General features: G+C 38.5%; 1 protein-coding gene, 1 long non-coding RNA gene and 1 other non-coding gene across 3 annotated transcripts; 1 reads left to right on the plus strand and 2 right to left on the minus strand.

Annotated features, from left to right (window-relative positions):
* The first annotated feature begins 35,720 nt into the window (after positions 1-35,720).
* Positions 35,721-70,978, plus strand: LOC143682838 (uncharacterized). The gene is made up of 3 exons (XR_013175314.1): positions 35,721-35,804; positions 44,599-44,641; positions 70,896-70,978. It is a non-coding gene; the product is annotated as an uncharacterized LOC143682838 (long non-coding RNA).
* Positions 70,979-73,086: 2,108 nt separating this feature from the next.
* On the minus strand, positions 73,087-90,339 carry MCHR2 (melanin concentrating hormone receptor 2). Its single transcript, XM_077159288.1, has 5 exons — positions 90,158-90,339; positions 81,749-81,958; positions 77,514-77,708; positions 75,585-75,704; positions 73,087-73,402 (listed from the first exon to the last, which is right to left on the minus strand). Exons 1-5 carry the CDS (start codon positions 90,337-90,339, stop codon positions 73,087-73,089), a joined length of 1,023 nt encoding a protein of 340 aa, XP_077015403.1.
* Positions 90,340-98,693: 8,354 nt separating this feature from the next.
* LOC143685393 (U6 spliceosomal RNA) lies at positions 98,694-98,800 on the minus strand. The gene has a single exon (XR_013176630.1). It is a non-coding gene; the product is annotated as a U6 spliceosomal RNA (small nuclear RNA).
* Between the last annotated feature and the right edge of the window lie 45,379 nt (positions 98,801-144,179).

Consider the following 144,179-nt stretch of genomic DNA (forward strand, 5'->3'; position numbering starts at 1 on the left):
CCAGTCAGACCTGTAACTGCCATTGGACAGGCTCCTGCGCGTCCAGGCTTGGGTGACTGGAGCTGCAGGCTGAGTAGACCTTAGTTGGGGAAGAGTAAGAAAGTTTAGTTTGTGATGCAATGAATTTGGGTTTGGGCAGAATGAAAAAGTTTGTTTGTGTTCTTTCTCTGTGTAAAGTCTTTTTAATGTTTTTATTATCTTTTATTAGTAGGTTTACAGAAAAAAAAGATGTGGAAAGTATAGAGTTCCCCTATACTTCCCCCTCACACACACACAATTTTCCCTATTATTAATATTTTGCATTAGTGTGCTATCTTTGTTACAATTAATGAACAATGCTATTATAATTATACTATTACTGCACGTAGTTTATATTAGGGCTTATTGTGTTGTATAGTCCTATGTTTTTTTTTTTTTTGGGCAGGGGGCAGTGCATGGTCCAGGAATCGAACCCACATCTCCCGCATGGAAGGCGAGCGTTCCACCACTGAACCAGTCCTGTTTTTCACAGTAATTTATTATAGTAATATATACAACCTAGAATTTTCCCTTTAGATCACATTCAAAGACATCATTCAATGATATTAATTACATTCTCATGGTTGTGTTACCATCAATCCCATCCATTACAGAAACATTTCCCTCACCCCAGACAGAGGTTATATACCAATTAAGCATTAAGTCCCTATCACCTACTCCCATCCCAACTCCTGGTAACCTGTAATATAGTTTCTGACTATGAATTTACTTATTCTACTGATTTCCTTTTAGTGAGAACATACAATATTTGTCCTTTTGTGTCTGGCTGTCTGGCTTATTTCACTCAATGTGATATCTTCAAGTGTCATCCTTGTTGGAGCATGTATCTGAACTATATTCTTTTTTACAGCTGAATGATATTCCATTTTAGGCACATACTGCATTTTGTTTATCCTTGCATCTGTTGATGGACATTTGAGATGTTTCCATCTTTTTGCAGTTGTGAATAATGTTGCAGAGAAATCAGTGTGCAAATATTCGAGTCTCTGCTTTTGGTTCTTTTGGGTATATTTCTAGAAGTGGGATTGCCAAGTCATTTAGTAATTCTATACTTAACTTTCTAATGAATGACTAAACAGTTTTCTACATTAGCAGCACCATTTTATATTCCAACCAACAAGGAATGAATATTCTTATTCTTCCATATCTTCTCTAATACTTATTTTCCTTTTTATTATGTAGTAGCCATTCTAGAGGATGTGAATTGCTATCTCATTGTGGTCTTGATTTCCCTGATGGCTAATGATATTGAGCATATTTTCCTGTATTTACTGACATTTGCATATCTTCTTTAGAAAAATGTCTATTCAAGTCTTTTCACCATTTTTAAATTGGGTTGTTTGTCCTTTTGTTGTTGAGCTGTCGGATTTCTTTATATACTCTGAAAATTAAACCCTTATCAGTGATATAGTTTCCAAATATTTTCTCCAATTCTGTAAGGTGTCTTTTTACTTTCCTGATGAAATCCTTTGATGCAACAAAAGTTTATAATTTTATCAAGTCCCTATTTTATCTATTTTTTATACTGTTGCTCATGCTTTATGTGTAAAGTCTAAGAACTATTGCCTAACACCTGGTACTGAAGATGCTTCCACATGTTCTCTTCTAGGAGTTTTATAGCTTTAAATTTTATATTCAGGTCTTTTATCCATGTTGAGTTCACTTTTGTATATGGTGTGAAGTAGGGGTCCACCTTCAATCTTTTGCGTATGGAGATGCAGATTTCCCAGCACCATTTGTTGAAGAGACTATTCTTTCATCAATGAGTGGATTTGGCACTGTTGTCAAAAAACAATTGACCATAGAAGTGAGGGTTTATTTATGAACACTCAGTTCATTTCCATTGATCTTTATGTCTCCCCTTGTGCCAGTACCATGATATTTTGTATACTGTAGTTTTGTAATAAGTTTTGAAATTGGGAAGTGTACATCCTCCAACCTCATTCTTCCTTTTCAAAATGTTTTTGGCCAGTCAGGGTCTACATAAATTTGATTATTAGCTTTTCCATTTCTGGAAGGAAGGCTGTAGGAATTTTGACTGGGATTGTGAGGAATTTGTAAATTGATTTGGGTAGAATTGACACCTTGTCAATATCTAGTCTTCCAGTCTGTGAGCATGGAATGTCCTTCCTTTTATTTAGGTCCTCAATTTTTTAAAACAGTGCTTTGTAGTTTTCCATAATAAATCACTTATATGCTTGGTTAATTTTATTCCTAGATGTTTGATTCTTTTAACTGCTATTGTAAATGAATTTTTCCTATAGATTGTTCATTTTTAGTGTATAGAAACACTACAGATTTTTGTGTGTTGATCGTGTGCCCACCACTTTTGTTAATTGGTTTAGTAGATGTAGTGGCTTTGTTGTGGATTTCTCAGGATTTTTTCTTCGTATATAGGATCACGTCATCTGCAAATAGGGGAAGTTTTACTTCTTCTTTTCCAATTTGGATGTCTTTTATTTCTTTTTCTTGCCTAATTGCTCTGGGAAGAACTTCTTGTATAATGTTGAAGAATAGTGGACATTTTGTTTTATTGCTAATCTTATAGGGAGAACTTTTAGTCTTTCGCCATTTTGTAGGATGTTAGCAGTAAGTTTATCATACATGCTATTTATGTTGAGGGCATTTCCTTTTATTCCTAGTTTCCTAAGTGTTTTTATCAAGAAGGTGTGCTGGATTTTGTCAAATATGTTCTCTGCATCAATTCAGATGATTATATGGTGTTTTTCCTCCATTCTATTAATATGATATATTGCGTTAATTGGTTTTCTTTATGTTGATCCATCCTTGCATACTAGGGATAAATTCCACTTGACCATGATGCATAATTCATTTACTTTGCTGTTAGATTTGATTTGTTTATATTTTGTTGAAGATTTTTACATCTATAGTCATAGGGATATTGGTCTGTGATTTTGTTTTCTTGTGGTACCTTTATCTGGCTTTAGTATGAGGGTGATGTTGGGCTCATAGACTAAGGAAGTGATCATTCCCCTTCAAAATTTTGGAGGAGTTTAAGCAGGATTAATGTTAAGTCTTCTTGAAATGTTTAGTAAAATTTGTTAGTGAAGCCACTTGGTCTTGAGCTTTTCCTTTTGGGAGGTTTTTGATTATTGATCCAAACTCTTTCCTTGTTATTGGTTTGTTGAGATCTTCTATTTCTTCTTGAATCAGTGTAGATAGTTTGTGTGTTTCTAAGAATTTGTCTATTTCATCTAAGTTATCTAATTTATTGTCGTACAGTTGTTCACAGTATTCTCTTATAATCCTTTTTATTTTTGTGGGGTCAATAGTAATGCCCCCCTTTCATTTCTAATTTTGTTTATTTTCAGCCTCTCTCTTTTTTATTTGTCAGTCTAGCTAAAGGTTTGTTGATTTCATTCATCTTTTAGAAGAACCAACTCTTGATTTTGCCCATTCCCTATTTCATTTATTTCTACTCTAATCTTTGTTACTTCCTCCTTTTTGCTCACTTTGGGTTTAGTTTGCGCTTCTTTTTCTAGATCTTCCAGCTATGAAGTTTTGATCTCTGCCTTGAAATCCCTTTTTAATATAAATATTTAGAGCTATAGGATTTTCTCTCAGCACTGCCTTTGCTGCATCCCATGTTTTGGTATGTTATGCTTTCACTTTATTTGCCTCAATATATTTCCTAATTTCCCTTGTCGATTTCTTCTTTGACCTATCGGTTGTTTAAGAGTACATTACTAAATGTTCACATATTTGTGAATTTTCCAGTTCTCCCACTGTTACTGATTTCTGGGTTTATTCCATTGTGGTAGAAGAATATATATTTGATGATTTCAAGTTTTTAAATTTGTTGAAACTTGTTTTGTGACCTATTATATGATATTCGTGGACTTGTGTGTACTAGAGAAGAATTGTGCATTCTGCTGCTTTTGGGTGAAGTATATATCTGATAGGTCTAATTGTTGTATAGTATTGTTCAAATCTTCTATTTCCTTACTGATCTTCTGTCTACATATTTTATCCATTATTGAGAGTGGTGTATTGAAGTCTACTACTTAATGTAGAGCCACTATTTCCTTTCAAATCTGACAACATTTGCTTCATATGTTTTGAGGCTATACCATTAGGTGTATATATATTTATAATTTTTATGCCTTGTTGAATTGACCCCTTTATCAGTATATTTTTACTTTCTTTGTCCTTCATAAAAGTTTTTGATTTAGTCTATTTTATCTGTTATTAGTGTACTTACCTCAGCTCTTTTTTCATTATTATTTGCATGATATATTTTTACTTTTGTTCGCTTTCAATCTTCTTACGTCTTTCAATTATGGTGCATCTTTTTTTTTAAGCAACGTATAGACATACCATGCTTGAAGCTGAAATGAATCCGGAAGAGAAAGAAGAGACCAGGAGATGCTGCCAAGTGCCTTACCAAGTGACAGAAGAACCAAGGATAGCTGGCAGCCAGCCCCAGAATGCCAGTCTTTGGGGAGAAAGCATTGCCTGGATGATACCTTGATTTGGACCTTTTTATAGCTTCAAAATTGTAATCTAATAAATTCCCATTGTATAAACCAGCCCATTTCATGGTATTTGCTTGGGCAGCCTGTGGAACTTAAACTTAAAATGGAATTTATCATTTATTTTCACTTTCTTTTTTCTCATATAAAGAGCTATAAATCTTGATAAGGAATAAACCCAGAGGTGGACAAACATTGCATTGTTATTTAACAGATTTTACCTAAATGTTGGAATGTATATTCTCATTTCTTTCTGTTCGTACATTTGTGCTAGTGCTCAGTGAACTCTAAAGTGTAAAACAAATATGATCTACAATTACTTTAAATGTTATTCAGATTTAACAATTAGCAGCCAATCAGGCAATAATAAGCACTTACTGAATTCTCTCAAAGTGCAGAACATTCTGTTGGGTACTTGGGATTACATACAGAAGAACAGACATAGTCCCAGGCCTCAAATAGCCTTTAGAATTGAGAAGCAGGACAACAAACTCTTAATTAGCACAAATTATTCCACATCTAGTGAGACCTGAGACAATTTAAGCCCTGAGTTATGGTCTCCAGGTATGTCATTCACCCAGAATCAGTGCAGTTCTGGGAGTACTCCATCTCCTTTTAACAGTCAGAGAAATATTCAGCTCCAAAACAACAGCTGGATGCAGACTGGACCTGATGCCTGTGGGATGGCACGGCTGGACAGGAATGAAAATTTCTGTGAGATCGCAAGAATGACAATAATAAGTCCACCTTAGGCATCTGACTGAAGCTGCAATACAGACACCGACCTTTAAATCCCATTTGCAAGAAAAGTTTTACTCAGCTCCCTCGGATATTTGTATTAGAATGATTCAACATCTGCTGGTAAAAATAGATGAAGAACACAAAGTTTCCAAAGGTCATGCTAAATTTGGTATCTATCAAGTTGATGAACGCAAAACCTCTGTAATCAGGTGACAACATGGCACAACAGCCAATCCTGTCTTTATGGAAAGACTCACACTCTCTAGGGCCCCCTCTGGAGGATCTCCAGGGGACCTCCGGCCATATGTTTTCCAGTAAAAGTTGCATTACTTCTTGAGATGAGCAGTTACTAGGTTCCTGGCACGGTGCTGGTCAGTGGGCCCTGAAGTTCTGCTCTGGGGAGGTCATGTTCTCATGGGGATGACCACTCATAAAACCTAGTGCGATGCAGGCGACACCAGTGCTGGGCAGGGACGTGCATGGAAGCTGTGGAACCATCAGGACTGGGAAGATTGCCAGGGACACTTGGGAAGTCTTCTGTGAGGAAATGATATTAAAAAAATAAAGTTATAACAATTCACTTAACTATTTCCTTCTGGTGGCACATTAGTTTGTTTTCATATAAGAAATAATACTTCAGTGGGCATATTTACATGAAAACTTTTTATGTGCTCTAGATTATTTTCTTAGAAAAATGTCCCTGTAAGTAAAACTATCAGATTATAGAATAAAGAATAAAAACAAGTCTCTTGGTATCTATTTTAAAATTGCTCTTCAAAAGAGTTGTGTCAAACACCACTCCCACCCAGCCATGTAGAATAAGTATTTCAAGGAGCTCTTATCAACATTTGGTAGTATAAATTTTAAAGCTTTGCCAATTTAATAGGTAAAGTATTGATTTAATATTGTTTCTAAAAATGTTATTTTAAATTTGGGGATGAGGATTCACTATGGTGAAAACCATATTATACAAACACAAGCCTCATATAAAGCTGGACATATCCAGGGAACGGTGAGAAGTTCAATGCCCAAGAATTTAGTGTGTCCTTGTTGGAAGACAAGGCTACACTGGCTAGGAAGAGATTGTGATGGGCCTTAAGTTATCCAAATGCTACTTTGTTCCAGGTAATTACGTATTTGTTGTGTCTACACAAATCGACGCCATAATGAAGAATGCTCAGAACATATGTAAACATCTTTCAAGTAAAATAATATTGTGATTCATTAGGGACAGGAATAAATCAAGGCATGTTATTCAGCATCTTTGATTCTCTAAAATTACACGTAAGAGGTTATTTTACAATGATATTTTTACTTTCAACTGATGACACTATCTACATGTATGGAAATAATTGAAATTTGTAATAGAAGTTATTTCTGTGGATGCATTTGCATTATTAAGGAAAAGGAATGAGATAATTCACTGTTGCAACACTATGATTTTGTATTTTGTTCCTCTGTCAAGGTACTTCCAACAGTGGGGTAGCAGTGGTACCGCTGAGTGAGTTCAAAGTTCCACCCTCTAAGCTTCAGTCCCGTTATGGAGAATCAGAATTGCTTGATGTAGAGGATTCTAGAGTGCATACTCAGGGACTTCCGGAAGAACATTCCTAGATGACCTGAAACAAAGAATGGGATGCAGGGACGATGGCTGTACCAGCAGCAACTGTGACCCAATATTAAGTTCCTAAAACAATTCCTGTACATTTTTGTTGGACGGGCTAAAGGAGATTCATTTGCTAATCCTATAAATATGGGTGCAGCAAAGACTGAGCTTTCTTCAGCAAGCACAAAGATTTCTGCAGGTATGAGCATCTTTCAATTGCATAGATGTATTCTTTTGCATAGATTCAATTGCACCTATGCCAATGTAATTTTTACTAGAAATGTTCCTACTTCACAAAAATCCAGTCAGAGAAATATTAGGACACCAATGCGGCGCCCCACTCCAGATGGTTGATAAAGTCTGAATGTAGTCCTTTTCACCCTGTAGTGCCATTTTCTGAAACTAGCCCTCACTTAACAGCTGTACATGATCAAAGCAACAGAAGGGAATGCTTGACATATTTATAAACGGAAAGAAAATATTTCTGAATGCCCAGAGGCACAAATGAGCATCTGAATATTAGTGTAATATCAGATACCAGGATCAGAGCTAATGCAGGACATTATGTTTGCTGTTCCTACTCTTACATGCACAGTATGCTTTATAACTGTATGGTAATGTTTAATCACTGATACACACTATAGGTAGTAAACTACTTAGATTATCAGCAGAGGTGTATGCTAGTTTTTTTTTCTTTAATGCAATTTTATTGAGATATAATCACACACCCTACAATCCATCCAAAGTATACAATCAATGGCTCATAGTATCATCACACAGTGGTGCATTTATCACCACAATAGATTCTAATACATTTTCATTACTCCAGGAAGCAAACAATTGCCAGTATTTGATATATCTACTCTCTGGACTGATTTGACAGGTCATGGTATAATCATTCAGTGGTTACCATGTCAGCTTTTCTCTCATCTCCCTCTGCATTATTCAGCTCATTCATTTTTCAAATAAGGGGTTTAATCCTTCTTACAAATGAGTTTGCTTAGACTTCTGTGCAGGAGTCTAGTCAGAGGAAATCTGCCCAAATTGAAAAAATAATTTCAAAGTGTTACAAATGGTAAAGGTTATCATCCCAGACTTGAGTTAATTTGGGGGCCAACTGGAAGAAATACTCCTAGGAGGAAACTGGGATGTAAAAGATTTAGAGTAGGCGAAGAGGAGCAAACCAAATCTAAGAGAAGCGTGACAGTGAGGGTGGGGTCGGGAGGGCATGCGAGGAGGAGGAATCTGGACCAGTTGCCAAAATCTCAGCAGCAGCAGCCCACTCCCTGACTACCTCCTCCTATCTTTCCAACTCACTCCGTTTAAAACTCTTGACTCCAGCATTCTTTTTTTTTTTAAAAATGTAACAGCTCCTCTGGCACACTGATTTTGTAATATACTGGTAAAGGTTTAAGAATTGGTTCTCTGATTAAAACAAACAAATAAAACAGAACCTTGATTTGTAGCATCTGTGGATTTCTGTAAATACTCTTGCTGGGTGATTTCAACTACCAACCTGATTCACTGATGTCAGAGTTGGGAAGAGATGTGGCTCTCCCAAGTTGGGGTGAGTTGGCTCCAGCGCATTACTGCAAATGACCCTATTACCTCTTCAGTGTCTGTCACCTCCTGCCTTTCCTTGGGTCTTTACTGCCATCTTCACCTTGCTTAAAATTTGGGGGGGGCATCACTATAATTGTTCCCTCGCACATCTTTACTTCCTCAGTACTTTGCATCTTCCTTGACTATGGCACACTGCTCAGTGTGCTTTAGCTGTTTATGTGTTTATTTTCCCAGGAGACAGAAAACTTTTAAAGAATGGATACTTCAAACTTTGAGATCTCACTGCATACTACATTGCCTGGCAGCTGGTAGTTGCTCAGTATGTTTTTACTGAATGGATAAATTAGGAAGATAGCCTGGGGGAAAATGAAGGGCTGAAGAAAATGAAAACCAGGCAGTAAAATACAGAATTTTAATTAGGAGAAAAAGAGATTACATTTCTGGGTTGGAGATGGGTGGGTAGAGAGAGCAAGACAATACAGAAGATAGAAGGACGCTGACGTCATTGCAAATATGTGGGTGTGGACTCATAGGAACAATAAGAAACTGAAAATAGGGAATGGATATTCCCATTGTTTCAAGCAGCAAATATAAGGTTAAGGAATGATAAAAATGAGAGTGGAACTTCCCATTTCTAATGTGTCCCCATATTACCTCTTGGAGGAGCACGAGCTTCAGGTTGGAAAGAGTATGATTAGCATTGGAAGGAGGAAATGTGATCCCATGCTCCATTGTAGATTGAAAGAACACAACTAGCTGCTCTAAATGAGTTAGCTTGCTGCCCCAGATCAAAACTTGCCAGGTTAAAGAAATTCTTGAACTGTTGTTGGGTGTTCTTTGAGAAAACTTGGAGAAACTCTAAGGAAACTTAGGGAAAGATTTAATATAGGCAAATACTACTATGACTATTTGAGGGATGATTTTTGAGAACTATAGCTTTATTTTATTATTATTATCATTGGCATGGGCAGTGTATTAGTTAGGGTTCTCTAGAGAAACAGAATCAATAGGGAACACTTGCAAATATAAAATTTATAAAAGTGTCTCACGTGACCGTGGGAACACAGAGTCCAAAATCCGCAGGGCAGGCTGTGAAGCCGATGACTCCGATGGAGGGTCTGGATGAACTCCACAGGGGAGACTCGCTGGCCAAAACAGGAAGAGAGCTGTCTCTTCTGAACCCTCCTTAAAAGGCTTCCAGTGATTAGATTGAACATCACTCATTGCAGAAGACACGCCCCTTGGCTGATTACAAATGTAATCAGTTGTGGATGCAGCTGACGTGATCATGATCTAATTCTATAATATGTCCTCATTGCAACAGACAGGACAGCACCTGCCCAACTAGACAAACAGGTACCACCACTTGGCACAATTGACACGTGAAGCTGACCATGACAGGCAGGCTCCAGGGATCATACTCCTGTCTCCAGCACGGCAGGTGAGAATTCTGCCACTGAGCCACCATTGCCCACCTAGTTTTATATTTTTAAATGCAATTTTATTGTGCTATAGTCACATGCCATACAATCCATCTAAAGTATACAATCAATGACTTGCAGTATCATCAGATGATTGTACATTCATTGCTACAATCAGTTTTAGAGCATTTTCATTACTCCAAAAAAAGAAAAAAGAAAAAACATCTCATAGCCCATACTCCCCACCCATTATTTTTGACTCTAAACAAATTTTGAGAATGGATGTTTAAAAATAAGGTGGTTTTGAATCTTTAGAACAAGAAATGTGCCTTAGAGCGAAAAAAAAAAAAATCCAAGAAAAAGCAAAGTCTAGCCTCAATTTATTCAAATAGTAAACATAAAATTTGGTAATGGTAAACATAGCATTTACTATTCTAACTATTTTTAAATGTTCAATTCAGTGGCATTTAGTACATATACAATGTTGTACAACCATCACCCAGCTCATTTTCATCACCCCAAAAAGGTACCCCATACTCATTAGCAGTCACTCCCTATTCTCTCCTCCTCCCAGCATCTAATAACCACTAATCTTTCTCTGTATAGATTTATCTACTCTGGATGTTTCATAAAAACAGGATGATACATTATTTGTCCTTTTGTGCCTAAGTATATAGCATAATGTTTTCAAGGTTCTTTCATGTTGTAGTATGTATCAAAACTTCATTTCTTTTTATGACTGAATGATATTTCCTTGTATGGATAGTATACATTATGTTTACCCATTCCTCTGTTTTGGCTATTGTGAATAAAGCTGCTCAACCAGGTTTTAGACCAGTATTTCTGTCCCATAGGTTGTAGATAAATGGGTACATGTCTTCTACAAGCTATTTCCAGTGTGTCTGTCTCAGGGGAAGAACAGTTCCAGAGAGTCAACCTTTTCATATTTGTTTAACTTTGTGAAAAAAAATATAGCAGATATTCTTTACCTTCTGAAAATGTGAACGAGTCTTATCAGGTCCCTTCACCTCCCACCCCTAAAGATTTCTTTATTCTTAAGGTGCAGGCCATGGTACCTGGCACGCAGGAAGGGACAAGGCCCTGCCATTTCGAACCCAGCCAGGCTGGACATTGGCTTCCATCAGCCAGTTCTCTGTCCAACAGCCAGAGATGCCTCCCCCTCCCTCCAATCTTCCTGTGAACCACCTGTCTCCTTGATCACCCTGGCTCAACCACGCTGATCTCATTTGTGTTTCTAGAACACCCAGTACTTGCTCACCTCAGGACTTTTACTTAAGCTGTGCTATCTGCCTGGATGTCTTCTCCCCCGGGTTCTTCATATGGCTGGTTCCTTCTCATGCTTAGGTCTCAGGTTTGGTCTATGTCATCAGACAGGCTGTCTCTGGCCACCATCTGAGGAGGCTGTGCATGCCCCTTTTATTCTTTATCCTATTCTTTTATTGGATTCCTTCTCAGGGTCATCAAGGCTTGCATTTTTAAAAACGTGTATCTGCTTGTTTACTTGTTTTTTGCATGCCTTGTCTATTATGAGGTAAGCTCCTTGAGGCCAGGATCACGTGGCTTCTCTAGACCCCAGCACAAGTTTGTTACATAGAAGACACAACATAAATACGGTGACAGAGAGATTTCCTGAGATTGAATTAATGGGATAAAATTGTTGGAAAATGCTGTGGCTTATGAAGACGCCTCTGTGAACATTAGAACCTACACATCCTCCTCGAACAGTGTCACTGTCAGGCGGAGACGATCGGCGTGTGACAGCAACAGGTGGGAACTGTTAGCAGCTGGCGGTCTGTAGCAAAGGGGCCAGGCTGTATACAGGTGTTGGCGTTGTTTTACTTTTGGTTCTAGAGTGATGATTTTCGAACTCTGAGATGTATGGAACCACCTGGGGTACGTGTTAAAACCAAGACTCTTGACTCGGTAGGTCCGGGGTGCGGCCCGAGATCTGGCCTCTCCCTCCAGCTCCCATGTGATGTCAGTGCTGCTGGTTCAGGGACCCTTGAAATAGGAGGGATTAGACACCAGCTCACAGACTTGGCTGCCCACGGAAATCAAGCAGGAGCTTTAAAAATACTCTGGGGTGGAATTGGCCCAGGGTGTGGTCTAGGCTTTGGGAAGATTTCAAAACTCCCCAAGTGATGCCAAGGTGCAGCAAAGTTGGAGAACCACTGCTCTGGACAGTGTTTTACTTTATAAATAATTGTGACAAAAATGAAGAAATTTGTCACAATTCAGGAGGAGCACTGTATTTTTATGGAAAAGAATAGCTTCCTTGACCAGCCTGCCTGTGAAAGACCCTGAGTCAGGTATGGCCTGGAAAGGGGAGGAACTCTCCTCGGAGGTACTGCTGTGGCTGGTTTGGGGAAAATCGTGTCAGACTTTTCTGCCGCTATTGTAAGTAGGATTTTCTAATTGGTTATTGTCGTTACCTGGGAAAGCTATTGTTTTGCGAGTCTGTCTTAAATCCAGTCACTTTATTGAACTCTTATTTTTTCTAATAGTTGATTGCGTTGGATTTGCTAAGTATAGAATCATATCTTTGCAAATAATGACTGTTTTGCTCCACCTATTCAATGTCTATAGATGGTATTTACATTTTAATCTTCTTATGTTGGTTAGAATCTCTAGAAAAACATTGAGTGGTGATAGCAGGTATCTTCTACTTTTCCTGACTTTAAGAGAATACTTACAATGATTCATCATTAAATATAAATTGTGCAGTATTTATACGTATAATTTGCTTGCTAGTTATTTGTTACCATTTTTTATAGCAAATAAAAATTATTTATAGAATAAACATTTGTGCTCATATCTTTATACACGTGTGGAAGCATTTTTATAAAATGTATTCCAAATTTCTGAGTCTAATGGTAGGCATATTTCAAAATTGGATAGCCAAGACCAATTGTCTGCTATCACCATTCAAATTGCCTCTTGAGATTCTAACCAATGTAATAAGATTAGAAAAATAAATGATATTTGTATCATCAATTTGCTGCATAATTAACCACCCCAAAACATAGTGGCCAAAAACAACAATTTTTCAATTCTCCAAATTCTGACAGTTGGTTGGGCAGTTTTCGCATTGGTTTGGGAGAGAGAATGTGATTGCACACAGTTGGCTGTATGTCAAAAGACAGGGGAAGGACAGGGCAGGACAGAGTGTCTAGGATGTGCCTTAAAGAGAGAGACCATTTACTTTTCTACATTTGGGAGGAGAGATGGGCTGCCTGAAGGATGAGATGCTTTGTGTAATTTTTTTTTGAGCCTGTAGTAACATAATTTCTTTTCCCATAAACTACTGTTTGAGGATGCACCACACAAATTCATCACTGATACAGACTGTGAACCAAATTATGATCCCAGAGAGACCGGAGATAAAAATCCTCAGAAGCAGCTTATAATGTTTCACTTTACAAAATGCACACTGAGCACGATCAGAACACTTTGACATGTTTTGACTTGCTACTAGCACAAGGGGGAAATGCTTCAACCATAAGCGGGTCACCTTCCCTCCTCCCCAAGTGTTGCAGCTGTTGGTCATCATGCCTCAGTCGGTTCTTATGACAGTAGAAAAAAAAAATCAACATTTTTCTCCAGATGGCTTCAATAAGTTTGGGTTGAAGGAAAATGCCTCTTTAAACTTTGCCCAGTTAAAGTGAGAAAAATCAGTGAGGAAAGAGAAGTCACTGCAACAGGTGAAGGAATGCCCATTTCCTCTTGTTCCTATGCTAAATCCTATTGTCCTTATGTTCAACCTGGATATCAGCTATCTTCCATTAATTCATTTAATTAGTTATGAAACAGATAATTATCAACTGTCTACTATCTGCCAGGCAACTGTGTTAAGTACAGGGGATGCGATGTCAGCAAAAACAAATTTAATCCTTGTCCACATGGAGCTTACAGTTTGGTACAGGAGACAAACACTTAAGTGTAGAATTATGAAGAGCAAGTCTTCTTTAAGAAAACAACCTTCCTTTCTTCAGTTGGCCTCTGAAGGAAGTATAAGAGTTAGTCAGGTAGAGCAAAGAGTGAGAGAATTTTGGGCTAGGTGCAAAGTTCTTAGGGTTGAGGGGTGGTGACACCAGTGCTAGAACCCAGAGATTGTTACTGTGGCCAAAATGGAGAAATTAAGTGTGGAGTGAAGCTGGAGACATATTTGGGCCTGACTGTGTGGGGCCTTATAGGATAGGTTAAGCAGTACTGCCTTCATTCTAAAAGTTATAGAGAGCTAGTCATTGGCAAAATCAGGTGGTTCTGACCTTGTATTATAATTGCCTTTTTAATGAATTTTCTGCTCTCTCTAGACTCTGTATGCTCCATCAAGTTCTATGCCTTGTTTCTTGTGTTGTAACTCGAGTTCCTTGTACAGTGACAAGCACAAGGTAATTATTCAGTAATTTTGCTGAGTGAATAAATGATTAGCAAGACCTCCTCAGTGGATGAACTGTACAGGGAAGATGAGCAAGACTGATGAATGTGTAGCTTTCAGAGTAGCTCTGGGATTGGCCTCCTATGATAAATCAAGGGGCATGGTAGAAAGACAGAAGGTGAGCTGATGAATTGGGCTGTACAGGGAGACCCAACTTAAGGCATTGGGCAGCTCTGACCCTTGGATGAATGAGAAGGTTATCTTGGAAAATTCTTCAGGACTGTATAAGGGTTCTACCCTCTTTTCAACAAGAAAGCACTCTGCCAGGGTGTCTATGTGTGTAGGATATGAAATCTAAGGCACTGCAAGTCAGGTGGACTATTATATGATCCCTCTAGGGAAGGTCAGATAATATTCCCCATGTTTTTCATTAGCTATGGAGCTATTTACTTTTCTCTCAGACGTGACTGAGGAATACCCTCTCAAAACCACTTTCATGACTCAGCATCATCCAGCTCTTATTTGTCATCTGCCTACGTAATCCTGAGCTATGGGTATTACAGAGATTATTGTTATTATTATTAGTATCAGTAATAGCAGTAGTAGGAGCAGCATGTAGTATAGCTGCAAAAACTTAAACTTATATAAATAGAGGCTACCTTTTGTAATAAACAGGGACATACTAGCTTTGAGTCCCCCTTAAGCAGTTGGAATATATATATATATATATATATAAATAATGGATAGAACATCTAGATGGAAGGTCAATAAATGAATAGATGACCTGAACAACACTATAAACCAACTAGATCTAACTGACTTATATAGAACACTTAACCCAACAACAGCAGAATAGACATTCTTTTCAAGTGTACATGGGTTATTCTTTAGGAGAGACCCTATGTTAGGGCAGAAGTGAAGTCTCAATAAATTTTAAAATATTGAACTCATAAAAAGTAACCTCTCTGAACACAATGGGATGAAGAGAGATATTGATAACAAAAATAAAACTGGAAAAATTGCAAATATATGAAAATTAAATAGCATACTCTTAAAAAAATCAGTTAAAGAAATTACAAGGGAAATTAGAAAATACTTAGAGACAAATGAAAGCAAAGACACAATATAAAAAACTTATGGGATACAATGAAAGCAGTACTCAGAGGGAAATTTATAGATATGAATGCTGATAATAAATAAAAGAAAGATATTAAATAACAACCTAACTTTACATCCTGAAAAACTAGAAAAAGAGGAGCAAAGTAAACCCAAACTTAAAAGAAGAGAGAAAATAACTAAGATTAAAGTGAATATAATAGAAAAACAATTAAGAGAATAAACAAAACAAAAATTGGGTTCATAGAAAACAAATCAATGAAATAGACCAACTTTTAGCTAGACTGACAAAAAGAGAAAAGATGCAAGTAATTAAAGTCAGAAAGAAAAATGGTGATATCACTACAAATCATACATAAATTAAAAGGATAATAAGATAATATTATCAACAATTATATGCCAACAAACTAGATAATATAGAAGAAATAGAAAAAATCTGGAAATACATCAATTACCCAAATTGACTCAAGAATAAATAGAAAACTTCAACAAACTTGTAACAAGTACAGAGATTGAATCAATAATCAAAAACCTTCCACCACCAGAAAGAAAGGAAGGAAGGAAGGAAGAGAGAAAGAAAAATGATGGTAGGGAAGGTAAGAAGGAAGGAAGGAAAAAAGGGAAAGAAGCATTAACTGAACCTCACATACATTCAATGAAATCCTTCATGAATAAAGCACAGTTTTACAAAATAGGCTTGATCTAGGAGCACAATAGAAGATGGTAGGTGTTCCTGGCAATGGGTTGATAGCAATGGTGACCGAGGAGGAAGTAGGACTGCCTACTGGAGATGAGGCAGGGTTAAGGCCTAGTTAGAAGGAAAATCATAGGACTAGAGTTTTCACAGACCAGTCAGTCATTTGGCTATAGCCAGGACAATGCAGTTGGAGCGGTACCACTCAGGCCACTCTTAACAGGTCAGGAAAACCATATGTGTCCCTTACTCCACAAAGTTCAAAGGCAGCACACACACACAAAAAAATTGCCAATGCTAGAACTAGTGCTGTCAAGGGACTCCCTGGTCACATTAGTAACATTGTACCTAGGCATAAGGATTTTTTCATATATTCTGGAAGGTTTTCTCTTGAGGCCTGAAGTTCCTCCCTACATTCTCCTTAATGTAAGCAAATAAGAAAGATTTATTTGGTTCACAATAAAGGAAATGTAACTTACTAGGTATCATGGAAATGTAAATTAAAATAGTAAATGAAAGATACTTTCCCCATCAATTCAGCAAACACTGAAGATTAATAATATCCAACTTTGCCAGAGACATGAGGAAGAAGACATGTTCTATACTTTTGGCAGAAGCATAACTTGGTTTATCATTTTTGTAGAGCAATTTGACAGTATCTATTGAAATTAGACATGGTAATTTGACATTTCTATAAAGGCAGATGCTTCAAGAACAATCACAGATGTGCATAAAGCTCTATGCACATATGCACCATGACCAAGTGGGATTTATCTCAGGAAGGCAAGATTGATTTAGCATATGAAAACCAACCAATACAATAATAGACAAAAAAAACCACATGGTCATCTCAATGGACACAGAAAAAGCATTTAACAAAATCTAACACCCTTTCATGACAAAAATGCTCAACAAACTAGAATAGAAAGAAACTTCCTCAACCTAATAAAGGACATCTATAAAACTCCACAGCTAACTTCCTACTTAATGGTGAAAGACTGATTGTTCTCCCTCCATGATCAGAAACAAGACTAGGATATCTGCTTTCACTGCTTCTATTCAATGTTGTACTGAAGTTTCTAGCCAGGGCAATTAGGCAAGAAAATGAAATAAAACGCATCCAGATTGGAAAGTAGGAAGTAAAATTTTATCTATTCACAGATCACATGATCTTATATAGAGAAAATCATAAGAAATTCACTAAAAATCTATTAGAACTAATGAACAAGTTTGGCAAGGTTAGGGGATACAAGATCAATTTACAAAAATCAACTGTATTTCTATGCACTTGCAATGAACAATCTGAAAATAGAATTAAAAAAAAATTCCATTTCCAAAAGCAACCAAACCATAAAATATTTAAAAATAAATTGAACCAAAGAGATACAAAACCTCTACACAGAAAACTACCAAACTTTGGTGAAAGAAATTAAAGAAGACATAAATGAGTGGAAAAGCATTCTGTATTCATGGACCAGAAGACTTAATATTGTTAAGATGGCAACACTCCCTGCTTTGGCTTGAATTGTGCTCTCCAAAAAGATATGTTGAAGTCCTAATCCTCAGTACCTCATAATGTGCCCTTATTCAGAAATAGGGTTATTACATGCAAGTTAAAATGAGGACCAGTCTGGCACTTCATGCAGTATGACTGGTACTGGGGAAAGGAGACACTGACAGACACACAGAGAGAAGACAGCTATGTAACAACAGTGGCAGAGATTGAGTGATTCTACATCCCAAGGAATGCCAAATACTACCTGTCTCTGCCTGAAGCCAGGAGAGAGACATGGAGCATATCCTTCCCTGCCAATTTCAGAAGGAGCATGGCCCTTCCAAGACCTTGATTTTGGAATTCTAGGCTCCAGAACTGTGAGATAATACATTTTTGTTGTCTTAAGACACTCAGTTTGTGGTACCTTGTTACATCAGTCCTAGAAAATTAAGGCACTCCTCAAATTGATCTACAGATTTGAGGTAATCCCTATTGAAATCCCAGCTCACTTATTTGCAGAAATGGACAAACTGACCTTAAAATTCATAAGGGCATGCAAGTGATCCAGAACAGACAAAATGATTTTGCAACTGAAGAACAAAATTGGAAGACTCACATTTTCTGATTTTAAAACTTACTATGAAGCTATAGTAGTCAAATTAATGAGGGAGATAATCTTTTCAACAATTGGTGCTTGGGCAATTGGATATCCACATGCAAATGAATGGATTTGAACCCCTACCTCACACCACATACAGGAAATTAACTCAAAACCGATCTAAGACTTAAATGTAAGAGCTACAATTGTAAAACTTTTAAAAGAAAACATAGGAGTAAATCTTCATGACCTATGATTAGGCAATGGTTTCTTAGATATGACACCAAAAGCAAAACAATAAAGAAAAAATAGATGGATTGGACTTAAAAAAAAAAAAAAACCTTCCACCAAAGAAAAGTCCAGGACCAGATGGTGTCACTGATGAATTCTACCAAACATTTAAAGAAGAATTAATAACAATCCTTCTCAAACTATTCCAAAGAATTCAAGATGAGGGAACACTTTCTAATTTGCTCTATGAGGCCAGCATTACTCTGATACCAAAGCTTGGTAAAGACATGATAAGAAAATAAAATTACAGACCAATTTATCTTATGAATATAGATGAAAAATTCCTTAACAAAATAATAGCAAACTGAATCCAGCAGGATATTAAAAGGATTATGCACCATGGCCAAGTGGGATTCATACCAGGAATGCAAGGATAGTTCAATACACAAAAATTAATATATGTAACATACTACCTAAACAGAATGAAGAAGACAAAATTATTATGTCAAGAGATCTTTAAAAGGTATTTGACAATATTTAGTGGTCTTGCTTGATAAAATTACTCAGATAAACAAGAATAGAAGGAAATTTCCTCAAAAGGAAAAAGGGCACATATGAAAATCCAAGCTTGCATCATATTCAACAGTATAAGATTTACAACTTTTCCTCTAAGATCAGGCCTGGGACAAGGATGATCACTTTTGATACTGCTATTCAGTACTATTCTAGGAGTTCTTGCCAGAGCATTTAGACAAGAACAAGAAATAAAAGATATCCAAATTGGAAAGGAAGAAGAGAAACTATTTCCATTTGCAGACAACATGATCTTTATATAGGAAGCCCAAGGGAATCCACAAGAAAACTATTACATTAATAAATGAATTCAGCAAACTGGTAGAGTTTAAGACCAACATACAAAACCCAATTGTGTTCTTATACACTAGCAATGAACAGTTCAAGGAGGAAATTAAGAAAACATTCCATTTACAATAGCCTCTAAAAGAATAAACTATCTAGGAACAAATTAAACGAAGATAAAAAAGACTTGTATACTAAAACCTACAAGACACTGCTGAAAGAAATGAAAGAGAACCTAAATACATGGCAAGACATCCCATTTCCATGTATTGGAAAAGTTGACATTGTTAATATATCCAAAGCAATATACAAATTCAATGCAGTCCCTATTAAAATTTTAGCAGCCTTTTTGCAGAAATGGAAAAATTGATCCTCAAATTTATATGGAAAAATAAATAATAGGGGAGCAAATGTTAAAATAAATTCAGTTTGAAATAGTGGTAAATGAAAGCGAGGGGTAAGGGGTATGGTACGTATAGTTTTTTTTTCTCTATTATCATTTTATTTCTTTTTCCATTGTCTTTTTATTTCTTTTTCTAAATCGATGCAAATGTACTAAGAAATGATGAATATGCAACTATGTGATGATATTAAGGATTACTGATTATATATGTAGAATGGAATGATTTCCAAATGTTTTGTTTGTTATTTTTTTTAATTAATAATAAAAAAACCCCAAAACAAAAATAAACAAACAAAATAAAAAACAAAAAAAAATTTATATGGAATTGCAAAGGGCCCAAAATAACCAAAACAATCTTGAAAAAGAACAGGTTGGAACACTCAGATTTCCTGATTTCAAATTTTATTATGAAGTAACAGTAATCAAAACGGTGTGGCACTGACACAAAGGTAGACAAAGAGACATGTGGAACAGAATCAAAAGTCAGGAAGTAGTTCCACATATCTATGGCCAAAAGATTTTTAACAAGGGCACATGCAGTGGGGAAAGAATGGTCCCTAAAACAAGTGGTATTGGGAAAATTGGATATCCATATGCAAAATAATGAAGTTAGACCCCCTACCTCAGAACACACACAAAATCAATTCAAAATAGATCAAAGACCTAAATATCAAAACCAAAACAATAAAATTCCTAGAAAAAAATATATGTAAACACCTTCAATATCTTTTTATAGAGAATGGTTTCTTAAACTTTACATCAAGAGCATGAGCAACCAAAGGAAAAATAGGTACATGGGACTTCATAGAAATTTAAAACTTTCATGCATCAAAGGAATTCATCATGAAAGTAAAAAGATTGAAGTTTCAAACCATATATTGGATAAGTATTTAATGTACAGAATACATAAAGAACTTTTACAGTGCAGTAACAAAAAGGCAATCCAATTACAAAGTGGGTAAGGAAGGTGAATAGACATTTCTCCAAAGAAGATATGTGAATGGCCAATAAATAAATGAAAAGATGCTCAATATCGTTAACCATTAGGAAAATGGAAATTAAAATCACAATAAGATACCACATCACACCTGCAGGATGGCTATTATTTTAAAAATGAAAAATAACAAATGTTGGAGAGGATGTGGGGAAAGTAGAATTTTAGTGCATTGTTAATCGGAATGTAAAAAGGTGCAGCCACTGTGGAAAACAATATGGTGAATTCTCAAAAAGTTAAATATAGACTTAGTATTTGATCTAGCAATCCCACTTCTAGGTATATACCCAAAAAGATTGAAGACAGGGTTGCAAACATGCTTGAATTCCAATGTTTATAGCATTTACAAGAGCCCAAAGCTGGAAACAACCCAAGTAACAATCAACAAATGAATGGATAAACAAAATGTAGGACATATACACAAAGGAATATTATTCCACCATGAGAAAAATGAAGTTATGAGACATGCTGCAGCATGGAAGTTCCTTGAAAACATTATTCTCGTGAATAAGCAAGACACATACGGACAAAAAAAAGTATGATATCATTTATAAGCGATGATTAGAAATAGCAATTTAGTGGGGATAGAAAGCAGATTAGGGATTATGGGGGAGGGGGAATGTTGTAAAAAAATCACATTATTAAAAAAATATATAAAACAATTGACAAAGTCCCTGGTTCCTAGACTCCTGTGCTGGGGTGGGAGATGGTGAGGGGAAAGATATTAAGAAAAGGAGACAGATATAATGTTAGGAGGTGGTAAAGGCTACAGAGAAAAATAAGTCAGGGTAAGGAGATGAGGAAATTCTTCAAAATTCTTCCTTTGTGGCTGCCCCAAACTTTTGACTCTCCTCCCTCTACTTTGCCCCATATGTGTCCTTTCCTACCCCCTCCATAAAAAAGAAAGAATTATCCAGGCATTCAGGACAGATAAAGCAAGTAATTTATGGAGGTGAAAATCAGATGATCTGAGTTGTCCATGGTGATGGTCTGAAGCTGTTACATAACCCAGGAAAAAATCATGTTCTTAAAGCTAATCCAGTTCAGTGGGTATAAACCAATTGTGGGTGTGGACCCATTTTATGCGAGATCTTTCAGTGAATAGGATTTTAACAAGCTGAGATGTGACCCACCTCGTTGAAGGTGGGTCTTAATCCTCTAACTGGAGTCTTTATCAGAGAGAAAAGCCAGAACCTGAAACCAATGAAACCCAGGAGAGAAGGACCAGCAGACGGCATGTGGCAGAATTGCTGAGTATCGCTGGTAGCCTGTTTTCACAGAGAAAGCATCGCCTATTGATACTTTAATCTGGACATTTTCATGGCCTCAGGACCATAAATTTGTAAGCTAATAGATCCTCATTGCAAAAACCAACCCATTTCTGGTATATTGTATATTGTCGCCTTCAGCACACTAAAACACCCACTTGGGCATTAAATGTCAATCAAGGAAGAAGCCAGGTCTACAAAATTTTTAGGGAAAGAAGAAGTTATTACCTTTTGTCTCTTTTTTTCAGATGAATTCAGTAGATATTGCCTACAAAAACATATTTAGCATTTTACTTGAAGTTATCAAGGTGTTTAACAGAAGAAAGAAAATGACAATTAACCATATCAGAAAATAGAAGAAGGGAAGGAAGAAAGAAAGAGGAATAATTTATAGCGGGGAGGTGGTAGATACTGTATAATATTTTAAAGTCAGAAATAGAAGTCTAAATATAAAAATTAAAAATTAACCCATAAAAGAACTGAAGGCGGGCCACAGTGGTGCAGCAGTGTTCTCGTCTGCCATGCCGGAGACCCGGGTTCGATTCCCAGTGCTGCCCATGCAAAAAATAAAAAAATAAAAAGGAGCTGAAAAGGGACTGTAAATAGACTGTATAAACTTCAGAAGGAAATCACACAATGTGTGTTAGTTAGATTCAGTTGTCAACTTGGCCAGGTGAGCATACCTAGTCTCGTTGCTGCGGACATAAGCCAATGGTGCGTGAACCTCATCTGTTGCTAATTACATCTGCAGTTAGCTAGGAGGTGTGTCTGCTGCAATGAGTGACGTTTGACTTAATCGGCTGGTGCTTAAATGAGAGAACGCAATGTAGCACAGCCTAAGCAGCTCCGCATTCCTCATCTCAGCACTTGCAGCTAAGCCCAGGCCCTTGGAGATGCAGAAAGAAGTCACCCCAGGGAAAGTTGTTGGAACCCAGGGGCCTAGAGAGAAGACCAGCAGAGACCATCCCGTGCCTTCCATGTAAGAAAGAACCTCAGTGGAAAGTTAGCTGCCTTTCCTCTGAAGAACGAACAAAATAAATCCCCTTTTATTAAAAGCCAATCCGTCTCTGGTGTGTTGCATTCCGGCAGCTAGCAGACTAGAACACAATGCTTTAGTGATGTTATTTTTTTCTAAGTGGGATCAGGTTCCCCTGTTGGGTTCCCAACTTTCAATTAATATTTCCATCTGATGACATTTCCTGTGTCAGTTGCATAATGAGGTTTTTCTAGCTCTGTCATTCCTTCTACTTTTATTAGATGGATTCTTCTATGAAGAAGAACGTCTCCCATGAAATAGGGTTATTTTTATCCCGAATTACAGTGCATTCATGAAGACATTATATACTTAATTCTTTCCTTATAATTGCCAATTTTCAGAGTAAAGAGTTTGTGATCTATTTACTTTCAATGCTGACTATGAGAAATTATTTTCTCCTTCTTTCTTTTTTGATGACAGGCTTTCCTTTTTTTCCTTAAACCATATGAACTCACTGGTTTTCACATTGCTAATTGAACCGAGTCCTTGTTTTAATTCTGGTTTGAACAAATCAATGGTAATTTTTTTTCTTTCAGATAATCAGAGAAATCTGATTACTGATGGGTATTAGATAATACCAAAGAATTATTACTAATTTTGTTAGCTATGATAATGACATTGTATTTATGAAAGGACATATCTCATTTTTAAAAGATAGTCATACTGAAAATTTAAGACATGTGACACTCAGGATTTGCCTTAATTACTGCAAGAAAAAAAAGGGTGACTAGAGGAAGCAAATGTGGCAAAATTTTGACAATTTTAAAATTTGAGGGGTGGTTATTTGGGGTTTATTTTACCATTCTCTCTTCTTTTGTGTATATGTGGAATTCTCATAATACAATTTTTTAGAAGCCCTGGTTAAAAAAGAGGAATGAGCTCAATCCATATTGTTAATAAGAAAAGATCACCATGATTTATTAAGTGATAAAGATATGCAGATGTGTAATTTTTAAAAAGATAAATATGAGACTAGTTACTTTGTGTGTGTCTGGGGGACGGTCAATAAGAAACAAGCTATTTAAAGTATACCCCTTATTCTGTGGTGGCCTTAGGTCCAGCTATCCAGCAGATGGCGCTCTGTGCTCGTTTTATGCAGGAATTGCGACAGGCATTCTGCTCCCCATATGTCCATGCAAATCCTGAAAATAGCAAAGTGTCAGAATCGGCACTGCATGATTTAATAATGATCATTCTGTCTGTAGAAATGACCTGGCCATCCGCTTGGATTTGGACTTTTTGTCTTCCTCAATTCCAGCTCATATTGGGGTCTAATTTAATAACATGGTTCACATGAAATTGGGGGTGAATGTGATGCAGTGGAGAGAACACTATGTGGGGAGACAAGTTCTGTACCTGTGTGACTTTCAGCAAATTATTTCACCTCTTAGAACCTCAGGGTCCTTGTTTGTAGACCAGGTTACTGGACCAGTTGACAGCTAAGATCCATTCCATTGCTCACAAACTGTGATTGTATGAGTCTGTTTCCAATTTCAGCCTGCAGTCCCTGGGGAAGAGGACATAAAGGCACCACAGAAGATGGGTCCCTAATAAAGCCAAGTTATAAAGAAGAGCGAACAAGATAATGTGCTGATAGAGGAAGGGCCAATTAGAGGAGAGAAAGGAAGAAACTACCAAAGGCGTAGAACAGTGGAAGCCACAGAAATCAGTGTTAGTTGCTGAACTTGAAGCAAATACGTAGCTAGCTATGACTATTTAATAAGTGGCAGAGCAAGGATTCAAGCCCATTTCTGTCTCTTAGGTCTCCGCCTTCCCCTACAGCACATAGCTCCCCAATTCCAGGGAATGCAGGCTTTGTTAAGCAGACTAACCCAGTGCAGACAGCAGGGTGACCAAGCTATTGTTCTAGCTGCCAGCAGCTCTGCTCCCATCTGTAGCCTGAGCAATCCAGCTCCAACTCTCCCCTCTCATTCTGCTTTCTATGATCAACCCCTCACCTGACAGCTATGCCATCTCACTCACAGAATAGCTCAGGGATACTTCTCAACTCCTCCCCCACTGAATTTTGTTCCCTACTTTGATTTTCTCTTATTTGTACCATGTTAATATGAAATGGCATAAGAGATCAGAGAAAATGGTGGGCTCCAGGCAGGGATGGGGGGTTTATAACAAAGTGATGGGTGTCCTGATGGGACATCATTAGAGTAAATCATGACTGCACTCATAGGTGGGAACAGGTGTACAGGAGTGAGCTAGGTGACATCAGAAGCGATTAGATCCCACTTTCCTGTGAAGCTGTCTAACTCTGCTGGACTTCTGAGTTGTTTATTGTCTGAAAAACATCCTTGGTAATTATTTAGTTTTAATATGATTTATTGCTTTTCATGTTCATATCTCATGACATCAGCTACTCAGTGTGCCCCCTATGCTGGCAGCTCTGTCTTCACAGCTACCCCATCACCACGCAGTCTTTGTACTGAGCAGAGTCTCCCTTTCAGCCATGAAAACCAGCGTACTTGTATTAATTTGCTTCTAAATTTACGTCAGCATGCTTTCCCACTTCTGTGAGTCATTCAAATTCCTGATTACTTTAGGATATATATCATGGTTTGGCTATTGAAGTTCTTAGCTCCTTTTCTAACTTTCACTGCTTGCCTTTTAGTCATTTTGTAGCTTGTCCCCATTTTCTTCCCAAGTTGGAATTGGAAATGAAAGGAGATTAAACCAATTCATGTGTATTTTACTGCTCGTAACATGTGAGGTTGCAGGGCTGAAGTAGAGGGGGTGATTAACGATTGGAGGAGGAGGTAGTAGCAGATGAAAATGAAGATTCTGAATAATCGGGGGCTTGTTCTTTTGCTGGCTGGAGGAATAGGATTTAAAAATGGATTTATCATTTATGATTCTGTTATTTTTCATTATGTCACTGAATGTCTACATGCTAATATGTTCATTGTTATTTTTCATTGAACAGTAAAGCCATAAGGGCTGCTTAGCAATAAGGTTAAAATTCTTTTCATAGACAAAGAGGCTGACCCTGAGCCATATTCCAGAATGCGAATTTGCCTTGTGGAGCACCCACCATCTTACTGGGTGGGCAGGATGACCTGCTGAGCTCAGGAGGCTGGACAGAAGAGGAGGCACTTTGCTAGAAGCATCTGGGTAGTAACAGGTTATAGTTTCTGTGATTTGAATCTGCAACAAGTTATCCTGAGAGCATCCCCTCTAAGTAGCGGAGGCCAGGAAAACTGGCCACTCGGGGTGAGGGGGTGGGGGTAGGTGGGGCGCAGAAAAGCAATGCTGGGCACTTGCTCTCCATCCTGGCTTCTCTTCCACTCAACAAATATTAGCACAATTATGATACTTAAAAATCAGCCTCGTCTAGCACATTGGGGAAGAGGATGTCTCAGGTCCATTTGTGCATCAGTTCTTTAAAATAGCTCCCATTTGAGGCTGTGTCTGGAGCTGACTTTACTGGTGGTTTTGGGGCCACTGAAGGCTGTTTCATCACAGAACAACACATCAGAGCACATATCCAGAAAGGTTTAATTTTAAAACTGAGCCCTGAACTCACCTCTGTTCACTCATGCTCGCTGGGAAAGGGTGGTGCCTTTCTCCCCAGACACCTATGCCACCAGTCTGTCCTTTCCATCTCTTCCCCCTTTGCTTTAGATCACCCGCCTTCCACTTCTGAGCTGAGACCTGGGGACCCCACAGGCTTCCTTTATTAAGTACAGCACTTTCATTCTCTTTGTCTCCACTTTCCCAGAAGCATTGTTCTGTAAGCAAATAACCTAATTTGCTTTGTTAAGTAAAACGGCATGTTCTCCAGGGGAAAATGTAAGGAGAGAGAAGAAGTTGCACTTCTGTGTGTGTGTATCTCCACTTCACTCTCCTTCCTATGGATAAAGCCCCATGATAGATGTTTTAGGATAACATTTTCCAAACATTTTGAAAGATAAATGGAAATATATATTGGAACTGTAGTGAGGGATTCGTTTTACTTCATAATCCATGATATAGGGCGACAACAGTAAGGAATTAATTTTACTTTGGAACCCGTAAGAATATTTGTCTGTGTGCATATTTATGTATTACACCAAAAAATAAATTGATTAAAAGGGCTATATTTTGACATTTCATATTCTGTTTCATTTATTCAAAAATGCTAGTCTTAAATCTAACTTGATTTCATCATCTGTGTTTGAAACACACTGCTTTAAGGTAGCCTGTTTCCTGTAAAATGGGAATTTCTGCTCTCAAGAAGCTTCACAACATGCGCTACACATTTCCTGTTATGATTTGGGATGAATAAAATTCTATAACCTGCCTTTAGGAAGTAATACTAGAAAGCTGGTGTCTCACAGAAGGCTGTCCTAACCCCAGCCACCCTACCTGTGCTGTCCTCCTGAATAACTTCAGTGAGAATTTGAAAGCTTCAGTGGGAGCTTTTGTTTTAGAATTTCTCAAAGCATTTTCCTTTTAAAATTGCATGTTTTAGTATAACATGGCAGGAAATTAGAAAACAGACACAATAGGAACACAATCTGCACCTAACTCCTACAATTTTGTGGTATTTCCTTTCAGCATTTCTTACTATGCATGTTCATACTTACTTTTATTCTGGATTTTAAACAAATTAGAAAACCAGTTATTTTTCCTCACATCTCAAGCAAGAATCTGAACCCTCACACAGGGACTTCCACTTATGCAGGGTGGCACACTCACACGTACACACACACACAGACAAACTTACAGAAGGGGGGGACGTTACTGCTTGACTTTAATATTAAATCTCAGTTTTCTCACGTTTCCTATATTTTCACACCTACACCCTGGCTTATCTATTTTCTAGGCAATTCTCAGCAGAAAAAAAATTGAAAGTGATAGTTGGATGGCAATGTGTGAAAACATTCTCAGAACAGATTTGAATATATTTGGGAGGGGCGAGAGTATCTTAGACTGTCAGAAAATTAAGAGATGTCTCAATGTTCATAGACCAACCTTGGAGAATATCTTCCATAACGTGCAGTGGTTCAAGTGTTAAGTGAAGGAAGGTATTCATGTCATTCTGAAGATGGCATAAGTCAGAATTAGGTGGGATTTCTAGGCTCTGTCTAAAAATTGGGACCTGGGTTATAGCTGTTCTAGGATTATGTAATATTACAGTCAGGTGTTTAACATTCCCTTATGTAATGGACAGAACCACTCACTGAAACCTATGGTCCTTTTTATATGACAATTTTAACCTTAATTAGATGATAGATAAATTCTTTGTAATTGGAGGCATCTGTCTCATTGACCTTTTATACTAGACATGAGAAAGGGATTCTCTTTCTGTGGCATGGTGCTTACTTCTTGGAGTTCTTGAGGAAGAATATTAGAGGGGACGCTGACTTCAAGACATACCTCTGAGTTAAGATCTGAGATTGTAACCACAGGCTGATATAAAAGGGATCATATTTTTGCCAATATTAAAGTGATTCATTCAAATTTCCTACTTCTATTTTCTTCTTCTTTATCTCCTTCTTGTTTTAGTATAGGCCATCAAGCTTACCCTTCTCTGACAGGACAGGATGGTATGGTACACAAAAGATGTTGAGGGAGGGAATGTGGGGTGGGACAGAGGAAGGGAGCATGAGAGAGAAGAAAGGGAAAGAAGATATTTTTAAGCATCTGAATTTTGATTACCCTCTTTGACATGCCAATAACCAGGCTTGGTGAATTTGAACATCGAATTTTAGGACATGGTATAAGCATACACAGGAAGAGGAAATGGGAAAGGCTGCCCCTTCTGACCCAAAGGGTGGTGTTTTAGCTTCCTAGGCTGCTCAAAGCAAATACCATGAAATGAGTTGAGCTGAACAATGTGAGTTTATCTGTGCATGGTTTTGAGGTTGGGAAAATGTTCAGATGAAGCCATCATCAAGGCAATGCTTTCTTTCCAAAGATTGGGTGGTAGTGATCTTTGGCTCTTCTGTCACGTCAAGGCACATGGCAGCATCTGCTGGTCTCTTCCTTCTCTTCTGGGTTTTGTTGATTTCAGCTTCTGGCTTCTGTGGCTTTCTTTTTTTTTTTTTTCCTCTGAATTTCATTCTCTTGTAAAGGACTCCAGTACAAGGATTAAGACACTTCCTGATTGAGGTGGGACACACCTTAACTGAAGTAATCTCATCAAGGAGTCCTACTTATGAGTTTATACACACAGGAATGGATTAGATTTAAGAACATGCTTTTTTTCTGAGGGTGCATACAGCTTCAAACCTCCATAGGTGGTGAAAAAGAGATAAATGGAAGACAAGAGAAGGAGTACAGCTCCTGATTCTGGCTTTTGAAAATTTTGGAGACACCAAAGTTAAAAGTGATGTACTTTCCTTTTTGCTTGGGGCCCTGGGAGAAGGTACCATGGAGGGAGCCCAGTACTGACTTGTGGGAGTCCAACAGAACGGTGCGGTCAGCCAGACGGTCTCGCTTGACTCATGAGCTTCCCTCAATTCCTGTGTGCCTTAGGCTTTGAGTTGAGAGTCAGAATGCCTGTCTAGGGTAATCCTGCACCTTTGCAGAGTCAGGGTGACCCCAGAGTAGAAGCTGAGGGTAGGACACTGTAGGATCACATGGGCTCAGTATGGGCTATAATCTTTGAAAGCCAAGGGGAAGGAAGCTGAATCAGCAGCAATATTCCAACCAAGGAAGAAAAACCTGCGAATTTATCACTTCAAATGCCAGCCTGGATACCAATAGAATGCCCATGGATAGACAAGCCATTCCACAGGATGTCACCATGATGATGAGAGGACTCATTCATGCTGCCCATATGAGGCAATTAATTTATGTATTCATTCAACAACTTTTGTGTGCCCAGATGTCAACTTGGAACAGAACGGTATGTGAAAATAAGGGAAAGGGCAGGATTAAGATAGACTGAACATTTTTACCCAAAAGATAAATGAGATCTAATAAATGATTGCTTTATTTATGAGATTGGATAACATATTAAATAGGATTGGACTTATTATCAATACATGGGGGCTTTTGAAGAAGACTAGATCAATTGGAAGCACTAATTGCTATGTTTTTCCTAAACAGTGGAGGTTTTTGTGAAAAATTTGCAACTTCATTACACTGACTTAATCGTATCTCTTTCTCAACTCTTCATCTTATGAGTGTAGTTTGAGTAGTACCAGGAAGGAGAACTAGAGAAAGCTGCAATATGAATCTAGAAAAAGAGGTCTTTCCTGTTTTCTTAGTTAAAAATGACCATTTTAGGATTAGACAGACTAAATTCATACCTAGCTCCCATGGTACTATGGGGCTCATGGTTTGAACCTAGGGTTTCTGGAGCTTGACTAAACTTGTCTTTTTTTAAATAATTACAGGATCCCCACAGGCCCTTTATATTGAAAAGGGACTTGGGACACTCATTACATTAATAACTTAATAGCATCCTCCATTTCTGTCTTCAGATATCATTAGCTATTTTATTATTTATGTTGATGAAGTGGATTCAATTATCTAAGTCAGATATTGGGATTAAAACAATGTTTTATCTAATGCTTTAGTAGCCTTCAACAAATATTGAGTGTCTTCAGTGGGACAGGCACAAAGCTAGGCATTGAAGACAAAACAGTGAACAAGACACAGATTGTCCCTCAAGGAGTTTACAGTTTGGTGGAGAAAAGACAAAGGGCAATTGTCAAAATGGTGACAGAGATAATGGCTGCGTTCTACAGGGGCAGATTCTTAGAAGCTTGGGAATGACTTTCTGGAGGAAAAGTCATTTAAACTGAGTCACAAAGGGCCAGTAGTAATAGCCAGGTGAGGAGTGAAGAGAAAGGAGAAAGCATTTGAGAGGAAAAAGAGTACTACTAAAACTTGTAGTACTACAAGTACTTGTGAAAGCCGACTCCCATGTGCTATTATTGTAAAATGTATTCCCCTAGTTTTCCATGTAACCAACACACAATCATCTGCTCTTTGGGGACAGAACTGAGCTCTTATTTTAGTTTTGAGACCATAAAGAATTTATTCAACATCTCTGAGCCTCTTTTTTTTTTTTTTCCAACAGCAAATGGAAGCTAATACCAGGTGGGCCATGGTGGCTCTACAGGCAGAGTTATTGCCTGCCATGCTGGAGACCTGGGTTTGATTCCCAGTGCCTGCCCATGCCAAAAAAAAAAAAAAAAAGGAAGCTAATACCTTCTTTGAAGAATTATTATGAGGATTAATTGAGATAGGTATGTGGATCTCATGCATATTTCCCCTCTTTCTTTTCTTCAAACAGTTGATGGAATTCTTTGACTTTTCTGACATTTTTCCTACTTTAGAGACCCTATTAAGTCTTATTTATCCCATTTTTAAATTTTAAATTCCCTGGAATTAATGGGAAGTTTTTGTTTTTTTCTCTTCAAGAGTAAGGACCAGGGAGCAGAAGACTTGTTTCAGAAATGGTTCTTAGCAGCTAAGATAAACATGAGTAACCACCACTGGTTAAGTTGTCAAAGGAGAGAGAACTACTCTGAGAAAAGATCAGAAATGACACATAATGGGTAGAATTCATAGTTTTACATATTTTATTGGCATTTCATGCCTAAGGAAGACAGCAATGTTAATTACAGCACTCTTCTTCCCAGTAGATTACCACTCCTAATAGGTGGCTCTAGGAAGGAATGGCTTTCTTGAGCAAAGAAAAGGGTTTCCTTTTATGCTCAGAGGTGTCCACTTTAGAGGTCCTATAACTCTCATGGAGTTGAGGTCAGCCTCCACTGAGCACCAGCTTCTGGTTGGATTACACTATTCCAAGCTTGACCCATTTCAATAGTTAGTTGTGGCAGTTTAAGAAGAACTTGTTGTAGTTATAGCACTTTTTGGTTGTTGTGTTTTGGTTTCCTAAAGCTGCTGGAATGCAATATATTATAAATGGATTGACTTTTATAAAGGGGATTTATTAGGTTACAAGTTATAATTCTAAGGCCGGGAAAATATCCAAATTAAGGCGCTAACAGGGGAATACCTTCTAGGAGGAAAGGCAGCATCTGGGTTCCTCTCTCTGTCACTTGGGAAGGCACATGGCTACCTCTGTTGGCCCTCCTGGGTTGGTTTCAAAATGACTCTTTCAGCTCCTGTGGGTCCTTATGGCTTCTGCTGGGGAGCTTTCCTTCTGCATCTCTGATGTCTGTGTCTGCTCTGAGCTCTCTTTCTCTCCGTGAGTTCTTTTAAGGACTCCAGTAAACTAATTAAGACCCACCTTGAAAGGGCAGGGTCACATCTCCATGGAAATAAACTCATCAAAATGTCTGACCCACAATTGGCTGGGTCACATCTCTATGGAAACAACTTAATCAGAAGATCCCACCCACAATAAGTCTGTGCTCACAAGATTGGATTAAAAGAGCATGGCTTACGGGTACAAGGATAGTGGTAGAATTCTCACCTGCCACGTGGGAGACCAGGGTTCGATTCCCGGTTTATGCACTTCCCAAGAAACAAGCAAACAAGCAAAACAAACAAACAAAATTCAGCAAATGGTGCTGCAATAATGGGATACTCACATGAAAAATAATGAAATGTGACCCTGCCATATAGCATACACAAATTAATTGTATTAATTAATTAATTAAAATGAATCAAATCATTAAAAATTGTCTTTTCTGGGGTACATAACAGTTTCAAACCAGCACACAGTGATTGCTGTTTGTTTTCTTTCTGTATAGTCTGAGATCTAATTTTTCTGCTGCCTACTAAATCAAAACTTGCTTCACAAAGGCCCAAACAAATGTAAAGAGATTATAAAGGTTACAAGGTTGATATCATATTTCAAATTATATTTTGTTAGAAGAACATTTCATAACACAAGATTCCCTTTTTCTTTCCTATTGAACTATTCATTAAGGAAACAATCTTATAATTACATTTTTTACTCCTTCACGAGTGATTAGAACAGATGGCAAAGTTTTCACAGTCTGACACAAATTTATAACCCATAATTTCAAATGGATGTTGGTCAAATTAATTCAATGATTATTACTCTATTATTCCTCACAAGGGAACTAACCAAGAAATTCTAAAAAAAACAGAAATGGACGGAAACTCTTCCTGATTTTTCAACATCTTCATCTTTAAGTATTTAAGGCCATCTTAAGGAGGCTTGTAGTTACTATTTCCAAGTTTGTACATAAGGCAATGTTCATGTCAACACTTCAGAAATGTGAGCAACTCAGAGGAAATGATGATAATTCATCATAATTTAATGTTTTCACGTATCAGGAATAACACTCTCGATATTATAATATTCTAATGAGATGCCCTGTACATTATCAAGCTAGGGGATGCCCCATTCCTGGTTTTCTAGGTCTAGGACATGATAGTGAAGTTCGTAGCCAGGTGCCTTGTGGGACACTCTCGGTTCATGTGTTTGGTGTCATGATCAGACCAGGCAACGTGCCAAAGAGCAGATCACTTCTAGCCTAAACATTCTTAGGAAATGAGATCTGTAACTCATTGATTAAATCTGAGCTGGCAAAGTCGAAAATGGGTAAATTTTGTTTTTGAGAAATGATGGAACATTTATAAAATCAACCTGATTATTACATTTTTTACAAAGATGTTGATTACAATGGAGGGATATATCTGTGCATATATAGTTGACACTCATACCACCTATTGTTCATTAGTTACACTTTAGGTTTATAACTTTGTTTCAGAATATATATATTGATATTATTTGATTTTTTGCTGATTTTTTCCTGAAAAATTATCTTCCCTGTTGCTATCTACACTTTTCTTTTATGATAATTGTGGGAATATGGTCATAGCTGGCATTTTTCTTCCCTCCCTCATTCCCTTTCTTCCTTCCCTCTCTCGCCTTTTTTTTTGTCAACAAACATTTATTTAGATAAGGTGTAGTGACAAAGATAAATAAGTTGACATGGACACAGACTATCATAATGGAAGCTGTGCTGGTTTGAAAGGATGTATGTCCCCTAGAAAAGCCATGTTTTAATCAAAATCCCATTTCATAAAGGTAGAATGATCCCTATTCAATACTATATGTTTGAAACTGTAATCAGATCATCTCCCTGGAGATGTGATTTAATCAAGAGTGGTTGTTAAACTGGATTAGGTGACGACATGTCTCCACCCATTTGGGTGGGTCTCGATAAGTTTCTGGAGTCCTATAAAAGAGGAAACATTTTGGAGAATGAAAGCAATTCGGAGAGAGCAGAGAATGCTGCAGCATCACGAAGCAGAGAGTACATCAGCCAGCAACTTTTAGAGATGAAGAAGGAAAATGCCTCCCGGGAGCTTCATGAAACTGGAAGCCTGAAGAGAAAGCTAGCAGATGACACCGTGTTAGCCATGTGCTCTTCCAGCCAAGGGAGAAACCCTGACTGTGTTCACCATGTGCCTTCTCACTTGAGAGAGAAACCCTGAACTTCATTGGCCTTCCTGAGCCAAGGTATCTTTCCCTGGATACCTTTGATTGGATATTTCTATAGACCTGTTTTAATTGGGACATTTTCTCAGCCTTAGAACTGTAAACTAGCAACTCATTAAATTCCTCTTTTTAAAAGCCATTCCGTTTCTGGCATATTGCATTCCCACAGCTAGCAAACTAGAACAGAAGCCCTGGTGTGATGACTGACTTGAGAGTCAATATAAAGTACTTCTGGGATTCTCAATGTGGAAAGATTGCTGTAAAATCAGTTCCCAGCCAATCTGATTTGGATTATTGTCCTGGTGCCAGATTTCTTGTTCTGTGAGCTAGCCAGCAGCCTCTCCAACGTCATCATGCTTCAGCAGTAAGGCTGAACGACGCGTGTGCAGAGCAGGTCTGGGTGGCCGCCCTCCCACGTGGGACCGCAGGCTGCTGCTGGAGGGCGCGGGGCAGTCCAGGGAAACCCAGCCACCACTAAAACGTTCTGAACCAGATCATTCGCTCAAGGAAGCGAACATTGTCCAATCTCTCAACACTTACTTTCTTCAACTCTCAGCAAGATATACTTATCCTTCTTCATATTACTCATCACAGCTATACATTTATTTGTGTGATATTTAAAACAGCTGGTTGCCTTCACCAGGCCTTGTGTCTGTGTTTTGTCACCTTGCGTATCCCCAGCCCCTACCCCAGAGCCCACAGGGCAGGTGTCCAATGCTTATGTACTGAGGGGACAAGTAAATGAACAATGCAAATTTATTCATCTCAAGGTGCTTTTATGAGGATTAAGAAGTAACAAATATTTCTGAATGCATGCGTGCATGAATATAAAATTATTAGCATGATGCCTGCCTCAGAGTGAGTACTTAAAAAGTGGTTATGAGATTCAGGTTAACTCATACATAGATTATTTAAGGATAAATATATACATTAAGGTCTCTAAAAATTTGGAATCCTTTTTGATTGATATCATTCAGTGACATATCAAGGTGATGGAAGTCAAAATTTTAAAATGTGCTGCCATTCAACAGTGTTTATCTTGAAAATCTAGGGAAAATGTTCAATCTGGCAAGTGCAGAAGTTATCTAGATTAGAAATAGAAATGTTTATTTTATGAAGACATGGGTTGATGTCAAATATTCCATAAATGAATCTTTTAACATTTCTAGTTAATGGAAGCTGTTGTAAAGATTAACAATCGACAAATGAGTGTTTTAACATAACTTTGAGGCATCAGCTGCTATTTGCTAAATCCCATGCGTTTAGATTGACAAATCAATTAGTAGACAGAATCATTCCATAGAACATCGAAGTATTCTCTAAACTAGTCTAGCAGTCTAGATAATGGTGATTGTCTAGAAAATTCCAAAGTGGGCTGCCAGATGAAAGCTGTCAGATGGTAGCACTCACAGCAGCTTGGGGAATAAGACTTTCAAACCAAATGAAGAGTCCTGGTAACTATAGGAGGGTAGGATGGCGAGATGCGAGGATGTTTGGTGCCTGGTGTGTAGGTGGTGACTGGCTTTGGCTGATGGCTGATGGGAGGGTCACACTCAGCTACTAAGTCTGCTCAGCACTCACGTAGAAGAAGGTAGAGGAGGTATGATTGGGAAAGATGCAGACCCACATATTCAGCCTCAAAATAGACACCCTCACCTTTGCTTGCCTTCTTATGACTCTTATCATCACATATTTTTTCATGTCTGGGCCAGGATGAGGACTGGCCTTTTAACTTTCCATCCAGTTTCCTTTTCTCTCTCACAGTTAGTTACCTTTATTTTGGTTTCTTTTTCCTTATAAGTACAAAGGGTTTCTGAATGGTCTTTTCTTTGATGATTTCTCTGAGTACTCCTGTTTTCAGGTGACAGGTATTATTTATTTAGAGAGTCTTCATTCTGTCAGAGTCTCAACAGGAAACTGAAGACTTAAGTAAGTATAATTCTAGGAAAGTTTATTTGCAGAAGGATTTATTACATAAGGGTGGGTGGGAGGTAGTGGAACCTCAAGGGATGGTGCAGGAATATGAGGCCAGTACGAGTAGAGCTATAACCCCTATTTTAGTTTTCTAGGCTGCTGAAAGCAGATACCATGAAATGGGTTGGCTTAACAATGGGATGTATTAGCTTATAGTTTTGAGGCTGAGACGAACGTCCAAATCAAGGCACTATGAATGCAATGCTTTCCTCCCAGAGACTGGCTGCTAGCAAGGCCCATGGTGAAATCTGCTGGTCTTTCCCTCTTTTTCTGGCTTTCGTTGCTTCCAGCTTCTTGCTTCCATAGTTTTTTCTCCTTTGTCTGAATTTCATTCTCTTTTTAAAGGACTTGAATAAGATGACTAAGAGCTACCTTGGGCCATGCCTTAACTGAATTCAGCTCACCAAAAGGTCCTATTTAAAATAGGTTTACACCCACAGGAATGGATTAGCTTGAAGAACATGAGTTTCTGTGGTTCATACAAGTCCAAACCACCACAGCTCCCAAACCCAAAGGGACAGGAGACAGAGAGATGGTACTAGAACCTAGAAAGAAAGGGAGATGTAGAGTGAGGGGCAGTGACCTTCTGTGAGGGATGTGGCCAGACAAGGGGTATAAATTCCTTGACTTCACTCTCCTACATGCCTCCAGTATTCTGCTGGTAGTATCTGAAAGGAAGACAGAAAATAGTGTGGCCAATGTTTATGGTCTCATAGTCTGTATAAGTCAGCCTTCTGAAGCAAATAGCAGGATGGGGAGTGGATCTGGAGGGGCAGACAATGTATCCAACATAACTCCCATGTCTATAGTTCTATCCCTAACCCCTTTCTTAGGCTCAAAATCCAGGACATCAATATCTTCCTTCTCAAACTAATCCTACTGTTCTAGTTTGCTAGCTGCTGGAATACAACACACCAGAGATGGATTGGCTTTAATAAAAGGGGTTTATGTAGTTAAAAGTGTATAGTTCTTCAGAGGAAAGGTAGCTGACTTTCAACTGAGGTTCTTTCTTACACAGGAAGGCACAGGGAAATCTCTGCTGACCTTCTTTCCAGACCTTTGGGTTCCAACAACTTTACCTGGGGTGATTTCTTTCTGCATCTCCAAAGGCCTGGGCTGAGCTGCGAGTGCTGAGATGAGGTATACTGAGCCTCTTGGGCTGTGCTACGTTGAACTCTCTCATTTAAGCTTCCAGCCAGTTAAATCAAACATCATTCATTGCAGCAGGCATGCCTCCTAGCCAACTGCAGATGTAATCAACAACAGATGAGGTTTATGAATCATTGGCTCATGTCCACAGCAACAGAACTAGGCACCTTCACCTGGCCAAGTTGACATCCAAACTTCCCTACTTATAGTCTTCTTGTTTCTTTTAATCCCCATAGTTGCTTAGGTTCGTAACACCAAAGTCTTTTTTGAGTCTGATTCATCTTTTCCACTAAGCGGTGAAATCCTTGAAGGCAGAAGCTGTGCTCTACATGTCTTTGTATCTTCTCTAGCACTGAACAATGTCTGCAAATAGTGGGTGTCTAAGAAGTATATGTGGAGTTTTCCTACTTAACTGATTCTGGGAAGAATTAATTTATCTTTGGGAGCTTTAATTTTTTTACTTGATTATGGAAAGTTTGCAAAACTTAACAGGTACAACAAAAAGTGGTGGCCTCCCAAATAAATATCAAGGATAGCACTGACAGCTCTGGCTCCGTGGGGAAAGAATGGGGAGATGAGAGGGAGCAGGCTTGAGGCATTTGGTGACTGGTGCACAATCGCTTCTTCTGGCCAGTCACACAGAAGGGAGACTATTTGCCCTTTAAAAATGTTTATTCCTATATATTCCTTAATTATGTTAAGTACCCCTAAAATGAGACAAATCTCGTTTTAGTTGTTTTCAGGAAAGTTTTGAGATGTCTGGCTCCCTACACTTCATGTATCTCCTCTTCTTCCCTCTTAGTCACAGTTCCCTCAAAACTTTCCCATTGTCAAACTCCCAGCCAACTCCCATTTGAGTCAATATCCTGTGCCATAAATTGCTTTCCCCACTCATGTATAGGTATTATCCAGTGACCCATTCCAATGGCAGCTAATCCTTAGCTGGGAGACAGGTGGGAAAGTCATCTCACATTGAGAGATAACTGCCAAAAAAGACTGAAATAAGAACTGCACCTCTTTTAAGGTGCTTTTATTAACTTTAGTGGGCTCGAAAGCCTAATTACCAAACTTATTAGATTTGTGTGTAAAATTAATCCTGCAAGCTAAGGCAGCAAAATGCCAGAAATTTTAGTGTGGGGGCTTTGAGATAACAGTTTTTGCTATTGAAGAACAGGATAATCACTTCATCTCCTGCCTCTGCTTTGTTCTGAATGGCTAAGAATGTTGAATAGAGGTGTGTAAGCTCTTCCTTTCTGTTGAAGAATTTCATCCCAACTGATAATTTTGGGCTTTGAGATCTGAGGACCAGATTCATTATGTGAACATCAATGCTAAAAATGTTTGATTTATCTTTCTGATTCGAGTTAATACTTCTAAAGCATTTATCAGTCAGAATCATTCTAAACTTATAAAAAAGTCAGAAGCATCTAGTCGCTCGAGTTCTTCAGGTTGGAGTTGTGAGCTTCTGGAAACCAGACAACAGGCCCTAAGCACCAGTGTGTGCCGTCATTTTATGAGGTTCTGAACCTCAAATTGTTTCTTTTTCTCATTGGGAAATACAGTTTTCTCTATGCCTTTTCCATCAACTGATTTTAGAGTTACAGGTTTGACTATAGAGCAAGACTTCAACAACCAAAGGAATCATTTAATAAGTCACTTATTAATCCTCATTCCCTATCTAGTCCTATGGTATCCTATGTACCCAAATGAAATTTTTGATGTGTGTCTTTATGATGAAAGAGGTAGTCAGATGATAATCCTGATTGCAACCAACAAACATCTTTCAAAAGCTGACTCGATGATGAAACTATACCAGCTCTATGTTCTTATTCACTCTAGGTTTAAGAAACCAAACAGGAATAGTGCACACTAAATCGTGCCAAAGTAAGTGTAAATAGGCTTGTCTTGGATGTAGAGGAATCACACAGATTAACATTTGCCTACTTTCCAAGTTTATGGGGACTAGGTTGGCAACCTAAAATAGTGGACAGCACAGAAGAATTCCACATAAAGATGGCACAAGGAAAGACAGCTGGGTTTTATTTTGTGTTTAAGAGACCACATGAAGAGTGGGTCATGGTGGCTCAGCAGGCAGAGTTCTTGCCTGCCATGCTGGAGACTCGAGTTCATTTCCCAGTGCCTGCCCATGCTAAAAAAAAAAAAAAAAAAAAAAAAAAAGAGAGAGGAGTTCTACTCCATTATATTTCAGGGATGCAGCAATATCCCCATAAGTTGAGAAATGTGCCTGTAAAATAGTTGTCGTTTCTCTCCTTTATGCTTTACTATCTTATGGACTCTAGTTTTTGTACCACTCCTTACTTATTAAATCTTTTGGAATCTGACTCTGCCCCCTGACTGTAATTACATTTTCAGAGGGTATCTGTGTTGGTTTGAAATTGTTATATAACCCAGAAAAGCCATGGATTTTTTTCCTAATCCAATCTTGTGGGGGAAGCCCTATTGTTTAGGGTGGAAACTTTGATTGAATTGTTTCTATGGAGATGTGACACACACAACTGTGGATGAGACCTTTTGATTAGGTAGAGGTGTGGCTCTGCCCATTCAAGGTGGGTCTTAATTAGTTTACAGGAGTCCTCTAAAAGGGGAAACATTTTGTAGAAGGCTCAGACACTTGAAGAACAGTTGCCTCAGAGCCAACAGAGACACAGACATTTGGAGATGCTTAGAGTGCCTACAGAGAGAGCAGATACCTAGACACAGATGTTTGGAGATGCTGAGCCCAGCACATGTTGCCATGTGTCTTCCCATGAGGTACCAAGAAGCAAACCAGAACCCAGAATTGTGTTCTAGAGTTGCTAAGTGAAGGCCCAAAGATGCTTAAAGAGGCCACCACTGACATCAGAAGCTGAACACAACAGAACCAGGAAAAAGGACCAGCAGATGCCAGCTGCATGCCTTCCCATGTGACAGACATCAGCCTTTCTTGAGTCAAGGCATCTTTCTCTGGATGCTGTAGTTTAGACATTTTTATGGCCTTAGAATTGTAACTTATACCTTAATAAATTCCATTTTTAAAAGCCTCCTATGGATTTTGTGAATCCTACACTGTCTCAGCTTCCATTTCCTCTATATCCCATCCAGGCATAACCAGTAGGATCAGAAAAGAGATTGTTGCCATTGTCCAGACTGGAGATGACAAGGCATAATCTGAGGCAAGGACAGTGGACAGAGGGGTGTGGGTCTGGGCAGTAGGCTCAGGAAACTCAGCCATGAGTGATGTGAAGGGCAAAGAAGAATTAGAGGCCAGGAGACTTCTGGTTTCTAGACTCTGTGATAATAGAACTGTGTCTCTCTTGTTTACTGATGTTTCTTTGTGCCTGGCATATGTCTAGATAAAGGACTTCTCAGATCTATCCATGATTAGCTTAGTTTGAAAGGCATGGGAAGGAGAGAAGGTGTCAAATTGTTTTGGGTTACAATAATGAACAAAAAATTATCCCCAAAACATGGCAGTAAGAATGCCTTAATTTCTAATATTACTCAGTGTTATCTGCCTAAACAATATAAAGCAGCTGAGATAATAAACTGCTTTTAACAAGCAGATGTCAGGAATAATTTTTTTTAGTTTCTCAGCTGCTAAAGCAGATAACACACAGTGGATTCACTTAACAGGAATTTATTGGCTCGTGGTTTTGAGGCTTTCTTCCTTGGCTTGTGGCATTTTGTGGCTGGCTGCTGGCAATCCTTAAGTTTCCCTGGCTTTTCTGTCATATGGCAATGCAAATGGAGATGTCTTCTTCTTTCTCCTCCAGGTTCTGTTGCCTTCCAGCTTCTGGCTGCTCTCTGGGACTTCTCTCTTACTCTCAGTCTGAATTTCATTCTGCCTATAAAAGACTCCAGTTATCCAGATTAAAGCCAAACCCAATTCAGTTAGGCCACACCTTAACTGAAGTAACATCTTGAGGAGATCTTCTTTACAGTGGATCCACATCCACCAGAATGTGGGCCAAGACCAATGTGCCTGCTTGAATCTCGTGTACCCCAGAAAAGCCAAGTTCTTTAATCCTCATTCAGTATCACTGGGTGGAAGCTTTTGATTGTTTCCATGGAGATGTGACACACCCAGTTGTGAGTGGTAACTTTTGATTAGATGGTTTCCATGGAACTGTCTCCATCCATTCAAGGTGGGGTTGCTTACTGGAACCCTTTAAGAGGGAACCGTTTTGGAAAAAGCTGAAGAGCCCATACAGCCAGAGACCTTTGGAGGTGAAGAAGGAAAACGCTCCTGTGGGAGCTTCATGAAACAAGAAGCCTGGAGAGAAGGCTAGCAGATGCCACTATGTTCTTCATGTGCCTTTCCAGTTGAGAGAGAAACTCTAAATGTCATCGGCCTTCCTGAAACAAGATATCTTTCCTGGGATGCCTTAGATTGAACAATCCTATAGACTTGCTTTAATTTGGACATTATCACAGCCTTAGAACTATAAGTTGCAACTTAATAAATTCCTCTTATTAAAAGCTGTTCTGTTTCTGGTATTTCATATTCTGGCAGTTTGCAAACTAGAACAACCAAGAATCTGTCCAAACTGGGTACATAATTCAGCCCACCACAGATAAGCAATGAAAAATAAGCACTTCACTTTCGATGTAACAATCTGGAGCTTGTAGACTAGTGGAGTCTTGCTTCTGACAAACAGCAGGGAGAAGAAGCCCTATAAAAATAGAGCCCCAGGTCAAGAAGCAGCACTAATCAGTGCATCCTTCTTGTTTGAGCAATGCTGGGAGACCCAACTGGCCTTTTTGACATTCCTTGGGTTGCAGCCTGGGTGGGGTGGAGGGAAGGGAGTAAGATTCTAGAGAAGCCACTAACATCACATTCTCCATCATCTAGGTGTTTCCTAAAAAGGGTGCTTGAACCTGGAGCAAAGATGGGGGATATAGAGGAGTGTGTGTATTAGTGTCACTTCTTTCTTTGCCCACTACATGCAGTATGAAGGTCTCCCTACTTCTTTGACTTTTAAAAAAAATCAATGCTGAGTGCTAAATTTAATTGGCCTGCAGGGATGAGACAGGGAGTTCTGAGACAAGCTGTTTCCCCGTCTTACTTCTCCATTTCTTTAGCTAGCTCAGTCATCCAAAATGTTGGCACACTGCTGGATACTCTTTGCTTCTGAAGTGAGCAAATGAATAAAGAAAACATAGTTTCAGATAAGGGAAGAAAAGACTAGTTGAGGCACTTATGGGACAACCAGAGAGACACACAGGGAACAAGAAGTTATACCTTAATTGGAGAAAACGATTGAAAAATACCAGCAGCCCAATAAGAACTTATCAGTTGGCCAGTTGAGTATTTAGCTATGCACAGTGCTAGGAGAGAGGGGACAAAACAAAAGTGGTACAGAGGTTAGTTGAGATTTTATTACAGGAAAGAACTTCTTTGAGTGAAAAGATCTACTGAGACAATTTGCAGTGCGTGTGAATGTCATGCAAAAAGTTTAGTAACTTTCCCACTAGTATTTTCCCAGGAATGTTGGATTCAATGTAAATACGTTACATATTTAATAAAGCAAAAAAATAATTTGTGTGATCACCCTTAATCTTAACAGTCAACTTGACAGGAAGTGTGGGTGGAATAGAGGAACCGCCAGTAACACTGATTCACAACCTTGACTGGGAGGTTTAACGAATTGTGATGCCTGGACCTACTGCTAGAGATTTTTGCCTAGCTGGTTCAGGGATGAGAACAGACATCAGTATCTATGTATACTCCATCCATTCTACATCCACACCCAGAAGTCTCTATCATTCTGGTGCTGGTTTGCCACAATACTTGGTTCTTTGGCTTACCTCCCATCACATGGCCATCTTTCTGTCCTTGTGTCTGCTCTTTGGGTTTCCACTGACTTCTGGCTCTTCCCTTTGGCTTTTCTCTGACTTCTCGCTTTCAGTTTCTTCTCCTTATAAGACCTCTAGTAATACGAAATAAGTCTCACCCTGACTCAGTTGGCTTCACCATAATGAAAAAAGTAACATCTTTAAAGGGTTCTATTTACAATGAATGTGGATTTGTGTCCTTGGGTATAAAATTCTACCTACTACAATGTTCCTTTCCCTTATGATGATGAACACAGGAATCACATATAATATGCCAAAGTTGAAGCCAAAGTGGCCGTTTGACCTATCACTGGGTTGATTGTGAATATGATGGTTCATAACTAAATGTGTTATGAAAGTGGGTAACATCAAAGGGAAAAGGAGACAAGAAACACTAACATCACACAACTGGCCTGTACAAGATACAGTCATGACCTTCCATTGTTTAGCATCAAATTGGAGAGTTAGAAATCCAAGACCCACAAATGTTATAGATAATATGTGGTTGTTTAGAAATCAGTGTAGAGATGAAGGATGAAGACAGCAGCCAACTATGAAGTTAATGATTCACAATCATGATAGATACATAGCCAACTCTTATGCTAGATAAATTTTCATTAAAGCAAAGATTTAATTCTTCAACATGCTGCAAGATCTCAGAAGGAAAAACCACAATTGCCCACGTACATATAGACTCCCTAAACTCTCCCATGGTGCTCCTCATGACCGATTCTGAAATAAAATCATATTTTTTCACCATAATGCAACATTTATTTACATGCTAAAATTAAAATAACATTTTGTAGATTTTATGAAAATAGAACTCTAGACAAACTTTCTCAAAGTCGAACTTTTAAAATTCCATTTTATTGGTGGCCCTGCTTTGTTGATGTCTTGAATATATGCCTGTCTACCTATGGGATTGCCTAGTACTGGGTCTACTTAAAACCCACGAAGGAGCACTGAAAGTTGTTTCTAACTAGAGTTACTTGAGGTCTGGGAGTGTGTCTTGTTTATTTTTGAATGCCCCAAATGCTTGTTAACAATATTTATTGGTTGAGCATATATACATAGGACCATTGATTCTGAATATGTGTTTGTAAATTTAAAATAAAACTCTATCTTACAAAATGTGTCTTTTAGTGTTTTTGTTTTTTCTTTTTGGGTGGGGGGGTCCATGGTCCAAGAATCAAACCTGGGTCTCTCACATGAAAGGCAGGCATTCTAACCACTTAACTACCTGTGCACCCTGCTGTTTAGTTTTGACAGGATTGTGTGTTTTTTTTTCAGGTGCATGGTCCTGGGAATCGAACCCAGGTCTCCTGCATGGAAGGTGAGCATTCTACCACTGAACCACCTGTGCATACTGCCCTTTAGTTTTGGGCCATTCCACTAAGTTGTTTTGGAGCAGTCACTATGTCCTGTTGTTTTACAGTGCTGATATTCTGGAGAGGAGTCCATAGTCTTAATGATAAAACTACAATTGACTGTTCTCCACACATTCATTTATTTTAGGACATGATGGGTGGGTGTTGTTGTTGGGAAGACTGGAAGAGATGGGGTATGTCAGAGGAGAATATATTCAAGATAAACACCAAATTGTATAGGCTCTCAAATAAGCTTTCTGAGAAGGACCTTGCTTGCCCTGTTTCTCTTTTTATTTTCAGCGTCTGTACTTTATTGAAAATCTGCTAGTCAAAACTTGCATCCACCAACTGGAAAAACATTGTCTTTATAATGGAGACAATTTATGGCCAACCATGCCCTTTGAATTTCATACATGTTGTTCATTTTGATGCCCAGGATTAAAATTGGCTTTTAGTTTTTATTTGAATTTGTACTGTGGCAAATATACAGGTTTCTTTTCTGTCCGGCGCCGTCTCGCTCAGCTTCTGATCCCCGGCCGGCGGAGGGAACAGGAGGGAGAGAGAGACAGACGCAGACAAACCGACTCAAGTGACAGACACGGGTTCGAGACACGCTGCAGTTGTGAGCACAGACCTTTACTGGAGCTAAGCTTGCAAGCTCTGTTACAAATTCCGCGCGGGACAGAATACCCCGCGGGGGAACAACCTCTATGCGGCCGTCAGGTACGGCTCCCTATGGGTCGTCTCCACCCACCCTGTCCGGGTAACCTCTTATATACTGTGCCCAAACCCAATAGGTTAGTGCCACGTATACAGAGGTGATTGGAAGATAGGGTTGGTGGGCGCGTACGTCATACGCGGAAACAGGATGTGGGTGCCATCTTGACTCACTCGATGGGCGGGGGGAACTCTAGAGCAGGCCGCAGCGTGTCCACTAGGCCAGACCCGGGAGGCGGCTCTCCACACTTTTCTTTTCTTTTTTTAAAGAAGTAACAATTTTGTTTTCTGAGAAAGCCACTGATGGAAGAGAAGATGCTTTGCACATCTTTGGTATGAATCTAGGTTTTGTAAATAACTTTGAGTAACAGTGTAATTATAAGCCCTGCTTCCTCATATATTTAAACAATTATTTGTATCCTGTACTTATCTGTGTACCTGTGACCTTATATTGAGAGTAGCAGATTACAAAAGCCAGACTACAACAAAGATTTCATTGGATCTCAGTATAATTTGGCAAATAAGGGTAGTGAACTTTTTCATAAAGCTAAATTTGTTCAGTTTAAAAGAGTGTAGCAGTTTTCGAGGGCTGCTCTAGTAAAATAACACAAACCAGGTGACTTAAAACAAAAGAAATTTTATTCTCTCAGTTTGGAGGTTAGAAATCCAAAATCAAGGTGTTGGCAGGGGCATGCTCCTTCTGAAGCCCCTAGACAAGGACCCTTCCTTGTCTCTTCTGCTCTGAGGGCCCCAGGTCCTCCTTGGCTTGTCACAGCATAACTCCAGTCTCTGCCCTTGTCTTCACATGGCTGTGCTCCCTCATCTTAACCTCAGTTCATTACATCTGCAGAGGCCCTAGTTCCAAATCAGTTCCCATCATGAGGTTCTGGGCAGATGTGAATTTGGGTGGGTGGGTGGGGGCACTATTCAACCCAGTTCAAGGAATATCCTTTATTCTGTGATTTTGGTTAAGTGTCATTTTCTTCACCAAATGATGGTGATAGGAGAATGGTAGCTATTCTAACATGTTCTTATTTGACAGAATAAAACTTTATGGGAGAAAAAGCAAGCTACTATTGGTCAAGTGATATCTGAAAATATAAACCACAACTTTTGTGAGGTGGGTCTAATTTCACTTTAGTCCAGGACCTGGGCTGGGTGAATTCCTTCTGTGTGATCACTTTTTTAGATGGTTCACCAGCCTTAACAGGGGAGTGATTGGCCTGACCTCCCCTTCTTTTGCCTTAGGAGCTTCCACTAAAGTGACACTCCTGGCATCTCTCCTGTCCCCTCACCTGTTGCTTCCTAAGGGAGGGCAAATGACATGAAAATTGCTCCATTCAGACCATCTGAGTTCTCTCTTGAATCTGCTGGCCTGCACCAGAACTGCATTTGCACCTGCCCTGGGCATTTGAAAAGTTTACTGGGAAGGCTTTTCCCTGAAAGGGGTGGCCTGTGGTTTCCAGCTCAACCTGTCATGGAGTGAGTAAGAATATTTGCTGAGTTGATGTTAAGACGCCCATGGAGGCCAGTGATTTAAAGTCATGTTTTCCAATCCGCTTTACCAGAAATAAAGCACCCTTTTATCTTAGTTTCCTGGCAATAAAGACAAATATCACATAATGGATTGGCTTAAACAACAGGAATTTATTGGCTCATTACTTTGGAGGCTAGAAGGATTGCTTCCTCCTGGGACCAGCAGTGTTCTGGCTGGTCAGCAATCCTTGGGTTCCTTGGCTTTCCCTTCATGTGGAAATGTCCTCTTCATTCTCTCCTGGGTTGAATTGACTTCTAGCTTCTGGCTCTTCTCTATGGTTTTCTCCCTCTATGTCTGAATTTCTTCTGCTTATAAAAGAATCCAGTATTCCAGATTAAGGCCCATCCTGATTCACTTGGCCACACCTTATCTAAAAATAACATCTTCAAAAGGTCCTATTTACATTGTGTTCATAAATACAGGAATGTGATTAAGATTAGGGACATGTGTTTTGGGGGGTACATAAATCAACCTACCACCATTGCTATTGCCTTCTCTACTGCTCTCTTGGCCTTTGCAGACTTATACTCTTTTTAAAAATCCTTTTACAGAGATATTTTAGTGGGAATTCTGAAGAGAGAGGCTATAAAAACACATGATCAATTTGCCATATTTACCTGAAAGCCTTGCTTTTGTTTTCAATGCATAAGTTATGTATTTATTTTTGGTTTTAGGAGGGGCATCTTGCTCCAGAGATCACATTTCTGGTGCTCCCCTAGTGGCTTCTTAAGGACACACCTATGACTGATTCTTCAGGATGACTCCTAGATCTTGGACAAAGCCTAATGCCTAGGTTTGTATCCCTTTTACCAATCATATATATGCCTATATGGAAGGCTGTCCTGATGAAGGTAATGGCTTAGTTTATGAGCCCTTCTTCATACAATGTCTGCCCACTGGTCCAGCTACTTATCTGAATTCCCTTCACCCATTTCACCACTCCTGACCCAAGTCCTAGCTAAACCCGACCACACCATACTTTCCCAAACCTCCGTGCACATGCTATTAGCCCTACCTAGCATGTCCTGCCCCAGCTCATTTACCCTATGAGCTTTTAATCAGTGATCAAGATTTAACCCAAGTGGTACCTGTTTTCAGTTCTTGCTGAAGACTTTCCTGCTCTTACTGTCAGGCAAAAGCTAAAAGTTATTTCCTGTGCCCCAAATCACCTTACATTTATCTATGATATATAACATTTATTATGTTGCCTTATTGGTTTTTTTTAAATTAATTTTTTTACCAGTGTATTTCAGCTTTGAGGACAATGACTTATTTATCTTTGGATCCCAGTGCTTAGAACTGCCTTGGCCCAAAGTAAACTCTCAAGTCATGTTTGTTGAAATAACTCAAGGGTAAATTTTCTCAATTGTTTTGCTACTTCTTGGTAGATTAATGTCTGAGACATACAGAGCCCAGGGTTCTTTGCACTTCCCTTAGAGAGTTGTGGGAAGGGAGAAATATGAACCTCATCAGAAGCCACTTACTCTCAGCTGACAACTTTTCTCTAATCATCTAAAACTCTCATGCTTCAGTTCAAACTTTCTTCTGAATTAACAATCTCTCATATACATATGTAAATAGACCAGTTGCAACATGTTCCTACTCAAGTGAGCACACTTTCCTTCTTTTTTGCCATGCTTTTCTGGATACTATAAAATAGCATTGTTACAGTGAGAAAAAAAAGAGAGCTTGATTATGCTAGTTTGAAGCTATTATGTACCCCAGAAAAGCCATGTCCTTTAGTCCTCATTCAGTATTGCTGGTTGAGATCTTTTTATTGTTTCCATGGAGATGTGACCCACTCAATTGTAGGTGGCTACTTTTTTCTTTTTTTCATTTTAGCATGGGCAGGCTGCGGGAATCGGACTTGGGTCTCCGCATGGCAGGCGAGATTCTGTCACTGTGCCACTGTTGCATGACCCTGTGGATGGTAACTTTTGATTAGGTGGTTTCCATGGAGATATGTCTCCAACTGTTCAAGGTGGAGTTGCTTACTGGAGCCCTTCAAGAAGTAACCATTTTGGAAAAAGCCATAAAACCATCAGAACTGACAGAGCTCATACAGCCAGAGACCTTTGGAGATGAAGAAGGAAAATGCCCCCAGGGGAGATCCATGAAACAAGTAGTCAGAAGAGAAAGCTAGCAGACATAGCCATGTGCCCTTCCAGCTGAGAGAGAAAAACCCAGAACTTCATGGCCTTTCTTGAGTGAAGGTAACCTCTTGCTGGTGCCTTAATTTAGACATTTTCATGGCCTTAGAACTGTATATTTACAACTTAATAAATCCCCCCCTTTTTTGGGGGTGCATGGTCTGGGAATTGAAAATTCCAGAAGCTGTTCTGCTTCTGGTGTAATGTGTTCCACAAGTTTACTAACTAGAACATTGATCTTCCAACTCTTGTAGAAAAGATGGTCGGTAAAACCAAAGTCAATCCTCTGAGCTTTTTGTGGGATGAGGAGATTATCTAGTCTCTGCACTAGAGTTGAGAAGTAGTGCAAGAACCTTTTTTCTGAGCATAAGTACTCCAAATGAATGCATCGGAGCACATTGTCTCTTTAGGATGCTAATGGCTTCAGCATACCTGCTCTGTAGTCTTAGCCTTCAGAGAACAGTGCCTGATGATTCAAGACAGAGGGGCTTAAAGTCACAGATCTAAAACTCAGCTTGCTCTAGCCCTGAATCACCGTGCATTAGAATCCTGTGCCTGTCTACCTGTCGTCCCTGTACCCCAAAGACTCACTTGGTTTGCCAGAGAATGCTCTATAAGGGCCATACTCTAAGATACCCACCCCCCCAAAAAAAAACTCCACAAAACCCTTCCTAAATGCAGGGTGAATTAAAATAGAGCACTAAATACAATTTTCATTGTATTTATTCTCAGCAATTAAATATTTATGCAGGAGGAGAGACACAGATATATAGATAGCAGCTAAAGCAGAGTTCACAAACTCAGATGCCTTCATATATGAGATAGGTGTCTTAAAGGGGTGAGACCCAGAGTAATAATCCTAGCAAGGGGCAGGACTCTGATACTGAGTATGTATCATCAGTTTTTCAATTCAAATTTTTGAAAAACATGTTGTGAGCTCACAGTCTATGAGATTTTGGGATTTCTGAACTAAAATGATGTTTATCAGGCATATGATCATAAGCATTTCCTGGGTACTGGTTAAAAGCAAGAATCCTAAGGCTTTCACCAGAACTTCTAAGCACGAATCTTCAGGAGAAGGTCTGGGGAATCTCTCTCTCTCTCTCTTTCCCTCTCTCATCATTATCTACCTACATACCTATGAGTCTATTATTTACTAATCTACTATCCAGGTGACATTGATGTCTGGAAAATTTTGAGATACTCTGAAAAACAATGTTAACATAGTGTTAATCCAAGTATAGAGATTTTAGACCAGGCAAGGGTAAAAGAACACTGGGTTCACTTGGGATGAATGTTAAGAGATGGCAACAAGGTCAAGGAGGACATCTTGGGTGGAGAGATGTGAATAGAGTGTGTGGCTTGGAGGCAGTAGAGGAGAGGGATTAGGGCTATGTGAGATCCTGTGTGTGAGCCAGTGGACTTCTAAGATTTCCACAGGCACAGGGACTTCTTTGAGGTTTTGGAAACTGATGAATGGAACTGTCTTTTTAAAATGCATTTTGTCCCTGCAGAAAGCATATTCTTAGAACTGGAAAATGGAAGCTTCTGTAATAGACTTTTCAATGCTTCAGCTGTCAGAAGGTCTCTTTGTAATTTTTTTGGATAAAAAATTCTGGGGGTCATCTATTTTTTGAAAATTTTTCATTTATAAAGGTTATTGGCAATAGATCACTTCACTCATCTGCCAATTTTTGAAGGCAAACTAAATTTTCATCATGAAAATCATGGTTTTTCTCTGTGCCTTCTTGAAATGCCATGTAGGTATTAAGACCAAGATTTAGAATGTCGCTATTGGGCATATCAAAGCCAGAACAATTGTCAAGCTGTAGTCACATGTCACTTTGCTGCAGCAAAATTAAAAGTTCCATGAAAAATGGAAGAAAGAATTAAATAAATGTAGTATGGTAAGTAAAAATATATGAATCCTACCTTTATAGATTTCATAGATACTGTAGATAATATGGATATTGCTTAACCAAGCCTGAAAAGTTCAATATTTTGTTTTGAAATTCACACAGATAATTATGAGATACTGGAAATAGAAGTAGAGAGATCTGAGCTGTGGCTTATTATCATTAGTGACAAATCAATGATGCTGTTAGTAACAATACCTTTGGTTATTATATATATGATATAATAATGTGACTATTATATAACGAAGTATGTTTTTTTAATGATAAGAGCTACTGCTACTGAGCACTAAGTATATGCCAGCTATTGTACCATTCACTTAGGTATTTCTGTTTTTCACAGCAACCTTCAGGGCAGGTATTGATGCCTCCATTTTACAGAGGAGACCTGCGGCTCAAAGAGTTGAGTGTGGGTTCATAACAAAGCCTGCCTGGCTCAAAGCTGATATTTTCCACAACTGGCTGCCAAGATCAACAATACTGAATGATTACTATAAGCAAGTGCCTACTATTAGGGCAGGTGCTAAGGTATAATATAAGATGCCTGGGGATATGGCTATGAATGATAACAAATAACAACCCAAAGTTGCATGTAAAAGCCACACAAACCTTATAGACAATAAATAACAAAAAAAGCCAGTGGAGGGAGTTATTGCTGAGGAGAAACAACAGACTTCATTTGCCTGAGATTGGAGAAAAGGCAGGATTTGGACATGAAAAGACACTAGAGTTCAATGGGGTTGTGAAGTGGTTTTTGAGAATTAACCTGACTTCAGTGATGACAATAAATTCTTCCTTTTGGAGATGGGAAGAAGGCTGGAGGAGGTTATTCCTATAGCTTCCTTATCATGTTCAGGTCATGGGATGATGAAGACCTGCAATAATCAGAAGGGAGAAGAGAGGCTGTGGAGACATAAGACTGTAAGCTTCATACACTTTACCCAGCTTTGTCTAGAAAATGTTTTTAGAACAGAAACTGCCAGCCTCAGTCAGCAGCTGTAGACAAGGAACCTTGGAAAAATGGGGTCTGTTGACATAGGCGCTTTGGAAGGGAAGCACATCTCCAGCCATTACCCATTGTTAGATATGAACAAGATTGGCATGTTTTTGCATACATGTCACTCTGACGCTGAAGTTCAATGAATGTTTTTTATAGCTCATCATTATTAAAGTTATATTTCCCTCTAAGCATCATTGCTAATCAAGGCAAAGAGCTCGCCTATAAGTTTTTGGTCCAACTGTTGACACATTAACTTCAGCACTAGAGTATTTGTTATAAGAAATTACATTTACTAGAGTGCTGTTATATAAAATTTGTTCACTTAACGTTTTAAATTAACTTACTGTGGCATTTCTAGCTTTGATAAACTCAATCTGCATCAAAGGTCTGTGAAAATTTTCTTAAAACTAGATATCTGAAGGTGTATCTCCTCCTTGAAAGTTAACCTATAAGTAAAATATGGTCTCTTATAGACTAACTTTAAACCACAATGCGTAATTTGTTGTCAGGACTACAGAGACCTAGGAAGAAGATTCAGTGGACAGGGTGTGGGATGAGTTGACTGTAAGCAAGACAGGCCCTGAGCATTAGTTTCCTGCATGTGTTGATGTTATTGCCAAGATCTTTATCCGCATGTCTCAGGCAGGATGAGCTGAGTCAGGACACTCGGATTCTTGCCCTGACTGCTCTGTTTGACAATATTGGAATTTGGATAAGTCTTTTAATATCTTGAAAAGATGTCTAAAGTCTTATCATGTTCTAAAATGATAATGCCATTATTCTTTCCTTCTATTTTCTCGAGTCCGGAGAGTGTGTTTGCATTTTGGTTGCCTCGGGGGTGGGGGGGAGCCTCCTGCCATGAAACTGCGGGGAACTGGCTAGTCCTTTCAGAGCACGAGACCAGGATTCTGCCACCATGTCTGACTGGTCGCTTTCAAATACATCTGACAATTCAAAGGAAAGCAGTAATTGGTTCTCAAGATTCTGAGCATAATCTCTGACTCTTCAGGCAGCAATTGTTACTTGCTAGTTATTTTCAACTTGGGAGGATGAAAGGATAACTTTGGAAAATGTACTATTGCCATTTTAGCAAACCTAAAATTTTTTTCTGGTATTGTATTTACCAAAGCGAATGGTTCATACTCAAGTCAAGACACATTTAGCCTTGGCTTCAATAGCTTCAGAGTCCACATATGTCTCAAAGATAATTTAATACTTGAACTATTTCATTTTTTGTTCACTTACACATTCTGCTTCTGCTGCACTTCCTGGTTTGTCTTCTAAATTGATTCAGAAGGATTAAACTCCGAACGCTCTTGCCTCTCCTGCCAGCTGGTCCCTTTGTAGATTCTTTGGAAGACATTGGATTGGTAACAATAACAGTGTGACTTTGTTAAGTGGTTATCCTGTCATCAGAAGATCAAAGCATAACTTTAGTCGATTTTTCAGACCAATCAATTGAATCCCTTTGGGTAGAAATGGACAATGTTAGCTATCTGATAGCTATTTGAAAGTTAGGAGACATAGGAAAGAATTTATTTAGATTAAGTTTCTTTACTTGAAAAGAATTGTTTATCTTTATGTTATATAAATGTAATGATCATAGATGTGTTCGTAAAGCTGAAATTTTGCTCTTCTAGGGAAAGAATACTTCCAAATCACCATGAATACAAGACCAAGATGGTTAATATTAAGCATTCAGCATGGGCATTCTTCTCTTTTCTCTTTCTTTAGTCAGAACTACCATATTGTGTTCTGTGAAACAGATGTTCAGGATGTAATTGTGTTCTGAGTGGCCCTTTTGCAAGTGACTCAGGTCATTTCTATTTTCAAGGAAGAAAGTCAACACCAAGAATAATTTATTAACTTGCCCCCAATAAATTCCTCTAATCATAATATTGCTTCTATAATGGAAAATATGAACAGTTTTGTCATTAGATGACAAATGTTCCTGGGAGAAAGGTTCGTGAAATGATATAATTAGAACAGGGAAAAGGAAATGGTCTTATCCCTTGTTTCCATTTGTTAATGCTGCCAAAAATGCAAATACCAGAAATGGGTTGGCTTTTATAAAGGAAATTTATTAAATTGCATATTTACAGTTCTAAGGCCATAAAAATGTCCACACTAAGGCATCCAGGTAAAGATACCTTGACTCAAGAAAGGGTTGGTGACGTTTGGGGTTTCTCTGTCAACTGGGAAAATACATGGTGACATCTGCTAGCTTTCTCTCCTGGCTTCTCTTTTCAAAAAGCTTGCCCAGGGGGCGTTTTCTTTCTACACCTCTAAGCATCTCTTGTCTGTGTCAGCTTTTAAGCTTTTTCCAAAATGTTTCCCCCTTAAAGGACTCCAGTAAGCAACCTCACCTTGAATGGGTGGAGACACATCTCCATGGAAATCATCTAATCAAGGGACCCACTGACAATTGGGTAGGTCACAGCTCCATGGAAACAACTTAATCAAAATGATCCCATCCAATAATATTGAATCAGGATTAAAGAACATGGCTTTTCTGGAGTACACGACAGTTTGAAACTGGCGCAGCCCTGATACCATAAGTCTCATAGGAATTCTATGAACTTAAACTACATATTTAAGTTCTACATTACTAAATTATGAGGAATAAATGGGGGAAGCTGAACAATAAGAATAGAGATGAGTGTGTTTAGTTCCTTTTCCTAAGCACATCACCATACAGCCAAATGCTCACAGGATTTATCAATAAGTGACAGTGTGATAAAGGCAAACAAGATAGTCAGGAAGTGGGCACAGGGTTTGGCAGAAAGCTATTTCCTAGGGATGGACAGGGTCAGGTCAGAAGTGAGCTTGGCTGATTATCATTGGAAATCAGGTTCATTGGAAAGCAAAGCATGGCAGTCAAAGAGCTTGGATCCTGTACTGCGGTTTAAGCAAGGTATTGACACCTTATGTGTAAAGCAAAAGAGGTGAGAGGAGCATGGTGGTGGAGAGTACATGCACATGCCCTGGTTTTGTTTAAGTTTTAGAAATTTACATTTATAATTTACAGTACAGAAAGCTCATTTCTAGATTATTGAGACTTGTAGATGGTATTTTATGCTTTCTAACTCTCTGCTTTGATCTGTCTAAATTGTTATCAGAAATAAATCTTCACTGACATTTCATTCTTAGTTACAAGCCTGAAATCTTATTCTGCCTAAAAAATCTTTGGTTTGGCAAATGAAAATTGGCAGCTTCTACCTGTAGAAATCTATACCCTTGAGATAAAGTTGACAGCACCATTTATATAAGTCCAATTCTCCCCCACAGGAAAGTTGTGATGATTAATGAAGTTAATTTTTTCTAATTCTTTGATGGCATATGGTAAAATGCATTTCATCACATACCAGTGCATGCTTCTGCACACACCATATATATGCATACCCATGTATGCATATGCAGATTCTGCTTTATGCTATTAACTGAGAAGAGAAGAGAGAGAACTGATTGAGAGGCACTAAATGGTTTTCGTAGCACTCTGGTTGTGTTGTATTGCCTGAGAAACACTTAGTACCTACATAAAGAGACATGCATTTTTTAAAGTCCATATGATAAAATCCTCTACAAAAATAACTTACAATTAGAAACCAGAACCCAAAACTTAGAAAAGTGTTTAACTAGAACAGAAATCTTCTCTTTAGGGAACTAGCAGCAGAAGTAAGTCTATAACAAGTTGCCTCTGAGTTCATCCTAATTTAGCACATGTGTTTAAAGAGCTTGAAGTTATCTCACATGCATTTTTGCATCCACATGCACATTTATAATAAATGATAACTGGCACACTCAGTCTTGGTCCTTCTGTCTATTGTTCTACAGTAATCTGGATAAAATACGGTTTTCTCAGTCACCAACCAGAGTTCGACAATCTAGGAAAGCATTTAGACGTTTGCCCAAGTTGGGTTGGGACAATACCTCAAGTCAAAAGAGAGACTATCTCTGCCCAGTTGCTTAGCTTTGCCAACATGCCTGGTGTGTTTTGTATAAATAGCCCAGCCTTATCCATTAATGATAACTTATACACAAATGAACTACTATCCTTGTTTCCCCAAGTTAGGAGGTCTAAAAACAAGTATAGCTTATATTTCACTACATTCTCTTGATAACTTGCATTCTACTTTCATTTTTAAAGAGTACTCTATATTTAAAATCTCATGCTGTTTCATAAAGCTTTCAGCAAGAATCTGTACAGAGGAGTGACATGCTGTTTTTATTATGTCTCTGCTCATCCATCTAAGGAGGCAAAATAGTTGTTTCAGCAGATTTCCTGCAGGTGTGTCTGATTATCTGGGCTCCATAGGTTGAGTAAGATAAATGGAAAATTTAGATCTTCAAGAAATGGGGGCTAGAAGGAGAAATTCTGTGATGCATTGCCTTAAGAAGCAAAGTCCTCCTCGTCTTTGGAAATGTTTAATCGTAGACTTGGCAATTGCTTATTCGAGACACTGTGGTGAGGATGGCAATATAGGATTAGGTGGTTTGATTTCATCCAATCAAGAGATTGGGTCTAGATTATAAATCTAGATTACGTGAAATGGTTGACATATTTGACCTTAGGCTACATTGATTTTTCAGTGACTTGCAAGTAGGTTGACACCTGTGCAAAGCTGGCACCTAAAGTTCTACGTTATCATTACTCAAGTTTGCATTCAGCATGATAGCAACATCGGAAAAACTTATGTTGAATTTTTTCTTCAATGTTAAAACTTCAGCCACTATTCTTCAGTTTCATTCTTTTTCCTTTTTGTGGGGTGTCAGATTCCAAGTGTGCAGATAAGTTGTTAAAATTTAAATGTTGGGGAATCCAGAGGTGTCAGACATGAAAATTCTTCAAAGAACTTCTAATAAAGTTCTTAAACATTTTAGTGTCACACAGATCCTTTAAGATGCTACCCAGAAACATACACATCAAATTTTATAGGCTCTGAGGATTCAACCCAGATTAAGAATCTTTGTAAGGAAAAATGTATCCTCTCTAGAGTCTTACATTCTTACTTCTTAGGGATTGCTAGTACATGGCACTAAAATCCTCAAATTATTCTCATGAGATGAGGCACTAATCTCTGTGCAAATAAAATGCATTAACAGAAGCTGTACTCTCCCCCATGCAACAATAACTGAGTTATGTGAAGAACATTGAAAATATTTTCAGAATGGAAAAGGAGCTCATATGCATAAGGGGAATAGAAAAAATTATAAAAAAGTTAATGGATCTGATTACATAAAAATGAAAGACCATTCATCAAAAAAACCACAACATAAACAAGATTAAAAAGAAAATGAGAACGCGAGGGAAAATAATTATAACAAAAATTTAATATATAAATGACTTTTCAAATCAATGAGAAAAACATTAAAAAACAATATAAAAATGATTAAAGTATATGAAAATATCATTGGTTCCTACAGTTGTTATTGTGTTATTGAGTGATTACCAAGTGGCAGACACAGGGGGTCTTGGGACAAACGCCCTTGTCCTCAAGGAGATTAACATAGTAAATGAAGCATAATCAGCAAATTAACATCTGAAAAATGCCCAACTTCACTTAGTAATCAAAGAAAATCTTTGAGAAACAATTTGGCGTGTCACATTAGTAGAAATAAAACCAATAAGACAATATTATTGAGGGGATTAGTAAAAAATCTGGATAAATATTTACACACAAAAATGCCCATTGTAGTATTAGTCATAACCTCAAAAAACTGGGAATAACCTAAATTCAATGTAAGAACATATCATGGTCCATGATATGTGTTAAAATATCATATATATGCTTAAAAAAACTAAAATAGAAATCATTGTGATTCCTATTTTATTTTTTGTCCTTGTATTTCTAAATTTTCTTCATAATTTGTATTACTTTTGTAATGAAATATTATTGATATAAAATATCTAGCAATGATTTGCTCTGGCTGCTGAATTAGGGATGATTTTTACTTTCTTCTAAGGAAAATTTCTTATGTGTTTTCCAAATTTCCTACTGCGAACATTTTTATACCTTTTACAAATTCAGAGGAAAAAATTATTTCAAAAACACAACTTAACTGCAGGAATATATATTTGAAAATGTTCAAATGCTCATGAAGTTACAATAATTCAATGGAAGCAAAGCAAAACTTAGTCAGGTAGGGAAGACACCTAGTAGAACCACTGTCTTTAGAATTTGTTAGTTGCTTTGCTTAGGTTGTGAACATTTATGGGATTTTGACTCATTGAAAAAGAACAGAGATTTGAGTATTTTCTACTTCATACCTAACCTAATTATATAATTTCCAAGAGGTTGTTCTTCAAACTTTCAAATGTCCTTAAAATGTATGAGGCATCTTTGAAGTTTTAAAATTGATTTTCAGAGGTGCAGGTTTTAGGTTAAGCACTTGCATTGTTTATTAAATATTTTCTCATAGATTCAGAGTAATGCATTTAAAATCACATTGTCTTCCTATCTCATTTAATTATTTTTTCATTTTTAAAACATTTTTAATTGTGAAATATAACATATATACAAACAAAAGAAAGAAAAAACAATAATTTTCAAAGTATATTTCAATAAGGGCTACCAAAAGATTTCAGAGTTTGTTGTGGGTTACCATTCCAATACTTCAGATTTTTCCTTCTAGTTGCTCCAAAACATTTGAGGCTGGAAGAAATATCAATATAGTGATTCAGCAGTCATACTCATTTGTTAAATCCTATTTTCTTTGTTATAACTACTCCTACTCCTTTGATCCTTCTCCCAATCTGTAGGGAACTTTAGGTATGCCTGTTCTGACTTTTGTGCTGACAAGGTGTCGATACCAATGGATAAGGGGATGTAATTAGTTAATAATCTTGGAAAGGCTGGTTCCTCCATGTTTTAGGATTTATCTGGTCTGGGAACCTTCTGGAAATTATAGGTTCCAGGAAAGAAATCTTAGTGCATGAGTCTCAGTATGAATCCTACGTGTTCTTAAGAGTTAACAGGAGTGATGCTAGTTGGGGTTTAGCAAACCATGGCAATTAGCACTAACTGAAGCTTTCGTAAGAGCAGCCTCCAGAATAGCCTCTTGACTCTATTTGATCTCTCTTGGCCACAGATGCCTTATTTTATTACACTTCTTTTCCCCCTTTTGGTCTGGAAGGCATTATCAATCCCACAGTGCCAGGGCCAGTCTCATCCCCAGGAGTCATGCCCCACATTGTCAGGAAGACTTTCACCCATGAATAGCTTGTACCACATAGCGGGGAGGGTAATGATTTTCCTTGCAGAGTTGGGCTTAGAGAGAGAGAGGCCATGTCTGAGCAACAAAAGAGGTTTCTTGGAAGCTACTCTTAGGCCTTGTAATAGGTAGTCTTAGCTTCTACCCTACAGAAATAAGTTTCATAAGGGCAAGCCTCAAAATGCCGGGCTCAGCCTATTTTCTTAGATGCCCCCAATGGTTGAGTGGGTTCTGGGGCTTCCCAAATGGGAAGTTTAATAGCGCCAAAAATATATTTTTTTTCTTTGGATCCACAAGGAACTCTGCCAATACTTTTTAATTATCAGCACATTATAGTCTGAGATATAGAATACAAGGCCTCATTCCTGTTCTGATTTCCTGGTGTTTGGATTGTTTAAATGAGCTGTCTAGACAGGTTGATTTAGATTGTGTGTTACAGAAAATTTAGATTCAAAACATAATAAACCTCTCTGCCTTTTGTCTCATACAGTAGGTGAAGTTCTGGAGTACATACTTTATCACCCTTAACCCTGTATTCTGATTTGCCTTGGTTCCAACCAGATCAGCTTCATTTTAAAACTCTAATTGAGACATGATCTCTTTTTTGGTTACTTTAGCTGTTATTGCATATAATTATGCTAACTTTCATGGCTGCGATACTCCATTTCTGGGTTTTAGGTGTCACAGAGTTACTCAAAGTTCCGGGGAAATACCAGCTGGTACACATAAAGCTCAGGGTCTCGGAATCTAGAAATACACATACAACTTCAGACTTAGTGTGGCTGCTATAAGAGCTTACAATATAGGCTCCAATTTCCTGAAAGAGACCTGAGCATATTTAGTTTTTGTTTCTGGCTTATTTTGCACAACACATTGTCCCTAAGGTTCATTTAGTTCATTGCTTGCCTCTCGATGTCCTTCCTTTTTGTAGCTGCAACCTATTCCATCATACATATGTATTGCAGTTTGCCATTTGGCTTCTCAGTCATTGTACCCTTTGGCTCCTTCCATGTATTGGGTATCATGGATAATATCCAAAATAAACGAACCATGTTTTATAATATGCACAATTGGTTGTACAATTAACAGCACCCTCAATTTTAGACAATTTTCAGTTGTCCGTAGAGATAATCAACTGGCAAAAACACCCTCACCAAATATCAGTGAATAAAAAAGTATTTGCAAAGTCCCCTTGGGGAATGGTGAGAAAGGGGGAAAATTCAACTTCCCCAAGTGGAGAATTCTTGATATTCTCACAAGCAGTGGGGACAATCAAAGCTATAGGCTGAGCCCCAATCTTGGGGTTTGTTCATAAGAAACTTAACTCTGCAAAGGATAGGCTAAGCCTACTTAAAATTAGGCCTAAGAATCACCCCCAAGAGAACCTCTTTTGTTGCTCAGATGTGGCCTCTCTCTCTCAGCCAACATGACAAGCAAACTCACTGCCCTCCCCCTCTCTATGTGGGACATGACTCCCAGGGGTGTGGACCTTCCTGGCAAAGTGGGACAGAAATCCTAGAATGAGCTGGACTCAGCACCAAAGGATTGAGAAAACCTTCTCGACCGAAAGGGGGAAAAGAGAAATGAGAAAAAATAAAGTGTCAATGGCTAAGAGATTCCAAACAGAGTCGAGAGGTTATTCTGGAGGTTATTCTCATGCATTAAATAGATATCACCTTTTTAATTAAGGCATAACAGAGGCTGGAGGGAACTGCCTGAAAATGTGGAGCTGTGCTTCAGTAGCCATGTTGCTTGAAGATGATTATATAATGATATAGCTTTCACAAGGTGACTGTGTGATTGTGAAAACCTTATATCTGATGCTCCTTTTATCTCCCTTATGGACAGATGAGTAAAACATATGTATTAAAAATAAATAAATAGTAGGGGAAACAATGTTAAAATAAATTTAGTAGATTGAAATACTTGTGATCAATGAAAGGGAGGGGTAAGGGGTATGGTATGTATGAATTTTTTTTCTGTTTTCTTTTTATTTCTTTTTATGGATTGATGCAAATGTTCTAAGAAATGATCATGATGATGAATATACAACTATGTGATGAAAAAAGGATTTTTCATATTGTATGTTGATTGGTTTTATTAATAAAAATTTTAAAAAAGGCCGGGCCATGGTGGCTCAGCAGGCAAGAATACTTGCCTGCCATGCCAGAGGACCCGAGTTCAATTCCCAGTGGAGATATATCATCACTGGGATTTTAAAATACCAAAAAAACTACCTTTTATCATTTGTCCTTCCCCCCCAGTTAGTTTCCCCTGGTAGTGCTGTGGTACTGTTGATATCTTCCTGTTAACTATTGGCCATAGCATGGAACTTTAGTTTTCCCCCTATACCCCTCTACTATTGTTGACTCTTTGTCTAATATTAAAGCTTTGAAATAGTTTGCATGAGAATTTATTTGTAATTGTAGATTTAATCAGCGGGCTACATAGCACTATACATCCCCTTTCAATCATATTCATCTTCAATGTCAATGTTACTTATAAACCTAGTAATTATTTATTGTGTTGGTTTGAAACTGTTGTGTACCCCAGAAAAACCATGTTATTTAACCCTGATTCAGTATTGTTAGGTGGTATCTTTTGATTACATTGTTTCCATGGAGATGTGACTCACCCAATTGTGGGTGGGATCTTTTGATTAGGTGGTTTCCATGGAGCTGTGTCTTTACCCATTCAAGTTGGGGTTGCTTACAGGAGTCCTTTAAGAGGGAACCATTTTGGAAAGAACATCAGAGCCCACACAGCCAGAGACTTTTGGAGATGCAGGAGGAAAACACTTCTGGGGAATCCATTTGAAATGAGAAGCCATGACAGAAAGCTAGCAGATGTTGTCATGTACCTTCCCAGCTGACAGAGGTGTCCAGAAGCCAAAGACCCCAGCAGATGCCAGCCATGTGCCTCCCCAGCTGACAGAGTTGTCCCAGAAGGACAGTCTTTCTTGACTGAAGGTAAACTCTTGTTGGTGCATTAGTTTGAACATGTTTACAGCCTTAGAACTGTAAACTTGCAACTCAGTAAGTTCCCTTTTTAAAAGCCATTCCATTTCTGGTATGTTGCATTCTGGCATCCTTAACAAACTAAAACAGTTACCGTCACTTGTATCTGCTCCCTTGAATTTAAGTTCAACCTCATTGGGTAGTCTTTCTAGCTTCTGTGTACCTCTAGGTCTGCTTATTTATAGTGTAAGCTCTGAGATTACCTTTAGCAGAGTCATAATAGCAAAATCATACAGTATCTGTCCTTTTCTGTCTGACTTATTTCACTCAGCATTATGCCCTCAAGGTTCATTCATGGCAAATGCTTTGGGACCTCATTTAGTTATACTGCTGCATAATATTCCATTGTATGTATATACCACATTTTGTTTATTCATGCCTCTTGAGATGGGCATGAATATCTACAACCTGCGGATTGTTTCCATCTTCTAGCAATTGTGAATAGTGCCATTATGAACATCAGTGTGTAAATGTTTGTTTGTATCACTGCTTTCAGCTATTCTGGGTATATATTGAGTATTGGTATTGTTGGGTCATAGGGCAACTCAATATTTAGTTTACTGAGGAATTGCCGAACTGTTTTCCACAGTGGCTGCACCATTATACTTTCCCACTAACAGTGAATAAGTGTCCCAATTCCTCCACATTCTCCCAACACTTGTGGTTTTCTGTTTGTTTAGTAGTATAGGTGTGAGGTGATCTCTCATTCTTATCTTGATTTGCATTTCCCTTGTAGCTAATAAAATGTGCATCTTTTCATGTGCTTTTTAGCCATTTGCAATTGTTTTTCAGAAAAGTGTCTATTCATATTCTCTGACCATTTTATAATTTTCTTTCTTTATACAGGATTTCTAGTCTTTATCTGATATGTGGTTTCCAAATATTTTCTCCCATGAATTGGTTGCCTCTTCACCTTTTTGACAAAGCTCTTTGAGGCACAGAAGCTCTTGATATTAAGGAGTTCCCAATGATCTACTTTTTCTTTCACAACTTGCACTTTAGCTGTAAAGTTTAAGAAGCTATCTCCTATTACCAGATCTTGAAGGAGTTTTCCTACATTTTCTTCTACAGGTTTTATGGTACTGGCTCTTACATTTAGGTATTTAATCCATTTTGAATTAATTTTTGTCTATCTCATTTATTTTTATTTTTTCACATTAAATTTTAAGAAGTACAAATCAGTTGCTTTTTAGGAAATCCTAGCTAAAATCTAAATAAAGGCAAAATGTCTTCTAGGATATTAATACAGAAGTTTATGTCAGTGCTTTATTATTACATTCATAACAAAGAAGTGAAAAAATGTGGTTTAAATAGATTTGCAAAGCTTCCCAATTTCAAAAGTCTTCTTGTAGTACTTAATGTGAGAAATCTTGTTTGTTAACATCTGGATATATATCCTTCTACACCCATAGGTAGCTATAAATATGGATGTAAATATGAATATAAATATATACACTACATATGCATGTACATGCACACACACACACACACACACATACACAGCAATGACATTCCTTGGAATATGCTTTGTCTCCCTTCTTTCCACATCCATCCATCCATTCATTAATTTATTTCATCAATTAGATGTTTCCTGCACACCTGTTATGTAATAGATATGTAGGCATTGCAGATACTAAGATGAGTCAGATATATTATGGGTTTGAGGTACTTACAATGTAATGAGTAAGAGAAGTATGCAATTGATCTTACTGGTTGTACTGGTTTGAAAGGATGTATGGACCCAAGAAAAGGCACGTTTTAATCTAAATCCCATTATACAAAAGCAGAATAATCCCTATTCAATGCTGTATGTTTGAAACTGTAATCAGATCATCTCCCTGGAGATATGATTTAATCAAGAGTGGTTGTTAAATTGGATTAGGTGATGATATATCTCCACCCATTTGGGTGGGTCTTGATAAGTTTCTGAAGTCCTATAAAAGAAGCAACATTTTGGAAAATGAGAGATTCAGAGAGAGCAGAGCAGAACGATATAGCCCCACGAAACAGAGTCCACCAGCCAGTGACCTTTGGAGATGAAGAAGGAAACTGTCTCTTGGGGAGCGTCATGAAACAGGAAACCAGGAGAAGAAGCTAGCAGATGATTCTGTGTTTGCCATGTGCCTCCTCACTTGAGAGAGAAACCCTGAACTTCATCGACCTTCTTGAACCAAGGTATCTTTCCCTGGATGCCTTAGATTGGAAATTTCTATAGACTTGTTTTAATTGGGACATTTTCTCAGCCTTGGAACCGTAAACTAGCATCTGATTAAATTCCCCTTTTTAAAAGTCATTCCGTTTCTGATATATTGCATTCCAGCATCAAGCAAACTAGAACACTGGTTATGCCATAAGAGAGGGATAAAGTACAACATAAGTACTAATAAGGGAACGACAAACTGAACTTACTTGCAGCACCTGAGTGGAAGAAAATGGGGTCTAATGAGTTGGAGTTCACTAGGTGGAGGGGAAAAATGAATTCACAGGTAATAGGAATAGCACATAAAACTCCACACATTTGTAAATGTAAACCCCATGTTTAGTACTGACCTAATTGTTGGATGAAACTATTATTAAGGGAATAGGTGCTTGAATGAAGGTGTTCAATTATGAGGGACTCTTTACACCAGACTATATTAAATGTCAATCCTAATGACCTCGGACATGACCATCACTAAAACCCACTTATTCCAAGGCAAGAGCCATCTTATTATCTCTGGTTCAGTTACCCCAGTGGCTGCAAATTAGGCCCCCTCTGTGTAGAAGGCAAGTCTCCATTCCTGCTAAAGAAGTGCTTGGCAGAAACGCATTTGTCTCTTCAGGTGCACCTCTTTCAGAATCGAATAGTAGACAACACCCAGATTCTGCTTTCACAAGACTTTCTCATCTGCAGTGACCCTGGAAATCCAGATTCTGTTAATAAGCAGTCAACACCTATGCAGATTGGCAACTGGGTCACAGTGTTAATTACTCTCCAATGGCCACATTTTTTTTTTTTTCCCTCTCTTCATTTGTTCTTTCACCTTCTCCGAGACTCCAATAGGGTTTGAATTTTCCTTGCTGCTGAGACTACTGTGGTGTTAAAAATAAGTTAGCCCTTTGCCTGTCTTCCTGACACCTATGATTTCAGGCGTCATTGGCTTCTCTCCCTTTCTAAGATAATTACATTCAGTGTGAGCTGAATTTTCAAATCCATCTGTTTTCTCCATCTCGGTAGGCAATTTATTTATATCTACTCTTTTAAATAGATAAAGACAGAACAACAGCTTCTTCATACTCTAAACATTTTGAAATCTATGCAATAGCCACTTCTTTTAGAATAAAATCATAGGGAGAGAACTTCATTTCACAGTTGTTCTCTGCTTTGGCACTGACAACAAACTGCCCAGTACAGCCTAGGTATATGTCCTCTGTTTTGTGTTCTATAGGGCCTGTCACAATTTACAAGTATATGCTTATTTATGTGATGACATGCTTAATGATAATTGGGCTTTTAAACTCTGTAAGGGCAGAAAAATGTTTTATTCATCAATCTATATCTGAAACAGTAGTTTACCTGGAATACGTTAGGTACTCAATAAATATTTATAGAACAAAGGAAGAAATGAATGAATCAAGATTCATAATAGCAGCAATGATTTATACCTGAAGGACTCAAAATTTTGCTTTTAGGGCAGGCCACAGTGGCTCAGCAGGTAAGAGTGCTTGCCTGCCATGCCCGAGGACCCGGGTTCGATTCCTGGTGCCTGCCCATGTTAAAAAAAAAAAAAATTTGCTTTTACCATCTAAGACTATGTTGTTAATTTTTACTTCCATGGATGCTATTCCAGTTACCTATTGCTGCATAGCAAATCATCCCAAAACTTTTGGTTTAAAATAAGAACAGTTTATTATTTCTCATGATTCTGTGGATTGGCTGGGTGTACTCTTCCGCCGATTATCATGTGAGCCACCCAAATGTCTACATTCAGCTGGATGGTCAACTAGGTCAAAAGGTCCAAGATGGCCTCATCTCTCTCTCACATGTCTAGGAATTGGACCATCTGGGGTCCCTCAGTTCTCATCTATGTGGCTTCTCATCTTCCGGTAGGTCAGACAGCTTTGTTATGTGGTGTCTCAGGGCAGAGTTTCAAGAGGACAAAAGTGGAAGCTGCAAGACCTCTTCACATCTAGGCTCTGGAATTCACACAGTATGACTTCAGCCAAAGTCTGTTGGTCAAAGCAAGTCACAAGGCCAGCCTAGATTCAAAGAAGGAGAAATACTCTCCACTTCTAAACAGGAGGATTTGCAGGATATTATGGCCATCTTTTTCAATCTGTCAAGTATTTTAAAGAAATGATGATGATGCTGGTAATGAGGATGCTGATGATACTAAAGGTTTGGAGTATTTCATTATCTGTTGGGGACTGAATCATGTCCCCCCCAAAAGGCATTTTCAGGTCCCAACCCCTAATCCTATGGGTATGGACTCATTGCAAATAAGATCTCTTCCAGATGTTACTTAAGTTAGGGTATGGCTGGCCCAACTGAATCAGGATGGGTTTTAATGTAGATTACTGGTGTCCTTTTAAGCAGAGTGAGAGAGAGAAGCCAGGGGAGTAGCCAGCTGGAAAGGAATGAAACCCAGAAGCAGAAGACCATGTGTATTGCCATGTGATAGAAAAGCCAAGGAACCCCAAAGATTGCGGGCCAGCTAGGAGATACCAACCCTGGAGGAAGTAAGTCTTCAAGCCCCTGAAACTGTGAGCCAATAAATTCCTGATCAACCAACTCATTGTATGGTATTTGTTTTTGCCTAGGAAACGAAAACATAATCGAAGCAGTTCTAAGTGATTTAAGTGTTCAAATCTCAAAACAGTAGGAAATGGGTGATATCACCCTCAACTTATAGATAGGAAACTGAGGGTTAGAGCAGTTAGAGAACTGTCCAGAGTAAGCCAGTAAGTGGCAATTTAGGGATGAGGATACAGTTAACTGATTTTAGAGCCAGTGGTTTTCTCTTCACCTACCCCCAATTTCTCTGGGCCCTTAATGCAATTATTAATCCCTGCCATCTGTATTATTTTTTTCCATCTCAACATCAATCCTAATTTTAAGTAATGATACAAAAGTATAAAGGGTTTATAATACTTTTATGAAACCCAAGAAATGCTTTTTGTGGCGAAGTTGATAATAAACAAGAAAAAGTGCATAGATATGTAAGTACCATTTACTGCCACTGGTAGCCTGATTTTAATAATTGCCGGAAAAAGAAGTTCAGCTCTTTTTTTAAAAATTGATTCAGGAACAGATAGAAACGCCATTTAATGTTCTCCTCCTGGGTTTCCATGTCAAATAGCAGCTTTTCCATCTTCAGTTCTTTGGGCTAAAATCTCACAATAATTCCCTCTCTTTCCCACGTCCTCCATAACCACATAGCCACTTTCATTTTTGCAGAGTTTCTCCTGTCTTTCTCCAACTTTGTGTTTCCATCGTAAAAAATTCTTTGCAACTCAATGTGTGGTCTGTGCATCAGCAGCTTCAGCCTCACCTGGGAGCTATTTAGAATTGCAGACTCTGGGACTTTACCCCAGCATATGCATTTTAGCAAGATCCACAAGTGATTTGCAGGCACTGCAAAGGTTGAGAAGCTTCGGCATAGTGGGTAAGACAATCAGACTGGGGTTTGAATCGTGACTTTGTCACTCACTAGTCTTGTAACCCAGGCAGGTTGATTAAGCTCTCCAAATCTCATCTTTAGAATGGGGACAGTAATGTTATTCAGCTCTGAGGGATGACATGAGGATTATATGGAATTATGCATAATATCTGGCATATTATAGGTATTCAACAAATGGTAGGTAAAAACGAGTGCAACTTTATTGTAATTGTCCTGGTTGAAGGCCTTATTTCCTCCTTGGACCATTCTGATAACCTCCTACTGGCTTTTCCATCGTTAGCCTCATCCCATTAATTCCATTGTATATTCTAAAGACTGCCAGTTATTTCCAACAGCACAGATCTGATTGTGACATTGCCCTCCATGAAAAACTTCAGGACATCTCATTGTATTTATAAGCCAAACTTTTTGTTGTGACATCCATGGCCTCAAACTCTCTCAGGGCAGCCTATCCAAAGGGAAGGACATGGGCATGGTGGAAATGGGGAGGGACTAAGAGTCAAGAGCATCAAAGTCTTGCTTTTGTTTTGACAATGAAAAGCTGTTTGACTTTGGGTTATCACTTTACCCTCTTTGGGCCCCAGTTTCCTCATCTATAAAATTAAGTAATTTGGTTAATGGTTTTCTCAAGGCTTTTCACCTAGTACTTGATCAACCTGGAATTTAAACCAGGTCTACTGATGCCATGGGAATTCCAAAGCTCTTTAAACAAAATTGTAAACTAAGGTGAGAAACAGTCTCCTTATTCTTGGAAATAATTTTTTAATTGTTTTGGAACAAATCTACATACGACACTTTAAAAAGCTGTTTTTAAAAATACCTACTATTACTTAACCTATTCAGCAAAAGTGAATGTTTGGCTTGAATGTTTTTCAGAGAAATAGCAAATGTATTCATCTCAGTAAATTAAGAACAAGACATTTTATTTAGTATGTTATAGAAAGCAACTGTATTTTAAGTAAACTTCATGCAGAGTTTTAGAAATGCTCCTTTTCATTTTTGATTAGGGGCCTACTTTAGACTTTCAAAATGGTCTCTGTTAGAAAAGAATAGTTTTGAAGCAGGATTCCAGAATTATTTCCTCACTAATTGTGTAGTGAAGCCCAAGATAACTTTTCAGCTACAATGAGCTAAAAACTTTACTTTTAGGATGCAATGCTAAGTTTTCCCATTGTTAAGGTAACAAGTTCTTGTGGCTTTGCTGCTATAGAAAAACAATTTATTTAAAAACCTATTCACATTTCTTCTCAAAGCTGTGCCTGAGAAAAACTTAAACATTGGGAGATATTTAATTAATTTTGATCCTTTTCAGTGATTCATTTATGTATTTGGATTTAGACATTTATTAGGGGTGATGCAACCAGTTGAAGGAGAATCCTTTCAGAGAGTTATAGAGATGAGTACATTTCTCTTATAAGGGAATGCACTACTGAGTTGTAGATGTTTTCTCAATTCTCTGTTTTGCATTTTCCCACATGTCAGTGCTTCTGCAGTTAGGGTACATTTACTATTCCTGTGCATATTTAATGTAATATTTTTGCTTCCCAAAAAAGCAGTTATTAACTTACTGGTGCATCTTACAATTAATTGTAGCTTTAGAACTGAGAAAACACCGTAGATTATTCTGTTGTATGCCCATGTAGGCAGAATGACCTTCAGGAAACACAGGAGATACTGGGTTTTCAGTTCTTGAGCAGGGGTACTGCCCTGGGCTTTATTTTTTTCTGATTCACAGTGGAGCCCCCCAAGTGCCTTTAAAGGTGGAGTGTCCATAAATAGGCATTTAATGATGAAATTACAAACACCAGAAATAAAGATTCCAATTTATGGTCTGTTGAATGTCTATAGTTTAGCTGATAAAAAAAGTACCAACAAAATAATTTGATGCTCTATTAGTTTCCTTTGGCTGCTGAAACAAACTACTGCAAATTTGGTGGCTGAAAACAACACAAATTTATTCTCTTACAGATCTGGAGACTCTAGAGGGGAATGTGTTTCCTTGCCCTTTCTAGTTTCTGGAGGCTGCCTGCCTTCTTTGGTTCCTGATCCCTTACTTGCCTGAGTCCAACGTCTTGCTTCTGTCATCACATCTTGTATTTTCATCAAATTTCCCTCTGACTCCTTCATATATAGACCCTGTGATTTCATTGGGTCTGCCTGTGTAATTCATGACAATCTCTCCATCTCACGATCTTTAACTTAATTACATCTGTAAAGTGTCTTTCACCATATAAGGGCACATTCACAGGTTCTGTGGATTCGGACCAGGATATCTGTGAGGGGCCATTGTTTAGTCTATTACAGACACTGTCCGTGCTGGAGGAAGTCACAAAGGAGTCATGGCTGCAGCCCTCTTCCTAACAGGTGAGGGAGGAAGGTTCCCTAAAAAAGAACTAAATTTTTGGTGTAGAGAGGTGTCAACAAAAAATTGGGGGCAGTGAAGGTAAATGTTGTTGAGTGATCTGTTTTGATTTGGGCTGTTTTCATAGAACTCTGTGAAGTGAATGGAAAATTAATCTCTGCCCTCCTAACTAGGAGTTCTGGAATTTAACTAGACTTAAATCATGAAGAGCCAGATTTTTTTGTTCATTTAACTCCACAACTTGTATAACATATTCGTACTATTTTGCTTTCTCACTAAAGTTTCATTTGATCAAATATCAAATTGTAATTTTCCTAGCAATTGTTTTCCACTCTCTTAGAAAGAGAAATTATGGTTCAGCAGAAATAACTCAGAACTGGATTCTAGCTCGTTAGGTGTGGGCTTCTGGACACACCTGGACTGTGTGAAAGATAATTGAATCTACTTGGGGTTCCTTGTCTTCGTCTGCAACACTTACTTATCTCTAAATTATCTTTCAGATCCAAAGTTCCATGACACTGTAAATAATGAAAGGCAGAAATTTCTGGGACTTCAAGAGAACACAGCTGCCTAGATTTCTGAGTGCCTTCATACCACTGGCTACATTTAGGACATATCTCATGAATTCTGAAATCTTTTATTCTTTGTGCAGGAGAAACTATTGCTGAGAAGAAGCTCTGAAGACCATAAGAAGGTACAAGCAGTAAATTAATGTGCAAGCAATTTTCACTCATTGATTTATATTAATTGATGATTGAAGTTTAAATGAGGCTTCTAAAACTGAGTAAACATAGAGGAGAGATACAATGATGATATCATATAATAGCAAATACTCAAGTATAAATCAGATATGTGAAACAACGATATTAATCTCAGTTAAAAGTAAATGTATACAAACATGGACAAACATACAAAACACATAGAGAAGCTCTGCCAAACCACCTCTGCGTATCTAGATATAAATGTACTTACATATATAAAAGTTATATGAAGGCACAAAAATGAACTCAATAATCCCACTTTTTATTTTGTACTTTGATTAAATGCTAAAACCCTTTACAACTTATAATAAATATTCATGCAAGTAATTCACTGACCAATTTATACATTGGGATTATTTGAAGCCTATTGGGAACACTATTAGAAAAATGTCTGTTGGTTTAAAACCACTTTAATATTTAAAATAATATTTTCTGTATTTAAAAAGACAATGGAAGTAAACAATTGCTCTTCAATTACCAAATTTTAACATCTGTTTATGACCCTTTGTGTTGGGTCTTCCGATGTCAGGGTTATCCACTGACCCCTGACTGTGGCACCTTAGAGAATGAAGGCCCCTGGAACTGTTGTCATGGCACAACTTTTGATGGAAACTATCAAGGACCATCTAGCCTGTGTGTGACTCTCCAGACCTGAACTACAGAACCAAACGATCTCAGATGTAACCTGTCACAGAGTGTAGTTCTTATATGTTTGTGTAACCATTCGTATGCACTTAGATACTACCTTGTACCAAAACAGCATCTAAAAGATCTAGAACCAAATACAAATATACTGGGTTAAAAGTTACCCATTTTGGTTTTCAAATTTGATTCAAATGCAATCAAGGTATTTGAGGGAGGATCAAGTTATTTAAAAAGCTAGTCTCTGGGACTCTTCTAAAAAGAGCTGATGAAATATCAGGTTCAGATATCTATGGAGCTAGGTATTTCATGTATTTAGATGAAGGAGGTGGGTTTTCAGATGTCATCCACAAACAAATTAACATTTGCCTTTGTTGGAATTAGACTTTTAAGAGCATTTTTTCTTTCCTAACTATGTCAAACGGCATGTTTCATACAAGTCAAAAGAGGACAAGATGGATATAATGAATACCTATGAATTTGAGGGTTATTTTCTTTTTACAACCTTTCACAAACACATTCCGTAACTTAAAGAGAAGGTGTCTAAATGTATGCTTAACATCCTGAAGTGAAGAATATTATTGTTAAAATGCCAACACTGGTTTCTCCAGTCAACAGGTATGAGAAAAAAGGTAAGTCTAAAAGAACATGCTTAAACCATCAACTCATTTCTTTTAGAGTTTAGTTCTTTTTCTGTGGGGCTGCAGAAGAAAGCAAAAGAAACCCCAAATTACTGGCTCTCTTCAGGATGCTTGGGTGGTACAGTGGAAAAAGAATCAGACAGTCCAAGATTTCATCCCAGCTCTTATGTAGTTGTGCAGCATTAGGCCTGTCACTTACCCTTTCTGAGTCTGGTAAACCGATGTAATAGTATCTACATCACAGGTTTGTTACAGGTAAAGTTATACATTGCTTGTGTGCAATAAATGGTGACTGTTATGCTAAAAAGTGGGGCTTGGCTATTGAAGTTATTGAATTGGACCATATAAAATTACTGCTTTTGTAGGTCAGAACGGCCGAATATCAGACCTCATTGGAAGGTGGTCCTTTCCCTGGGCTCTTCAGGGCACTATTGCAATGAGGTCACAGTGCAGACGCAAAGGTCGGCAGCTGCAGGTTCCTTGGTGAGATTTTAGCAGCTGGTCATGGCCAGACATTTTTATCAGTGACTAGTCTATAACATGCCGTCATAACCTACACAGCCAGTTGTATTTTAGACTATCCCACTTCCCACTGCGCAAACAGATCAACATTTTACTTCTTACTAAAATTAGCACATTAAACTCATTGAATTGGAATGGTTATAAGTCTGTTCCATGCTACTCAGTGTCACAGGTACACACAAATACTGGGCATACACATACCGTTACACGTGCCCTTTTTAATAATGCTAATAATGTAAGCATTCTATCTAGACTCTTCAGTGATACACATCCTCTCCTAAAAGCTCGATTTCAGGGTGTTTTCCAAATTGTTGATTTCCCTCTCGGTCCCCTTCCTTTGGATTTGGGGCAGGCGTTTCCGGAAGTTTCCACTCAGCAGGATGTAGAGAAAAGGGTTGACGCTGCTGCTGGCGTAGCTGAGACAGACGGCGAGGTAGTAAGCCACGTAGAAGGCCAGTGTGGGCTGCTCCATCTGCAAGTTCACCAGCTGCATCACGTGGTAGGGGGCAGCACTGAGGACGAAGATCGCCACCAGCACCAGCACCATCTTGGTCAGCTTCATCACTCTCCGCCGTGGAACGCTGGGATTGTAACTGCAAAGAGAACATCGCGGTAGGCGTGAACAGACGACCACAGAAATGCCAAGACAATGGTTTCCTAGAACTTCTAGAACTGTACATGGTGGCTTTGCAGTGAATTATGAAGCTCATTTTTGTTCCTACTTATTCAGAGCATTGTGACAAAATTCGTTTTTATTCCTGCTAATAATTTCCAGACTTTTCCAAAGCTGGAACATTCTGAGAAACAAAATACATAGCATAGTTTTGAATTTCAACCCAAAGTGGAAATAAACATACATGAGTCTATGCTGATATAAAATGATTGAATAAAGTTGGGGGAGAAGAGACAAGCCTTCTTTACAGAAGAATTCCAAATAATATAGTTGATACGCCCCTTTCCAGGAGGTGGAGCTTAATTCCTACTTCCCTCCTTCTCCCCTTTGAGGGTGGGCTAGACTTAGGGACTGGATTCCAAAGACTAGAGTGGAGAAAAGGATAAATGGTAAATTTACAGTGGAGAAATCTGGCAGACTGTACTGTAACCAAGTGATTAATCTCCAGGAATGTCATGTAGCAATCATGGGTGATGAGGAGGGCTGATTTATTCCAAAAGACATAGCCACAGTCTAACCATGAGAAATCAATCAGATGAACCCAGATTGGGGGACATTCTATAGGATATCTGGCCAGTAATTTTCAAGCCTACCGAGGTCTTGAAAAACAAGAAAGGACTGAGAAACTATCACAGGCCAAAGGAAACAGGGGAGATGTGACTATAAATGCAGTGTGGTATCCTGGAGTGGATTCTGGAACAGAAAGAGGAGAAAAACTGATGAAATTCGAATGAAGTTTGGAGTTTGATTAATAACAACACACCAATGTCAGTTTCTTTGTTTTAACACCTTTATCATGGTAATATAAGATGTTAACAATGGGGGAACTGGGTGAGGAGTGTCTGGGGATTCTCTGCACTATCTTGGCAACTTTTCTGTAAATTTATAATTATTCCAAAATGTTAAAAAAATTATTTTAAATCTCCCAATTTGATCATGTTATGCCATTTTTAGACATTTAACTTCTCACATTTTGAGGCATATCTGTACTGTGTGAGGTTTCTTTTGTAAGATGCTCTTAGCATTTCTAGGGAAAGTGTTATGGCCAAAATGGTCTGATTTGGAGAACTATTTCAAAAGGGCTTAAGCATCCTCACCAGCTGCCGGTGTCCTTATGTTCCACATGATTCCATTTCAACCACCTCACAAATGCAGCACCCTGGGGCACATTGAGAAGCTGAAAGTGTTTTTCTTTTTCTATATACCTGTGGCTGTTTCCTTTTTCTGTTCTAAATAGAGCACCCTTAAATAATGTTAGATTTTCAAAGAATTTCAAGAAGCTAAATGGGAAAAATAGTCGTGAGTCAATTGACCAAACTGTTGGTACTGTGTGTTTGTCACAGATTTTGACAAATGGGAGTTGTATTGTTTACATATTCTGTTTTATCTTCACAGAGTTACATATGGTGTGCAGGGAAAACCCAGCAAAGTTGCCTTTCTAAAGAAATACAAAAATCTATCCAAAGGACAAATTTTCATAATAATTTTTACCTAACAGGGTTACATAATTACTGTATTACTCTTTTGAATGACTTGGCATGTAAAATGTCAAGATGAAACTATTTTAGATTTATTCATGAAGTTTTACTGATATGTATCTTTAAAGTTCCTTCCCAAGTTTATTGTCTCCAGGTAACTCTTTGATTTTATTTATTCCTAGTCATTCTCCTACTAAGTATTCAAGTATTAATGAGATTCTTCTTTAAATTAAAAAAATTATAACAAACATTAGAAGAATGCTCGTAACATTTAAGATACATGCATATGTACACAACTCTGCAAAAGTCCAACAAAACCATTTAAATGACTTTTGTTGATGGCAAATACAAATTATCCTTTAAATAGAATCTCAAGTTCTGCTGATATTTTAAAGAAATCATTACATCAGTGTTTTCAACATTTACCACTGAGAGATCCTCAAATAGCTTCTGTAGAACATGTCTTACTTTGAGAAAACCTCTTTCTTATGCAGATTTGTATCAATGTCTATATGTGGAAGTGTGGCATGTTTTAAGTGGTTGTCACTTAAATTTCATTGTAGATGATTCAGGATATCTGAGTTATTCTTTTAACAGAGAAAGCAAAATAAGACAAATGCTTACCATCCAGCATCCTTATTTTGTTGATACATCTCCCAAGTGTAGCATAAAATTAAAATATAGCACACCAGAATCAAGGGTAAAGGGAAAAAAAAAGTCATCACCGTCAAATAAAGTGTATACCTGCAAAATGAGAATGAGAGGACAACACTGTTACTTTCACTATGCTAAGAATTAGCTTTTACAATCTGAGAGGCATACTTCTCTAATTATTCAGGGTCCCCGATAAAAGTCCTTGGATAATGGTAGGGGTCTTTGGGTACTTTTATGTTCTCCATTGTTCACTGGCACAAGGCTTCCCTTATCCGGCAAGCCCAGACTACTGAGAGCAGGAAAAGGGAGGCTACATGTTATTATTATTGTCATTAGTGTTATTAACAATAACAATAGCAGCGGGAACAGTCACAGCAGCAGGCAGCTTTTATTATGCTCCAGGCACAGTTCTTAGTGTTTTATGTATTCTAATCCACTGAATCTATGTGACCCTGAGTATGATGGCATTAGGCTCCACATGTTACAGAAGAAGAAACAAAGGCACAGAGGACTAACTGGCTTGTCCAAAGTTACTACTTTAGGTAAGTGGCAGAGGTGGGATTTGAACCCAGACAGGCAGCTGGGCTCTAGTGCCCATGGTGGCACCAGATGGCTATCCCATAGGCACGAGTGAGGCCTGTTGTAAAATCAGTCAGTCCATCCTTGGTGCACCTCCAGAGAGGATTCCAAATGCATGAACTCTATTCCTACATAGACGCCAGATGTCTGCCTTCCTGGAAGAAGCTCGGCCTTGTGCAAAGAAGGCAGGTCCTGCCAGGGTGAGTGTGGGCAGGATGCAAGGAAAGCTCCTGTGACTAGAGAGCCCTGGATGTAGCATCACAGTTTCAGTCTCAATTCACTTAAGGGATTAATCCTAGGGGGCAACAGAGGCTGTAACCTCAGACTGTCCTTCATGACGAACAACCCAAAAGAGCAGAAGCAGCTATTGGTATGAAATAGTCTCTTTTTTCCTTTCTTTCATTTCTTTGACACTGGCCAAGGTCACATAGTGAGATTTATGTTTTCCTTTTAGATAAGTTGGGAACCACATTAGCATATCACCCACCAGTGATTAAGTGTAATTTCACGATTTGGTTCCTTTCAGTTGGCTGATAGTTTTTATCTGTGAGAGCAGCCAACACCAGTGGGAGAAATAATGAATGAACCATCTTATGTACGTCACCCTCATATGAAGACTTCTTTCCCCTGGATTTGTGGCCTTGTAGGGCCTGTACCTCTATCCCTCTTGGGCTATTCTGTATGATGAGGAAACGGTTCATCTACCTGGCAAGCCATGGAGTGGGAAAAGGAATCTCTCAGGCGAACTTGAGATAATGCATGTAAAAAAGCACCTAGCATGGTACCTGGCCTTTAGTAAATGCTCAAAAAATTTTAGTTGTGGACCTTCAATGTTGTATTCAAAAATTACAAACAGAAAAATTTTGGCTTAAGTTTTCTTTTCACTTAAAATGTAAAAAACCTAATAGCTGTGTAGGTTACATATTGATAAAGTTTGAGTCTTGGTAACTCTTATTTACTAAGAGTTACTCTTGGTTACTCTTAGGTACTTTTAGAAAACTCTGCCCTTTACTTGATTGCTGCATTTTTGGTTCAACTGCCTGCCATGTACCTTTTAAATCCACATTTAAATATATTTGCAAATACTGAGATTAAATGCTTAAACTCAAAATCTTTTTATAAAGATCACCAGGAGAGTAGGCACTCTGCTCCTTGAAATCAAACTATCAACTCAACTGTGGAAAGTGGAAAACTAGGCAGGGAGGCTGGCCAGAAGAGATCCCCAAGGACTCTGTAAGAGCCTGCTCACGTGCCGACAAGGAGGATGAAGTACTGCACAACTTAATTCAATTCTATTTTTCTTAAGTTTTAGCAACATACCTGAGTACGTCGTCAGGGGATGTTAAATCAAAAGCACAACTCTCAACGCCATCTTTAAATTTGATGACCTTGGAGTAGACCCAGACGGGCAACGCCAGAATAAAAGAAGCCGCCCAAAGGCCCAAATTGATGCGGACGGTCTTGTACCTTGTTCTCCAACTCATAAGTCGAAATGGTTGGACGAGAGCCAAGTACCTGCAAAGCCAGTTAAGAAGGGTTTGGAAACAATCAATAAAAGCACTGAGCTCCAGGGATGAAAGGTTCATGACAAGAGTAAATTATTAGCATTATCATCGTCCCTGAAGCACATGTCTATCAGGGTAAAAGAAAGTTATATTTCTTAAGAGTTGGCTGGTACCTGCAGAGAAAACAACTCTTGACCCTGAAAGTCTGGATAAACCACTCACCGAAATAGCTGTCACTTCCAGGAGCACACTGGTAATGGTAAAATTCTCTAGTGCAAACTCTTTCTTTACAAAGGTGCTTCCCTTGCAGATAAGGCTCCGGAAAACTTTATCTCTGAACAGGGATTTCCTCCAGGAGGCAGAGACCCTTTTCCCAGCAGGATTTACTGACATAGAGGCAGGAAGGAGGAGAATGCAGGGGCTGATAGAATCCCCCCCGAGGATGAGGTTCAGGCCCACGGGTCAGACATTTTCCCTTTCCAATAGGGTCCCCAGGCTCTCGCTGGTTCCGTGCAGAGACATCACAGGAGCGTGACTAGTTTAGACAATGCAGATTCCTCAGGGACCTGGGACTAGCCGAGGAAGGGATGAAATGGGCTGACAAAAAAAAAAAGGTTTTTTTGTTTGTTTTCATTTTAGACCCAGAAAAAAGGCTAATCAAACTTGAAATTATGACATATCAAATATATTCAGTTCTCTAGTAAATCCAAGAACTTTCCCAGCCAGTTGAAAGCTAAAGAATGAAAGAGTGCAGATTCAGGAGGAGGGGTAATGGAGAAATCAGTTCTGCTGGAGATTGGGGGTGCTGGAAATTAGTAGAAATTATAAAACATGGTTTCAATGCTCATTTCACTTTCTACATGTTTTTGTAGAGGTATTTAACGATGACTCATAAAAATGAAAAAATCTTCTGTCCTCTTGTGCTTCCAATTTTGCAAAAGGGGCAGGTTGTTTTGCATTCAGCTTCCTGGGCTGCTCAGCTTGCAGGGAGTGGTTTTTGGCCCAGGATGCCTCAGCTGCACCCCCACTTCCTACCTTTCACCCTCATTGCTTGAGGCTAGGGAGAGAAGGCAGGGCACATGAGATGCGAGGCAGGGGGAGCACCTGACCCCTTCCCTCCCTGATGAAGGGATGAAGTGGTGATTGCACAGCCACTCAGCTGTCATTCTGACAGAGGTTAAGAGCTGATGGAATTAGCGTCCACTGATGAGGAAGCTCTGTATCTTTCCCTAGCTGAAAAACATTCAATGGCCTTTCAGATAAAATTCAGAGTTTTTATCATGACCCACTGTCTTGAATCGCCTGCTCCCCAGGCTGGGGCTTGTGACAGCCTCTCCTGGCCTCCCTTCAGTCCTGAGCTCTTTCCCCTTTTGGGGCTGGACACATGCCTGGGAGGGCCTGCCTTTGCTTCCTTCTACTCTTCCCTTAGGTTCCTTCTCCTCTCCTCCTACCGCCCAATTTCTATTAGGATCTATGACCAGAAAATGGATCATAGAGATGCTCTGCTTTTCCTTTCTAGTACTTATCATTGTGGGGAATTACACATTTACCCGCCATCTCTGTACTTCTCACTCGGTATCTGTCTGTGCCACTGGAATGGACACTTCCCGAGGGCAGGAACTTTGACTATTAGTTTAATGCCATCTGTATTCCCTGCACCCAGCACAGTCCCTGGCCTACTGTCCATGCTCAATGAATATTTGCTGAATGAATCCATGAACAGGAATTTTAGCTCCTGCTTCCTGACTTATGATATTTTTGAGAATTACTTACAAAAGTGGGCACTTTATCTTGAAACAATTATTTTGGATGCTTATAAAATTTCTGACATATTGCTATCGAAGTAGGAACTGACTGCTAAAATATTCCCTCTGTTTGCAGTTATCATTAATCAGAGAATGACAAATGAAAATTATCAGAAGTTCTTGGAATTTATGAGCCATCAAATGGGCAATTAACACTACTTAAATGTATAAACATTAAAGCATACTGGTGGCATTGATGCTTGGTTATGGACCTACACAAAATCTTCATTTCTGTTCTACAAACATTTATTGCAAATTTTGAATTTAAGAGAGATAGACCTCTCTAATAAATTCTAGGAAGGAAAAGGTTCTACTTCAATTAAAGAAGCATCATTTATCTCTGGATCTCTGGTCACATGTCCCTCTGTAGTGAGGACAGGGAAAAGGAAAGGGCTCAGTGTCTTAACTTTATGGGACAATTTTAGCAGACTGAATGCATCCTAAATTAAAAAAAAATGCTATTCAGGCATATAAAAATAAAAGAATAACACAGAGAGAGAGAGAGAGAGAGAGAGAGAGAGAGAGATAGAGAGGCTGGCAGCATTAAAAATTATATACAGTTGGTCAGTTCCAAGACAGAAAATGCCCATTGATTTTATTTGCAGTAAGAGGTTTTCAGAAGGCTGACAAACACCCTGTTTAAAAGGAGCTAGTACTTTCCTGCCTGCAAGGTAGAGGGTGGGGAGAAGCTTTTACTACCTGGAGAAGGGGGTTACTATCAGTAGGGCCTCTGCCTTAGGTTGCCCTTCAGCAGTGGGGCTGGCCTGTGTGGGCCTTTCTCTGGAATCTGAACCCTGGCACACTCACCCGGCTTTCCTCAGGCATTGTCAGCGCTGCCTGGCATCGGTGGAGCTAACCTGTCCTACACCATCCATTAGCTAAAAAATATGGCATTGATTATAAATTGAGAAGCATGCTCTCTATTTTGAGAATTCTTTTGCAAAAAAGCAACAGGATATACAAATGCATAAAACAAGACCATCATTATTCACTTCTGCCTGAGCGAATCATTTATATTAACCTTGCCATTCCTTTCTTTATCCCTCTGAAGACCTGTTCGTCACTTCCCTACCCCAAAGGCCCACTTGAAAGGATGAGAGAGACAGTGCACAGTAAGAATCTCTGGATGGACACAGGGGAATTTAATATATTCTTCAAGACTCTTATTTATACATTCATCAAATACTTTTTGAGCCTCTACAATGTGCCAGCCACTCTTACATAGACACTGGAGAAACAGTGAACAAAGATCTTGCTTTTGTGGAGTTTTTATTTCTGGGGTAGAGGAAGCCAGACAATAAAAGTTAAGAAAGAAAACAGGAAAATAAATAAATGATGTGATATATTTGAAGTAAGGGAAAAAGAAAAAGTAAATTAGGGCAACGGGTCAGGAGTGCCAGGCTGGGCTGGGGTGGAAGTAGGAGATGAGTTGAGGTTTTAAGTGGGTTCGTCTAGACAGCATAGACTGCTGCGCATATTACAGCTGTCTGTGGGGTTGGTTTCTGTATGGAGATACTGGCTAAGACCTGGTGGCATCTGGATGAGGCAAGAAGCTCGCATAAATCCTATAGGCCCCATAATGAGGTAGTTCCGAGCTACATGCCCATGTCCTGGGCGCCATCACTTACAGGCTCCATAGGTGCTAACATCATCTTCATCATCACCCCAAATATCAATAGCTTACATGTTTGGGGAACATGACTTCCTGTTCACTTCCTGGTACTTAAATATCTTCATAAAACTGTAAAGGAACCTGTATCTATTGCACTCATTCCTTAGAGAAAGCTGTCAGATGATAACAAGTGTGTGTGAGACAATGAATGTACCAAAACAACCTTGGAGAGTTTGGTTCTCAGTTCTGCCATTACCTCTCTGTGTCCTTCTAGTAATTCCCCTCACTGCACAGGGCCTGAGCTGCCTTACCCCAATAACAGTGGGGGGAAGTCATTCTGGGGTTTCTAACTTTTCATGATTTTGTGATTTTTCTCTTACAGTGAAGTGCAAACAAAACCAAAGTAAAAAAGTCTGACTACAAAGAAGGAGATTTTAGTATTTATGTTTTCTATTAAATAATAGGCTTCTATGAAAGTTGAAGGAAGTATTCTTAGGTAATCAGTTGTACAATGAAACAAAGGAAGAAGAGCTTTGCTGTTAAGCAGCACCAAAGCTGCTGAAATTGGAATGACCCTGGGGGAGGACAGGGACCTTTGATTATATTAAAATGCTACAAAGTCTCTTTACTCACCTGTCTACACTCATTACAGTCATGATAGCACTACAGGCAAACTGGTTACAGGTATCCAGCGATGTGATGATGGTACAGAGAGGCCCCCCAAAAACCCACTCTCCCCCCTGGGCCCACTGGTGAATAAGAAAAGGCATTCCAATGATGTGGACCAAATCAGCCACAGCCAAGTTGCAGATATAAATGTCAGGGATCGTTTTTTTCCTGGACCTGAAAGAAACAGAGAGAAACTGATTGGCATTAAAAGTATGCACCATCTTCAATTTACATCATCTGTGGCAAAATTTCAATTGCCATAATGAATTTTAAAAGTTAAAGTAAAACCTGTACAAATGCACATAAGGATGCTTCATCACATATATATTGAAGGATTTCAAGCTTTTTATCTGATAACTAACTGGGTGGTTTAAAAATGTGCCCATAAATTCTTTGATACTTTTCCTTTCAAAAGGTGAATCTAATTCTTTTCTCTTTCAGTGTGGGTTGGAGTTCGTAACTTTCCTCTAACAAATAGAGAGTGGTGGAAGTGACAGTGTGTGTCTTGCACAGGCATCGTGTGTCCTGCTCTCTCTTGGATCACCAGCTGTGGGGAAGCCAGCCACCATATTGTGAGGATACTCAAGCAACACTATAGTAAGGTCCATTTGGAGTGGAACAGATGTCCTCTACTGTCACAGTCGGGTTCATGTGTCAACTTGGCCAAGTGGTGCCTGGTTGTCTGGTCAGGCAAGCGCTGGCCTGTCTGTTGGTATGAGGACATTTCATGGATTTAAATCGTGACCACATTGGTTGCATCCACAGTTAAGGGGAGTGTCTTCTGCAATGAGTGACACTTAATCTAATGACCTAGAAGGCTTTATTTAAAGGCAGATTCAGAAGAGACAATCACTGTTCCTGCTTCAGCCAGCCAGCCTCTTCTGAGAGTTTGTTGAGGAGCTTCATTGGAGTTGCCAGCTTGGGGCCTGCCCTGCAGACCTTGGACTCTACCTCCCCACGGTTACGTGAGACACTTGTATAAATTTTACATTTACAGATATCTCCTGCTGATTCTGTTTCTCTAGAGAACTCCAGCTAATACACTGACCAACAACCAACACCGGCCTGCTGAATGTGAGTGAGCTACCTTGATTGCAGCTTTATCAGATATCCTGAGCTAAAACCACCAAGCTAAACCTTTCCTAGATTCCCGACCCTCAGAAAATATGTGACATAATAAATATTCATTGTTTAAAGCCACTAAGTTTTGGGGTAATTTGCTACATGGCAACAAATTACACTGACTCTAAGCTCATCCAGGTAGAGGGCTTAGTCTTTGCTTCTCTCTACCTAAAACAGCAGCTCCGCAGTGACAATGAATGGTTCAGTTATACAATGCAATTTTCCCCACTGTGGCTGCAAGTTCGAATCCTAACTAAAACTTTTTCAGAAAAGTTTTCAGCAAGTGCTTATAAATATTCTGTTAAAGTCTAACCCAATAGCAAGGACTTTTAATGAAGACCCTAAATTCCAGCAATGAGGAGAAATCCTAAATGAATTGACTGGTAGAGCACACTAAGGATGGGCTCATGTTTCCTACTGGGATGAATGAATGCAGTAATACCTAGAAGATCCATACTCACCTGTAGGTAAAGGGATCTTCTAAGAGTAGAAATTTAAATTAAAATTCTGTAGGTTCCTCAAATGTTAAAATAAATTTAGATTGAAATGCTAGTGATCATTGGGGACAATCAAGGTGGATTTCTTGACAGAGGAGGCATCTGAGCTGAGGACAAGGATTTGAAGAACAAAAAGGAATTAGCCCTGACTTTGTGCCATTGTTGTTAGTTCCCTCTGGAGTCAAGGTACTGCTTCATTGTTTGGAAGGTAATGTGTGTTTTTATTATTCATTAGCTGCAAATTCTAGAGTCTGGGAACTTCATTTCTAAGTCATCAAATCCTCTTGTGAGTCACCAGATTGGGGATGGATGTGCTACCCAGGCCTTGGCAATGTACACTCTGGGGAAGTTACTGAGACCTTATGCAACAATGATACTCTGGGTTCTAATACAAACAGCTTAATTGCCTGGCCCCACGAGACTGGTGGCTTATATTAGAATGACCAAGAGGGAGAAGAGGCTTAAGAGAAAGGTGATGTCTACCAAAAGAGCAGTGAAGTGGTGGTCTTTGGTCCCTCATCCCTTGTCCTCTCCAGGCCACTGGGAATGGAGGATAGAGAGGGGTCAGGAGAGGGGAACAGACTCTGGAGTTCAGTAGAAAGAGTTCCATAGTAAAAGAGAAATCTAAGTATTAGAGGTAGAAAGAGTTCCATAGTAAAAGAGAAATCTAAGTATTAGCCTATAGATAGTTGATGTTTGCATCTGAATGGAATATAAACCATAAGTGATTGCTTAGGTCCTATTTGCCAATAATTAGATCTGTGGACCTTGTTCTCCTCTAGACAGGCACCCATCATTTGATGATGAATTATAGTAATTCCACTGTTGAGGAAGGTTCATGCTATTAACTGGCAATTAGAAAGAATTAAATAGAAGTGTGTCTAGACAACAGATATTCTGCATGCTCCTAAGAGAATTCTGAAGCACATGATGCATTTATTTGGGCATGGGGGCTAGGGTAGTGAAAACACATTATATTTATTATTGCTTTCTTTACTGAGAGTGACAGCATAGAGATGAAAAATAATTAAGTAGAAATTGCATAATTTTTAACTCTACAATTTGCATTCATTTTAAAGTCTAATTTATTTTTAGATTTCTTGTTTCCAGACTTCTTTATATAACTGTTTCTCATGACCCAGGTATTTTAAATAAAAAATGTGGGTTAGTGATGAATTTGGCTAACACTTTTCCGTATGGTTCTCATAGCCATCCTTATGCTCAATAATTTGAGGAACAGTCAACTAGATTATGAGACTCCAGAACACCATGCAATTATATGATATAGTTTTTACACATTGTAATGTGGAAGAATATTTTATCAAATGGGGAGAATACATATAGTATTAAGCAAAAAACCCCACTATTGACTATATATGTAGCATGATGCCAAATTTGTTTAAAACATTTGCTTTAAAATATGCTGGAATTATATGTCAAGAGTTCCTAGTGATCATCTATTTGATAGCAATAGTAGTGTGCTAGTTTGAAACTATTATGTACCCCAGAAAAGTCATGCTTTAATTCTGATTCATTCTTGTAGGGGGAGCCATTTCTTTTAATCCTGATTCGATATTGTAGGGTGGAAGATTTGATTAGATTATCCCCACACAGATGCAACCCACCAGTTGTAGATGTGACCTTTTGATTAGATGGAGGTGTGACTCCACCCATTCCAGGTGGGTCTTGACTAGTTTACTGGAGTCCTTTAAAAGGGGAAACATTTTGAAGAGAGCTCAGAGCTGACACAGATGTAGATGCTTGGAGAGCAGAAGTGACAAAGTCACTAAGAGACTCAGACGTTTGGAAATGCAGAGCCCAGCAGACGTTGTCATGTGCCTTTGCATGAGATGCTAAGTAAGCCAAAACCCAGAGTTGGGTGCCAGAAGAGCTAAGAAGCCTAGGCCCACAGAAGCCTAGAAAGGAAACCATCAGAAGCTAGAAGCAAAGGAACTGAGAACAAGGACCAGCAGGCGCCAGCCACATACCTTCCCAGATCCTTCCTTAAACTAAGGTATCTTTCTCTGGATGCCTCAGTTAGAACATATTTATGGCCTTAGAACTGTTAACTTGTAACTTATTAAATTTCCTTTTTAAAAGCCATTCCATTTCTGGTATATTACATTCCAGCAGTTTAACAAACTAATACAAATAGTAAACTAATTTTTACTTTACTCCTTTGTCTTTTTCAAATTTTCTATAAAAAACATGTTCACCATTTGCAATCAGAAATAAAAATATATGTTATGGGGTAAATAAAACGACAAAACACAACACCATATATTCAGACTGTTGAGCAGATCACTTCCAGCTGGCTCTCAAATCTATTTCCTATCCTTCCCCAGCTCTGTTACCAGGTTCCCTTGATCCAGGCAATTTCCTTTCCCCTCCCTGCTGCTGGCATCTCCGGCAGTAGTCTCATCCTTTCTGTGCCCCCAGCTCCCTCCTGCAGCACTCCATCCATGGCTCCCACATGGCAGCTTGCACTGTGGTTACAGTTCCCACCAGGCAGACTAGACCCTCGGGTCTGTAAAACCACCTTCTCTCTAGGGCCTTTCAGTTTGGGGCATGGGTGGGGTTGTTGGGGTGGGGATGGGGGCCGAGAGGGAATGTAACAGTGCTCTTGTTAATCTGGCTAATCTCTGGGTTACCTCAACATTCGGTTTTGGGGTTTAACTCTAGCTGAATTAAATCCCTCTTGTGAGCCAGCTCCAATGGTTTGGGAGTGACTTCCTGAAGTACTATGACAGCGGAATTCCAAGGTCCTACACAGGCACAAGAGCACAGACTTGCATGATCAGAGATGCCATCATGAATGGGAGAGTTTAGGGTAACATATTTGCCAACCCCGGTCTAGATCAATATGTAATATGATATAACGGAAAGTGAACTAACTTGGGGATTCTATTTTCATTTTAATGTTTTCACTTATTGTGTCCTTGGGCAAGTTGTTCAACCCTATTAGATTCCAAACTCCACTCGGTGTGTTGGCCAGGTGGACCACGGCAGTGAGATGCTCCCATCAGCATTCCTGCTCATTTGAACACATGTGGCCAATGCTCTAGTATCTGAAATGTAGGGCATGTGTGCAGACAGGGGCCTGACTCAACCCCAAAAGGAGCTCGTGCATGACTGACACCCGGGGTGACAACAGAAGGCTGGATCACCAGCTGTGGTTTAAACCAGGTGGGTAAAAGGAAAAGACCTCTGTTCTAAACATCTCCCCTTTCTGTCTGTCTCAGCAACTGGAGTCTCGCCATTAGACAATGGACACACTGCCACTCTTGTATTTTCTATATAAAATGTTGACACAATTGAGAGGATTAAAACATAGGGCATTTCTGTATTTTGTAATTTAGTGCAAATTAGTTAACCTGGCATGAAGATGAGGGCCGGGAATAACAGAAAGGGAAGTGTTTATTTATCAGGGAATAAGGCACCCCTGAGAGAGTCTCTATCTGTTTGAAGAGGTCCCTCAGTGGACAGGAGGAGGATGTTTTCAGGAGATGGGGAGGGGGCGGTGGGGACTGACAAAGCAAAAAGCATCATTTCCTTTCTTGAAGCATTTCCCTAACACCTACTTATGTCTGTGGAGGCTGATTAAGTAACAGGAGTCAGGTTCATTAGTCTGTTTCCTAGAAATGTAAGGGGGAAATATTTCATTATAATTGGCTCAAGTTTCCTCTTACATTTTCTAAACTGACTTCCTTTTGATTTGCTTTGACTCTAAGGTTCGGCAGTCTAGTAATGATCTGGCTTCAGTACTTTATAGTCACCTTCGTAATGTCCAAATTGCTTCTTGATTTTTAAAGAGTCATGCTCAACACCTTATCCTTGAAACTTCATCTCCATAAATTTAATTTTTCGTATACGTTTCTGGTCTTCCTTGGGGATATTCATAAATTAGTTCACTCACTGCTTGCTTCCTAGTTTCATTAATGGTCTTTACTGACTTTTAGTTCTACTGATTATTGATCTTACTTTTAGTTCTATTAATCCTCTTCTGATATTTATCATAAATGAAATACTCATGAAATCTTATTTGAACAATATCTATTTCCCCTGGTTTTAGTGCAGCTTTGCTCTTTTGTTTTCATTTCAATGTATTAAGAAGATAGCATTAAAAATCATGGCAAGGCAAAATACAAATGTTGATAAAAATCATCTCAAAATTTTTTGCGATTGCTTTGCAAAAGGAAGTGTCAGATAACGTCCTAGCAATAAAAAATTAAAGTTGCTTTCAAATGATTTTTGAAAATTTAAAATATTTGTTTAAGAAATCCACTAATGTTCTTTTATCTAATGTATTTTCCTCACATATCTCTAAAATGGTAATGATATAAACAAATGAAAGGTATTTCTCATCATTGCAAATAAATTAGTTAGTATCATAACTCAGGTTTTCTTTTCCCCACCTAAGTGACTCTTTACTCTATGCCGAGAATCCATGCATTATTAACTCAGCATTGGCTTTTAGGAGAGTTCATGATCTCTTTTTTCCAGCTGTGTCTCCATATGAGTAGGCGAGAGCAGGTTGTTATCTACTGGTATGATTTGAGGAGACCAGCAAATTGCTCTGCCTCTAAATATGCCCTCAATGGCTTATCACAGGGCCTGAAATCCCACTATTGAAGAGTCTTTGAATATAAAAATTGCCTGTGAAAAGTGTAACCCTATATCTGGACTATTTCTAAGGGCCAGCACATTTTAAGGATTTGGTTTTTAAACAGTGTGTGACACCAAGCTCTGTGGGTATGGGACCCAGTACATGCATCATTAGGAGAAGAGGATAAAATTGCTGAGTGGCCCAAAGGAAAGATGGAAGGAAAAGTGTGCAGGAGCACCAGACAAACATGGACGAGCTTGAAACTCCCAAGGACTGATTGGTTTCCATGAAACATGCTTTCAGGTCTAGTGAACTGGTCTAACATCTCTTACACATGCCATGGGCTCTCCCTGCATCTGTGGTGGCTCTGTTCTAGAAAGTCAGCTCCTCTTTTTCAGGCTATTAACTTTCTACTTAGCACTCCTGTCTCCCTGGGGCTTCTTAGGAATCTTTGATCATATCCATTTCCTTTCCTGAAACTTATTATTTGAACCATCTCTTTTTTTTTCCCTTTTCATTGTTTTTAATGGCTTGTATTTTTTTTCTAGTTAGTTTATACGTTTAAATCTTATCTTCTCCACTAGACTGTAAACTTTTTGAAGGCAATTATGCCACAATATTTCTTTAATATTTTCATAACCCACTGGACATGCAATGGGTATTTAATAGTACATATTGAGTTGAAATATTTTTCTTCCAACGCTTTTTTATTATTTAGTTTAAAAGGCTGTTTATTCATAATCACTTTTCTGGACTTATTAAAGAACACATGAATTCATTAAAAAGAGAATCCCAACATACTAAATATTTTTTCAATTATTGGTGGTATAAAAAAATAATACCATCAGCCCTTTACTCTTACCTGAGATAGTGACAATAAAAGTTTGAAAGGGGAGTGGTCAAAGCAACTGGGGGAAAGAAAGGGACCACCTAATGAGCTTTCTCAGAGACAGCAACCATCAGCCGAGCACATCCCAGAGCTGCTCTGCTCTTAAGTAGCTCTGTGAGGATTCTTGTATCCACATGGCTAACCCAACAACTACTTTTCTAATTTTCATTATTTCTTTATCTTTGTTTTTGTTAGTGTGGAGGAAATAGCCTGTAATTTGAAATCACAGGATAAGAGTTCAAGTGCCAGGCCCATTAGTTACTAACTGGCTGAAGCTGGGTAAGTTATTTATTGTCTTGAACCTCTTCCTTCAAATGGGGATAATATAGAATAATACTCTGTTTTGAGGAGTAAGTGCATTTAGAAGTACGCTTTGTAAATTTAATGTATTCTAGAAAGTTTGCTGTCATTATGCGTTAATATCATAATACTGAAAAATACCCATTAGATAGCACCACCGAACAATGCCTTTTATAATATGTAAATGTGGAAAGCAATTTTTTTTAAATGGTGGTTATAAAGATGACCAGAGACCAGGACAAAAAAATGTTAACATCTTGAATAGATTAAAGACCAGTAAAGCTTAAATGTGAAAAATAAACAAGATAGCAAAGATATCAAATAGTGATGGGGCACTGCAGTAATTCTAAGTCCATTTCATCCAATCCATAGAAAAATGTAATCTGTTCTTAATCTTCAGGCTAAATGCTATAATCTGGGTTTCCGAGAAAAGAAGAGGTCATGCAAGGGAGGAGGGAGACATGGAGCAAAGGCAGGAGGTAGTGGAGAGCTGATATCTGTCAGCGTGACCTAGATGGGGATGGACTATTTTGATGGGAAAACCACCACCTAGGAACCCTGGCAGCTTGGGTGTTCAGGCAAAGTCCCTCTCAAGCCCACACAAGGGAAAAGAGAATGGTTTCATTGCCATTTTCAATCCCTGCCTAGGTTCGAGAGTCTGAGTTAATTGGTCTGGGGTGCATCAGTGTATCAGGGGATTCTAATACGATTGAAACTCATTGCTCTGAAAATTCACTGGCCCACAGTCAGCACTGGCCTTGGTCTTACCGTTTTGAGATCTGCCAGCCAGATTTTGCTTCATACATGATGAAAATAACTATAAAATCTTCATTAATTATTTTAAGCAAATATTTTCAGAAGCTGATTTCATGAAGCTAAATCCTACAGGGGAAAAGAATTTTGTTAGGTAGTATAGAATGTGGTTCCCTAAATTATGGAAGAAAAGAAAAAGTCCTTACCTTATTATGGTGACTACAATGAGGATGTTGCCAACCAGGCCGGTTGAACAGATAATCCCAATCATGGAAGGGAGAATGACCGTATCCACGAGACTGGGAATTTGATAAGCAAACTCTTTAGTCCAGGACTTGTTCAAAAGCTCAGTTGAGGTGTTCCAACAGGGTGAGTGAAGCGAATTCATTGTTTATGAATTCGGTAGTTAAAGCTATGAAGTAATAGAAAATGATTTATTTAATGATTATGATAATAAAAAGCACTTTTCTTTCAAGGGCAGGCTCTCAACATAGGTTTACTTTACTTTATTCAAAAAGCATTTCAAAAAAACATTTATTGGGGTCTGATTTTGTAAGAAGATTCATGCAACACAAGATTCCAGGGTGAGCATGATTGGACCCTATCCATGAAGGTCTCACAGCTGACAAGAAGAGATGGGTAAATTGAAAATTGCAAGAAGTATGAGAAGTATGAGAAGATAGTATGTACATCTGATCACAGCGTATACTTTGAGCATAGCTGAATCATCTGGCACACACAGGCACAGGTTGTGTACAACTGGAATCTGTTCTTATTGGCTTGTGTGCCCATCCTGATGGGCTAATACCCCATGATACTGGCTGAAAACTATATCTCCTCTGCTATAAAAATGCATTGAACACACCCAGTTCCGATCATTTAGGAATGACATGGGATAGGCCTTCCCGAGATGATTCCTGACCCTTCTTGAAGGACGAGGGAGAATAGGCTTAAAAAGGGATAGTTGAGGAAAGGGGAAAGTGCTGTCATTAGTGGGGGAAGCATGTACAGATATAAATTATGTTACAAGGCAAAAAAATGATGACAGGTCAATCTAAAAATGACATGCAAACAAAACCAAATAGATCTGGAAAATTATTTGCTTGGCCATTTTGATAAAAGATGTCTTTCACCAAAGTCTGGTTTCTGGTAATGGTAAACTGGGTGACTTGGATTAATCCTTACACTGAAATTTGAAATATGCTGGACGAAATGTATATGTGTGTGTGTGTGCAGCATATTCATGTGGCATATATGTGTGGCATATATATGACTTGAAAGGTCTGAAAAGCCAGGGGCATTTTCCAGGTCAGTTTTGCCTGAGAGCCTGTAACTAGGAGGTAAGCATAATATTAAATAAAGCACCAAGGCTCTCTTGCCCAAAGCTATCTATTGATGTCACAGTATTTGAACTCTGGTCCCATATCTCTAAGGAGTGCAAAGAGAAGGATTACTGAGGGTGGGAAATTGTTCAGGAGACCCCCTCCTCTGAGTTGGAACCCCAGGATCTATATCCTTAGATAAGGCTAGATACCTCCACAAGCAATGAGAACCACTAAGGAGATATCTTAGTACATGGCTGAATGGAGAAGGAAAAGGAAGGGAAAGGAAAAGAATGATTTCCTGGAGGTTGTAGCTCCCAAGAATCCTTCCTTATGGTCCAGGAAACCCTCTCTATAATTTTCATCCTGAGTTGCAAATTATAGTTGGGATAGAAATGGTCAAGGCTTGAACCACTCTGATGTGGTCCTGGATGGCAAAGGCCCCTAGCTACCTGGAAGATGCAAAAGCAAAAATCTTGGAGGGAAAAACAGGTATCCCAGGACTTCAACGTAGCCTCAAAATTATTTTTTTGAGAGTGATGGCCAGCAAGCAAAAACTACTCAGTAAACAAGAAAATCAATCAACTTCAACATGAATAAGAACATGAATATACAGTTTTCAGATATTGTAATTATCAAATGCAATTTAAAAACTATGTTAAAAAATATTTGAAGAAATAAATATCAAACTTATAGTTATCTGCAGGGATGATCCAAATATGAAAAGTAGCATAGTAGACATTAAAAAAAAGAGCACAATGAAAATAAAGAAATGAAAAATATTAGGAGCTCACGGGGCTAATTCAATAGATGCAAAAAAATGTATTTTATAAGATCAAATTAAAAATCCATTCATGGTAAAGAGTCTTGGTGAATTAGAAATAGAAGGGAAATTCCTCAGTCTTGTAAAAGACCATATACTTAATGATGAACATTTTTCCCTCAAAATAAGGAAGAATGGCACTACAACCATTTTTTTGTCGATGTTGTACTTCTCCAGGACAGTAGGGAAAGAAAACTAAATAGAAGGGATGAGGACTAGAAATAAATAAAGAAAGAAACCCTCTCATTATTTGCAAATGACATCCTTATGTACATAAAAATTTCAAAAAATGTCTATAGGGTAATTTAGCAAGGTTGCTGAACACAAAACAATATGAAAAAACAATTGTATTTCCACATATACCATTACAAACCTATATTTCATTTACTTAAAAATATACCTAACAGTAAATCTAGCAAAAGATACATAAAATATCTACTGAAAAAATTATAAAACTTTATTGAGAGAAATTAAAGAAAGCCCAGGTAAATGGAGAAAAATACCATGTTAATGGATTTAACCACATTATCTTATGGATGTCAATTCTCTATAAATTGCTTTATAGATTCAACATAATTCCAACAAAAATCCCAACAATTTTGTCATACCTGAGGACAAACTATTTCTGAAATTTAATTAAAATGTAAAAGGTTAAAAACAGCAAATAAACTCTTGAAAAAAGACATCTAGATAGGAGGACTGATTTAACAGATTTTAAGATAATTTATAAATATATGATGATCAAGACAGTGTGACATTTGTGCAGGACAAACAGACCATTAGAACAGAGAAGAGAGGCCAATGACAGACTCTTACATATGGTGACACTTGATATATAAGGGAGGTGTCACTTTAGAGAAGTGAGGAAAGGATGGACTCTTCCACAAATGGTGCTGGAGCAGCTGTTCAACCACGTGGGGAAAATGAAACAATCCACAAACATCACACACACACACACACACACACACACACACACACACACACACACACACATGTACATCCATACGCATGCATGTGGATTCACAATACCTACATATATTAAAATCAATTCTAGGTGGGGTAAAAACCAAGTACAAGGCAAAACTGTCCAAGTGTTAGGAAAGAAAATATATAAATATCTTTATGACTTTGGGGTAGAAAGGATTTCTTAAATAAGACAGGGATTTAGGACAGGGTTGAAAAAGTTTGACTAAAATTAAAAAAAAAAACTATCAAAAGATACCACTAAGTAAGCAAAAAGGCAAGCCTCAGAGTGGAAGAGGATATTTCTAAAACATAACCAACAAAAGGCTCTTTTTCAGAATATATTTTTCAAAATCTCTACAAACCAGTAAGAAAAAGACAATGCAACAGGAAAATGGCAAGACTTCAATAGGCATTTACAAAACAGTTACCCAAGTGGTCAAAAACATATTATAAGGTTTACTAAAATTATTAGTAGTAGGGGAAAGACAAATTAAAACCACAGCGGTATATATCTACATATCTATCACATTGGTACAAATTTTCAAGTCTGAAAGTTCCAAGTGTTGGTGAGGATATGGAGCTACAGAAACTCCCACACTGCAGGGCATATAAATTGATACACCACTGTGTGTTATTTAACAGTAAAGAAAATAGAGTGGCATGGTTTATTAATTGCCTTTTATCCAATGCCCTCGAAACTCCCTGAAGGGTGGAATATACACAGAAGTACACATGCTTATTCAGGATAAGTGTTCCAGGATATTCACAGAAACAGATTTTAAATGCCTTAAATAAAAAACAATAAAAATGCCCATTTATACACATAGTTCTTGGATGAATCTAATAACTTAATGCTGGACAAAAAGCAAGAGCTATATAATACCATTTATACAGATTCTTAAAACACAGGCAAAACTAGTTTACATTATTAGGGATACATATAAAGATTGTAAATATATGAAGAAAAACAAAGATCACTGCAAAAGTCAGAATGATGGTTAACTCTGAAGGAGGGTCGTGATTGGTAAAAGATATATGGGGACAACAGAGGTGACTATTTGCTGGTCAGTATTTTACGTGTGTTTTTTTGTTTTTTATTTTTTTTGGCATGGGCAGGCTCTAGGAATCGAACCTGGGTCTTCAGCTTGGCAGACGAGAATTCTGCCACTGAACCACCGTCGCCTGCCCTTACATGTGTTTTGGAGATTATATTTGTAGTAAAAATATTTTTTGAATACTGGTCTAATGTCCAACCACATGATTTCAAGACAATGGCCTAAATCTCTGTTCTCTTTTCTTTAAAATTTTCCTACTCAGCTTCTGTTATCTTTTACTTTTCAGTTATTTCAAAATTTAAAAATCAGCTAATATAAATGTTGACTTTGATCATGTTTCTGTTATGCTGAAACTTGATGCCAAAATGCATGCAAAATTCAGCGAAAGAAGCATTTTCTGGCAAAACAGCTGTACAAGACTGACTGGCTGAACTCACTGAAGTGTTTCATGTGGAGAGACATATTCATAGTCAATCAGTTCATGTTGTTTTGAAAACACCAAATGTGGCTGTTTGAAAAAGCCAAGATGATTGATGCGTTTCAATGTCATCTTGTTATTTAGCATTATTGAAAACCAGTATTTAAGAGAGATTTTGGGATACACAAGAATTTAAGATTTAAATTATTTAAGATACGTGAAAATTAGACAATTGTTTTTGAGCATTTCTATAAGCTTAAAATAGCAATTTTTATATTAAAATTAATAGGTTTTGGGCACATACACATTTTTGGAAATGTTTTATGTCTAAGACATAGGCAAACTTTTCCCAATGAATTGTGTATAGCATCGCTATTATCTCGCAAATCATTGTATATTTCAGTATTTTTTCTCCAAATGTAATCTGCGGGAGTATGGCTTCCCAAGTTTTAGCTAATAGGTACTCCAATAAGCGTGTTTTGAAGACTATTAGCCTTATGTGTAAGATGTTAACTTTGTTAATATTTAACAAAAGAAACCCTGCAAAATCAGAGGGCTTGCCTGTTATTGACAGCTCCTACTCTATAGAAATTTCAACCCAAAACTCTTCAGCCTTACCCCTTCATATCTCCATATGCCTTGATTTATTTATCACTTAGCTCTCAAGTCCTTTGAGGACTCTGGGAGTTCAGAGAGTGGAAAAGGAAGAAATCTATAAAATAATAGTATTCTTCTCTATCTATCCTTAGTAAGCGCCACTAATTAGTTAAATATACAGAAACAAAATATTATTTCATTGATTTTTTTTAAGTATCAGTTCTGAAAAAGTTTAAGCCTTAGTAGTTAAATTGTGTTCTTATTTTAATATTGTTAATTTTTATTCCGAAAAATTGTTAATTTTTTTTTTTAGGGACCTTTTATATTTAGAATCTTTCAATTTGTAAGTGTGACTTCATCAACCCTAAGGGCTATTCTTCCTCAGGACAGTTCTCCTCCATTTTTTCATGGGAGCCAATGATAAATAATAACTTCATAAAAAATATTTTAAAGAAAATTCCCCCTGCGCTGCTATGTCTGTGGTCATGTGGTACCTCTGGGCTGAACTCATTCATTCTTGGAATTAAAGTATTTTTCCCTTGAAACTTTCCTAAGTTTAAAACTTTGTCTTGTTCCTTAAACTGCAAGTTTTGACACTTATTTGGATTATGGCCCCAGAAAACTGGTCTTAAATAGGTGAGAATGCCTTTTTTTCCTGTAGGAGGAATTTTTTTTCCCCTTGAATAAGGAAAAGGAAATTTATGCTTGTGAGGTTGGTGTTGAAAGAAGGCTGACAGTGTCAGGTTAATGTATTCTGGTTCACATCATTCATCTATTTACACTGACATCTTCATACATACACAATTTATTCATGATGACTAGGACAAGCAAAAGGAGGAATGAATTTAAAGGAAATTAGACTTTTTTTTAAGGAGAAAGAAGAGTGTTAAGTCTGAAAAGTGCTAAGACAATGTATATGGCAAAAAACAACACTACGTAGAGAATAAATCAAAAGAACAGATGATGAGTTTATTTACATCACAGTGCTAATTTCACACAGTTTTAATTATTTTAAAAATAAACTCTACAATAATAATCTTCAACTTTTTTTTTCTCAAGTCAACATATCCATGATGATGGGATAAAGTGAATTTGTTGAGCCAGCTCTATGGATGCTTGTCCTGTTACTATTTTCAAGTTAACGATCAGGAAAAAAGATCATCTTAGAAACAAATATTTTTCAATAGTCACAAAACACAAAATATAGCAATTACATTTTCCTGCTTACATCCCTCCTCCCTCCACACCTATGGGTTCAAATGATACAGATTTGACCTCCCAGCTATGACCTAACTAACTGGGGATCACTGTTGTCTTTTCACCTTCTCCACCCAGTTCATTTTATTTTGCTGAACTTCTCTATCACAGAATCTCTATTTTAGTGGCCTACAAGCATGTTCTGCTTTATGTCACTCACTTATTCAACATACATCAGAGTGTCTACAGCAAAGAACAAAATAAAAAAGATCTCCTTCTCATGGAGCTTCCATTACACTATATATGGCCTTAGGGTTATAAAGTGCACCGTGCTCTGACACTTGCAGTGTGTAACCAGTTAATTAATAGTCTCAGTTTCCCCATTGGTGAAACAGTAATAATAAGAGTTCCTTATCTCACAGTATGGTTGTGATCATTAATGTGATTTTAAAAAAAGGTGCCGAGAACAACGCCTGGAATCTAATAGTTCAATTACTATCACCACCATCATCATAGTCGCCACCATGTCAGCAGGCACTCGAGTTTGTTCACTAGGGTATGAAGCCCCGGGATGGGGTGGCGGTGGCAAGAGTCGTAGGAATAAGAGTTGTGAACACAGACAGAGCTAAGGCTCAGGCTCCTACTTTGCAGTTTTTAATCTACAGAGAGCAGGTTTATAAACAAGGCACCAGCTTTTAGGTCAAAACACTTCAGAGAGTGAAGAGACCCAGAGGAAAGTGGGCCACGCCAATAACCCCATCGCTATCTAATGACTGTTGTCTAGATATGCTAGCCAGATCTGCATGTGGAACAAACAGCCTGGTCATCTCTCACAGCTAGAAAGGAAACCTTCAAGGGGTAAACACAACACTCTCAGTTTCCCACATATCTCTAAGTGATGACAAATACCCCCTGAGTTGGGAATAATGCTGCAAAAATATGGTCGAATCGGCTGGGAGTGTATTTTAAACATACCCACCATGTCATTTCTGCCTCTCGTCAATCTCCCTAGGAAAAGTAGTGGCTAAACACTGTAGCCAATGTAGCCTAAACAACTTATCTTTATGATCACCTTTGGTTGATACAAAGGCATTTCAGTTTTTGTTCTAAACATAGCATCTTTCTTTCATTTATTTTTCTAAGTGACTAGAGAGGAGTTTTTCACAACTGCGTGATGCAAGAATTGGATCTTGTAGTTGGGTGTGAGTATGAAAATAAAAGTAGATGCAGAATTCGTGGGGCTTAAGCACAAACCAACCGAGAGAGGGAACTTTAAGAAAAATACAAAATTAGAAATATAAACTTAAGTGCAAATTTTTATTTAGAATGAGAAAATAAATGACAGCATATCACAAATTTAAAAAGCTAAAAATACCCAAACACAAAATCCAGAAAAATAACATCATTATTTTTATTAAATAACTGCCTAACAGATCTCATTTTAATACTTTTTGCCTACATGTTTTGGCTGTATAATCTTTCATCCTCTCTTCAGATGACACTGACTGTGTAATATCTAAGTGACAATTTAGAATCTATAGCCCTAGGGAATTATGAGATTTTACGCAAATCCCAACTTTATGTCTGAGTATTTTCAATCTATTAAAAAACAGTTATAATCTGGTGGGCACCAACGCTGTATAAAGTCCTTGGCTTTGGGACCTGTGCTCATGGAAAGAGAGTCCTAGGAGGTGAAACCACTGATGGTGATTGGTGGTGGAAAGGGGCCGGGCTGATACAGCTGCTCCACAGCTCAGGCCCCTCAAACCATCATCTATCCATGCCCATATTCAAAAAATGCCACACCAGGTGTGGCTGCTGCCAGCTAGTGAAGCCTGGGAAATTTCATGAAACATCGCCTATGGCATTTTGACAATGCTTCCTAGCTACTTCATGTTTGCCCATGCATCCAACTGAACTCCAGGTCTCTTCAAGACCCTGAGTCCTGTTTCAGCTCACCACTGGCAGCTTCTTCAGCCCCTCCAGGCCCTGTTAAAGTAAAGCAAGAAAAGGTAAACTAGCTAAGGTAAGGTAAAGTAAGGCAAGGTAAGGCAAGGGGTGCTGGCTTGGATCTAGGGCCTGTATTTCAAACTCCAGTTTGCCTTCAATTTAAGGGATTTGCATCCTTCACATCTTCCTGGGTCCCTGCCATACACATTTCTTTGTCAGCAACTCACACATTCCACCACATCAAAGCAGTCTTTGGCTTCTAGAGGCTGTCTGCTAATACTTACTTGACCTGTTGATTTTCTTTTAACCTTGGCTTTGCTTTTATTATGAAGTCATGTTTTTGTGAGTTTGGTTTCAGGTAAGTAAATATTTATTTATTTTTGTATTAAACAATGTGTTTTATTCCATATCAATACAAATATGGAACACTTAATGAATTTGTGTATCATCCTTGCTTGGGGGCCATGCTACCCTTCTCTGTATCAGTCCAACTTTAGCATATATGCTGCTGAAGCAAGCACGGTAAGTGCTTCGTTTTTTAGTAAGGGATTTGAGTCTGGGATATACAGCCTGACATGTTTTACCTCACTCCTTCATGAATCATTCTCAAAATGGGTGAATAAAAATTATTTTTTTTATGCTCAAGCAATAGCTAATATTTTAATTAGCACGTTCAAAATCTCCTTTGACCCTGAGCTATAAGGGATTGTTTTCGTAGGTGAGAAAATAGTTTAGAGAGAAGATTCTCATTTTTTTAGGACTTCTTTTTCTTTAGAGTCTTCGGAAAAACTCCACTTCATTGTTTTGCTACAGAGAGTCTTTACAAACAGTTGGACAGAAAATTTGAAGTTCTGAGTCATTTTGAAGGAAATGCACTTTTTGTTTAAGAAGAAAAGAATATCTACCTGACTGTTCAATCAACCAAAGTGATATGAATACTGTGATATTAGCCAGAGCAAGGCTGCACCATGAATTCCATGGGCCCAAGACCTTTTGCCTTTGCGGGCCTCTCTTGCATAAAAAGTACTAAAAATTATATATATATATATATATATATATATATATATATATATATTTGGGGAGGGTGCATGGTCTGGGAATCGAACCTAGGTCTCCCATATGAAAGGTGAGCATTCTACCACGGAACCTAAAAATTATATTTTGCATCTGTGTTGGTATAAAGACAAATACAATCCAGCCTGGATCATATTTATTTTTTCCTTAGAATTTTAAAATAAATTAAAGCAATTTGTGGTGCCTAAAATACAATGGGCCCTGGGCAGTGTTACTATGTCTAATGGATAAGTCAGCCTTGTTCCACTCTATTTCTATTTAATCTATCTCTATCTATCTATCTATCTATCTATCTATCTATCTATCTATCTATCTATCTATCTATCTATCTATCTATCTATCTATCTATCTAGTTAGCTCTATAACTGTCATCTATCTTTATCATCCATACACCTATTATCTCTATCATCTATCTAATATAGCAAAGTATTGAACTAGAAACTCAAAATGTGATGCTATTTCCTCAACTTTAGAATGAAAAAGACTCATTTACTTAAAAACTAGCCTATTACAAGTTAATTCGAGCCCAATGATGTTTATTAGATAGTAAGTATAATTTATCATGTTACCAATCAATCTTGGACCATATCATTGCTTTTCTGGAAAATAATATTATCTGATTGTAAATACTTTGAATGTGTGATAAATTCAGGAACTACACCCACAAATTGAGAAGGCAGGAAAAACAAATCTTCAAGAATCAACTTAAGCAGAGATTCCAATATTACATGGAAGCACGTGAAGGAAGCAGCAGCCCATGTGGGAGGGCCACAGCCAAATGCAAGGTAGGCTTCCACTTATTAGTAACATTTCAGCAGCTCCAGCCAGGGGCCCCTCCTCTTAGTCACTTACTGATGCTTGGAATTAATTTACCTGAGAATGCAGACAAAACGGTGCTCATAATGTGAAACCCCCTGAGAAAGATGAAGTACTGCATCGTGTGTGTGACTTAGAGTTAAGGACTGCCATCCGATCTTTCCCTGAAAGTAGGTTGTGTTAAGGGGGAATGGCTTGGTCTCGTCCAGCTTTTAGAGTTTAGAAGAGGCTGTGGGAAATCAAGACAGTTTCTTTAGCATTTACAGGTCATCCATTTGCCCTCCCTGAAGGAGGAAGATAGCATACAAGGGGAGAAAGGACACAGATGGAGAGTCTAGGGGGACCTAACCTTTGTGCTGCAGTTAGGGTAAAAAGGCATTATGAAGCAGGACCCTAAATTAGAGAGCTTTGTTCTTCTGAGTTTGATGGGGGATTGGGCAGGGAAGTAATCGGGTAGAGGAGGAGGTACAATGGCCAAGACTAGGCAAGGGAACAGCAGGGCTCCTGGTACAGTTGTGCAGATCGTGCCCTGCTCAATGGTGCCACATCCAAGAGGGTGAAAATGGCATTCACTCATTTTGTAGGTTTGTATATTTATTAAAACAGCTTTATGGTTGATGATTGTAAAGTGTTTTGTTTTAATAAAATCAGGTTAGTATGTCCATTTTCTGACAGATGGGAGTAAAGTGATGTGAAAAAGGAGAAGGTCTCTAATTTGCAGAAGGATGCATGTAGGCTAGCTGCATCCCTGTACTCAGTAGGTAGGTCCCCAGCCTGAAAAATCTCTGCGCATTGTATTCATCTTGTTTCCTATTACCTAATATAGTGAGTGACATAGTATAGACATGTGAAATTAAGCTTTCCCAAGAACTGCAGTAGCTACTTCTAACCATACATGAATTGTGATATGCTTTAAGTGTAAAATACACATTGTATTTTGAAAACAAAGTATGATAAAAGTATAAAATAACTCATTAATAATTTGTTTATATTGGCTGCTAGTAGAAATAATACTTTTTGAACTAGTGAGTCAAATAACATGTTATAATTTCACCTGTTTTTTACTTTTTTCGATGTGGCTGCTGACATGTTTAAGATTACATATGCAGATTGCTTTTGTGACTCATATCTCCTTTGGACAGAGCTGCCTTAGAAGGCTGACTACAGAAAATGTCCTTAACAACAACTTAGTATAGTAATTATATTGTTACTAATTTAATATTCTTTAATATAATCCTGATCCACCTTATGTCCTTTTTTTAGATTTGCATGACAGATAATTCCCAAACAGGATTAAGGAAGAAAATTTTTAAAAAATTTATGCATCTTCTTAATAAAGATAGGTTAAAAGAAAACAAATGGTTTTATTGCTTGGCATTTTGTTCAGCTGATTAACAAGCTGTTACTTGAAGAATACAGTCAGTCGTTGCTAACAACATGCTGGCATTATTTAAGTAGTCTCATACGAACATGGTGACTCATATTTTGTACTGATTTTTGTTTAATTTGATCAGTACAAACTATATACTGATTATTATGTTTTGCAGTTTATCAATTAATGAGATGATAAACGTTCTAAAAGCACACTAGCAGGCTTTACTCAACTAACTATAGACTCCTGTTAAATACTAGTTTTCAGGTATATGGATTTTCCTCAGCTCCCTAAATCCAGCTGTGGGGACACGTGAGACTGAAGTTACTCCTATCAATACTGGCCAGGTCAGCGTTGAAAGCCTGGGGCGGCAATAGTTCCACGGAACTACAGGTCATCATTGTTCCTTTAAAAAATACCAGAAAGAGCTGTGCAGGTATTCAGTGAAAGCCCCTGAAAACCTTGTGTGGATATGTGTGCGTATGTATGTGCATATGAGAGAGAGAAAGGAATGGAGGAAAGTAGAGAGGGAGAAAGAGAAGCAGAGAGACAGAGAGACAGAGAGAGACTGAAAGAGAAACTGGATTGTCTGGATATAACCTTTCCAAGGACTAGACAGTACAGCCAAATGCCATCTATATTGGGATTTTCGGGTCTGAACCAAACACTGGCTGTTGTAACAATTGTGAGAGAATGGGAAAGAATTATTTATTCTGTCAATAGTATTTAACTGACAGGTTCTGATTACATACACAAATTTCAAAGATTTCAAAGAAAAATATCCATGCAGATGGTACAACCCAGAAAGGCTGCATGAAAAATTTAGCATTCATTTCTGCCACAGGTTGTATGATAAAAAGTTATTCTTCATTTGAGTGGATGCTAAGATAGGATTATGAATTTAATAAAGGAAACACTCAGATAATTTGGACTCTCAAATAGGTCAAATGCTTATAAAATAAGAGACACTGTAGTTTAACAATCAAAAATCTACCGCAGTAAAAACAAGATCTGGGGTCTTTCTAGTAGCTAATCCTTAACTTGGGCATCAAACACAGCATTTCATTTGCTTGTTTATTGTTATTATTATTAATTTTAAAAGCACAGGTTTTACTAAGCTGTGGTCAAAACACAAATTCAGCATGTCTTATATCTATCACTTACCATTCTATATTAAAGACTAAAAACCAAAAATATTTTAACGGAATTGAGATGAAACTGACTAGCACTTTTCCCCTAAACACTTCTCTACAGGGGTAGGAGTTTCAGGAACAAACCAAAAGGTGGCTGAATTAGTTTTCTGAATTAGATGTAACAAATTACCACAATTTGGGTGGTTTAAAACAAAATAAATTCATTCTTTCATAATTCTGGAGGTTAGAAGTCTAACATTAGGCAGCAGGGCTCTAAGGGAGGCTCTTCCCTTGCTTTTTCGGCTTCTGGTAATTCCAGGCGTTCCTTGACTGCAGCGACATACTTCCAAATTGGCCTCCATCTTCACAAGGCCATCTCTTTCTTTCCATGACTCTTTTCTGCGTGTCTCTTAAAAGGACAGCTGTCATTGGATTTAGCACCCATTCAGTAATCCAAGATGATCTCAAGATTCTCAATTTAATTTCATTTGTAACGACCCTTTTTCCAAGAAGTTCACATTCACACATTCCAAGGGTTAGAATATGGATTTGTCTTTTTGCGGCCCAACATTCAACCTATTACATTGATCATAAAAAAGAAAATTTACATTTCTGGGCAGTGGCTTGTGACCAGAGCTGTTTTTCTCAAACCCAGGCCCCGGCCTCTGGGAAAATCTTATACTCTCATGGGGATGTGGCCAGTGCTGTGCGTTGGGGGGTATGTGTGAGAATGCTGGGACTAAAACCAAGTTCTGTCTATCAGGAGTCACAGTCTCAGTTGGGTAAATGACTTAACTGCTTTTAACCTCACTGTCGGGGATTGAATCACATCCACAAAGACATGTTCAAGTTTTAACCTGCGTCCCTGTGGGTACAAACCCACTTGTAAATAGGACCTCTGAAAAGACTTATTACTAGTGAAGGTGTGGACTCATTTGTGAAGAGGCTCTTTGAAGATTTAATTTAAATGAGGCCAACTGAATCAGGGTGGGCCTGAGTCCAAATGACTGGGGTCCTTATAAGGTGGAGGAAATTCAGACACAGTCAGTCAGAAGAAGGCAGAAGTCAACAGAAGCCAGAAATCAGAGGAAAGGATCTGATTTTCCTCTCCTCCGGAAATCAGAGGAGAGATCACCATGTGATAGAGGAGTGTTGGAATGCTACTTATTCTGGTAGAAAGCCAGCCCTGCCAATGCCTTGATGTTGGGTATCTAACCTCCAAAACCATGAGACAATACATTTCTATTCCTTAAACCAACACATTGGGTGGTATTTATCATAGCAGCCTGGGTTCCTCCTCTTAATGAAATAGCTTCTTCCACTCTATGTAATCCCCTGATGTGGGCTGATTAAATTGACCATTCAAACACGAGATGTTAGGAAAGATGCCTACTTATTAGCTGCTGGGTCAAGAAAGAAGTAGCACTAAATGCTCACCCTCCCTTTATCACCTCTACTCAAGGCAGGGCTCTCTTGTGGTCAGAATGGTCTTCCTTGAGGTCATGTGGCTGGCACCAGGCATGATGTCAGTGACCCCTCTTTGGGAAAGAACTTGGCTTCCCTTGGATCCTCATACTCTGATGTTTGTTCATAAGGGATATCATGAGTAGGATTATGTTTCAAAGCATCATCTTAACTACCAGAATATGCACCATAGCTATCCTTCCTGTGATTAGAGCATTACCCTATTTTATTGGATAGCACTGTACTCTACCCTGAGCTTTCAGAAGCAAGCCAGCCCCAATTGTTCCAAAAGAAAAATTTTAGATTATCAGTCTGTCTTTTGTCTCACCATTCCAGTGAAACTCGTGTCAAGGTTACACATTCTCCTTGTTGGTAAACTGAATGAATTCTTCCATGCATTATTCTAATTGGTTCCCTGGAAACTTTCTACATTATTGGCCAGTTTCCTCCTTAAAACGGCCTTTTTTCTTTACTTCCATGACATCACACCCTCCTGGTTTTCTTCTTACTCTCTGACTGTTCCTGCTCAGTTTTCTTTGATAACTGTTCATTCCCTACCAGTCCTTAAACATTGACACTCAGTGTTATGGCCTAATTTCCCATCCCTGTACTCTCTACTCCATGATTTTAAGTGAAAATTGAATTGTGTGTATATATATATATATATATATACATGTATATATATATATATATATATATACACACATACATACAATTTTCACTTGAAATCATGGAGTGGAGATATTATATATATATATATATACACACACACATACACACACATATTTCTATATATATATAAAATACAAATATATGTTACAAATAAAATTCTTTAATACATATCAAAAGCAGCATCACTCATCATTTTAGCAATGGCAAGTTATATTTGTGCTTTATCTTCATTTGCATTTATCTGATATATCTTTGACAATACTTTTACAACCTTCCTGAATCACTTTAAGTAATGTCTCTTATCTGCAATATAGAGCTGAATATTGCTTTTTAAGCGCATCTGAAGTGTTTCTCTTCTACCAGGGGTGAGCTTAGGTTCTTTTACATTTATTTTCATGATAGGTATGTTTGGTTTTAGCCTTAGAAAGAATTGTTGGGTTCCTAGCAAGGGGTTTCTGGTTAGGTAACCTTTAGCTGATAGGTGAATCATTTGGGTTCCTTTAGTGGCTGGTTCCAAAAGACCCAACCCAAATGACTTAAAAATAAGGGAATTTATGATTTCACATAAAAATAAGCCCAGAAATCTTTCATTGACTATAGTTCTTTAGACATCATCTCTTTGTTCTCTAACACTGGCGATGGTAGCATTAACATATCTCTTCTTCCTGGCTCTTTTCCTTCTCACCCTCCACCACTCAATTTTGGTCAAAAATATTATACTTGCAGTTTTTCATTATGTACTTTTTAATGTTCTTATACTCGTAATACTTGATTTGTCAGCTTGAATAACAAATCCTCTGACTCACAGTTATTATGCGAGATGATAAGTAAATCCATTTGATCTCCCATCTTCTTTCTTCTTCCTCTTTCAATTTTTGATAGGTATGTAACTAAAACTTTTCAGGGCAAAATGCCTGCCGTCATAATCCCAGCATTTGTTTTATGACTGGTTCTATGATTAAGTGCATATCATGCTTAATGCCATTCCTTTTATTTCAGTCAAGAAATTTGCCAAAAGCCACATAGAAAGTAGGTGACAGAGCTAAGATTCAAACCGAGGTTTATCTGACATGGAATTTTATGCTCTTTTTACTACATAATGCCCCTTCCAAAAGTGGGAATATATTTACAAGATAAACTATTTTGAAAGCAAAAGTGACCTAAACAGAACAAGGAAAATGTAAGCAAAATGTAGAAATAAAACAGAGGTAAAGGGAGAAATAAATGAAAGAGACCATTACTTCATTAGCAAATAACATGCAAAACTAAAAAGTAATTTTTAAATTTTTATGTGGTTTAAAAAGATTATATATTCCTTGATAAGATATTTGCAAGTCAATAATAAAATAAAATAAAAGGAAACAAATGATTAACAAAAGCCTATAAAGGATTAACCTTTTTTGAATAAAGCATTAAAATAGCAGGCTAAATTAAAAATCATTAGACATAAACTGCATCCCTTGAACAAAGGAAGCCAAAGACTCTAACAGAATTTTTAACCCATTTGTTCACTCAAGGGATGGGGTTCTTCTAAAAGATTTCTGGTCTGATTTTCATGGGTTGGTGTATAACTAATTTCACCAATTATTGCCAATTTCACAAAAACCTAATCCTAAATAGCTTAAACATAATAGAGAAATCCAAAGATAAGGTGGTAGTTTCAAGATTGTTTATTTCAGTGGCCTAAAGGTGGCATCAAGTTTCCAGCTTCTTTTCAGCCATCTGCACAGCAGCCATGCTCAGCATGTAAGCTTTTTTCCCCCTGGGCTGGCACCCCTCGTGGGTACAAAATGCCTGCAACAGCTTCAGACACCACATCCTCCCATGAGCAGAACGAAGGCTAGATAAAAGCACATCCCTTCCTCACTGACATTTTAAAGAATGTGCATTTCTTTCGCAGTACCCTCCCTTGCAGAGTTGCCCACAAACGTTGATGTGCCACAAGCTCATTGCTAAACCAATCATTGATAGGAGGGGGTATGATTACAGTGATGAGTTCAAATGAGCTAGAGCCCCTTCTCTACCCACCCCCCTCCCCCAGGGACTAGTGATAGATAACGGACTCACCTGAAGCACATAGACACCCAAACTCAACATAAGGAAGAGGGCAATAATCAACCCACAGCATTTGTCGTAGGTGGAGACTGAGAACAGAGAGAACTCACCCTCCACCTTCTACCAGTCTGCTTTCGATTTTGACCACTCTCAAATAGCGAGGGGGAGGGGCAGATAGGTGCGAGAAGACCCACAACTCCATCTTTTGTCCAACCAGCTTGCAACTGCTGATTATTATTGGGTACAAGTAGCTGCACTGAGGTATATAACTTTTTCCATATAATTAATGACACACTGGATTTCTCTTCAGGAGTGACCATAATGAAATATTTATTCTTTATTTAATATAAATCCCCATGACTATTGCTAAATTCTCAAAGTATTTAATAGTCGATGAAGAGACCAGGTTTAATGCTTCATGAGCTAGATGGCTATTTACACACACATGCACATACATAGACACATTAAGTCACATCAACAAATGCACAAACACACCTGTAAGTTCAATGAGAAAAATAAACATAAATACATGACTTCAAGTACATGTTAAGAACAAGCATTTCTAAGAGTTGAAGAGGGCCCAAGATCTTGTTTATAGAAACACATCTCCAATTTAAAATCCCTTTTAGTTTCTTATGACTTAAAGGGGGCATAGAACAACCAATACAGAGAAGTATTGATTAAAACAATAGCTGAAATTTATTGAGCACTTGTTATGTGCCAGATACCACACTAAGTTTCTCTTATGTATTCTGCTGTTTAATTTTCACATTAACATTCAAAGACAGATGCTACTATTATCTTCACTCTTATCTTCAACATGGAAACCCAGGCTGAGAGGAGAAGGCCATTGCCCAAGTCACTCTATCAATGAGGGACAGCATCAAAAGCTGAGCCCAGGTCTGCCTGCTTCCATAGCTTTGACCCCCACCCTGCAAAAATGCTGGCAACCGACTACCCTGAGATGTCTCTTTAGGGGCCCAAATGTTCCTGAAGGGCATTAGTAGGTTATAAGTGCTGCTTGAAAAGAATCAAGACATATTTTGAGAAAATTAAATGTGTCTCTGATATAAAAGCTCTCAATAAAGGACAAACAGTATGAACCCCCAAACTATCTTTTGCAAATATATTTTTCAAAATATATTTTAGGCATAAATTAAGGTAGTAAAATACCTTAATTAATTTCATATGTTACTATAGGAAAAGATATTTTCCATGTGTGCTATGAAGTAAAAAATTGACTATGCCTTTAAAAACGGTGGTCATACATGATTTTTTAATTGTCAAGATTAACAAGCATTTTTAATGCTTGGAAAGGAAATTTGTAAAGTCACAGGTTTTACAATTTTTTTTTAGAACCCATGTTATCCATCTGTCTTAATGAGATTGAAATGAGTAGCCCAGTTCTTTAGAAGGTCTACGATGGGCTGCAACCCAGTTGATGAGATTTCAAGGTTTCCAAAAACCTTTGGACCCACTGGTATTTAAGTTAGGTATATCAAAATTGGGGTTAATTCTTACTAAATATATAAGACTCAGGCTCAGTGTGGCAAAAGCTTTGCCAACATTTTACATGCTTAACATAAACTCCCCAAATAAGAACTCTTCATGAAACATGGTTTCCAGACAAGTCACAGGATAGACGCACTATGAATTGCATTGTGGGTACAATTCATTTATTTATTTATTCATTCATTCATTTCATGGTGATCTGATAACCATGCCAAATGCTAGGATCCATGAGCAACTCTATTAAGCCTAAGTATATACAAAGAATTAAGAATTTTATTATTTTAACTAAATAAAATTTATCACAAAGTTATTCTGACAGGTATTAATGAAGTGCCCAATTGTTACTATGCTAGCATGGTAATTAGCTGGAAGTGGTAAAGAATTTACAAAAGACTGTCATTCATTAGCATAATTTTACATAGTCAAATCTGAATTTTAAAAACTTCTCTATAATCTGAGTTTTCTCTGGATACAGAGAACCATTTAATTCTCTGTCTCTTTCCACTCCTTTTCTTCCTGCCCTTCCCCAAGGACTCCCACCTGTTCACCCTCCGGAAGCACCAGGCCCTGGTTTCTGCAGACCTTGAAGGCATGCCCAGTGTGAAGCCTGGGATGTCCATCTCCTGCTTTATTTGGAAGGATGTTTTTGATCCCCAATCATGTTGGGGTGGAACTGAGAGAAGAAACAGGGATCCCAGGATGGAGAAAGGGCACTGGTTCTGGGACTCTAGCATTTGGCCCATTTGGGGTTAGAGGAATGAGAGGGTGAAGGAATGGAGATAAAGGGCAGAAAAGAGTCAGCAGAGTGGCCTGTGGGGTCCATGGCCTTTAAGAGACCCCAAGGTGTCTGTGCACACTCTTGGGCAGAGCTTCTGACCGATTTAGCCACAATCATCCTCCTTAGGGGAGCCTAGAGGCAGGTGGGAGAGGGACAGCCACTCAGACCTTTTCCAACAGCCCTGAAAAATAAAGCACACTCACCTTCCAGGAGGAATTAGACAGATGAGGGCCTACCTTAAGCTCTGTCACTTTCTAGCTGCATGACTTAAAGTAGTCGCCAACCTCTCTGGGCATCAATTCCCCCTACTGGTGAAGAGGAAATAATACTCTCTCCCTTAGATAGTTATTGTGAGGATTTAATGAAGTGAAGCACCCCAGTGTGGCCTAAAACTTTTTTTTTTTTCTCAAGTTCAGGCACCAGGACCCAAACTCAACCCAGGTCTCCGGCATGACAGGCAAGAACTCTGCCACCGAACCACTGCAGGCTGCCCTGAAACCATAGGTTCTTGACTAAAGTTTTCTTTGCTTCAAACAAAGAACGCATCTCTCTTCTCCTCCATCCGGACCTTCCTCAATTTCCCCCACCTATATTTATTTTATTTCACTCCTGAGGAACAAAATGTTAGAAATAAATGCACAAGGGATTGGGAAGGTAAATGATGGCCTTCAGTTCCTTCCAGTTGGACTGGGGGAGAAGATGTAATGGTGGAAGCAGAGGCATCCCCACAAGCTGCAGGGCCCAGCAACGTATCCTGTCCTTTGTAGAGGGCAGACTGCTCCTGTGTGGAAATTACTGTCCCTCACAATGCATTTAGGGCCTCTGACCAGACACAGCTCCATCCAGTGGGTCTAAGGTTATGTGGAGAAAGAGCTCCTCGCGCGCACTCAGGAACTACATGAGTAAAATGGGGGAGTTCAGAGTATCTGGTGGGACAATTACCACAACTTACACATTCAGCCCATCACTTGTGTTAAGCACTACAGGCTCGCCTCTGAAAGAGATGTCCTTACCCCTGCATGGGACCTACACACATGGACAACCCCCACCTCACCGATCTCATCCCTTACCATAAATCTGTATTTGAGGAGATCAGTCTGATGCTAAGAATGAAACTGGTTCTCTCACAGCATCTTGGACCCACAAGAATATTTCTGGCTCCTCTTTAAAGTTCCTGGTGGTTTTTCCTTCCCTACTCAATCTCTGTTTACCAATCTGCATTGATATTTCAGGAACATTAGGTGGCCTGTGCATCAGTGGCTCTTTATTCCCCAGGTTAGGGGAAAAACTCTTTTCTTGGAATTGGATTGCCTTGGGCAGTTTAACAACCTGTCTTAGGCTAAGAATCAAATAATATTGCCTTTGTAATTATCTTGTCATAGCCATGAAATGATAGATGAGGGCATGTCTGCTCTGCAAAAGGCCAATCCAATCGTGACATTAAATAGATGTCATGATCCAAATGGAGCACAAATAATGGACTACGCACCGCACCCAGTCCTCCTCAGCCAGTCAGATCCCCACCGTATCCCTACCCACTAAGTTCTACTGACAAACAGCTTATTATTTAAGTAGAAAATGCAGTATAAAAAAGAACACATTCACTAAGGAAACCCCCAACCTCCAATTTGCACTGAGCACAATTAGGGGAAATATGAATGCATGCCTCAAATTGAAAAAATTTCATGTTTATACCTCATTCTTTAATAGTAGCTCCTGGGACATCTGAATAAGAAGATTCCAGTACCAATAAAGATATTAGATTTTGGGCCACAACCTCATTAAGAAGTGCAGAAAGCACATTTCTCTCTCATTGCTAAAGAAGGCATTTTTAGAAAATTTCTCAAAGGCTCTAAGCCCCAGGCAGTCGCCCCAAGGCCCTGGCCTTTCTTCCCACGCTTCCTAATTGCCAGCCTCTAATTTCCTAAGGGCCTCTGATGATTCAGATGACCTTGCACTGATCATGTGACATACGAATTATATAAAGTTAATCAAGGCAGCTTCACAGAAGGCAGCTCGAAGGCGGGAACACGGGATACAGGGGTAGGGGGAAGTCTCGAGAGGAACTGTATTTGACTTTTCTAGTTCAGAAACTGCGGCTGCCTGAACTCCTAGCTAGGAAAACGCAAACCACCCATCCCTGCCTTGCCTTCGCCACTTCAATCTTTTGTACTCCCGTAAAGACCCGAGATGCCTGAGCGCCGCCGCGCCGAGTCCCCGCGCTGCCCTCGCCAGCCCCACCTTTCTGGGTTGGGGCGGCTGCTTCCCTGAAAGCCATTCCCCCCTCCTTTTCCCACCCTGGTTTCCATTCTCTTGCCTGAGGATTGAAACCGCCGGCAGCCCGCCCGGCCTCGTCCCGCCGATGCCTCCACCGAACCAAACTTTGTACCTCCCGGGAGTGGAGGAAGAGTCTTGCAAAAAATCAGACCCTGATAGTGCAACCGCCCCTTGGAGGTGCGCAGCGGCCGAGCTGGGCGTCGGGCGTTCCCCGCACCCTGGCCGCAGCGCCCCAGGCGCGCCCACTCCCCGCGCCCGCTTCAGCCCCCGCAGCCCCCGCCCGCGGAAACGTCACCTGAGGGTCCAGCCTCCTCCCCATTGCACAGGGACTGGGTGGCGGACGGGCCGAGCGCCCGCTCCTCCGCGGGACCGGAGACCTACCCCAAACCCTCTCCGCCACGCCGCTCGCCACCGGTGGCGGCTGCAGGAGGGTGGGGGGAGGCGTGGGAGGGTCTGGATGCGGGACGGCAGCCTAAGGCAGCCCACCCTGTCTCCTCTGGGAGTGTCAAGAGCAAGGGACGGCTGCACGCCCCAAACAGAGGGTTACCTTTGCCATTTAAAGCAAGCTTCGTACAGTCGGCAGGTCTTTACAGAGCGCCTGCTGAGTGCCTGGAGTTCCTTCGGGAGCTCGGAATTCCTTAGCGTGGGAACTGATGAAATGCTCTCGAGGACCTTCCCTCCCCCCACTCCCCCGAGGGCTTCTCCTGATTTTCTAATAGTCACCTAAGTTCCTTTTAACATTTCTACGTATTTTCAGCTAAACAGCTAAGGAATAGAAATTCGACCTTCTTTTTATTTTAACAAATATATCTTGAGGTCCCAAAGACTGAAGGAAATGTGGGAGGGAGAGAAGGAAGAAAAATCTTCAGTGTTTTCCTCAAACTGTGGTCTTAGCCTCATTAAATCTCTTTGCTATCCCCAAAATTATGAATTCAACTTAACCAAATTGCTTAATAATGACCTTAAATTTCATATTTCTTTCTTGATCAAATCTGCTGGCCCAGGGGATTCTTCCTCAGTTGCTACTCAGTAATAGGTGACACACTTATAAAAGTGGAGCTGGATTAGTTCTCCCCCAGAGGAGCCTCATGATTTTGGAGATAACCAGCCGTAAATTCCTTCCCAGCTTCATCTTTTATTATCAGAGACAAATGACTCTGGATAGATCATTTAATGTCTTTAATCCTCAACTGCTCCTTCTGTCGAATGAGGATTGTAGTACTTACCTCCCAAGGATGCTGGAAGGCTTCACCGGGAGAACATTTGCAAAAATCACTTAAATCAAAGCCTGGTAGGTAGTAATTGCTTGATGAGGGGTCCCTCAGATTCTGTACTCAATATGGCAACTTTCAGAATCTTTCCTTGGGGAAATGCCATGTTTTACATATTGAATTTGAAAAATCAGAAAAACTCACAAAGATTGGAGAAATTGTTTCTAAAATTCAATAGATCAGAATTTTAAAAACAAATGTAGAGTTATTGATTATGCATTTTAGAATTGGAAAGTACCCCTTAGAGTTAGTTTTATCCAAAAAGATTTTGTCTTTAAATGAGAATGTGTCCTAAAATCTCTTGCAGATAAAACAAGGGGAAGAGTATGGAACATAGAATTTAAAAAGAACTTGGGGTTCAACAGGGAGATTTGGAAGCCAAGATTCTAGAAGGGTGGGAGGATTTTTAGTAAGTGTGACAAGTGATATCCCCACTGGAACCATCACTTAGTCTAATTCTTACCTGTTCTCTAAACCTCCTCTGCAATATTGCTTGTCAAAAGCATTAATACAAAAATGCAGCCCACTATGAGTTCATACTTCTTAAATTTTCCCCAAGTTAAATTCTTTTTTTATTTCTCCATTCGGTTTTTCTATCCCTGACCAAATGTTGAATCGTTTCCCTGTGAACTCGTGGGTGACTTGTATGGCAGGCCTCACTTGTGGGCATTCCATTTTAAAAGGGCAGGGGTATCTGCAGTGCTAATTTTTGCCACTTTAATCCTTTGTTCCAGTGATTCATGATGAAGGTGACAAAATCAGATTCTATATAATCCATGTAATCTAAATGAAAGATAATTTTTTTTTGCTATGTTTTAAAAGTGAAGAAGCCAATGTTTTTTTTTTTTTATTCTAGCCCAATACACTGTGTTGTGTTTTAGTAGGCATTAGTAGCTAAAAGGCTGTGCTAGAGACCACAATATAGGAAAATATTACCATATGAGACTTACATATATTCTTTTTATGTTTGACAATTTTCTTAGATATAGTGCCGGTTTGAAAGGAATATGTACCCTAGAAAAGTTAGGTTTAATCCTGATCTATTTTGTGGAGTCATCCATTTCTTTTAATCCCTATTCAGCACTGTAGATTGGAAACTTGATTAAATTATCTCCACAGAGATGTGACATGCCAAATTGTGGGAATTAACCTTTCATTAGAGAGAGATGTGACTCACCCATTCCAGGTGGGTATTGATTAGTTTACTGGAATCCTTTAAAAGAGGAAACATTATGGAGAGAATGAAAAATGACAGAAATGACAGAAGTCTCAGAGTTGACAGAAACCTCAAAGCAGAGCTGACACAGATGTGGACACATGGAGAACAGAGACATGGATGTTTGGAGATGCTTGGAGCCCAGCAGACGTTGCCATGAGATGTTAAGTAAGCCAGAACCGGGAGAGAACCAAGGGAAGCCAAGAGATGAAAGCCAGCCCTGGAGAAGTAAAGTGTGGAACTTCCACAGGAACACAGGCTGAAAGCAATGGAGCCCAGGAGCAAGGGACCAATGTGCTTTCCCAGGTGACAGAGGTGTTGCAGATGCATCAGCCTTCTTTGAATTAAGGTATCTTTCCCTGAATACCTTAATTTGGACATTTCCACAGGCTTAGGACTGTAAACTTGTAACTTATTAAATTCCCTTTTATAAAAGCTGTTCCAGCTGGTAGATTGCATTCCAAGGAGTTTGCAATCTTGTGATGAAGATAGATAAATAAAGTACAATATGAAATGGAGGTATGATATATGTATTTCCAGATATAAGTAAACATGTTAATTCAGCATTCTCTAAGGGGGTTTACTTAAAAGAGTTTGCTTATTGTAAGCACCTGAATTTTGAGCTGATTAGTGAGGTATGGTCCATTTAGCCTGATTTTTATTCTTTGGAACAAATGGAGAGATGCTTTAACTTGGGTCTTAAGAAGTACAACCACAAAGATTCATTGTGAACCATTGCACCCAATCTTTGGAATGACTACTACACAGTGTATATAGAGCAGTTATTATAAGCATAATTATTTATAACAAACCATTTAAAATATAGAAAGAGAAGGTACATATTGATATCCAACTCTCTCTTTAAATATTTGTCTTTGGTTTAATCAGTCTTTTTTTCTCCTATTGAATCAGGTTCATTGAACTTCTACATCTCCAGTATTCTTTGGCTGAATGAGAAATGTCAGGGTCTTGTTCTCAGTCTCAGCCAACTCCCTTTGAGTTCAGAGTTCGTAAGGTTAATTGTCTTCAGGGGTAGGCTTTGAAATGTGCATGCTACTTATTACTAGGGTGACCATACACCCAGTTTGCTGTGGATAATTCCAGTTGGTGTCTCTTGTCCCAAAGTGGTTATTAGTGGTGTCTGATGTTGTGAGCTCCTGGGATAGCCACCCCTGTGTCTTGCTCACACTGTGGGGAAGGGACGGGTGTGTCAAAGTTCACTCATTTTGCTTTCGAGATTAAATCTGAGTTGGAAACAGAGCAGAAATGTGGGTGCTATGATGCTACCTGTGGGGCACCATTAGCACACTGCCTGGGAGCTGCAACTTTGAATTCTAAGGTTTTAGCATTTCACATTCCCATCAAATGAGCTTCATGAAAGCACACACACACACATACACCCACACACATTTATCCTCTGGGAGCACGGGGCAGGTACACTAACTACGGTTGGAGTGTTCCAGTAGGACTTGTAAAGGCAGTAGTATTTTGAGCTGGATTTGGGAGGATGAGTGGAGAAGAAGGGGAAAAAAGATATGTCATCCCATAGTACTATTGTGTGCAAAGGCATCCATTTGGCTGTGTCTCCTTAGCATAAGTCTAACCATACGTAAATTATTGTCTATGAATCTTAAATATAGGAACAATAATTTTGCACGCATCCCGTTGCATGATACCTCTTCAGTCTTTAGTTTTTCACTATTCTGTTTTTTAAAAAGGTCAATTCTTAATTCCATATGATTGCTGTAAGATGTCCTGAATTCTTTTTTTTTTTTGCATGGGCGGGCACCGGGAATCGAACCTGGCTTTACAGCATGGGCAGGTAAGAACTCTGCCTGCTAAGCCACTGTGGCCCACCCTGTCCTGAACTAATTTTTTTTTTTTACATGGGCAGGCACTGGGAATCGAACCTGGGTCCTCTGGCATGGCAGGTGAGCACTCTGCCTGCTGAGCCACCGTGGCCTACCCCTGAACTAATTTTTAAGATAAATTAGCAATTTTTAAAATTCCTACATTTTTATATTTACAGCACTTATATTTTTGAAGCATTATTTCAATAATTTGTAACTTTCCTTCACTCCAGTATACCGACTCAAATATTCAGAAAATGACTTATTTATTCCAGTTCCAGTGAAAAGATCTGATAAAGTCAAGGAGAGACTGAAAATGAACCACTAGTTTACTAATTGCTTCTCAATCCCTACCAATTTCACTTTTTTTTTTTTTAAATTTCAAAGGTACACTGTGCCCTTATTCATTGAACAAAAAGAGCTCCACTAAACAGGAAAAAAGGCATAAGGTCTAAGGCTATTTCCAGATTAAAAACATGTTTATAATAGAATTGATATTAAGATTTAAGGCAGCAGCAGGTTAAGGAAACCAGATCCTAGTATGGGTCTAGGTATAAGTTGGATTCAAGTCCAGGAATCTCTTTTATAAGTTGTATGGTTTGAGGCAAATCATTTAAACCTTTGGGTCTCAACTTCATTATGGATAAAATGGGAAAAGTAAAACCAGTCTTACTTACCTCACCAGGTAGACAAGTGAGATTAAATACAGAAAAGTGCTTTACCAACTGCAAAGCATCATATGAAGATAAGTGGTAAAAGAAGGGTTTGTCCTTTGGTCACTTTGGAGGAATTTTACTCATGGAATAAAAAATATCTGCCTACAAGTCTGTATTTTCTTCTTGTCTCTCTCTCTCTCTGCATTGACTAATCCACTTCCCCTTTGCACACTAAAGTCAAACAGTTCAGTTCAATTGGAAGTTATTGAAAATCTATTAGGGTATTGCATTGGGGGCTGGGCTGGGCAGAGGAAGACATATGTCCCAGATGCCGGTCAATGGAGGTACTTCAAAGATGCTAGCCTTTGAGCATCTTTGTTCCTAGTTTGCTAGCACCAGTTCCTAGTTTGCTAGTGTCTGAACTTGGTGTTGGGGGAAAAAGGTAGGTGAGACATAGTTCCTGCCTAAGGAGCTCACAGTCCAGAAGGGGATACAGACACATGTGTAGGTTAATTTCAGTATAATGCAGTAAATCATGTAATAAAGAGACAGACATAGGGGAATGTAGGGGACAATTAGCGAAGCCTGACTTTCATTAAGTAAATTTAAAGAAATATTTGTGGGGCCAAAGAAATAACCTGCATCTGAATGCCTTCTGTAAAGACTTACAGCAGAATCACAGGACTTAAAAATGATAGGGAGGCTATAACTTTTGCTTATATGTAAAGATAATAAGCACTGGTTTTGGAGTAGGACAGACCTGTGCCTGAATCCTCATTCTGTCAATTACTTGCTGTATTTCTGAGTTTCAGCTTCCTTATCTGTAAAAGAGGGATAATAATATCTACCTCAGTTCACTAGATATAAGCTCCATGATGAGGGCAGGGATTTTTGTTTTTGTCACTCATTGCTGCATTCCCAGCACCCAGAACAGTGAGTGCCTGGCCCACAGTAAATGCTCGGTAAATAATGGTTGAATTTGTTGAATAGATGAAAGTAGCTTCCAATCTTCATCTCCCCAACCCCAGTTTTAGTGAAAAGTCACATTAAATCAAGGTGGAGATTGGAGAGGATGTGCTGGTTTACCATTTGCTTTTCAATCCTGATCAAAATTTCACCTCTTTGTTTTCCAAATGGGTATTTCAAAATGACATGGTGTCTTTACGTATTGAGCAAACATAGCTCCATTATACAGGGAAAAGGAAAAAGGCATATGGTTGGTCCTGCTACTGATGCTCTCCCATGAGTTACCCTGTCGTCCACCGTATCTGCTTACCCTGTCATTCATCCATCTGCTTTGAGAAGTTTGCAAGGATCTGAAGACTCAGGTCTGTCTATAGAGATGGTCTCTTCAAACATTTTTCCTTTTTTGATGTTCAATATTTAGGTGTTTCTTTCTTCAGAAGTGTGCAATTATTCCGAAAAGAATCATTTTTCAAATTGTCAAAGAGAAATTGTGAATATGCTTGCCTAGAGCACCCATCAGACTACATGTTTTGTGCCGTTTGTCATTTAATGGAATGACAAGTTGTACATGCCACTAGGAGGATACATAATGCAAGCATTTTCTTGGAAAGCCAATAAACTTCCTCAGCCTGAGAGTTGAATCTTGGGAAGGCTTAGAGTCAAATGCCTCATTAACTGGGTCTAGCAACCAATGCAGTTCTCACCATTGGCCACTTGGTGGCAGTGACAACTAAGTGCCAACTCAAGAGGTCAGGGTACTCCCAAATTTGATCCCTAGGTCCTCACAATACAGTCACACTTTAGGACCTATAAAAAGTTTTCAGCCAATCACATGGGTTAGGATGACTGTTGCTAATTCGAAAAGAGGTTATGTTAAAATTGTCAAAGAAATTTCCTGCTGGAGTTTACGGCGTTATATAGCAGGCCCGTCATTAGGTCACACCTGAACAGGTGAATAATGAAAATCTCTACAGTGCTCTTTCACAGTCTTCATCTTCACTCTCCATCAGTCACACATTTTACTGGCCACATCTTAGAACCAGTTATCGCTCTGAATTTCTCCATCTCTGAAAGTTTTCATTATTATTTGATCACAAACACTACCTCTCCCTTTTTACTGTCACTGCAAAAGTTGTGTTCTCTTATAGGTCATCAACCAGTCTGTTGAAGCTTTTCTTTACTCCTTAATTTAGTACAGCCTCTGAGGTCCATCCTGCAACTCATCCCTCCATTAAACCCCTCATCTTTCTTTGGTACCTGCTTTAGTTTCCTTGGCCGCTCAAGCAAATACTATGGAATGCTTTGGTTTAAACAATGGGGATTTATTAGGTCACAGTCTTGAAGCTAATAGAAACTGATATCATCAAGATGATGCTTTCTTCTTAAAGACTGGAACATTCTAGGACTGGCTGCCAGCGATCCTTGGTTCTTAGCTTACACACGGCGAGGCACATAGCTGTCTCCCTTCTCTTCTCAGTTTTGTTGATATTCAACTTCTGACTGCTCCCTCTGTGGCTATTTTTTTTTTTAAATACATTAAAAAAATTTTTTATTAATTAAAAAAAAATTACAAGAACCACAAACATTCCCAACATATACACTCAGCAATTCACAATATCATCACATAGTTGCATATTCATCATCATGATCATTTCCCAGAACATTAGCATCAATTTAGAAAAAGAAATAAAAGACAACAGAAAAATATAACAAACAAACAAAAAATTTTACATACCATACCCCTTACTGATCCCTTTCATTGATCACTAGCATTTCAAACTAAATCTGTTTTAACATTTGTTCCCCCTATTATTTATTTTTATTCCACATGTTCCTCTCATCTGTTGACAAGGCAGATAAAAGGAGCATCAGACACAAAGTTTTCACAATCACACAGTCACATTGTGAAAGCTATATCATTATACAATCATCATCAAGAAACATGGCTACTGGAACACAGCTCTACATTTTCAGGCAGTTCCCTCCAGCCTCTCCATTACATCTTGGATAACAAGGTGATATCTACTTTATGCATAAGAATAACCTCCAGGATAACCTCTCGACTCTGTTTGGAATCTCTCAGCCATTGACACTTTGTCTCATTTCACTCTTTCCCCTTTTGGTTGAGAAGGTTTCTCAATCCTTGATGCTGGGTCTCAGCTCATTCTAGAGTTTTTCTCAATCCCTTGATGCTGAATCTCAGCTCATTCTAGGATTTCTGTCTCACGCTGCCAGGAAGATCAGCACCCCTGGTAGTCATGTCCCACATAGACAGGGGGAGGGTGGTGAGTCTGCTTGCTGTGTTGGCTGGAGAGAGAGGCCACATCTGAGCAACAAAAGAGGTTCTCTTGGAGGTGACTCTTAGGCTTAATTTTAAGTAGGCTTGACCTATCCTTTGTGGGGTTAAGTTTCATATGAACATATCCCAAGACTGGGGGCTCAGCCTATAGCTTTGGTTGTCCACACTGCTTGTGAGAATATCAAGAATTCAACTTGGGGAAGTTGAGTTTTCCCCTATTCTCACCATTCCCCGAAGGGGACTTTGCCAATACTTTTCCACTCACTGATCAAATCACTCTGGGATTCATCAGGGCATCACATGGACAAACCAACAAAATCTCATGTCCTATACAAAGTTCCATGTACTTAAGGTGTTCAATCAACTATCTACATAAGTTATATTAGGAGATGCACTAGTCAAAGTATAGATTTGTACCAAATAAACATTTTTTGCTTTAGTCTCACACATTAGTTGAAATTTTAAAATATTAATTACCATCTATTTTCAGCACACTGCAGTAATGACATTCTTTGGTTCTTCCTCATGCAAAAACATTTTTTAAATTTGTACATTTAGTCACTATCATTATACACTCTAGGCATTCCTAGATTACACCATCTCAATCTTTATCATCTATCTTTCTTTGTGATTTCATTTATGCCCCAGTCCTCCTCCCTTTATCATTCTCATATGCAGCTTCATTCAGTGTTTTAACATAATTGTATTACAATTAGGTAATATTGTGCTGTCCATTTTTGAGTTTTTCTATTCAGTCCTGTTGCACAATCTGTATCCCTTCAGCTCCAATTACCCAATATCTTACCCTATTTCTATCTCCTGATGGTCTCTGTTACCAAGGAAATATTCCAAGTTTATTCACTAATGTCAGTTCATATCAGTGAGACCATACAGTATTTGTCCTTTTGTTTCTGGCTAATCACACTCGCATAATGTCCTTAAGGTTCATTCATGTTGTTACATACTTCATAACTTTATTCTGTCTTACAGCTGCATAATATTCCATCTTATGTAAATGTCACAGTTTGTTTAGTCAACTGTCTGTTATGGACATTTTGGCTGTTTCCAACTCTTGGTAATTGTTAATAATGCTGCTATAAACATTGGTGTGTAAATGTCCATTTGTGTCCTTGGCCTCGTGTCCTTTGAGTAGAGACAGCATATAGATGGGTCCTGTTTTTTAATCCATTCTGCCAGACTATGTCTTTTGATTGGAGAGTTTAATCCATTAACATTCAGTGTTATTACTGCATGGGTAGTACTTTCTTCTACTATTTTGCCTTCTGGTTTTTATATGTCATATCTAATTTTCCTTCTTTTTACCTTTACTCATAGTCTTCCTTTCTACACTCTTCTCCACACCTCTCTCTTCTGTCTTCGTATCTACCTCTAGTGTTCCCTTTAGTATTTTTTGCAGAGCTGGTCTCTTGGTCACAAATTCTCTCAGTGATTTTTTGTCTGAAAATGTTTTAATTTCTCCCTCATTTTTGAAGGACAAGTTTGCTGGATATAGAATTCTTGGTTGGCAGTTTTTCTCTTTTAATAATTTAAATATATTATCCCACCGTCTTCTCACCTGCATGGTTTCTGCTGAGAGATCTGCGCATAGTCTTCTTGGGCTTCCCTTGTATGTGATGGATTGCTTTTCTCTTGCTGCTTTCAAGATCCTCTCTTTCTCTTTGACCTCTGACATTCTGATTATTAAATGTCTTGGAGTATGTCTATTTGGATCTATTCTCTTTGGGGTACGCTGCACTTCTTGGATCTGTAATTTTAAGTCTTTCATAAGAGTTGGGAAATTTTCAGTGATAATTTCCTCCATTAGCTTTTCTCCTCCTTTTCCCTTCTCTTCTCCTTCTGGGACACCCACAACATGTATATTTGTGCGCTTCATATTGTCTTTCAATTCCCTGAGTCCCTGCTCATATTTTTCCATTTTTTTCCCTATAGTTTCTATTTCTTGTCATATTTCAGATGTTCCATCCTCCAGTTCAGAAATCCTATGTTCTGTCTCTTGAACTCTACCATTGTAGGTTTCGATTGTTTTTTTTTCATCTTTTCTACTGTGTCTTTCATTCCCGTAAGTTCTATGATTTGTTTTTTCAGACTTTCAGTTTCTTCTTTTTGTTCTTTCCTTGCCTTCCTTATATCCTCCCTCAATTCACTGATTTCGTTTTTAATGAGGTTTTCCATGTCTGTTCGTACATTCTGAATTAATTGTTTCAGCTCCTGTATGTCATTTGAATTGTTGGTTTGTTCCTTTGACTGGGCCATATCTTCAGTTTTCTTAGTGCGATTTGTTATTTTTTGCTGGCGTCTAGGCATTTAATTACCTTAATTAGTTTATTCTGGAGATTGCTTTCACTTCTTTTATCTAGGGTTTTCTTGCTGGATGAATTTGTTGTCTATCTGTTCTTTGACATTCCATTCAGCTTTATCTGGACCTTTAGCTTAGGTTTTGTTTAACAGAGGAGAATTTTTCAGTTCTTGTTTTCTTGTTTCTTGCCCTGCTTGTGTGGTGCCTTTCCCCCCCCCCCCACACACACTTAGGAGGGTCTACTTAGATATTATAGACCCCAGCCAGATTTTCCCAGACCAAACTGGCCTCCTATCAGGAGGAAAGAGTCACCTGTGTCGGTTTTCCCTGAGGGTGAGACCCAGCAAGTTGAAAGACTTTCCTGTGAAGTCTCTGGACTCTGTTTTTCTTATCCTGTCCAGTATGTGGCGCTTGTCTGACTGCAGGTCCCACAGCATAAGATGATGCAGTATCTTTAACTTTGGCAGACTCTCCCAGCTGGGGGTATGGTGGAGACAGAGGAGAGGTTGTAGGCTGGTTTTAATGGCTTCAAATTACCAAGCCCTGGTGTCTGAACTCCTTGATAGAGGGATTCCACCTGGGTGGGGCTTCACCCCTCCCCTGGGGAAGGCACAGGCTCCAGATAAGCCCCCAAAAGAGCTCACTTCTGCCTATGCCTGGGGCAGGTGCAGCCTGAAAAGTCCTGCCGCTATATCCAGAGGTAGTCAAGCCTTTGTAGATACACAGCCACAAAAACCTCTGTTTCCTTCTTTTTTTCTTCCCCCTTTTTCTGTCAGCCCTGCCCCCTTGGCACTGGGGCAAAAATGAGCAACCTCTGCTTTGATCAGGTTCACCTAAGCTGGGGGCCTATTTTTAGTAGTCAGAATTTGTTAATTAATTCCACAATTGGCGTTTGATTGTGTCCAGTCCCTGCTGCTGGTAAAGTCCTTTCCTTTCCCCTCTGGGAAGCGGCCTCTGGGGGAGGGGCACTGGCTGCCGCAGCTTTGGGAACTCACGGTTTTGGGGGTGCTCGCAACCGGTCCAGCTGGTCCAGACTGGGGTACGCTGTGTGTCCGGTCACTGACGTGGCCCCAGGAGCTGTTCTGTACTGTTTCTGGTCATTTAGTAGTTGTTCTGGAGGATGAACTAAAATGCGTACATTGTTAAGCCGCCATCTTGACCCAGAAGCTCTATTTTTGTCTGCTTCATTCTCTTATAAAGGAGTCCAATAATAGCATTAAGATCTATCTTGATTGATCTGGACTACAACTTAAATGATGTAACTTATCAAAAGGTCATCAAAAGTAACTCATTGAAAGGTCTCACCTATAATGGGTTTAAACCCAGAAGAATGGATTGAGTTTAAGAATATGTTTTCTGGGGTACATACAGCCTCAAATTACCACAGTACCCATGCAAGGCTGCAGATACCCCATACCAATCTCTCTCCTACTTCTGTATTTCCTAGCCTCCTTTAGCTAGGGGTGGCCACAGGACTAAGTTCTCACCAATGGAATGTGTGTGGAAGTTGTGCCTGCAAATCCCACCTCTTTTTTTTTTTTTTTAAACAAAAGAAAACTGCTCGTATTGCATTTCCTCTTTCCTCTTTGCCATGAGTTAGGACATAGATGACCCATCAACTAATTTTGACCACACAGATGGGGAAATGATTGGAGGAACCTGGTTCCTTAAATAAACTCATGGAACAGAGCCTCCTGGCCAAACGGAATTTTTATCCTGGGACTATTATATGATAAAAAAACTTTTATTTTATGTAAACCACTTTATAGTAGGTTGGGATCTTTTATAGTCACAGCACTTTAAACTTTACCCTAAATAATATACACCCACTTGGAATAACCCTGTCCCCAGATCAAGCCAACCCTCTACCTCGTCCATGTTTACAGACTGAGAGCTGCCTAAAATAAACACTATACACTGCTTTGCTCCATTACATAAAATCACTGAGTTTTTCCTCCAGTGGGACCCTCACACTGCCTGTAGTAGTCTTTTCTTTCACTCCCCCAATTGGCTCTCATTTCTTCCCAGCAGCTTTTTCAACTCTTACCTAAAACTGCTTCTTAACTCCCCACTTTCTACTTCACAGAGAAAATAGAAGGTATCAGGAGGAATCCTTTAACTTCCTGCCTCCCAAACAATATAATTACTCTAAGTTCTTCTATTCTAACATTTTTACTTCCTGCCATAATGGAGTTGTTTCCCTTCCTTTATCTATCTCTCAACCTTCCACTTCCTTAGGCCTCAGGTCCTTCTACCTCCATGGAGACTTGACTTAGTCAAATTTTCTTTGGTTTTCCAGCACCATCAAATGCTCCCCTTCTCTATCCACTTTTTCTAGTCAAAATATAGTCATGCTGATTTCCCATTTCAGAACAACAATATGCAAAACTGCTTTGACCTCATCAAGCTACTGCCTTATATTCTTTTTCCTTTCACAGTCGCACTCTTTACATCTTGACTACATGTTCTCACTTTCCATTCATGACTTCTCAAACCCCTGCACTCTTACTCTTGTCCCTAACACACCACTGACTTTGCTGCTGTCATCATCATCATAGCCTTGATGTGACCATAGTCAATACACTATTGGTCATTATCTTCTTTGACATCTTCGCTGCATTTGGCACTTATGTTTCCTCCTTTTTGAAATGTTTACCCATTGTGGATTTTGTGACAGTACTTTCTCCTGGCTTTCTCTTTTTATCTTGGCCCACACTTTCCCAGGCTTCTTTCAGGACCGTTTAAATATTGCTAGAGTTTTTCCTAGGCTTTTTCTCTTCTCTCTCTACAACCACAAGGGACTACACCTGTGTGTTTAATTATCAATGATATATTTATGGATTATACTACTAAGTCAGTATCTCTAGACACAGACTCCTCAAATACAGCTTGTCTGAATCTGAACTCATTCTTCTAACTCTTCTTTTAAGCCTTCTCATCCTTCTTTATTCTCCATCTCAATCATGTTCCATTAGCCACCTACTAGTCATTCGGAAACCTGGAAGTTATATTTACTCTTTCTTCTTCCCCTCTTCCCAATCTTCACAAGTGCCCTATTCTGTTGAATGTAATACTTTAACATCAATTGAGACTTCCCACTTCTCCATCTCTACTTCCATTGACTTAATTCAGGATCTCATCTCTTTTTTCATCTAGATTACTGAATTACCTCTTCTTCTGAGATTGTCTTTGTGCCCCAACAAATCCATTCTCCAAACTAAAGTGAGGGTTTTAAAAAATGAAAATTTGATTTACTTAACATCTTTTATTGTTCATTGAGGTATTCAGTATAAACTCCTAAGCAATATCATCTCATTAAATAGGAAAATAACATAAAGAGCTTGGCATTGTTCCTGTCATATAGAAAGGGCCAGAAAATATTCCTTATTATTTGTAGCTAGGACACTCAAGAAATATCTCTTGCCTACCTCAAACATTCCCCCTTTGTATTTCCTTTGTACCTTACCATCTCCCATAGAGAGCAACTTTCATTTTTCAAATTCCTGGAGCTCTTACTCATTTTTAGAGCGTTTATTTTTTGCCAAGACCACTCCTATTTGCCCTTTAGGACTCAGCTTTGAAAGCTCAGCCTGATACCTCCACTGTTACCTCACTCTTGGTGAATTGCTCCACCTGGTATTCCCAAAATCTCCCGTGCATCCTTCTATCTCAGCATCTGCTATATTCTATTGTAATTGTGGCATTTATTTATGCATCAAATGACTGCATATTTTGATTTGTTGAGAGAGTGCAGATTTCTACTCCTTGTATTAGTATCTCTTCTACTTTACCATTTGTCTTAGTTTGCCAGAGCTGCTATGACAAATACTGCAAGTGAGTTTGCTTAAATAACAAACATTTATTATCCCATAGTTTTGAAAGCTAAAAGTCCAAAATCAATATGTCAGCCATGCCATGCTTTCTCCTGACGTTGGTAGCATTCTGTTGATGGCAGTCCTTATCACATGGCAATGCCCTTGGTCTCCTCTTGTGGCTTTCTCGGACTTCTGGATTCTACCTCTTCTGGTGTCCAGCTTCTACTACTATTTGCATCCAAATTCTCTCTCTTTATAAGGCCTCCAGTAATGCAGATTAAGGCCCACCCTGATTCAATTTGGTTTCACCTAAATAGGATCTTCTAGCCTTTTAACAGACCAGTGAGGTATTCTATAGCATGAGTCATAGACTGCAAGATGCACAAAGCTTATGAGTTGCCAGTTGAACTGTTAATGGGAAATATGGGAAACTAAAGGTTAGATGTACATGAAATATATGTGAGAAATAGTGGCTGAACAGTCCGATTATAAAGTGTGCAAAATAATCTAAGTGTTTTTTGCTATATTGATTTGTCATCTATTATTTGGTAGAACTATTTACTTAATCATTAATTTTTTTTTCAGTTTTCAAAGCACTCTTCAACAAACAGTTGCAGGACAGATCCCAGAGTTTGTCATGGGCTACCATATGATCCTCTCAGATTTTTCCTTTTAGCTGATCCAGAATATAGGAGGCCAGAGAGCTTAAATAATTTTTTTATCATCACAATTAACTTTTTTCCTTCTTTTCTTATGAACAATAACATATATGCAAAAAAGCTGTCAATTTCAAAGCACAACACTACAATTAGTTGTAGAACATATTTCAGAGTTTGAAATGGGTTACAACTTCACAATTTTGGGTTTTTACTTCTAGATGCTCTAAGATACTGGAGACTAAAAGAGATATTAATTCAATCATTCCACATTCATATTCATTTGTTAAATCCTATCTTCTATGTATAACTCCACCATCACCTTTAATCTTTCCATCCATCTCTTTGGGCTATGGCCATTCTAAATTTTTCATATTGGAAGGGTCTGTCACTAATATGGGGTAGGGAGATGGAATTATCTGATGTTTTGGAGAGGCTGGGCTAGGTTTCAGGACTTATCTGGACGAGGGACACATCTGGAGGTTGTAGTTTCTGGAATGTTACTCTAGTGCCTGGAACCCTTGTGGAAACTTATATATTGCCCTAGGTGTTCTTTAGGATTGGCTGGAATGGCCCTGGTTGGGGGTTGGCAAGTTATGATAGGTAGCAAGTCTAACTTGCATAAGAGCAACCTCCAGAGTGGCTTCTCGACTCTATTAGAACTCTCTTTGCCACTGATAATTTAATAATCTTGCTTCTTTTCTCCCTTTTAGTCAAGATGGAATTGTTGCTCCCACAGTGTCAGGTCTGGATTCATCCTACCATTCAGTTTTAAATTCACAATAAACCTTTGCAGTAGCAATGAGTTAAGAAAATGAAAGTTCATGTTGAATGAAAAATTAGGTACTAAATGTCATTTCTCAATAAGTTGATGATGAAGATGTATCAAGTAGCATCAAGTATGGGGGCCATATGATTTTTGTTCTCACGAAAACAAGACAACACATATCTGCTGAAGAAGCATCAGCATTTTAAAGCATCTGGTTTAAGAAGTCTGAGTCCAAATGCAATAATTTAATGAGCACAGCTGCAGAAGGTGCATGTTCATGTCACTCTGTGATGCATTTTCATTTAGACTAAAGATCTGATTTTTCTCATTTTGGTTCCAAGTTTTCTTGCGCATGTACAAAAATTGAATAAATAGCTCTAAAGGTGTTAGCTCCATTGAAGAGAACTTCACAAAAGCTTAAATATTGAAATCTGTATATTAGTGCTATTGGAAGTTCCAAATAAAATCAGTTTAATCGGCTAATTCTATTAATGGTTCTTTTTCTCAAAAAAATCATGGATTCAAAGTAAAACTTTTGAAAATTCATTCTGGCAAAAGTTAAAAATATGACAACTTTCTGATCCTATTGTAAACTTGGATAAAATGTTTAACATTGAAAAGAAAAGTATTTTGTGGTGAAAAATTCAAATTTCAGTGGAGCATGAATTTTTGATAAATTTAATATTCATAGTAACATAAAAATCTCTGGAGGAGTAATAATATTTGAAATTGTATGCGGATAATTTTTAATTGTTATCTAAACAAGTTATAAAATTATATTTGTTGGAATAAAGATCATAGCTATCAAAATTTACAAGGGTTTATATATACTGTACAGTTAGTATAACCAAGTCTTTGTGATGAAATTGATGTTGAATAATAAAAACAAACTTTAGTGAGGTAAATTTCACTTTAACTCTTTTATGCCTATCATCAATTGTATTTAGAAATGCTTAAGCCTTTGAAGAACTACTTTTAAGTCAACCTAAGTTTTCTACAATAGCCCTGGAAATTTTGTAAATTATTTCCCTAATTTTTTATTGCATTAAAAAAAAACTCAGTGGTAAATCTATCATCAAACTATCCTATGAGATTCGTACCAGAAATGATAGCTTTGGAGACACTTGTTGAGTTGCAATTATTAAAAAAGGAAGACTGCACCCAGCTCCCAGATTGTAGTTTCTAAATACCCTTCTCCAATACAAGCAACCAGAGTCCTTGGAGAAATGGCTGATGCTAGGGCTGGGGCATAGAAAATGCAAGAGGATCTTGGAGACTTTGAGGTACCAGAAAGTAAGACTGCTCAGAAAATAAAAGGATTGGGTATGTCAAAGGGACACAGGAGCCATGCAGAAAAAGCTCAATGACCAAAGCTGGATCAACTTGAAAATCAAAATAAGTAACAATAATTTTGCATTATAACCAAAAGTATGATATGAATGAATATATATGAGACATATATATATATATATATATATATATATAAATTTGAGAATAAGTAAATAAATGGGAAAGAAGAGTCAATTAGTCTTTACAGAGAAATACCAAATAATATCTGTAGATTCCACTCCCTATCGCAGAAGTTGGAATTAAATACCTGCTTCCTTGAGTGGGAACTGGACTTAGTGACTTGTTTCCAAAGAAGAGGGTATAGAAAAGGGAAAGTAGTAACTTTACAGTGGAGAAACTTGGCAAACATTACCTTAACCAAGTGATCAGGGTTGTCCTAGGTTCCTGGCTGTTATGACAAATTTAATGGACTGGTTTAAACAACAGAATTTATGGGCTCTCCCTCCTAGAGGCCAGAAGGCCCTTCTTCTAGGGTCTAGGAAAGACTGTGGCAGATTGAGCTATATACCCCAGAAAAAAGCATTTTCTTAATCCCTTCCTGTGGATGCGAACTCATTATAAATAGGGCCTTTAGAAGGTGTTATTTTTAAGTAAGTTGTGGCACAACTGAAGAAGGATGGGTCTTAATCCTACTGCTGGAAACAGTATAAAGAGAAAGCCATAAGGAGGAGCCTGAAGCTGAAAGTCAAGGGAACACGAAAAAAATTGGAGAAGACACCACCATGTGATGGGAAAGCCAAAGAACCCAAGGGTCGCTGGCTAGCCAGAATGCTACCCATCCCAGGAGGAAGCAAGCCTTCTAGCCTATGAATCCAGGAGTCAATTTACTGTTAAGCCATCCCATTGTGTGGCATTTGTCATAGGAGACCTATGATATAGCAGTATCTATACTTGGCAAAATACTCAAAAGAATAGAAAATAGAAGCTACTTTTTTTCACAAGTTTTTTTTTCTTGCAGTCAAAGAAATATATTCTGAATGGAGGCAAAACAAAAAACACTGCAATGCCCATGATGGTATTTGGAGTAAAATATTTACCCATTTCAATTAGACAAAATTAGTATTGACAATATCTTCTGACTTTACTTGCACCTCAGAGCTTGTAGAGAAAGCACTACATTAAATCAAAGAAAAGAGAAAACTTAATTTCAGGTGTCACCAATTTCAAATGTTTTAGCCACCAAAATAAAACTCTGAGGAAGGTTACAATTTGATGAACAAAATAAAAATGAGATCATATTTTAAAAATATTTTCTTCAGGAATATACTAGTGGCATGATATTAGAGACAGATGTAACTAAGAAACTGATCAAAGCACATGAACATGTGCCACAAATTCTTGTACTGTTCATTTAATCTTTTAGTATTTGGTTAAGAATAATAAAGTGTTTTTTAATTCATTAAGGTACCCAGATATATGTTATTTTTATCGTTGAGTGGTGATCTTATCAGAAAAACAGTTTGAATAGAACTACCAATATAAATAAAAAAGTGAAAACAATCTGTTGCCCAATTAAATATTTCAAAAGAAATTTAATTTAGTTAATTGATGGCATAGCCTCTTTCATTTTCAAACATGTTCTGGTAAGGGTGATAAGTTATATGGTCACTCAATGCATAGAGCTCCCCAAGCAACCCCCAAGGAGCCAGTGGTTCCTTATTCATCATTTATCCCCAGCATCTAGCTTGGGTTCCACCACTTGGCAGACACTTAGTAAAGTTTGTTGGCGGGATCAGTAAATGTACATTTTAGCCTGTAAAGTACTCAGTGGTGCCACTGCTAATGAAAAAATAAAGGGTAGTAAAGCCTAACATCACCCCTTTTTCTGTTTGTAGTATCTGGACATTTAACACCTGGGTAAATTGCCCTTGTGTTATTTTTTGGACACCCAGGAGCAGGCTGGAGTGTCTCCTCTCTCACTGTGCCACTCAGCCCACCTTAGGTTCCTATCTTCTCAATTTATTACGAAGTTTTTCCAATTTACAAAAAACTTGAAATAAAAGTTATCCCCCATCCCCAAATAATAAAAATACCCATATTCCTTTCAACTAATAAATTAAAATAATTCCCTTCCATTGAACATGAATTTAAATTTCCCCAATTGTACCCCCAAATTTCCATTTTATGTCTGTCATTTTCAATTCTGTATCTAATGAAGTTTCATTTGTTGCATTTGTCTATGTCTTCTTTTAAAATCTTTCTAACCTGAAACAGTAGTCCACTGCCTTTTTTTTGTCCATTTTCCTGTCATTGAAAAGTCTTTTAGGAGGTCCACATTCTGGATTCATCTACTCTTTAGCTTTTAAAATGCTTATATAAGTGAATTAAGAACAGAAGCCAGGGTCTCTTTTATTAGACAAGGCTGTTTTAAGGAACTTGACTTTCAGACATACATGCCCAACGTAGAGAAATGAGGAGAGAGTCCACCAGACACGCTGGACAGAAGGTTTTCTTCCACAAAGTCAAGGAAAAGGTAGCTGTATCCATGAAGAAATAACCATGTAGAGTTTGTTGAGAATTTCTCATTTTCAAAAACATTGAGTATACTTTCCATTGAAATGATTTCTGAGCTATAATAACTACATTTGAAAAAGAATATTTTATCCCTAGAAATCATGATGTCTTTAGTTTAGACTTTCAACAAACATTACAAATGTTGGAATAAAATGACCTGCCTCTACATATTAATTATTATTTATGCTAATAATAGTCAAATAGGATGATAAAGAGGCATTTTGAAGTTTATTCAATTTTCCTACACAAAATCATCTTTTTGACACTCTGGATAGGGAATTAACTGTGCTTTATTTTTATTTTTTTAGCAGGGAATAAAGGAGGCATTGGCATGAATCTAAACCAATTCTCTTTTTATTTAAAGACTAATTTGCTGCACTGAACCAGCGAATGGCATTTATTTGGTCTTACAGCACAAGGTGCTGACAAAAGATAAAGATAATATGGCAGGAATGTCCCTGCTTTGGAAGATTTTATTTTCTAAGACTACAAATAAGAGAAACATATTGATATCTGTTTTTCTAATTTCCAGTTTTTGTAGTCTATATGTTAACTTTTGGGGACATTAACTTTTATTTTAAATGCTTCATTAACCATGGCCTTAAATTAGCCATCTTTCAGCATCTTGTGCAAAATATGATAGGCATTCTATAAATGCCTTTTTCACAAATGAACTCAATTTTGTTACGTGCATATTGCTTTTTCAAATTGCTGTCACACGTGGCCTGTGCGAATTTCATCTGCATTGAAATTTGGAGGAAGCCCTTGACAGATTACACTGTGGGGACCTGCAGGGTGAGAAGAGGAGCTGTGCCAGTCTGGTGGAGAGCAATGTGACCTTAAGGCTGCCCTTGAAAGACAACAGGAGAAGGTGCACACAGCCTCCCCTGCACCCCAACACGGCAGGGGAGGTGGGTCCCAGGATACGCATTGGACTAGAAAACAACTACATTAGCATTCAGAGTCAGCTGCATCAAAGTGCTGCTTCCTCCAATGCTGTCTGCAGATGGAAAATTTGAGGATCTTTAGAGGGTTTTTATGATAATTATACTGCCACTTATATGCTCATCCTTCTCTAAAATATTGCTTATGAAGTAACTACTTAAGCCATTATGCTGTTGTTAGTGAATGAAAAGATTAAAATTACCCATTTCCTTTGTTTACATGGAGTTCTCACCCGGTAGCATAAATTTACATACATTTAGATAAAATACATCCCTTTTGACACCAAATATTATTGGATTGTCCCTTTACCTCTCTGAGATTTAGTTTCCTCATAGAGTTCAGTTTTCTTCATAAATAGAAAAGGAATATCCATACTCAACTCTGTCAGAATTGCTGTAAGATCAATGAGAGAATGAATGTGTATGACTGTCCAGAAAATGCATACTACTACCACGACCTCCCCAATATGGATGTATGTAAAGAACATGTCATCAAGAGTGTCAACATTTGGGCAGAGATTGTTGTGGAGAGTTGGGTTGAGCAGAACGGACTGGTGATGGTGATGAAGGACAACTGTCTATTCATTGGGGTCAGAAATTCCTCCAGCATGAGCCTTGGACATTTCTTTAAAGAGGATACTACTTTCTAGATGAGCTTTCTTACTTTCTTTGCACTCATCAAAGCCTGCTCAGCATTGCCCCCTCTGACTCTGTCATGGGCAACCCTGCCCAGGAAGACATGGTGTGGTGGAAAGACTGTGAATCTGTAAAGAAACAGGGCTGCAATCCTGCCTCCATCATTTCTTTGTTGTGTGACCTTGAACACAATACTGAATCTCTCAAAGTTTCATTTTCCTTATTCATATAACAAATAGCATTGTCAGGACAGTGTGTAACACAGAATGTGTGTAACAGCACATAGTGGGTTTTCAGAAATTATAGTTTCCTTTGCTTCAAATCTCCACTCCACATGACCTAAGTTTCTTCACTTTTGGAAGGGGGGTCATAAGTTATCTTACCGAGAGAGGAGTTGTTCAAATTAATAAGTTAACGTATGTAAGTCCCAGCACAGAGCCTGGCACATGGTACATGGTTAATTCATTCAGGCTCCAACTGACTATAGAAATGCAATGAAAATGGTCTGAAAAAGAAAATGGGAGGAATTTGTGCCTCTAACAGAGGCCCAGATCATGAGGAAAATAATTTTGAGTTGTCTAAAAGAGGGTTAAATTAAGGCTGCAAGTTGGAGAACTTCTGGGTACAACACATACACTTTGTCTGTTTCTTGATTTGAAGTGGCAACAAGTACCAATAATCAAATATTTTCAGGTCTGCCTTCCCTGGTGACATTGTTGCTTAGAAGTGACTCGGATTGAGAAGCAGAGAAGCCTGTTCTCTTATGCAGATCAGCTGGGAACTGAGCCTGCCACTCACATTGCTTTCCTGCTCCTTACATGACCTGGATGAGGAACTGGGAATAGAAATGGGAGAGACACAGTGTTTTTTTAACCTGCTCTTCAAATGCAACAATTTAACACACACATCCCACTCCCAATTCAGCCCCAAATCCTCTTGACTCTGCTTTCAAAATATATTGAGTCCAATCATTTCTTTTCGCCTTTTTGGCCACCATCAATACATTGAGTCCATCCACTTCTTTCCACCACTATGGCCGTCATTCCAGTCTAAGCCCTCTCATCTCTTAATGTCAAAAAAATCCTATCTGGTTCTGCTGTTTTCTTCCTTTCTTCCCGGTAGTGGACATGGTGATTGTGTTGACATTCTAGGGCATCTCTCTCTGCTGTGGTCGCTGTGTGGTTTGTGTGGGATTGACCACTCCCTGAACTAAGGACAAACTCCGATGATTCACAGCATTTCAGGAAGATCCAAAGCTTCTTTTCACAGTAATCGGTTCAGATAACACAGGAATAACCCAACCAGCTTCTGACATTCATCTGACTGGAGAATTGATTCAAGGTAGTCTAAATTAGGGCCAAGCTGAGAACATTTGTCAAATGGTCAAAGGAAGCCATTCGCTCTTTCCTCCTGGGTCTGAGGTGGTATGTGGGCTGTGGTCAACTCGCACAGCCATCTGGGGATGAAGCTACCATAGTAAGGGATTGAGCCAGAGGAATTTCAGAAAAATGAAGCAAAATCCCTAATAAACCATGCCTAAATTCCTCTCTGAAATTTTACAGTTACATAAACCCATAAATTCTCTCTAAGCCAGTTTGTGTTAGGGTTTGAGTTCCTTACAATTATTCCTATTCTCTATTCTGCAGCTCTGTACTAGAGAGATCTTTTTAAAACATAAATCAGGCTGGTCATATCTTTGCTTGAAATCTTCCAGGATGTGTTTAGAATAAAGGACAAACTCTTGACTACATTTGGACATGCCCTACATGATGATATGTCTATATCCCTGATGCCACGTATCTCCTGTTTCGCTACACTTAAGATGAACCAGAATTCTGTCTATTTCTCAACTTGACCAAGCTCACACCAACCTCAGCATTACTCCTGCTGTTCCCTCTGCTTGGAATGGTCTTCCCTCACGTTTTTCCATTTGCTGATGCCCTCTCCTCATTCAGGTCTCAGCTCAAATATCACCTCCTCAAAAAGGTCTTCCATGACCTCTCAGTCTAATTTGCCCCTCGTAATGCACTCACTGTTCCATTAGCCTATTTAGTTTTGCTCATAGCGCTTATAGCTATCTGAAATAATTGTTTTTCCTTTTTTAGTGTCTCTTCACTAAAATATAGGCTTCAAGTGGGCAATGATCTTACCTGTCTTCTTCTTATAGCCCATGTATAGACTAATTCCTTGAAACATAGTCGGTGCTAGGTAAATATGTATTGAATTAAGAAGTGTGCCAGTTCTGCACAACAGATAGGGTTAGTAGATGCTTGTATACTCTTGAACAAACAGATTTAGGAACAATCTTTGGGACTTAATCTCTTCATGAATATCTTGTAGCTCATCCCTGTCTCAAGGTCAGATTACACAAATCCAAGACTACATAAACTGATGTTGCTCTAAGGACTTGCCAGTGGGATTTTTACTGTCATGATAACATCATCTTTTATATTTTAATTAGTCTCAAGAAGGAAGTAGATTCTTTTTTTACTTTGGTGTGAAAAAATGTTATATCATGACAAAGGTGATTTAAAATACTCTGTGTACCAATTTTAACCTAAGTACAATGGAATATTCAACCAAGAGAATTTATGAAATAGTCACTCTTCTAATGAGGATTCTGAAATTTAGGACAGTTTTAAAAATCCAAAATTAATTTATTTCTTCTGGGAAAACATGAGGCAAATGAGAAAAGTGAAGGAGCAGGTGGGACCTGGGGTCAGGGAAGCAGTGGGGTGGGGATGAAAGAAGGAGACCTCACAAGGTTCTACTGTACTGATTTAAAGCAATATGAACCGAGGTGAGGTTAGTACTGAAGGAGTATGTCTGTTTCATCCAATGTGAGTTAATTATGTTAATAAATGTTTTTGGAAACTATTCACAGCAGAGATATGCATATTTCTCTGGTTACTCCAATATACCATACCTATCTAGGAAGGGCATCTGAATAGTAACAGTGGCTTGCGACAGAGAAGGAGCCAATATGGGAATGGAAGGGAGAGTTAATGAGATGCCTAGGAAGTTGAGGACATTCCCAGCATTAAGAGAAAGAACCAGAGGAAGAGAAAGAAATCCCGAATGTCAGCTGCTTTGGAGAGACGGTGTTTTCCCATGGCCCCTAGCCATTTGCAGGTCAGACTGCCTGCCAGCTGCACTGAAGTTATGGGCCACTTATTCTACTCTCCGTAGTATGGGAAGGCTTACTGGTACAAGCCATAACAATCAGATTTGTAGTTTTAACTTTACAAATCTAAGTTAATTATTTATGGAGGAGACCATTAATATCAATTATGATGTCAACAAGTTATTTCCACTAATGACTTTTTAAAATCTGAAATACTTATAAAAATATATAAATCATTTAAGGGGAGCAAGGGGTATATAAAAACATGATAACAAATAAACCACTTAAGCAGAACTGGAAACATTTAAAAACTCTTCAAGTACATAATATTTCATATTAACAAAATAATGCTTTATAGATGCATCAGTTTCAGGAAAGGGCATAGTGAAAAACTCAATATTGATGATCTTATCTTTACATAAATTTTCCATAAAGCATTGTCAATTTAAACATCATCATAATAGAAATTATATTTTCAACTTTACTCACTCTCCTTCCTTAAGTGTAAGACAGTAGTCTCTGATATCCTAAAAGAATGAGCACATTACAAGTTTTTGCATATTACTTTGATAAATTTCTATATCTTGCATAATTTTGAATATTGTTTTATGAGAAAAACTTTCACGTCTTCTTACAATTCAGTCATTAGACATTGATTGCTTGAACATATAGAAGATGGAAGGCTCATTATCAGTTACACACGGGGGCCCCTCAGCATGGAAACTCTGAGTCCAGGCTGATCTGAAATAATCTTAATTCCACTTAGGAATCACTTATAAACCAAAAGATGGATAAATCTGGAGAGAGGTGTGCATTTGCATAACATGTGTCCTTGGGAACCAAGACACACAGGAGGTTATTGCAACTTTTATGAAAAGTTTAATGAGAAATTAACTACTAACGTAATACATAGAAGTCAGATTGGATTGGTTTAAAATTAGAATTAGCATGTTAGCTAGATTAAAGGCACAGAATATTAATTTTGATGAATACAAAAAATGTATTACTGTAAAAACCAAGAAAAATATATGATACTCTACAGACTCTAATAATTTTTTGAATATAGTCACTAGAGCCTGGAAATGCCAAGTAATTAAAAGCCGAAGTGTTGTTAGAAGAGATTATATCTATTTTCTATATTACTTGGAAAAAGGCCGTATTTAATAACTACAAATTAAACTTTAGCCTAATTACAGACTTCAATAGCATTGTTTTAGTTACTATTTGTAAAGTACGGATGTCGTTGGAGTCTTGAACATACCAAACTTTAATTAGCTGAAGCTCTTTTAGGTGTTAGATTTCAACTAGAATTTTATACAATTCTTTCATTACATTAATCTAATTCAGTGTCTCTATGATACCAATGATGAAAAATAAAATGTTGGTATTGGCATCAAATGCATAATTCAGCAGATATCATTGAGCACCTACTTCTGTTCCCAAGAGGCCTGCAGTTTGATGAAGTCTGTTCCATAAATCAGTGCTTCCCTAACACTTGAGTTCTGGTCTCACTTGTGTGCTTTTGAATTTGTTACAATGGCGATGGTGGAATTCAGATGAGCTCATACTGCAGGGAGGATCTGCACATATGATGCGAAACTGAACAATCAGGAAGCTGCTGGAGGAATTGACTGCTCCTGAAAACAATTGACACTAGGAGTGTGTGACCTGCTTATGGAGAGGTTGAGGGGTGAGGTGTTGAGTTAGAATTTTCGAAATCCTACCTTTGACAACAACAGTGAAGAGAGAGGGAAAATAGGAGGTTGGAAAGGAGACATGCTAGAGGAACTACCCTGTCAGCATAGAGGAGTGGAAGGGCTGTATCAGCTCAGACCTCTTGAGACTGGAAAGCACCCAGAGGCTCCGTGGTAGAGGGAGGAGCATGGAATGTGGGATTTGCAGAGTGACACCCAAAACAGGCAGAATACATATCACATGTCAGACTGGTCTGGGGTGCTCCAGTGGAGAAATTACCATAGGAGGGGTCCTGGTTATACATTCCAATACCTTTCCATTTTCAGTAAAAGTATTCATTTCTCCACATGCCTTATTTAAAGCATTCAGCAAACATCATATTTGAATTTCAAACCACAAATTATAATTTCGTCTTGCCTTCTCATTTGTTTTCTTAGTTTTGTGAGCTTGTAACTTATTAAGTAAAGTACAGATTTTATTATATGTAGAAAATTAAGTCTAGAGTGTAAGCAGATAAGGAATTAAGCAGACTGTTTCAAAGAATCAGGGCTGTTCATTCTTTCAATACTTAAGGACAAAGAGATCCAGCCACCCTTTAGCTAGTATTTATTGCAGCACTGAATATTCTTTCAATATCTGTGATTCTATCAATATCAAAACCAGAAATTTATTAGAAAACTGGAATAAAAAGTGTAGTTTTAATAATCTTCAATAGTTTAATCCTAATGCCATGTATTGGTTAGCAAATGACTTTTTTTCTCCCAAATCCCAATAACCTCTGAACTCGCAAGTAAGACGCAAAGTTCTTAAAATTTCAAGAGACACTTAAAGAATTTTGATCATGGACGTAGTCCTGATATTCATGCAGCACATCCTATGTTTATTTGACAAGTGCAGGCAATTAAGCATCATTAAGGACCAGTGTTTATGTAAGGATTTCTTATTCTTGAATATCATATTATCATTAGGCACATGTGGTATTTTCCACGGTCAGAACACATCTACATTTTCTAAGTCCCAGCATACTCTGGAATCTGAGGGATAAGGGGAGGCATGGAATGTTTGAATTGCTGGCAAATTCAAAATTTTATTAGCTGGCATTGCTTTGAAGCTTTGAAGCTAAGTTTACAATTATAGCTGGTTCAACTTAGAAGTCTTCAAAAGACCAGAAGAGCTCTAATACACTTGTGGTGAAAGCAGGCATAAAACAGTAAAAGACAATTTATCTTCAAGATAAATGAAAGTGATGTGGCTGTGGTGAAGGCTGTGGCAAAGGCACCTGTTTCAAAATTTTGCGGCACCTGGTTTTAAAATCTGAAACTTTTTGTATTCTCTCCTATGGGTTGTGGAGTACTGCTTCAATGGGACTTTAAAAAATATTGGGAATGGAACAAGCATCATTTTTCCTGTACTTATCCAAATGAAAATTAATGTCTTCAGATTAACATTTAAATAAAAGTGATTTGAAATAAAATAGTAATGACTGTTGCTACTTATTTCTTTTGGTAATTTTTTTGAGTTAATTGTTTGCATCATTGTGTTAGTTAGATTCAGTTGTCAACTTGGCCAGGTGAGCATACCTATTTCTGTTGCTGCAGACACAAACCAATGGTATGTGAATCTCATCTATTGCTAATTACATCTGCAGTCGGCTAGGAGGCGTGTCTGCTGCAATGAGTGACGTTTGACTTAATTGGCTGGTGCTTAAATGAGAGAACGCAATGTAGCACAGCCTAGCAGCTTGGCATTCCTCATCTCAGCACTTGCAGCTCAGCCCGGGCCCTTGGAGATGGAGAAAGAAATTACCCCGGGGAAAGTTGTTGGAACCCAGGGGCCTGGAGAGAAGACCAGCAGAGACCATCCTGTGCCTTCCACGTAAGAAAAGAGCCTCAGTGGAAAGTTAGCTGCCTTTCCTCTGAAGAACCAACAAAATAAATCCCCTTTTATTAAAAGCCAATCCGTCTCTGGTGTGTTGCATTCCGGCAGCCAGCAAACTAGAACAATCATATTTCAAATATAATTATTCTGAAGGAAAGTTGACTTTTTTTAATTAGCAAAAACCACAAAAACTGTTTTAAATGTAGTATTTAAACTTGGCAAGAACTTTCACCTCTGACCAAGATGGAATAATAGGGATTGGATGTGAGTACAGACCTGAAACAACTAACAAACTGGACAAAATGTGAACCAACGGTTTTCAAGACATTAGACATCACAGAATGAATGAAGAACAGTAATCACAAAGTGACAGGACACAAAGCAGGCATGATTGCCTGCTGTCTTCTGGGAGAGAGCTTCCAGGCCATGGTACAGGGAGGGGCACCCAGGTGGAATCTGGAAGTATCCTTGAGTTTAGGAGATGGAACTGGGGGTCCAGGGAAAACAAATGGCTAGAGTTTGCAGAGCAGAGTACTAAGGAAGAGAAAGTTGCATAGAGAAGTGAGGTATGTGATTTATAGAAGATTCTCTTTGAGTCTTCAAAGCACTGATCAGCACATCCTATGAGGAAACTCCCAAGACTGGGGAAAGAACCACCTGAAAAGATTTAAAGAAATAAGCTTTAATCTTTCATGCAGGGCTGGGAATAATTCCTTTCCCATCAGCCTAAGTGGAAAACTTCATAATTCAGAAAGTATTACGTAGAGCACTCAAAAGGATTTTTCCTCAGCAGTGGGGTTAAATTAGACCTAAACTAAAGGCTGCTGTTGTCTAGCCTAACAAAGCTGAAAAGCAAGATCTGAAAGGATCAAAGTGTTTCCAAGTAAATTGGCAATGTCCTAGAACAAAGCACAAGAATATTTATAGGAATACAAAAATATACAGCATCCTAAAAGAGAAACGTCACAATTTCTAGCATCCAATCAGAAATTACCAGCAAGCAAAAAAGTAGGAAAATATGATACATATCAGTTGGGTCAAGATGGCAGCATAGTGAGGAATTTAGTTCGTCCTCCATAGCAGCTAGTAAATAGCTAGGAACTGTAGAGAACAACTGCTGGGGGTATGGGGCGCCAGTGAATGGACACACAGTGTACACCAATCTGGCACGAGTGGAACAGCTGAGATCCCACAAAGAACTGTTAGATTCCCAACTGTTAGATTCCAAGAAGGCTGGCAGCCTTCTCCCACGGGCATGGCAGGCTGGTTTCCCAAGAGGGAGGAAACAGACTTTACTAGTAACAAGGGCTTAACTCAACCAAACTCCAATTGTGGAATTAATTAACAAATTCTGACTACTGAAAACAGGCCTGGAGCACAGATAAACCTGGAATAAACACTAAAGGAACCAAGGAATATTTGCCCCCACAGAGAGGGGATAGGACTGATAGAAAAAACAAACAGAGGCTTTTTGAGTTGGACAGCACAAAATTCTGGAAAGGGGCTGGAGCCCAAGAAAAAGGGTCACATAGAGTCTGGGGATACATAGAGCTACATACCAATTCAAGATCTTGACTGGCAAGCCTGGAGAGCAGGGTTCCAGTTCTGAAAAGGTTTTTGGCTTCCCCGCCCCCCACCCCCCTTAACATCTCACTAAATAGAACTGTAAGCACTCTCAGGTTCCAGCACTGCCCCAAACAAGGGTGAAACTAAGGTATGTCTGAAAGACAAAGAAAATAGTCAGGTGAAAGAAGTTAATTCCCAAAAGCATTTATCTTCCTCAAGAAAAGTTTCAACTTAAGTGGAGGCCTTCCTTCAGGGAATTCAGGCCCCAGGGATTGGAAAGAAGAAGCAAGCAAAGTTTGCCTACTAATGCTGCCTCTGTCTCAACCATAGCCCTGTCAGGGAGCCTGTGCTGAAATTAAAGGCACTGTATCACTTTATGATGGTAGGAAGCTGTGGGCAAACAAGTACCACATGCTGGGCAAGATAATAAAACCAGAGTTTAGAGGTTTCGTAGGAAAGTATGATAACTTGCAGGGTCTTACTCTCAGGGAAAACTGATGATGGCTCCTTTCTCCTCCTGAGATTAAGGCCTGTCTGATCTGGAAAAATCTGACTGGGGTCAACAATAGCTGAGGAGACTAAAAAAAAAAAAAACAAAAAACCGAGGCCTAGAATAGTTAAACTAAATGTCAAAGAACAGATAGAGAGAGCCATCCAGCAAGAAAACCCTAAGTAAAAGAGTGGAAACAACCTCCAGAATAAACTAATTAAGGAAATCAAATGGCTAGATGCCAGGAAAAAATGAGTCATGCTAAGAAAATTGAAGATATGGCCGAGTCAAAGAAACAAACCAACACTTCAAATCAGATACAAGAGTTGAAACAACTAATTCAGGATGTTCAAACAGACATGCAAAATCTCATAAAAAATTAAATCAGTGAGTTGAAGGGGGATATAAAGAAGACACTGGAAAAAGTAAAGAAAAACACAGAAGTTTGAAAAAACAAATCACAGAACTTATGGGAATGAAAGGCACAATAGAAGAGATGAAAAAAAATGGAAACTTGCAACAGTAGATTTGAAGAGGCAGAAGAAAGAATTAGTGAACTAAAAGACTGGATATCTGATCTCTGACATACAAAAGAAAATATAGGGGAAAAAAGGAAAAATATGAGCAGGGTCTCAGGGAATTGAATGACAACATGAAATGCATGAATATACATGTTGTGGGTATCCCAGAAGGAGAAGAGAAGGGAAAAGCATGAGAAAAACTAATGGAAAAAATAATCACTAAGTTTCCCATCTCTTATAAATGACATAAAATTACAGATTAAAGAAGTTCAGTATATTCCAAACAGAATAGATCCAAATAGACATACTCCAAGAGACTTACTAATCAGATTGTCAAATGCTAAAGACAAAGAGAGAATTTTGAAAACAGCAAGAGAAAAGCAATCCATTATATACAAGGGAAGCTTGATAAGACTATGTTTGGATTTCTCAGCAGAAACTATGGAAGTGAGAAGGCAGTGGTATGTTATAAATAAGATTATGAAAGAAGAAAAATGCCAACCAAGAATTCTACACCAGCAAAACTGTCCATCAAAAATGAGGGGGAGAGTAAAACATTTTCAGACAAATGATAACTGAGAGAATTTTTGACTAAGAGACAGGCTCTGCAAGAAATACTAAAGGGAGCACTATAGGCAGATAAGAAATGACAGTAAAGAGAGGTCTGGAGAAGAGTGTAGAAATGAAGACTATCATAAAGGTAAAAAGAAAACATAAATTAGATATGACATATAAAATAAAAAAGACAAAATGGTAGAAGAAAATACTGCCTTTACAGTAATAACTTTAAATGTTAATGGATTAGACTCCCCAGTCAAAAGACATGGACTGACATAATGGATTAAAAACAGGATCCATCTATTACTGCCCACAGGAGACTCACTTTAGACCCAAGGACAAAAATAGTTTCAAAATGAAAGGTTGGGAAAAAATATTTCATGTATACAATAACCAGAAAAAAGCAGGAGTAGCTATACTAATAAGTGCCAAATTAGATTTCAAATGTAAAACAATTAAAAGAGACAAAGAGGGCGGGCCGCGGTGGCTCAGCGGGCAGAGTGCTTGCCTGCTATGCCGGAGGACCTCGGTTCGATTCCCGGCCCCAGCCCATGTAACAAAAACGGAGAAACAGAATACAATAAAACAAGAAAATGTTTAAAGATGTTTCCCTTCCTTCCTTCTCTCTGTCTTTCCTTTAAAAAAAAAAAAAAAAAAAAAAAAAAGAGACAAAGAAGGGCACTATGTATTAATAAAAAGAACAATTTAACAAGAAGACATAACAATCATAAATATTTATGCACCAAGTCAGAGTGCTCCAGAATACATGAGGCAAACACTGACAACACTGAAGGGAGAAGTAGACACCTCTACCATAATAGTTGGAGACATCAATTTCTCACTCTCATCAATGGATAGAACACCTAGACAGAAGATCAATAAGGAAACAGAGATTTTGAGTAATACAATAAATGAACTAGACTTAACAGATATTTACAGGACATTACACCCCACAATAGTAGGATACACATTTTTCCAAGTGCTCATGGATCATTCTCAAGGATAGACCATATGCTGGGTCACAAAGCAAGTCTCAATAAATTGCAAAAGATTTAAATCATACAAAATACTTTCTTAAATCAAAATGGAATGAAGATGGAAATCAATGTCAGGCAGAGGGCCAGAAAATTCACAAATATATGGTACAACCACTCTAGAAGGCAGTTTGGTTGTTCCTCAAGAAGCTAAGTATAGAACTCCCATATGATCCAGAAATCCCATTACTAGGTATATATTCAGAGGAACTGAAGGCAAGGACACAAATGGACATTTCTATGCTGATGTTTATAGTAGCATTATTTACAATTGCCGAGAGATGGAAACAGCCCAAATGTCCATCAGTGGATGAGTGGCTAAACAAACTGTGGTATATACATATGATGGAATATGACACAAGTTAAGACAAAATAAAGCCACGAAGTATGTAACAATACGGATAAACCTTGATGACATTATGTTGAGTGAAATTAGCCAGAAATAAAAGGACAAATACTGTATGGTCTCACTAATATGAACTAACACTAATGAATGAGATTTGAGAGTTAAAGTTAAGGACACAGGATATCAGGAGATAGAAATAGAGCAGAGATTGGGCATTTTGGTGCTGAAAGAATACAGACTGTTCAACAGGAGGACTGTAAAAATTCAGAAATGGAT

Source organism: Tamandua tetradactyla, chromosome 5 (assembly GCF_023851605.1).
Source record: "Tamandua tetradactyla isolate mTamTet1 chromosome 5, mTamTet1.pri, whole genome shotgun sequence".
Classification (NCBI taxonomy): domain Eukaryota; kingdom Metazoa; phylum Chordata; class Mammalia; order Pilosa; family Myrmecophagidae; genus Tamandua; species Tamandua tetradactyla.

Coding starts and splice junctions, on each gene's coding strand:
- MCHR2 (XM_077159288.1), bottom strand. CDS start 90,339: ATGAATTCGCTTCACTCACCCTGTTGGAACACCTCAACTGAGCTTTTG. Junction 81,959..90,157: donor ATTGTAGTCACCATAATAAG/GTAAGGACTTTT, acceptor TGTTTCTTTCAG/GTCCAGGAAAAAAACGATCC. Junction 73,403..75,584: donor CAAAATAAGGATGCTGGATG/GTAAGCATTTGT, acceptor TTCTCTTTGCAG/TTACAATCCCAGCGTTCCAC.